This window comes from Sturnus vulgaris, chromosome 5 (genome assembly GCF_052056855.1).
Source record: "Sturnus vulgaris isolate bStuVul1 chromosome 5, bStuVul1.hap1, whole genome shotgun sequence".
In the NCBI taxonomy this organism is placed as follows: domain Eukaryota; kingdom Metazoa; phylum Chordata; class Aves; order Passeriformes; family Sturnidae; genus Sturnus; species Sturnus vulgaris.
In genome coordinates this window covers 24,116,458-24,252,205 of record NC_142247.1, presented here as the reverse complement: position 1 = coordinate 24,252,205, position 135,748 = coordinate 24,116,458, and the positions used below count along the sequence as shown (strand labels likewise).

Sequence of the window (135,748 nt, the reverse complement as noted above, 5' to 3'; positions counted from 1 at the left end):
GTTTTGCATACTTTACAGCATGGTGCTTGCCATCTGTGACACTTGGATGCACATTCTTTGGAAGACTTGTTGGCATTTTAAAAATAAAGGTTTTGGTGTGGTTTTTCCCATCTGAAGATTCACTACAGGAACTCCAATTTTATTTTGTTGGATACTAAATTAAATGCACATGATTTGTTTGTTTTTGGTGCCTAATATGTCAGCTTTAAACTTTACAGTTAACAGCTGCAAGGAGGCACGAAATTGGAGCTTTTATTTCCCATCCACTGTCCAGACAGCTGCAAACTCAAGATCTGGATTCTCTATTTTCAATAGTTTCTTCCAAATCTCGAGTTCTAGCCTGTTTCTTTCATCTTAACTGAATGCTGAGCCATGGTGGAGGATGCAAGGGGCACAGGGAGCTTCCACATGGAGTGATTAAGTTCCCAGGAGTCACTCCCTCAAGACATGTATCTACTAAGGTGAGTGTGGAGTAGAAATCATATTTAAGTCAAAGTTTTATCTTCAAGGCTCTTGGAAGCTCCAGATTAAAACCCAAAGGCAACAAATCTTCTATGCAAGGTGCTACCATTTGCCACAAAATTTTGCTTTCAAAACCCCCTGAAGAACTCCACACACAGAAACAAGTTAGTGACATCATTTTAGAACAGATTTTTAAAATAGCTTACAGAGTCACAGGCAATTTGAAAATTACTAGTGGTTTATTAGAAAACTAGAATAATGTCTTAAAACTGCATTCAGATTTTATCCTTCTACACCTTATCACACTTCGCAGTGGAAGCATCATGTTTCTCATTGTTTCACTAGGCATTTCCCTGAGCAGAAGATCCCAATGAGCTCTGATTACTTGAGCCTTAGTGACCACTGACATTCTGCACCTCATACAGTGCAAGTTCTGATGGAAGCATTTTTTATGGCTGGAACATTTAAATTTCCCTTCTTCTGGGTATCTTCCTTTAATATCTTGTAGTAGTTTTCAGAGCTCATAGCAAAAGTACTATCATAGGTTTCTCCTTTCCACCCAGACCCAAAAGATCACAAAACCTGTAAGAATGCAATTAATTTAAGGATTACTCAACTCTCTTTTGATATGGCTGAAACTGGCCAAAAATCACTGAGTAGGACAAGGAGAAAGACAAATGGATCTCTAGGCTCTGTAATCATGTCAGCAGCCAGATATCTGGAGGAAATTCAACTAAAAATAGTTTCTCTGTAAGTTCTTTCTATGGTACTGGCCTACACAAGCCACAGGATATCCTTATTAAAGGACTACTCTAGGAAATGGGAAAACTGACTTAAAAGTTCTGTCAAAGGTCCAAAACACACTATATAACACTTGATTATTTTCTCCAGTGTAGTCATCCTGAGTATTGCTTGTCAGGGCTCAAAGTCTGGAAGATTAACTTTGAAATTGCCATGTTATCTTCCACTCTGTTGTTCTGATAAAGTTTCCTTTCTCCTCCCTTTCTTCATGGCTAATGCATCTATAAATTCTACTGACTGTGTGAATGTCACATAGGTACAGATACACTTATTAAAATATAAAATTCATACTAGAAATTTTTTGGTGTTAGGCTTCTATATCCAGCACAGCTAATAATAATTCACACTATATATATATGAGTAGATGTGTAAACATTATTATTATTATTATTATTATTATTATTACAACCACCCATATATATGAACATATTTGTTAACTGCTCCTTTAAGGTGCCAGAAATGAGGCAGCCGGGGACTGGTTTGGGCAATGCTGTAGGCTGTGTGTAGGCAGTGAGAACCTAGAATATGAACTCGAGCTCAGCTTTGATGTAATCTCCACTGAAGTTAGGGGAGTTGCTCTGGATTTACACATTTATGAGAATGGAGCCTGGCACAGAGCCCTGTGGCTCAAGTTTTATCATACATACAAAATATCACCTAATTGTACTTGCTTCTACAAGATTAATCCTGATGGTGAGATTTCTGCATGTAAACAGCAGTGAAACACATTGTGTAATCCCCATGACTGATGTTTTTGAGCACGTTTTAGGCAGTGCTGTGATGTCTGATTCCCTGCTTACCAGAGGGCTGACCGTATCAGCATAAAGGCTGCTTTGCAATGTCTCCTGTGCAGTCAAGTCAAGCCAAAATGAACCACTTCAAAGCAAGGGTGTATGGAAAGCAAAATTTTCTGATTCACTCTCCCCTGAAGGAGAAGGTGTAATGCTGACATGTGTGTAGCTTTTGTCCTACCTTCCTTTCCCCACCTTTCCTTACTGATATATTAACAAGCTTCTTGACACAGAGATAGGAATTTAGGTAAATACACCAGTTCAACAGCTCTCACTACTTGTTCCTCAAGTGACTGAGAAGACTCTTTGTAACAACACAGCTTCTTGCTGTGAACATGATCAAAGATTAGGTTGACACGCGTGAAGATTCATGGCCAAGGCAAAGACGGGCAGTTTTAATGGGAGGGTTAACTGTGATCTTATCCTGTGCTTGTTTGTTCCCAGTTAATTTTGCATGGGGATCCAGCTCCAACTCTCTCAGAGTTCCCAGCTTTGTGAACTCAGAAATCACAGCTGAAGAAAAGAGAAGTCACATAAGGCTTTGCCCTTAGGTTACCCATGTCTTGAAAGGCACAAATTTGGCCTCTTTTACCTAGAAAACCCTAGAAAGCATGTGGCAGATGCAAGCAGGAGCATGTGAGCCTGTGATGAAAGCTGAGTTTGGGACAAAAGCTCAGCATCAGGTGAGCTCCATAACAAGCTTAGTTAGAATTTGAAAGTCTAATTAAGCAGCAAACAAACAAAGGACAAATAGCTTTGTGCTCAGAGTGTTCTACTGAAAAAGAGTAAAGAATCCACCCAGCTCCTACCAAAATTAAAGACATATTTATAAACAGAATTGTTTCTAACAAGAAGACAAATATCATCCTTGTGTAACTGTCCTGAGGTCAATGGAGAACCCTGAGGGATTAATTAAAATCAGAAAATTCATGAAAGTCTTCTATGATGTGCCAGCTGGTCTTAAACAGGGAAGTATATTACTGGTTTCTCAACAAACATGTTGCAAGATTAGCTTCTTTTATTCAGCAATTCTTGTGTTCAGAAACTGTCTCTTTTTTTCTTTGCAGAAACAATATTCCCCAGTACTGTTGGAAAAATTAAAAAACCCAAACTAATACTCTTTGGATGGATTTGAAATCTTTAATTTGGGAAGGCATTGTTCTGTAAGTTGTGGGATCTATTTTGTTTTTCTTTTTATTGTAATTTGCAGAAAAATTCTTGCTCTATGTAGAAAATGATAAGGACTTTTGAAGTTGTTAATTTAAAAATTCATTGTTTTGGTGAACTGTGTCTTGTCAAAATAGTCAGAATAAAAATGTCATAGTCACAATCCACTCAGCCCTTTGAGCCAGATTTTCAATACAAGAGTTAATGTTTATACATCTAAAATTATTTTGAAAAATATTTTGAGGTTTCAATAGGAATTGCAGTGTTTCTTTTAAAAATTCTCTCCAAAAAATTATTTTTACAGTTTCTCTTACTTTAAATGTGTAACATCTACAGAAATCCACTAAAATAAATTAAGTAAAGAAATTTATTCATTAGGAATATTCTTACAGCTTCTCATATTGGTTTAACAGCTTGAAGAAATAGCTTATTATATATTTATCGTATATCAGTAATCCTGTTTCATATGTTCAATTTTCTTTCCGTTTTTATTTTTAAAGAAATCAGTTTTACTCATTAGGCGCCCCTAGTTCCTGGAGTTTCAACAAAAAATGGTTTATTTAAAAAAAATAAGAACCTATTTCTATTTCAATACATTTTAGTAACTTGCTATTTATTTTAAAACTGAGTGACCAGTACTATATTAATATTTTCTGATAACCTCTCCTTCCTAAATCTCAGATTATTTCTAGCACAAGTTGAATTTGAACATAAAATAAAGCTGTGTGTGCAGGAGCAAAAGGACAGAACACAAGTAACAGTATAGAGGAACAAAAGCAGCAACAGTAGAGCCAAGATTTTACTTCTCTGAAAACTGAAAATTTCCACTTATTTTTCTGTCTCTGCTCTCCCTCTTTTTGGGAGGCATGAAGCCATCTTCATGAAAGACAATTATGGGAAGACATGCTCTTGTTGTGTGAAACACCATTGTAATATATGGTTGAGCGATTATATGGATTGCAAAAGAGGGAACATCCCACTGTACGTTTGTAGACCTATTTTGTGGCACAACAAAAAAATCTCTATAGAAACATTACATCCCACAGCACAGTTCCTGGAAGTTTAAGAATTGGCTGCAACAATCAGAACTATACTAAGAACTATAATTAGTTTATTACATAAAATCATAGTGACTTATTACTAGCAATTAATTTTAAACTGTAAGAAGCTCTGTTTTATGAATGTCTTGATCGGACATTCAGTGGCTTATTTGTACAGACAGAAAGCAAGCTTCTGAGCTTCAACCAAATCCAGAACCATCTAAACTACTTTAGTACTTCTTACTTCTCAAAGCTGCACATTTTACACAAGAAATGTTTTCAATCATTTCTACTGGCTCTGTGCAAACAGCAGTCCTCTTTTCTCCAGGCTGGTCCCATCACATTCTTGCAGTAGCAGAATATGATAGACAGCAGTCAAAAAAAAGCCTTGATCCAATTGCCATGGATGTTCAATTGGAATCTTTTATGCCACCAGTTTTTCTTGGATTTTATCAGAAGCAAAAGGATTTTCATGATCATTTAATCTTAGCATAACTCTATCTTTTCCAATACCTGTCCACAACTGCAACAAAAAATCGGTAAATGTGGGGTCACTTGAACGAATGCCCAGGGGAGAAATGGAAGGCAACATTAGGCAATCCTCCTCAGCTTCTGGAGCATGTCTTGGGGTTTCTCAGGCCTTAACCTCTCTTCCCTTCTCTTTCATCTCCTTGTTCCTTACCTTTCCTATACTATTTATCCAGGTCAGATCCTCTGATTCCATTGCTTCCACAGGCCCACACCACATAAAAAAAAATTGCAAGCAGGAAAAGAAGAATATAAAATGAGGCCAGACCTCGCTCTTCACCTATCAACACTTTGGAGCCAGACATGGTGCAGGACAGACCAGGTCAAGATATCAACAGCCCTCTCCTCCTTATAAACCCTCAAGTTGCAAATCTGAACATGAAAGGGTTTATGTGAGTCTATAAACCCAAAACAACTGTTGAAAGTTATGTATCTAGTACAACAACTTCTTTATCAACAGGACAGCACCAGTGAGCCCTAATGATGAGTCTGAACATCTGTTGCCCTCAGCATCTTTCAAACTTCAATTTCCATTGATCTAACTCTTAATTTCTCCTTTCTAATAGACACTGTCTCTGTATCTCTGTCTTGTATTTCGGGGTTAGTTGCAGGCTTTTTTACCTATTTCACCAATGTTTACCTTGTGCTCATTTAAGTGATACACAATAAGCACGAAACCAGGGCTTTCTTGAATCCTCTTTCCCCCCACCCCCAATCACTCAGTAAATTACATGGTAATTTTTTATTGGAAATTACCTCACAGTTTCCTAATTTTGTAGGATGATCTGAAGAACAATTCAATTACAACATATAAATGCCTTGGAAGTATTCAGCTGGAACCTATAACTACAGATGATTCCTGAGCTGTTGGCAGATAAAGTGTAGCCCACATTTGTACATGGCAAATTTTATGAAAATAATAATCTTTTTGGAGATAGATATCTAGAACACATGATGTGAAGAGACAATAAAAATGACTGTGTAAGGATGATTTGGAGATTCATTATTTATATGAAGTGTCTGTACATTCAAAAAAACTCGCGAAATAAAACAGAATACTCCGGTGCTGACGTTTTACAATCAGTTAATACATGACAAGTGCATTTTTTAAATTTTAGAAGTATGCATAAATTTTACCAGCACAAGCACTTCTTTCTGCCCTCTTTCTCTTAACTCCCTAACTTTCTTATTGTATAGGTAGGTATACACAATTTTTCTGTACCTGAAATTGGTGCATATAATATTTAAAAGACAAATATTTTTAACAAAAGCAGCGCAAGTAGGAAATAGAAGTTTTAACAAAACCTCTCGAGAGTAATGACAAGCAGTGGATGTTGAAATCACTGCAAATAACAACATAGGATATTTTGGTGATCAGCTAAAGATGAACTAAATGCTTCTACAGTTTCTATCGAATATAATTGCAGTAACCTAGAAAGCATGAGTGCTGCAACTTTCATTAAAGGCAACCGTTACCTTTCCCACCATCAACCTCTTAAATCTTTGTAATGAGCAGCAGGCATTTCGGTAAAGTCAGAAATAACTATGATTTTGTAAAGTATTGCTGTTTCGTGCATATATCCATTTTCAGCAGTTAAAGACACTATCAACAGTCCTTTTTTCTACTTACTGCCTCTGATTTACTGGCTGACTTTGTTATTTCCTTTGTGCAGTTTATAGGACATAATTATCTAAAACGGAAAGGAGAGAACTTCTAATAGACATTTTTCTGCAGACAGTTTCTGCTTTATATTTATTTAGCACACCAGCCTCTCACATCGAGGAAGATGTACTAGCTTGCAGAGGGAATACAAATGGCAGAACTGGTGATGAAAATAAGCAATAAATAGTGAAAGATATATTACCGAATCATTCATTATTTCAGCCGTGTAGTTTCTGTACTATAAAATCAAAACAGAAATTAAGCCATCACTTGCAAAATGCATCAAAGGTCCTTGTGACTGTAGGGACCCAGCACAAGATTTATACTCCTTTTAAAGCAAACAGTCTCTTTGAGAAACAGTAAATCAACCACTCAGCTGCAAAAAAGACTGCTTTGTTTCATTTTCAGGTTATTTAACCCCATATTCAAGATGCCTCCATCAATTTCAAAATGAAAACAATTTTGAAATTAGGAGTCCAGACACGCTTTGTTGAAAATATTTAAACTAGGCTACCACCACTTCCAAAATTAGAATTTTCTTTGCTGTTTATGTCACATGCATAGAAGACACCATGCTGTACAAAGCCCAATCTGCAAATTGACTGAATCTCATTTACATATTGCATAGGCCCATCTAACCATTCAAGTGCACATTTTTTCCAACACTTAATTAGAAAGGATGTGTGTCTGAACATGAGTTCCTACATCTTCATTCTTCTCTTGATGAGGCAGTTCAGTAGCAACATCAAAAACAGAGTAAAGTGAATGAAAGGGAATTTGTCCCAGATTTTTGTTTGGAAGATGAGCACCAGAGAGCAGCAGTTCCCAGGAGTTGAAGAGCTGTCAGCTAGCAGACCAGCTTCCACTGTACTCAGTATTTGTGTACCATACAAAGCTGCAACTTGTGCTAAACAAAGCTGCTATTTGTGCTTTTCTGACAAGCTCCTTTACTTTAAAAATTAGATTTTGTGTTATTAAAAATGACTGTGATTATTTTAGAGATAACATTTTTTGTGTGCGGTAGACCCAGCTCATGAAGCCTTTCCCCTATTCCTATTCCAGGGATTTCTATGTCTGTGAATTTTCGAAGTTTGAAAGGGAAAGTGCTAATCTATACACTAGATGTGGTGCAGGAGAATCCCACAGTGCCTGATGAGTGTGCCTGGCTTTCAGTGCCCTTAGAACTTCACAGCTCAGGCTTATGTTATTAATTTTCCTCCCATCAATTACAGCATACTCTTGTCTTCTACCCAAACCTGCTACCTGCACAACATTCTGGGTTGAGGGATTACTGCCTTTTAACGTGGCAGATTTCAAGCTTGGAGAATTATCTGCTATTTTGAGCTGTTAGGAAGCGTGAGACAATCTTGCTCTTTTCCTTCAAGCTTTCCTGTGCAACTGAGCTTCACCACAACCATCAGGCCATCTTCTCTTGCCTCAGCACTGCCAGATAATGGACTGCTAAAGTGAACAAAAGCACACAGAATTTAAAGATGATATGCTGGGTCAGAGCAAGGGTCCTTTTATCCCATCTGGCCACAGCAGCTGCAAGGAGAGTCCATGAGAAAGAGGCCGATGATAATCCTTACATTGTTATATTTTCCCAGTTTCTAGAAATCAGGGATTAAGGGCTTACTGAGCAGAGTTGCTGTTTAACACTCAAAGATCTCACTCCAGAGCCACCTGATTTTATTTTAAAACTCTTCATATGCTCAACTTCCATGGCATCCTTTGGCACTTCCACAATTTTATGTGTCCTATGTGGAAAATTAGTTTTGTTTTCTTTAGGTGTGCTGTAAAAACTTTCTGCTGAATGATCCCAGTTCTTGTATTGGGAAAAGCAGAATTGTTTGGTCCTCCTGTTCTCCATATCATTCCAAATTTTTGTATGTCTTCATATATAAATCTTCACTTTGCACAGAAGCCTCTGCTCCTTTTTGCTACCTTTCTTTCTGAAGTTTTCTACTTCCACCTCCTTTATGAGACAGAAGCTGACAATAAGTCAGCCCTGTCTCTAAGCTGTGACAGCATTATTAAAATGATGCTGCTTTCTCTTAGTCCATCCCTAATGCTGTTCAAATTTTTGACAATGAAAGGTTGTCAAGCAGATGTGTTTGGAGAACTGTCCTGAGTTGTCCCTCATCTCCAAAACAAAACCAGCTAAATTTGGATTTGATGATTGCCAAAGCGTGCTTAAGACTGCATTCCCATGTGTGTATTTCTTCACGTTTATTGAGGATTAATTTTATCTTCCATTTTATATCACCCATTAGCATGATGCAAACTTTTGAAATTCTTCAGTATGCTTTGGTTTCAACTCTTCTGACTACTTCTAAAAGACCAGCAAACTTTCCCCGCTCAATGTTCTTCAACTTTTCTAGGTGATTTGTGGCCATTTGAAGCCAGATCCCCCTGGGATTCCCCAAGTTACTGCTCCAGGAAGAATAGCAACCATTTATTCCTGCCTGCTGCTCCATCTCCTTTGAGCAGTTATTAATGCACAGCAATCTCCCCCTGACGTTAGGTTTCTGTAAGAATGTTTAGGAAGGGATATTTTAGAAAGGTTTAGGAATCCAAAGGTAATTTTTTTCCTCAAGTTGCCCTTGTCTACAAGGGCAATGATCCTTTCAAAGAACTGTACAGGATTTGTGAGGCATAATTTCTTTATTTATGAACCCTGTCCACTATCTCCAGTAAGCTGTATATATTCATGTCTACTAATTCTGCTCATTATTATAACTTCCATCAGTCTGCCTCAGCAGGAAGTCAAATTTACCATTCTCTGGTTTCCTGGCTCCCCTCCGGAGATTATTTTAAAAATTGAGGCCACATTTGCCACCTTCCATTACTCTGGAACCTGGGCCAATGTAAGCTATAGGTTACACACTACCGTGAAAAGTTCAGCAATTTTATATTTGAATTCCCTCAGATCCCTCGAGTGATTGTTACCTGTTCCTGGCAATGTGTTGCTACTCACTTTATTGATTTGCTCTAAAACCTCTCTACTGACAGTTCAATTTGACATAACCCCTCAGCCTCACCCCTGTAAATAAAGACTTGTTGTGCAAACTTCCTTAAGCCTCTTTGTGCTGAATTCTGACACAAAGAATCCTTTTCCTTTTTCTTCTTTTTCTTCTTTTTCTTCTTTTTATTTCTTCTTTTTTCTTCTTTCTTCTTTTTTTCCTTCTTCTTAATAAGCTTCTCTGATTTTGTTAACCACCCTGCTGTGATAATGTAATTGACTTTTAAACATTTTTTTTTTTCCTTTTAGGACATTAAACTTTGATAGTGTGAACGCTACAGAGTATCTTTTCTATGATGCTATCTTGAACTGTATCTGGTATAATGCTTTTTTCCCTATATAAATACATAGTATTCATCTAGACCAGTTTGGGGACTTCTTGTTTTCACTTTTCTTGAGAAAACATGGTCATTTATGATCTCTTCAACTTCTGTCTCTGTGTGGTGCCCGCCATGACATTTCCCCATTGTCAGGGGATAAGCAATGACTGAAATTTTCCATTACTGTTCTGTTTCTGATCCTAGAGGCCACTGTGCTCCACTGAAGTTGCCCCAGTATTAACCTACAACCCACAATTTCAATCCAGAGTGATACCCTAGGACTTGTTGATGTGAATGACTTAATCATATTATTGGACTGCCAAGGATTCCTTCAACAGAGATACAGTTTCTCCACCAACAGACAGCTAGGCTTTCTGTTATGATCTTTACCTCCATGCTACACTAATTTTCTTTCCTTTCTCCTAGTTCGTGTTACAATATCCTGTAACAATATCTTCATTTAGACTCAAGTATTTCCGTTCATCTGACTGTTTTTTGACCACTACCTTTTGCCTATAGGCATTGTACATTTTTTATCTTATTCTTATTGAATGTTCCATTTGATTGCATCTTTATTTATTTTTCAATGTTGGTCAATGGTTTTACAGACTTCTTTTGTGAATACTTTTTCCAGAAAAGAGAGATTTTATCTCTTCCTCTATAGAAGATGAATCATCTTGGATTGGGTGTGATTGTTGATTTTTCATATTTCTTTCACTTTTACACATGTACAACCTTTTCAAGTGAAGTTTATGAAACTTTTTCACTTGCAAAACAAAGTAAGAATTACGTTAGGCTGATACTAAGGACATTCTGTTAATAAACTGGTCTCTTTAACTAAAGGTAGAAATGGTCCTTTGTGATGAAGTACCTTTGTTCCTTTCTGATATATTTGATTGCTGACACTTATCTAGTAAAAATTCAAATGTTCTCCATGACCAGTGTTTGACCTATATTAATAAAATCGGAACTGTGTATATAAGGCAACCCAATCAACAGCAACAGCAGAGCTGAACACCATTGGAAATGCATGATACATCTTTTAGAAATTTTAGGGAAAACCAGTGGGAGTGGCCACATCACAGTGGTTCAAGCTAATGTAAATTTTACCTGACACTGCTTTCATTTGGACCCCACAGTCCCTTTCCTATTTTGTTTTTTTGCACCCCAGAGAAGCATGCTACCTAGTGGAACTTTTCTTTTAAAAGATTGCTTTGAGAGCTTCATTGACTTCAGCAGAGCAGTTTTTTCATCTGGCCTTAATCCTGTGAACTGATCTGGTTCAGAGGAGGCAGAATCTGCACCAGCATGGAGTCCTGCTTACCCCTGGGTCCTGGGACAAGGTGGGCTCCCTGCTGGAGCTGTGGTCATGGAGGGCTGCCAGTAAGAGCTCTTCTCAGTGCTGTTATTTTTCCCAATGGGAATAATTTTTCATGTTCTTATCAGAGTTCCTCAGTTCAGAAACAGAAAAAAAATTATATAATTACTATTTTACTGTTTCACTGTTAACTTTCAATTGCAAAATATTTTTAATGACAAAAAATATTTAGGGTATCTGTGTGTACATACATTTATATACCCACACATATTCATTTGTGGATGTAAAGCATACAGAAACACACATGTAATACATGTGCTGGCCCTCACGCACAGAAAACCACTAATTATACCTTTGAGAAGGAGAATAGAAAAAGAAATAAACTTTTTCCAGGCACTCCATACTAAATCTGAAGAAAAGTCTCCAGATGTGCATTTTCTTATAGCAATTTACTTAATCTATTCTTGGATTTACCTCGTTTTTGGCTAATCTTGCACAATCTTTGTACGTCTATATGTTCATATATATGTATTTTTGATAAATATCTAACTCTATGTATGCTCATTTATCTATGTGTCTTTAGACTCCACACTTTCCACAGGCATTACGGCTTTGTAATGCAAAGGCAAATCAAATCTTGCATATATTTAGGGAGCTGAAAGACTGTTGTTTTCTTTTAAAGACAGAAGGTGTTTTTCAGGGCAATACCTAACACTCAAGTGTTGAAGCTTGTGGAGTGTAAGACTAATTGTTGCATATATGAGGAAGGAAAAAATGCTCCAAAATTCTCCATGGAAGAAGATCTAGCGCAGTAGGGAGGGGGAAAAAAACAGTTCAAAAAAAGCAGCATAAAACTGGAAAGGGGAAGTATAACTCCCTGAATCTGTGAAATTAAACTCTTAGGTGCTTTGAAGTCCAAGAGAGATTCCTGTCTTGCTAAACTTACATTTGTTTCGTTGTCCTTACATTATCCAAGTGCTGAAGTGAGTCACAATGTTGCAACAAGGCTGAGTAGTTTGCATAGGATTATTGTCAGCAACAGATTGGCAAAAATCTTCTCAAGATCCTAAGGATTTTTTAATATAACAACAGGCAATTAGCTAAAAAAAGTCTAAATTTAATAAAAAATTTGGTTTTTCCTTATTAAAAATGGTTTTCATGCATTTAAGCAATCATCATGACCTGTGATAACCTTGTGATATTACACTATTAAAAAATTTAGGTTATATAAAGGACACTATTTAGCCAGTATATATCTGCTTAAATGAAATCTATGTAAAAGTCAATTTACTTATGAAATCACTATCTGAACTCTGGAAATAGAATTTGCAAAAGCGTGAAATTTCTTTTTGGCCTGTTGTCTCTTCTGCTGGAAGGATATTTTCTTCCTATCAGATGTGTTCAATCCAATAGCTACTTCAATAATGTAATAGAACTTGTGAAACCAGTTGAGATTTGAAAAAAGCCAAGTTTCCTCTTCCAATTTATAAAAATGATGTGTGAGAGGGTGACATCTATTATTTCTACAATGCTGAAAAACATACTGATCAGAAACCATTAGTCTGATTAAATGTCTATGAATAATGCTTTTTTGTCTAAGGTATCATTTGTTATAAATGTGTAGCCTGTTCCAATTTTCTTGTTCATTCAGCACAAGAATTGCATTTTAATGCTATGTATCTAGTGTGTGTATAGTATATCATCTTGGCTACCAAAAAGGAAATACCAGTTATAGTTATGGGCTACTTTTAGTAACAAACCAACATACATTAATATCTACCAACCAGTGAGAATAAGTCTATGTGTAGGAAAATAAATCTAAGATCCAAATATGAGTAGAAAGTCGAAATCAAAGAGGGTTTTTTAGCCAAATATGGCTAAAACGAAGTTATTTTAAATCATCTTGTGTTGTCCTGGCACCAGAGGTCTCTTGTCGGCCAAGAAGTCACAGCCAGGTCAGGTTCAGAGAGAAACTGGTGCACCCTGTAATGGGCTGAGCACTGGACAGACTGCCTAGGAGTGGGGCTGCCCTGCTTGACACAGTGGCCAGCACAGCTTCTGACTTTTTCTGTGTAATGTCTGCTGGTCCTGAAATAACCAGAAGATACAGGTCAGGACAAGAACTGAATTAAAGATTCTGTAGCCTTCAAAGACCATTAACTATTAGAAAAGTCAGTTTGGGACTTAATTTCAGTACAAATACAAATAAACTAACTGTATTTTATGGGATTATTGGATGATATATTGTTTTCAAAACTGTGAGTTGATGAGTTTTATTATAGACAGCTAGCGTAGCAGGATCACAGAGAGACTTGAAAGCAGCTGGCTAACTCTGTCCCCCAATCCATCTCAAACCCTTTCATTCTGGTCTGCCTATCATTTTTTGGGAGTTTCTTCAGTTAGCACTTGATTAAAACATGCCTTCTGCAAAGCTTTGCACTTCTGATATGAAGACATCAAAAGATGAGAACTTCACCATGCCTGTGGTCTGCTGTTAAACAACCTCATTGATCAAAATCTAGATTTTATATATCATATGAGTTTGTATGGTTTTGGCTTGTGAATTTGTGCCATTTCCCAGTTGAACATAGAGCACTTTTTTATTTCCATCTAGTATTTCCATCTCCTGAAAGCATTTATAGGCTACAATAAATTATTTACACATGCTTTCCTGCCTAATAGTTTCTTGATAATATGACCTCTGTTACAGCAGTGTCACCAGTATATTCTTGCCTTGGATGGCAATGCAAACCCTATGCTCACTTATGTAGATGAGATGCCAGACTGTTGTTCTTGATAAAAGAACAAATCTTCAGTGTATAAAAAAGCACAACTTTTTATTGTTGCTTTCTGCACTCAAATGGAAGTATAAATCAATGAGAGGAGCTCAGGCACTACCAGGGCAGGTACAGCTCCCTGGACACATGTTGCTACTGCCTCAGCCCCAGACTTGCTGCTTTCCTTCTCTTTTCTGAAATCATAGATAAGAAACTTGTTCAAAGTGGATCGCCAGAGTTTATTTATTGTGCTTTACTAAACTTCCTCCTTTTAAGGTCTTTAAACAAAGAGGCACTTCATAGCAAACCTCTGCTGGTTTGTCAGTCAAATACTTTGACCTTTAGCAGCTCTGCTGTGATTGAAGGGTATTTTTTGAGTTCGAAAGGCTCCTATGGGATCTCAGTAATTGCCCTGCATATCACAGGGAATAACCCAGGCAGCCCTTGTCTCTCCAGTCTGCACGCCAGTTTAGTTTGGGGTGGTTTGGTTGCTCTGTTCCCCAGAGTATGAATCTCTCAGCAGAGACACCTGAACTAGCTCCTTGAGACGTAGCTTTAGTATGAGATGAGTACAGACCAGAAGTTAATGTAAAACCTTCACACCCATGGCTTGGACAGCTGCACTCTTTGCTGGATTAAAAACTGCTTGGCTGACCTGCCCCAGAGAGTGGCAGTAAATGGAGGTGCATCCAGTTGGTGGCTGGTCACCAGAGTGTTCCCCAGGGCTCAGTACATGGCTCAGCTCTGTTTAAGGTCTTTATCCATTATTTGGATGAGGGGACTGAGGGCACCCTCCTGTCACTTTGCAAACAACACCAAGTTGGGCAGGCTTGTTGATCTGCTGGAGGGCAGGAAGACTCTGCAGAAGGGTTTGGACAGGCTGGATCCAAGGGCTGAGGTTCAACAAGGCCAAGGGCCAGGTCCTACACTTGGGTTACAACAACCCCTGCAGTGCTAGGGACAGAGTTGCTAGAAAGGTGCTCAGAAGAAAAGGACTTGGAGGTGCTGGTCAACAATAGCTGAAATTGAGCCAGCTATACTCAGGTGGCCAAGAAGGCCAATGGCATCCTGGTCTGGATCAGCAATAGGGTGGCCAGCAGGACTTAGGAAGAGATCAGCCCTGTGTACTCAGCACTGCTGAGGCCACACCTCAAGTGCTGTGTCCAGTTCTGGGCTCCTCACTGCAAGAAAGACTCTGAGGTGCTGAGCATGTCCAGAGAAGGGCAGCAGAGCTGGGGAAGGGTCTGGAGCAGAAGTCTGATGAGGAACAGCTGAAAGATCTGGGGTTGTTTAGTCTGGAGAAAAGGAGGCTTAGGGGTGACCTTATCACTCTCTACAGTGACCTGACAGTTTTCTAGGGCTCCCTGTAAATGAGACCTCAGTCTGTTGCACACCATTCTACTCCGTTATGCTTCTTTTATTACAGCCTCATTACACGGAAATTGAGCGTTAAACTAGCACAAAACCGCTAGAGTGGAGTGAGGAATTGGGATCCTCCCACTTTTACGCATGTAGTTATGCCACAAGCCAAAGTGTGGGTTTCAGATTCTGAAGTTCTTGGCCTTAGGCTTTGTGTATGAGTTGCTGTGACACAGCTGTAGGGTTGATGCTGTCTTACTAGGTGGTATACTGGCAAAACACAGCAAAATAATTTGATTCTGGGAAGCAATTACGGCACAAGTACACAAAAAAAACCCAAAAAAAACCCAACCAAACCAACCCAAAAGAACAACCAAGCCTTGCTCCTGATAGCTCTTCTTGCTGCTGAAGGGGCTCTACCTTGTCTCACAGACAACTGCCACTCCCTATCCAAAGTAAGAGGGAGAGGAGATAAAGAAAATATGAAAGCAAGGATGAGCACAAGAGTCCCAGGTATGACCACAGCATTCGTACTTGGCACTGCACAGCCAGCCCCTGGGAGGACCAGGGATATGGGTTATGAGGCCATTCCCGTGGGACTCACATTGTCTCCTGCTTTCTCAGAGTCTCCTGGAGCCCAAGCACTGGGAGCTTCTGCTCCCTTCACATACTGAGAGCAATTGCTCCTCCCTGAGCAGAGACAATTTGCAACTATGCAATACGAGAAAGGCAGATGATGGCATGGGTGTCGGTGCAGGAATGCGCCCCTGAGGTGGCCTTGCAGCAATGAAGAGGGTGGTGGGAAGGGAAGGGCCAAGGGAAGATGCTTGGTCTGCTGGTGCTCAAGGCCAGCCCTTGATGCATAGACACCAAAGCAAGGCTCATTGACAAGCATTGGCAGAAACGTTTGGTGGTTTTGTTTCCTGAGGCAAGGAATGTCCTTCTCAGGATGTCCTGCCAGCTTCCAAGAATGGTCTTACATGTCACCATTATTGCTCTGGGACAGAAGTATATTGTGCTCTAGGTTAATTATAATCGACATTTGAATTAAAAAATCCTCCATTCATCACCCAACTGATCCCTTTGCTATTTGATTCCAGTGTGCACATCTAAAACTAAGCTTCTGAAAGTACTTCATGGCAGGGGTTGTAAATGGTATATTTTCATAAGCCTGCTGGTCTTGAGGCTTATGTTTTGCCATCTTATGACTTGGATAATGGCCAGAAATGCATCTGCATAAATTTGGGACTTGAAGGCTTGGTAATATGCTGTGACTTCAATAACAAAAGGACTGAAAAAATTCCAGTAAAGTGTATCAAGCTCACTTAAACAAAGAGCATTGTTATTTAGCCCTTACATTTGTACTTGTAAGAACATGGGAAATAAATGCGCAGCAGTCAATAACAGACCAGGGTTTCAGCGTGGCATTATCCCCTCCCGAGGTTTCCTTGAAACATCTATGTAGACATTTTCACACATGGCACATAATCTCAGTTCAGCACTGCACAGATGTGGTGGGGCCTGCTGCCACTGCGTGCACTGGGCAGGAGGGAAATTGCCTTCTCCTTCATTACTAACATCCCACTTTGACAACCTCTTCAGAACATAACAGTTTATTTTTATACATTTTTTAATGGTCATCTATTACATAAAAATAAAAGATAAGTCGCCAAATCATCTGCACAAATAAGACAAGTTTTATGTAGTTAAAGATTTGGCTTTGGATCATATTTCAGTGGGGCATTCCCTAAAGTGTATCTCAAAATAAAACTAGGCGATTAAAAGAAACATTGTTCTATTTTTGCAAAGAGTTTCTAATTTTAGTCCCCACTGAGGGCCCCAGGATTCACCTAAGCTTTGGGCCAGAGATATGCTGATAAATAGGGATTGAAATTCCCCATGCAATCTGCTTCCTCTGATTCAGTGCTTGTTTGTGGAAGAAGGCAGCAATGTGCATACTATGGGTGAATGCAAAGGGCAGCTCCCGGCCCTTTGGCATTCATCGTGTGTGCGTCTCTAGCACCTTCCATTGTGCAGTTTGTGTTGCTATCTCTGCTAGCAGATTGCCACAAACTGTGAAAAAGCACTTACAGCGAGGAATAAAGGTGAGGTACACTTGCTCTTGTTTTCTCACTCCCTCACATTCCTGCCTGTGCTCCATCCCGCTTTTCTCCTGACATCAGGGTAAACACCGCATTCGTTTAATCTCTCTGGTGTGGGGCATGCAACAAAGTCCTCTGTGATGCTATATTAGCTGTCTCCAAGCCTGCCTTTTTAGGGTTTCACTCTGCTCCCTGCATTTTAGCAGCTCTTTACTGTGGCACCATTCTCGTCATTCCTTCTGATATTTTTGTCTTTGAGTTTCTCCACATCCTGTCATTAAGTGATTTCTTGAAGCCACACTACTCACCCCTGTTATTTTCTTTCCTTCTGAGTGCTTGTCTTTGTCCACCATCTCAGCTAAGATAACCAGGATAATGATTTGGTGTTTACAATTGCTTAAAAAAGTGAAAACCATAGAGTATTTAGGCATACCAGTGCTGTGATTTCACTACCAAATCATTGATGGAAGCAGCATGGCCCAAAGGACAAAGGCTGGACAGAAGGATGGGATATTTACCCTCCAGTTCTGGTGAGACCTAGAGCAATTGCTTAACTCGCTCTCCTCTGGTTTTCCCAGCTGTCACATGAAGCTGATGGGGTGCTGCTAGGCTGTGCAGGAAAGAGGCACTATAAGTGGCAGATAATTATTAGAATTGCTTGCTTGATTTCAGGCCATGACACTTTGTCTCTCTGGAGACAGAGGTCAGGGAGGGGGTTCATGAGAAGGAAATTCCACATTGCTTGAAAGCATAGATGGCATTTCCATTACTGATGGAGAAGTGTGTAAAATAAATAAATCACACATGAATGATGTTATATATAATAATTTTCTCGCTTTCTATCCCACTGGTTTGAATTGTTCTCATATGTTTACTTTGTTAGGTAGAAATCCCCTCAGATTTGCAAACGCAGCTTTTGGTTGTGAATAACTTGTACTGCTCCACTTCAAAGGAAGGCTGAGCTTTTGACTGTATCTCTTCACAAGCTTTAGCCCTGCTGATACTCTTCCCTACAGGTCTGTAAGACATCAGCAGACCAGATGGGCTCTGTGCATGTCCTAGGGTCTGGAGAAGACCTTATGACCCCCTAGGCACCCCGACTCTGGGGTCCTACCATGCCTCTTGGTCTAACAAGGGTGAGCTTTCCCTGCTTTTGGGCTCTCCAGGTTTGCAGTGTGGAGATTACAGGTCCCTGCTCCTCTGAGGGTGAGTGCCAACATTTTCCTGCCTGTCCCACCTGCTGCACCAGCCCTCCATATCTTCATGCACTTGTAGGCAGACTAACTCACACATGTGGAAAACCTCACACCAATGTTTCTGGCATGAAGACAAGATCATATGAAAGCACTAAAAGGCTCCAAAAGGAGAGGGCCTGCTGTGATGGGGTAATCAGGGATCCTTTTAGCTGTCAGAGTGCTGGTGTTCACAAATGCTGTTGTTGTCTTGTCATCACCATGAAGCATGTCACAGCTTATGGACTAGTCCATCATGCTCCTGCTACAGCACATCATGTGCATTCCCATCCCAATGTCTCTGAGCTGACCCTGTCTGGGCTGATAGCAAGTTGCTTCCCTTCTCCCTTGCAGAGAGGCTGTGCCTCACTTCTGCAGGACAGAGTGGCCATAGTCCCTCTTCCAGCCCAGGGTCCACTGGTCAGATTGATCTGGACCAAGTTTACCACCTACAGTGCTTGTGGTGCTGGAGACCCCAAGGCTTCTCCATACTTCATGTTGAGGGATAGGAAAGGCTTTTGGGATTTTTTTACCTTTCTTGGATATATCCAGCTTACTGCACGTGCATGGAATGATGTTTCTGCTCTGATTGAGCTGCTCTATATTTGGTCAGATTTATCTTTCCCCATCTGGACAAGATTTTCATGCAGAAGAAAAGGATGTTTCTTAGAAACACTTGATACAAAATCAGTATTGGGTGAGGGAATGGGTCATGTGCTTCATGGGCCTCTGAGAAATAGTGCCAGAAAGTGAATGGATAAACACCATTGGTGAGCAGGAAAAGAGGAAAAGAGACTTTGCAGAAACCCTGCAGAGCCAAGATTTGGAAACACTGGATTTGGAAAGGAGAGCTGGAAGCTTTCACAACTGGGGAGGCTGCATCATTTCAGGAATCCTATGTAAGGGTCATCCTTATCCTGTGGTTCTGAAGGTACAGACCCAGTGCATTTCCTTGGGACTGGGGGAGATGACTTCCCTTCAGGAAAGTGTCATTTCCTAGCTAGCTCTCATCTGAGCATCTGCATGGAGAGGAACAGGAGATCAGTCATTGCTGGAGACATTCTGCTGCAGGATACAGAAGTCTCTGCCTGCCAACCTGATGCATTCTTGCATCTGAGACTTGGCAGAAATGGCCGAGGGTTGTCTGGCATCAGATTGTTACTTTAGCTGCACTTCCACATGGGCACAAATAATACTGACAAGGACTTCAAGCATATCTGGAGAAATTACACGGATTTTGGGGTGGTGGCTACGGGCATGCAGGCTCAAGTTGTGTCTCCTCAGTCTGGTTGGTGAAAAGGAACTGCACCACTATTGAGTAACTGGGACTTGTTGGGACAACTTACAACTGAGTGCTGGCAGTGGATACCAGGTGCTCAATGAAGACAAGCAATGAGACAAAGGGGTGTGGATATGTGACAGAGCAGCTCTGATATGAGGAGTTCTTCTTTGGGCTGGACAGCAGACCGAGGGAGAACTTGTGGTTTGGGACAAGTAATCTGTATTTGCTTCAGTCTGGTGGGAGTTTATTAATGGCCACTTAACTGGCATGAGGAAGAAGGCAAAGCCTTCCTTGAAGAACTTGAAGATATTCCTGGATCACATCTCTGCTTCTTTTGGGAGATTTTAACTTCCGTGATGTATACTGGAAGAGCACTAGAGAGGGATATAGGCAAGCCAGGAAGTTTCCAGAAGATGTCAATGCCAACTGCTTCACACAGGTACTAGATAAGCCAAGATGGGATTGTACACACCCTAGACCTGTATTTAAAAAGCATTCACACTGGCTGAGGGAATGATAATCAATGTCAGGTTTGGTCATGGAGACACTGAAAGAGTGGACCTAAAGATACTGAGGGAAATGAAGAAGACAAGTAGCAGATTAAAGACCATGGATTTCAGGAGAGCACAGACTTCAGTTTCTTCAAAACGTGAAGTCTGTATCACGTAGAAACCAGCTCTGAAGACAAAAAAAGCTTAGGCAAACTGGCAGGTCTTTACTGACAAACTCTTCTAAGCACAAAATAGCCCCTAGTGTGCAGAAAAACAAACAGATATAACAATAAACTGACTCGACTCATCAGAAAACTCAGAGCTAAAATGCAACGACTGGATGTAGGAAGAAATTTCTTCATCAGAACAGTCAAGAAGTGGCTGCTCAGAGAGGCTGTGCGGTCTCCATCCATGAAAATTTAAAGGTCCCAAGTGGCTAAATTCCTGAGCAAGCTCATTCAGTTTTAGACCAAACCAGAGGGTTAGACTGGAGGCCTTCTGAGGTCCTTTGCAGCCTGCATGGTTCTGTCATTATGTGAAAGAGTTAACTTGGTAAGACTACCTGGTTCTTTATCATCTAAGCCATTATGATCATTGAAGCCAAGTGAATTTTCATCATAACACGCTGAGTAAGTGTGAGTCTAAGGCTCTCTTTTTAGCCTTTTTATGTGCACATTCAGGAAGGCAGCAGCTTTGGAAAGTCTGGATGTTACAGATACCAATAACAGTGCCAAAGAATGCTAGAGTGATGTACAAATGCCAATATACATCTACAAATTCTCTGTCTTTGTACAGAAGTAGTTAGAAGAACTACCAATAGGTTAAAGTGATATTTTAGTTTAAAATTACAGAGTCACAGCTCATTGATGTTACAAAGAGAAATGAAAAGTTTCTATTACTGCCCTCAGATTCTGTATCAAAAATCAAGTCTTATTTTTCCAAGAACAGACCTTCATGGAGTGGTGAGTATTGTTGGTTTTTCAAGGATTATGGAATAAAGCTTCATATCAGTCCAATCTCTTTAATATTTGGAGATCAGCTTATCTTATTGGGGAGGTTTCCATAAATGATTACTACTGCAGAAATTCTACATTTGAACAAAGATTTTATCAAATCACTCACATCTGGAAAAAGGCCAAGAAAAACAGTGGCTGGAGAGAATGGAAATCATGCCTCAAAAATGGGACAAGAAGATGTGGAATTATTCAAAAGCTATGTGACTTTATGTGCACATCTGCCAGGTGACCAAAATTACCATCTGAATAAGACATAATCCCCAGTGAGACCAGGTTTAGCTAAACAAACCATTCCACTCGGCATAATTTGACATTTTCCATCCTTATAGCTTTTCTATCACGTGTGGATATCCCAAGAGCACTGTAAATTCATACCCTAACTTAATGCACACTGGCCTCTCCTTTGCAGACAAGCTCTTAGAAGCAGAGGTACCTCCTCCAGTATGAATGCAGAACTACTTGTTTAAATGTTGCAAGATCAGGAAGCAATTAATGGTCACTGCAAACAAAAGGGGGTAAATGCACCACTATTGGAGTAGATTACTTAATTTAGTAATTAAGGCATCAATTACATTTGGATTGTTTGGCCAAAAAACACAGAAATAAATCCATAGGCATCCACTTCATGTATCAGCGTGCACTCTCCACAGCCTGTGAGAGCACTGTGTGCAGAAGTACTTTCTCAAGCACTACTGAAGGCTCTTTTTCCACTAATGTGAGAAAAAGGGGAAAAGGAGGCAAGACGTTTTGTATCCCAGTTGTGCTCCACAAAGCAGCTGTGCCCAGTCATAAGCACCAGGCCTGCAGAACACCTGGGGCATTGATGGCAGCTGGTCAGGGTGCAGAGGTGTGCCAGCACCAGTGGCAGCAGGACTGGCTCCGAGCACAGCACCAGGGGAGCACTCTCTGAGGATGGTGTGAGACCACTGCTCCAGCCTGCTTTTTGCTAATACTCCAACAGGAAGTCTGCACCAGCCAGAAGTTCCCCGAGGATTCAGGGGCAGTAAGGGCTGTAAAAAAACAAGCTACTTGGTTTCAGGCCACGGTCTGCATCTGCATAGCAAGCTGCTGTTTGCACATGGATAAATTCAGGATCTGTATTCCCTTTGCTCATTTCAATACAGTCTGTGAGTTCACAGAGCGAACATTAAATTCAGATGTAGCTGGGAAAAATTGCCTTTTGAACTAAAACTGCTCTTTTGTTGATTCCTTCTGGAGTGTATTGCCTGGAGTAAAGCATTTACAAGGGCCAGCTTTTCAATTAATTTCACTTACATCACAATTCATGGTTTAGAGATGGCACGTGTGGCCAGGTCATCTATTTTATCTGCCAGTATTCCAGAAAGAGAGGATATAGGCTGCTTATCATTTGCTTACCCAATTAGAAGGGAGCATTTTTTATACCCTAAAAATAATTAATGTGATATTTTTGTGCTACTTGAGTTCCCATAGATTGTAATAGGTATACAAAATGGGACTGTGCACACACATTTGTGTGCATCAGGAGTAACAACCAATGGGAGGGAGAGAACCAGAACTGAGTGCTTTATATGCATAAGACATGTCTACACAGATCAGTGCAGACAGATGTGGGCTCCTCTGCAGGGCATGTTAGCTTGGGCACAGAGCTGCAGGAAAGTGGCTCAATGACTTCCAGATCAGAACTGGCTCCCATTTGATCAACAGATCATAGCAGATGTGTGTACTTGTCTGGGCTCATCCATGTAGGCATGCCCAAACTCACCTCCAGACTTTCAAAATATCCCTGGAATGGAAAGGAACTTTTCCAGTTAGGACCTAAAATAAATATTTGCTGGGCTAACAAGCATACTTGATAAAGTGTTTGAAGTGGAGAGAGACAAAAAGGACAGTAGAAACCAAAATTAGATTATGATGAAACAGGTTGTTTAAGCTTGTTCCCATTTATCAGGAGACCATGGCAGATCTCCAGCCCAGGGCCAGGTATTTATTTCCAAAAATGAAGAGGAACATTAAATTTAAGGGGTAAAATTTGGCAGAGTTCAAGGAAGAAGAGTGCAGAAGGAGGAGAAAAATCAGAAACTAATTCCCTTTATGAGGCTTACAGGCTGAACTATGCTTTAGGTACCTTGGATGACATTAGCAGCTTTTATCTTCTTTTCTGCTCTCTGACTTCTTGGGAAAAGAAAGTGTAGGGTGATCATGGACATTAGCATGATCATTGATCAAATTTACCTAAAGCCACATAATGCACACAGAATCACTGTCTGAAGTCAGTGAAGAGGGCAAGTCACTCCCAGAAGCTGCTTTTAGGGTGGTGAGAAAGGAAATTTAGCATAAGTGACATGGATTATACCCTATCGTTGGTGTCTCTTTCCTTCTTTTGACCTAAATCACGTGAAGTCAGGGGAGATGAATCTCATCTTAAAGGGAGTAACAGAAGGAAGAACAGTAAACAGTTCACAGAGGATTCTGCACATACCAGATCCATCTTCATCTCCAGTGTAAGCCTAGGAGTAACTCAGTCATCAGTAAGGGTCAAATTCTGTAGATAATGAAAGGCCTCAAATGCATGTCCTCGATTAAAGCAGAATTCAGAGGTAGCACTGTTGGAAGAGGCAGACTCACTTTTGACCATCTCCCCGTCCTGCAGACCACATTCCTTGTCTAAATAAGTATCTCAGTCTATTGAGATACTACAAAGTCACCATTTCTTTTTATGGTGGTGCTGCAACTCAGGTTTAATAAAAAATTGCAACTTGAATCATGTGTTTCCTCTGTGTATACAGATATTGCCAGATCAAATTATGAAAAACCCCACTTCACTTGCTCCATTTAAGAGCAATTTTTCCACTATCCAGTTTAGCAATGGCTAAAGGTCAGATTCACTTTCAGGTTTCCTTTAACAAACACAATCTATCTGTAATGTAATCACAGATACACTGGTATATGCAGTACTGCTTATTTTAAAATTTCATGGTAAAAAAAAGCTAATGCTTGCTGGTTCTCTGTTTCTCACCGCTTATCTGACCAAATCTGCCTGAAAGAGTGGCAGATGTAGCAGCATCCTTGACCATCCCTAGGCAGGTTCTGAGCAAGGGCTGGACCCAAGTGTCTTAACACCTGCAACACAGGAGGATCGAGGCACACTATAGGTCTGTTTGCCTCTCTTCTGCTCTTGCTGCTCTGACAAATGAACTCCTTACGTCAGAGAAAATGAACAATAATAAGTGTGCTTAAAACAAAGGCTCTAATCATGTGGTAGAGGGGCCATATTTTCCCCTTCATCCCCCAGCTGAGATTAAAAAATGTCAGTGCTGTAATGCCCTTTCAGGTAAGAAAAAGCCAGTGAGGCTGCCTTGGTAAACTGACTAGCCTGGAAAAGAAGGATATTTGCTGTGTACCATAAAGATGGAAAGTATTCAAATTCCTGGCTGAAAATGCCAATAAAGCTCAGCAAACACAAGAAAGTGTAATCACATGTGTGGCAGCAGCAGCAGCAGCTAATTAAGGCTGCTTGGCTGTAAAGACCTGAAGGCATCATGGTGCTGTGGGATTGAGCAGCCCAGCCTGTGTTATGGCTCACTATGTGCTCTGTTAGTTAAAACTGGCCATGGCTAATGCCACTCCTTATCCCCTGCTCTAACTGAGGTCACTCATGGTGCTCTTTGGGAATGAAGTAAACACTCAACAGTGAAACACTTCTTCATGGTGTCTCTCTGCCCTTCTTCCCTGGGGCAACCCCTGTGAAAAGTCACAAAGGGGTAACATTGTGGCATCAGGAGGATTTTAAACCGGGACATCTTGTGATTAGGAGATGGTTATCATCTGAAAATCTGTGATTATTGAAATAACTAATGTTAATGTGTTCCACTTGGGCTAGACCAGCCATGTCAGAAATTATTACAGTTCAGAAAAAAAAAAAAAAAAAAGAAAAAGAAAAAAGAAATTTGAGGCAGTTGTATTTCTCCAGGAATTTTATTTTTTTAAATGAGTGTTTCATTTATAAAGTCCAGATTTTAGTATCCTGCACAGCCACAAGATGACTAGGCCTACCTCAAACTGATCAAAATGGAATTTTTCCATTGGGTTCAGTTGACTATCCAAACATCTGTTTTGTGGTTCGTTCAACCTTATACGTCAATATGATGTTAATCTCCTTTATACAGAAAAGCTGAAGCAGAGCCAATGATTTAACTTCCTAGGAAGATGGAAGATCCTTTCTCAAGCTGTAAATCCTTCTGGCCTGTGCCCAAAGTGAAAAATGTAAATCACCAGAGTGGAAACATGGAAAACATGATTTTCTGTCTAAACAAGGGCAGTCTTAACTTTGGAAATTAATCAGGCTCTTAATTAAAAACACCTTCAATGACAATGAAGACAAATCTCCCAGAAAATTACTTTGGAAATTAATCAGTGTCTTCTTTACATATTTTTTCAAGTAGTTTTCAGGGAGATCTGTCTTCATTGACATTGTAGGTATTTCTAGGCCATAAAAAATTCTCTTCTTCATTAACAGAGCCAGCAAAAGCAATTTTAATGCATTGTAAGCTTTCTTCCTCGATGATATTTTCTAAATAATCCCATTCCTTCCTTTCCCTGAAACCAAATTTTTACTCTTTGCAGAGGTGGACCTAGTGAGGGGGTAGGAGCAAGGAGCTTTATGGGCACCATCCCTGCCTCCATGGTCATCATTGTCCCACTTAGGAAGAAACCACTTGCATTTAGATCCAGTCCTACAAATATGAGTCATTACAGCAAAATTCCCAATAAATTATCAGATTTAAGTCTCCATCCCTGTAATTTCTCCATTCCCTTCAGTTTTGTCCAATGAATGATCCAGAAAAATTCCAGCTTCCTTTGACGGGGACTTCTTTACCTCTTGAAATCTGAGGACTCTCACGAGCAAGTTTTGTCATTGATGATACAGTGCAATGCCAAAGCAGAGTTGAACAGTTTGGGAGTATACATTGAGGGATATGGGACTGAGGCATAGGAAAATCTAGAGAGACTCTGAAAACGCAGCAGGACTTTCACAGAGTTTTGGCAGGGACATGGGGTACCTGAAGCAAACAGAGATTAAGAAAGCATGGCAGCATCTGCAGGGCGGAGGTGCAGGAGAGGAACAGATAAAAGGAGCAGATGGAGAGCTCTGGAGAAGGACGGACAGGAGTGAGGTAGGAGTGCAGGGAAAATGTGGATGCAGAGGAAGGGAATGTGGACAGCACATGATGCCATAAAACAGCAGTTTCAGCAGAACAGCCCTGAGTCCGGAAGGGCAAACAAAAGTAGATGCGTGACATGGGAAGTGGGATTGTAAGTAAAAAGATTTGGAAACTGCTGCCAAAACATTATTGAAGTTTAAGAACAGGAGAGCAGCTCCTGCTCTGTTTCAGTCTGACGATCTTGTCATGCCCTCCATAAATTCTGGCAGCAAATGCTTCAGGGGAAGGCGTAAGAGCTGTAAATGGGCGCAGTGGCAAATGCAGCTGTGCTCAGGTTGGGAGGAACAGCCCATTGCATTGCCCCACATGTGGCAGAGTTGATTTAGGGAGCTCCGAAAGGTTCCTTAGCTCCAGCATAAAAATGCTCACCTTGAGAGGCTAAGTCACTTCAGCACCACATGAGTCACCCCGGCACTGTATTCTTAGAGACTGAGAGGAATTTTGTAGAATAAGATATAGTTGCTCAATTCAACGCTGTTTTCAGTACACATACTCTCTGGAAATGTACTCTATCCACATCCATGCCCCATGTGGCTGTTTGAACCTTATATCTCAGCTAAAAAGAGTTCCCATGGCAATGAATGGTCTAATAATAAGTCTGTGGAAGAAAAGGTTTCCTTTTATTCATCTCAGATTTCTTGCTTTTTATGAGTCAGTGACCTATTATTAGAAGGGAGAAAGAGCTACTCACATCTTCTACCTAATGTAAATAATCCAGATCCTAGTTGTACTTTCAAAGACATCAAGTTGCAGAGTAAATAGAAAAGGGGAAAATTTACAGAGGCATGAACACAGCAGGATTTTGCAATAGCAGGAAGATCACATGAATGCAATTTCTTCTTAGCAACTAACAGAACCACCCAAAACACAAAAGGTAGTATTAATGATATTAACTCCCACACAGAAATTTGCTAGAAGAGAAAAATAGCAGGATAGATCCCGAGATTTTGGGCTGTTTCAAGAATAGCATTGCATTGGTAACGCAGAGAACGAAGATAGCAAACTAGAAGAAAGGATCTTCTTCATTTGCTTATACATAAGAACATGGAAGATGACCTGTACAAGTGTGACCATGATATGACATATCTTATAACTCTCAGAAAAAATGGAATGAGAAAAGACCAAAATAAAGAGGATGGGTTTAAGAAAGCAGTCTTCAAATTACTCATAGATCTAGCAGGCAAGATCAACACAGAATACAAATGTATGAGAGGAAGGATTGAGGGAAGGTGGAGAATCCCTGAATGTTACAGTAAATGCCTGATCTATCCTAGTGAGGAGGATGTCTAGAACTGAGTGTCAGAGGAAAATGTGGATAAATCACAAGGCTAAAAAAGGTCAGCATACTTCCCATCATTATAAGGGAACAGTGGAATTACAAGGCAATTAACTTTTCTTCAGTTCATAGAAAAATGCTGGGACAAGAAATCAGAGAATTTGGGAAATCTGGAAGATAAAAAACAGATGAATAACACCTAACAAGGATCTGTCATGTCAAACTAATATAATTTACTTTCTGTGTCAGGGCAACAGGTCTTGTGACTTAGAAGGAGGAAGTTAATGGCACATACCTTTATTTTATTAAGGTTTTCAACACGTCTTGCATGACATACCCACAAACAAGCCCAGAAAGAAAAAGGAGTAGATAAATGTTAGGAAGAACCATTACTGGTTAAAATCATGTAATCAGAGATTAGTGCTCAACACTTCATTCTCAAATTCACAAAAAGTATCTGCTGAGGTTCAGCAATGTCTGTACTGCATCCAGCACTATTCCAGATTTTCAACACTTCCATAGAGAGCAGGCATATGCTTTTTAATTATATGAATGACTAAACTGGGAGAAGCTGCAGTGATGACAGAAGTCAAGATGGGAAGGTAGAATGATTTTGACAAATTGAAGAAATTATTTGGAATTAATAGGGTGCAACTGGAAAAGGCTAAATTAAAGATTTTAATAATTAAATAGTTATAGCAAACTCCAGAAACATAGGAAGAGAATGCCCAATTAATGTAGGGAAATGGAGCTTGGGAGTATAATAGTCTGAAAATTCACTACTAGTGAAGAATTCAGACACAAAATAAGCAACAGCTGTGTTATGATGGATACAAATGACCAGTCCATGAAATATGATGTAATTATTTTGCTATATGTGGTGTTGGTTAGGTTGTGTTCCACTTAGGTCACAGTGACTCAAGAAGGATTTTTCTTTTAGGGGCTGGTAGGGAGAAGGTTTGGAGGACTTTGGGATAATTTGGAGGAGGCTCCTGTGAAAGATGATGAGTCCTTAAATATCTCAAAATGACACACTCAAGTTACTAGACATAAAAATAATTCTTTAAATATACAAAAAACTAAATTGTAGGAAAGGAATAAACTTCTCAATGTCTGCAAAGGGTTGGATGAAAAGTAATGTCAGGCATCACAGCAAGGGAAAGAGGTTACTGCTCACCAGGAAAAGTTCTGCAAAGCCAGGACTGTGCAGCACTGAAGCAGACTGGAAAAGGGGAACAGTGAAATCTCCACTTCTAGGGCTTTAAAAAATGGATCAGGTAAGCAATTGCCAAGAATCTGCTGTATTTAATTAATCTCTGTCTACTTCCTTCTTTGAGTCACCCATAATTTTGCTATCTTACAACTCACACTGATTCCCAAATTATTCATAAACATTGTGAGTAATACAGGCACCAGTTCAGGATCTTCAGTGCTTCACCATATATTTGTAATGAAAATAAGGCTGTAGTCCTACCCATCCTACCCAAAGCTTTCTGCCTCCTGCAGAATGTCTGACTCATGATGGTACTCTGACTCTTACTTTCTCACTATTTATCTGCAGGGGCGATACCTGACTAGGTCTGTGTAGAAATTCAAACAACATACTTTGCCTTCAGATGTTACATTGCTCTAGTTTCAAAGACAGTTTCAGTTCTGAGACATGAATGCAGAAGTTACTGATCATTGCATATCTTAACCTGTATGTGTGTAAATACTGGATAAGCTTTCCATTTGAAGTCCTCAGGCACACTGTAAATTTACTTTCTTTCAGCCCATCAGCCTGCTTGAGGAGTGCAGCACCTTCCCACTTGGACAGACTATCTCAAAGTAGCAACTCTCACCTTATTTAGTTTGCTCCAATACCTCAGTTGTGAAATTTCCCCAACAGCTTCATCTCGTCTTTGGGAACAGGTCCAAAATTAACACAGGTGAAGACTTACACTGAAATATAACTTGTTTTGTGCTCCTTCAGTTGCTTCCTTCGCACCCTGGCGCTCCTACAGTCCTGTGGATTCTTTCCTATGACAATTGCATTTGACAGACTTAAGAAAACTTCTTTTTATCTGTACTGGAGTTTCTTTTAGTTATATCCCTTTGAAGCCTTTGTTGATCCTTTTGATTTCCTGGTAATTTATCACCTACCATAATTTATAATCCTGTTTATTGCCCTCAGTAGGGTCAGATTTCTAAATGCTGAAGGACTGGCTCAAATTACCTCTTAAATCTTGGGACTTGGCATTCCTGTGCTGTGTCTGGTTCCGTCTTACTCAATCCCATGCATATCTTCTGACTGTTTTGAGTAAGTGACTTTTAGAGATTTTATTTTAATTTTAAAGCCTTTTAAACAAAACTGTTCATCATATGTTTTAATGTTTACCAGAACACTGTCATTTTCCGGTGTTTTATTTTCCCCTCTGTGAGTCTAATTGTGTGGTTGTCCCAAATTATTTAATACTCAGCTACAGTCATTTTCTTTGAATTAACTGTTGTATGTCAATTAAGACTGAATAGAGATTAGCTTTCCCTCTGATGCGCAAACTCTTGGCCTAGTTACTCTGAGATCCAACACTTGCATCCCAGAAACTGTCTCTCTGGGGCTGGTGTAAGCTGTCCAACCTGGGGGTAGGCTGCAGAATTTCCCTGCCACTGCCTCTCTCCTGATGCTGGGCTCTTTTCTCTCTGTACTTGCTTTCCTTCCTTTTCATCTGCAGATGTGTATTTTTGGCTGTGAGCTTGCCATCAATCTGGCAATGTCACTTTTCTTGGCATTCATAAGCGTTCTCTTTCTCTCCAAAGGCTGTGCATATCTGGGTTTTGCTCAGGTTGGCACTTTGTCAGCAACAGCATTGAGTTGTGCCCACATCACCCACAGTCACTAATTCCCCTCCTGGCTGAGGGGGCCCATAGACCTTGGGCAGCGAGGGCACTCTGGCCATGATATGCTGCTGGGCAGGATGAAACCCCTGCTTCCCCTATAAGCTCTGGAAAAGCTTTCACTTCCCACCTCAGCCTTGCAGAGGTGAGGAGACTCTGTGCTCCAGGAGGACCTTCATGGTAGTGTCCCGCTCTGGCACAGGAATGAGGAAGGACAACAGCTCAACTCACAGTGTTTAACTTGGAAAACAAAGAGTTCTTCAGACAAACAATTCACTGTGTCAGTGGTGCTGGGGCTGGCAGGGCTGGTATGTCTCTATTTCCATCCCAAGCAGATGATGTGTCTCATTAAGAGAAGAATACAGGCAATTGTTAATACATCTCTTTTGAAGAGTTCTCATTTTGAGAGTTAATCTCATTAAACCCATCTGCAGCAGCCTGGGCAGTCACAAATGCCTGCTCAAGAGGCTGCCATAATGAGGCAAAGCCTTCTCCCTGCTCAGCTTCCCCGGCACGGCCACAGCACCGCGCACTGTCCGTGACGCGCTGCCAGGGACACGCGTCCCTGTGTCTTTGGCAGGAACACGTCCCACACTGCTTGGCACTAATCAGGGGGATGTGCTGGGGACATGGACACATAAACCTCCCCTGTCAGGTTAGGGGTTACACAGCTGTTTGAATTGTTGGGAGGCTTTCTCTCGGTAGTTCCTTTGTATGGTTTATATGGTGTGAAGAGAGCATTACTCTTGAAGGGACTTAAAGACCTTGGCCAGGTTAGTCTGTGGTCTTTAAAGATCCCATGACGCTTCTGGAAAGAGCTGGAGATTTAATCTCTTTGTGCTGCTTAAATTTCAACAGAGAGAATGATGTTTTTCTTTTCTATCCTTTCTCTTTCTGTGTTCTGCTTTGTAGATTCAGGCATTATTAATATCTTTTATAGTATTTTAAATGTGCACTGTGTGTGGCAATGTGAATGGAAATCTGAGGGGTTAAAGTCAAAGGAAAATCCAATTGTGAACAGCTTCTGGGTGAAGATTGAGGTAACAGGCAAGAGGCAGTGCTGGCAGATAACATATGGGTATTGTGAATATTGAATTAAAAAGCCACAGTGCTGTTAAGTACATAAAACATTTTAAAATTCTGATATGATTTTCAAAATACTTTTTAATTGGAAAAAACCGATATTTTCTTCAAAAGCATATTTCTTTGACATTATGGTGGAATTCAGAGGATAACAGACCTCACATCTGATGTAAATACAGAATGCCATGACTACATGTCATAAACCAACTCGATTTATGCCAGTGTAAATGAAAACAGAATCTGTCCCACATGACAGAGTGTGATAGCTGGTATGCTGTCTCATGCTCTGGTTCTCTCTCAACATAAGAAACAATCAAATGCCAAATTTGTGGAAATCATCTGGCTTTGTGTAACAGGTACATAATATCCATTAAGGAAGACGTGATGAAATGAGAGGAAATTAAATGGAAAGACTTTTCCAGAAATAGAGGAAGGAAAATGAGCAATGAGAAAGAAATAACTTGAAAGACAAGATTTTAAAGTTCTCAATTAATTTCTAAAAGCAGTCACAGGACATGCCTGAAGGTTTTCTACAGTAATTATTGACTGTAATTAAGTTACAGAGAACAGAAAGTACATCAACACCACAGGCTGTGTCTCCCCCTAAAATGGGCTTTCTACCAGAAGTGGTGGTGCCTTCCAGACCACACTGTAGTTGCAGTCTGCGCCAGTCCTAACACTACATTGTGCCCCAGACATCACATCCCAGAGGATGTTCCCTTGCAGGCAAGCCAGCCAAGCGAGCCACCAGCTGCCCACCACCCACCTCTCCCATTCCCATCACGGGCTGCACCCTGTCCAGACTCTGCTCAGCCCCATGGGTGCTCCCCAGTGCCTCCTGCATGGCTGAGTTTGGGGAGCATTGTGTAGCACCTCCCTTTGCTACAGCAGACAGAGGACGATTGGAGCCTGCCTTTAAGCAGAAGACTCTTTGCCAAGCCATGGTGTGTGGGGAGCCAACTGCACCAAGCATGGTCACCAGCATGAAGTGAGCTTCTAAAAGCACCAGCAAAGAGCCTTAAACTTGAGTGGCATGTTCCCCCTTCTTCAGGAGAAACTGTAGTGGAAGCAGGGAGGTAGAATGCCAAAAATATTATTGCTTTATGTCTAATAAGCAATAAATGAATTTTATTATTTCTGTTAAGTCAACCCCTCTGCTAGGTTTCAGAGCTGCTGCAACCTGAGATAGCTAGTATATTAGATAATACTGTGTCAAGGGGAAATATATGGCTTCCTGAGGTTCCCACTGCCAAATCACACCCCATCAGTATTGTTCAAAAATTGCCTGAGTGTTAGAACAGTAACAGATGACACTGGGAAGTTATGTTAAAGCACTGTGGTCAAATATCGTCAAGTAATCGCACAGTGGGACCATTTTGATTTAATTCCAGAAGCTGGAATTAAGTTTGGAGTTATGTATCCTGTTTTCTCTTTGATTTTACACGGGCCATGACATATGACAATTATTTCTTCTCTTCCAGGCTGCATGGAGGAAGTCTTCAATCTAGTGGGTTAAAAATCTAATGTGAAGCCATTACAAGAAAACCAGAAGCTTTTAAGGGAAGAAAAGCTTCTTCACTTACACTTGGGCATGGGTTTGAGACAAAAGGATGTTATTTATTAATAATTTAAACACACAGGACAAATAATTATTCAAATTATTCAAATACGTGTCCAACAAACCAGGGATAACACACACATGGTTTGCTCAGCCTGACATGGATCCAGGGAAGGGAGCTGTGCACGCAGCTTCAAGACCATATTTTCCTTCAGGAACCATGCAAAATCTAGAAAATCTAGAGCAACCAATACAGTTACACTTGTTCCCAATTTTTGCAACTGGAAAGCTCCAGTTTCCTGATGTGCATGTCTAACAGGCGATGAGAGGTACACAATTGCTGACACCTAAAGGAGGGGAAGAGGGCTTGTGGCAGTCTTATGTGTCTAATAGATGGCATTTCCACTCAGAGGAAAAGAGAGAAAATATCGGTTCCCAAGGACTCAAAAAGAAAGAAAGGATTATTTTAGTGTTTAGGAAATTTCCTTGGTTCACTGGAAAGATTTCACAGCTATAAACCTGACACCTTCTTTGCATCTGGCAAAGCACATAAGCCTTTCCTCTGGACACATGGGTATAAACTCACCTTGCCAGGGCAAGCAGCCTGTTCTAGCTCCCCTGCTAGCAGCCCTAGAGCCTCTGAGGGTGCTAATCATCAAAGCATCCTAAAATTTAATATTCCAGTACCAATGGACATACCCTGTGACAGTGGCCATGTAAGAGTGTCTGGGCTAAAATCAGTACTGAAATCATTTCCTGTGAGACATACCATTCACTCCCTTCTCCCCAAAACGGATAATTTAAAGCCATCAGATTGTTTCCTTTTACAGGGAACCCTCTGCTACATGGCTTGGGCTGCTGCCTCCTCTCTAACCCATAGGAAAAAGGTGACTTTTTGGAAAGAGTGTTAATAGCAGCTCCTGTACTTCTCCAAACAGACCCTGCGCAGGCAACACACTGCACTTCAGAGAAGACTGCTCCTTGCTGCTCTTCCTCACATAGCAACCCCAATTTAAAGCTGCAGCTGGACTGGGAGGTAGTTAAACAATTCTTATCATATGGGGAAAGATGGGGATAGACTGTAAAGGTGACCCACACATGGCTCTGAATGATTCCACATAACATGTTTATAGCATCAAACCCATCTTAGAGCTGCTGGCATGCAGACCTGCTGAGGAGGGTAGTGAGAGCTGCTCACTTGAAACCACACATGCAACCATGAGAAGTGCACAGCTTCACTGACTAATGGGAAGAGATTATAACTCATGATATTTATGGTACTGGAAAGAGCTTTAGCTACTGAGAAATGGGTGGTGGATGCCTGTGGATTCTGATGGGTTTGGAACTGTTGGAGCCCTAAGACAGGATGGGAGGCTTCGTGGGAGGGATGGGGATGCTCCTGCTGCCCACCACAGTCAGCTGCTCAGCTGGGGACTGTGCAGGACAAAGGCAGGATGACACTCAAGGCTTGAAAAAAAGCTCACTTTGGAAAACCATACCTTGTCTTTGATGGGAAAGAGGTAGCAGGACTGCTTTGGGGCCAGGGACAGACGCTACTTGATGCTGCTGCCTGCTTTGCCTCACTAGCACTAGCTTTAAATAGAGGAGCTTGTCTGATGAAGGCATCATTTTTTAAAGACTTATTAAAAGAAAAAATGTCTATTGAGATTTTGCATAACTGATGGTGTTATCTGAGAAGATAATTGTTGGGTGTGATAGCAAACATTCCTGTTCTCTGCACAGCCAGCAGGTTTTGGGAATGAATAGGGAATTCTTGTTTGAGCAGTTATCCCTGATGGGTTCCAGCTTCTCCCTTGAGAAAGGACTCACTGCACCATCTTGGGACTCCTGTATCTGTCAAATACAGCCCACATTTCAAGACTCTCACAAAGGTCAGCAAGCCCACAATGCAGCAGTTGTGATCCTCACTTTCTTGTGTTTTTTTTTTTTTTTTTTTTAAACTAATATGGATTATTTAATTAATTGTAGTGAGGACCACTGTATAGAAAATCTGGAGACTACCCTAGGTGTGAGCTACAAGACAGTCAACATGGGCTTTTTTCCAAACACTCAGGTGGCCCTTTGAACCCCCTCTCAGCCCTTGCTACCTCCATAGACACAAACAAGGAGTGGCACTTTGCTATCACCATGCCCATTCCAAAACCAGCGCTGCCTGGGTGAAAGCCATGTCAGGACAGAAGGGAAATAAAAGGCAGTGATGGAACAAGAGAACAGGCCTATGCTCTAGCAGTCCCAGTGTGTGTTAGGTTCCATACCTCCTTCAGACCAGGTGTGTCAGATAAGCAGGAGATTCCCACTCCACTGCCAGTGTGCCATGGGTGTGAGACAGCTGTGTAAGCACTGTGCTGACCACAACATATTAAGCTGGTGAGAGCACAGTGACAGACCATTATAGCAGTGGTAGATTGGGCTTGGGACTGCAGAATATGATATATGGTCTATACTGGTGTGGACTTTGGGACAAGGACTCTCTTGCATGTTTGTTTCTGACAAGCTTTTGAAGACCTGCTTGGTGGAGGCAGGGATGCACTCTGTGGGGCAAACTTTGCTTTTCTAAGGATTCATCTTCTCTTGTCATTATGTCCTGGTGGTTTTCACAGAATCACTGCAGATTTCCCTTTGTTGCCTGCCACTTGGGCAGGTGCAAACAGCTTGCCAGACCGGCTCACCTGATTGCTATTTTTTCCACAAGCTACCTTTCTTCCTTGTATCTTTGTAAAAGCTGAACGGGAATGTGAACCTTTGGCTTCTTGTTTGATAAGGCTATCAAAACTGCTGTGTCCCCTTCCTGGTGTAAAAGAGCATAAGGCTTCTTGCCTAGTGCATGGGGGAACAAGCAATGTGTGCTATAAAAAGCCTTTCTGCATGGCAGCTTCACATCTTCATCAGCATATATAAATGCTCTTCTAAATTTTTAATTCTACAGGTGCCTGAAAAGGTGATGCAGGACCCTTGGAATTGTAAAGACCTCTGGACAAGTGCTTTGACTCCATGAAGTTGCTGCAGCCTTCAGGTTACCTGGGAAAGCACCAGCAGTCCAGTGTGATCCCCTGCATTCCTGTGTGGTTCTGTGGGGTCCATCCATATGTAGGGCTGCAGGGAGAGAAGGTGCCCCCCATGCTCAACAGGAGGAAAGGCTGTGAGCAAGTGACATCCATCTGAAACCCATCTGAGAGAGTTTGGGTAAACTTCCCACATTTTTTTAGTGTGTGTTATATTTGCTAAGGGAGTAGTTATTGCCTTGTCCTTGTGTGTTGTCTCTGTCAATCTTGTTTTAATTTCTCTTTATCCATAACATAGCAAAGAAAGACTTCATTGTGCTGTGTAGTAAAGACAGGTACCTGTTTCAATGAGTAAAGGCACAGATTTTGTAATTCTGGGATAAGTAAGCAGCTACTCAATCAGTGTGAGCAGTGGAAGAGAGAGACACAAGAAATCTGTTGGTGGGGACTTGGGCTTAAGAAAAGGGGAGGAACAGGTGTTGTGACTGTCAGTAGCTTGAAATGGGAAGATGCCATTTTCTTTGGGCCACAAAACATGAAAATCTCAAGAATGGGAAACTCAAAAAAACCCCATGCGTTTTTCAGACAAGATGTCTGTGATTTTCTGTGGCCCTTTGTGGTAGTGTGTGTGCACGTGCACACTACCCTCAATAATAAAATTTCACAAGAAAACCGCTCTGGTAATGTGTTTTTCCAAATCCAGGCAGCAAGACCCTCAGAAGGCTCAGGACTGCCTCCAGCAGCTATTTCAGCACAGCACCTTCTGCATCAAGCAGGAGATGACAGAGATAGGCAGAAGTGCTCGAGCCCCAGCAACGCGCCTGGACGAGCCCCAGGCAGGATGTGCTTCCCATGCCACCCACCTCCAGACTTGTGTAAAGGGTGAGTGGGTGGCCAGGGTGTGACATCACAACATAGCATCTGCTCACGTCCTTATGCTGCTCCAAAACATCATGGGCTATAAAGCACACAGAAAGCTTGAAGCCCACTCCCAGGGTTTTATCACTAAGCCTCCTGGGAAATCAATCTCTCATTCCAGAGTCAGACCTAGTCACATATGAGATGACAAACATTGAAATGAGTCTCAGATTTGAAGCTCATCTTTTTCTTGTTGACAGCATTCAAATCTCTCTGGTTTTATGCCAAGCTTTTATAATTATTTTCTTGTGGGTTCTTTTAAATCCTTTTTGTTATAAATACATCCTTGCAATTCTTTTAGAGAGATTTCAAACAGAAATTTCTAATGTGAGTGTTGCAGAAGACAACTAATTTTCAAAATTACCCTTCAAGCCAACCACAGGAAAAGAGCAGAAAGAGAAGACAAAAACAAGCTCTTTTCACTTAAACAGGCATGAAGCTGCCATTTATGCTTCAGTTCATGGCTTTTATGTGAGCCCAGTATGTTCCATCAGCATTGTTGATCCAAGTGTTATTTGATTAGGAAGCTTGAATTAAATGGCTTCTTCTTAAAAAGTAGTCTATCAGACTAAACTAAGGGGTTTTAATTAAGGCATTTCCTTATGAGGAACAGTAAAGGGCACGGGGAACATGAGGTGTTTAGTGGATTAGCTCCTAAGAGGGGCCAGATCTCTGAACCATTGTCAGCTGGAGGTCCCCGGGTCTGCCAGGCAGGCAGGAGAGTTTTGGAGAAGGAGTCCTGGCCACATATGCTGTTGTTCTGCTGTCTCACTTGCAGCACAGGCAAGTCTGGTCCTGTACGAAGCCCTGCAGCAGCTTGCACCATCGATGCAGACATAATCATGATAGCCCAGAAAGAGCAGGAGTGCAGAGAGAGGAGTCCTCTCTAACAGGAGGAAGGAAAACTGCTGGCATACACAAATAGGGCTTTTTCAGGCATCTGGACCTAGAGGGCTCCATGAATGTCACAGTCTGCAAGAGAAGGGTGAAAAAATTTTGTCTGTGGTCTACAGAACAGTGTACAGGTGATTTGTTGTCAATGGTAGCTAGGCAGGGGTGTCTGGAAAATAACAAACTGTGCTAACAGGAGATGAACAGATAATCCTCTGAGTCATCATCAGGGTCTATGGGCAGTTGCTGCTTAGTGGGGAGAAGATGAAGAGGGAAGATTAGTGTAAAGGGTGTTAGAGGTACATGTTGTTCCAGTTGCAGCAAAACAGAGGGCATAACACTTCCTTGGGAATTTGCATTCTCTGTCCCTTCCTTCCTCCAAATTTGTTGCCTTGCATCACAGCAAATCCAGCACCCATCTTCAAGTGCCAGTGACGACACTGTCTTTCAATTCCACACAAGACTTTCAATTCCTCCAACAGCTCCTAGATGTCTCACTCCTCTCACACCCTTATCCTCACCTGTACCTACTGCTTTCAGTGTCCCTCCACTGTAACCTGGACAGAAGGCAGAAGATGCTATGCTGTTTAGTGCTATTTAAAATAATCTAACCAAAATTATTGCTCCACTGGGACAATAGAAGCCTTCCTCTCATAAAGGCAACAATTTGGGCCTCCCTCTCCACAGCTGCCTGTTAACCCAAGACTTGTAGGATCTTTGAGATCAAATTTGGTGGAATTCCATCAACCTGAACAAATTTATGAAGAAGGAGACACACACACACACACACACACACACACACACACAGAGGAATTCCACAGTTCCATAAATGAAATTACCCTACAAAATCCATCTACAAAAGAGCTTACTGCTAGTCATAAAATGAAGAAACTGGTTTCATTTGCAAAGAATTTGCAATCTGGCTCTTGTGGTTTTCTGCAGGGGAAACTGATAAAGGTCTGAATTCCAAGCAGGGGTGTAGGCAGAATAAAAGAATTAGTCTCCTCCTTTAAATGATGGGAAACATCAAACTGATTAGCCCAGCAGACTTGTACAAGGAACAACTTTTATATCTGTACTCAAACAACAATGATACAGTCCATTCTCATAGTATGCATCAGCTGAGGATCTCAAAGTGCCTTGGAGCTTGTTGAGCACTCCTACCTCTGCTTAAAATGTACCATCTTTGGAGAGATATGCAACAGCTGCTTTGCACAAGAGCTGGCAGGAAATGTGGAAGACATCCATATTACATCTTACTTAAATGGGGATTGATCAATATGCCAAAGGTGAAGTCAAAAGAAAGGCTTTGGACATGAGTGTTACCCTTTGTGGATTGTCTCTCTTGACCTAGCTAGATATGCCACACATAATTTAGACTGTGTACAGAGCAATCCTGTGGTGCCCATGCGGATTTGGCAATGTCATGTCACCAATGGCAGAATTGAGGACTGAAAAGTAGGATTTGTTAGTGGTGACCAAAAGTTGGTCTCCCAGGATGGCTGTTTCATCATCCATGGGACACAAGTTGCTGATGTCACTCCACTTCTCACAGAATAAGTGATCAAATTACCGACACTGACACCAAGGTCAGTACAATTAGTTTTCTTGCTGGTTGCTTCCGAAATTAGCCCAAGGGTTGCGTTGAGCCTTTTCCCAGTTAAAATCCCATGGTTTAAGAGTAAGCTAGACCAAAACTTGGAGAGTCATGGAGGGTTTGTTCCTGTACCCTTAAGAAATGGCTGCTGAAAGAATTTGGAAGTGCAATGACAGGCAGCCACCTATGCTGTTTTTCAACATCCAACCTCAGCCTTGCTCCAGCCATATCTGAGCACACACATCTCATGGTCCTCATGGTCTCTGCATGTGACACTCAGAGATACCTTCTGCCTCATGCTGGCCCACCCCGAGGTCCCTTGTACATGCCTAGTGCAGGGCTGCCATTCTGCCTGGCTGGGACCCATGCTGGGGTCAGGCATGGCCTCCCCTGTCACACCTCAGAACTGCAGGCAGACACGGAGCGGGGCTGCTCCAAGGCAAGGCTCAAGCTCCAGCATAATTCCCACTCTTTTAGCTACCAGGGCTCCAGCCCTACATGACCCCATACCCCACATGCACCCAACAGCTGCTTCCAGTGGCAGTGAAAGGTGTTGTGGGCAGCTGGAATCAGCACGGTCTTCCCAGAAATAAACACACTTTCATATACTCATGGCTTTAGCCATTGATCTAACTTTGTTCATGCTTTTGCAAGAGGATATTTCTGTTACTGCCCAGGAAAGCTTCCTATCAGCTTAATTTCATACTCCTGACCATGGCACACGAATGGCAGCCTCCACAATAGACCACGATAACTTTGCAACCCTGCTTTTGTCCATCAAAGGGCTTATTTCCTTTGTCACAACGTGTGGATGATTGTCTAAATAGAGCTGACATCTATCTATACACCTTATGGAATTCATACTTTAATAGGTGCTTGGGTTCCAGTTGTTTACTTTATTTACTTCCTTTGTTTTTCAAAATCCTAAGCTCCTGGGTATGCTTTTCCAAAATTTACCCCAATTGACAGTGCCATACATAAGCCTCTCTATTACCCAAATAACATCTGTGGTTGCTACTCCAATGGCTCATCAAGCACTCAGCGCTTGAAGTGTTTCACTCAGTGCTTGAAGTGATCTTATTGATTCTGAATCCAGTTTAAACTGCTTGCACATAGCAACTAAAAGAGTTTCCTATTGTCTCTGTCTTGGAAGACTGGCCTTCAAAACCACAGTCTTGTGCTGCCAGGCTGTTCATTAACACCTTTGTATTGTTAAGGCACTGAGAATGGAGCCCTATGAGGAACAAGTGGTCTCAAAATCTCCCTGTATTCAAAAGAAGGTCCCTCCCCATGGCTCAAATCCTGCTCCTCCATCATAGTTCAGCTCTGATTCTCATTTGCAGGTGCTAAAGCTCAAGGCTGGGTTCAGAATGGATCGTCAGCAACTGCAGAATGCAGGAGAAAGAGGTCAGGGCAAGCCTTGGAGAACACTCAGATATAGAGGCACAAACTTATACCCAAAATGGCACCTCCATATCAGGAAAACTTGAAGAACAAGGGATAAATACAGCCCTTACTGGCAGATATCATGGTTAGTTATTGTCACCCAGGACATTGGCAAGTAAACCAACAGATGCCCAGGGTCCTGTTCATACATTTCATAAACAAAGGACCTCAGTTCCTTTTTTAAAGGAACAATAAATTTGATAATGATATTTTTTCAAAAATGAGATTTGGAGTGGCACAGTTAGTGATGCAATGAAATGAAAACCATCAGCTGCGACAAATTACTCTGCTGCAGACAGCCCATTGATGAACAGCTCTCCTTGTAGATAAATTCCTTTCGACTCCTGACACCCATGTAGAGGCTTCCCCCCTCCCCTTCTCATTTTATACGTTTCCATAGCATTCTTCTTTTCCCTCCCAGTGCCCTCTGTCTTGTGTTGAAAACATCTACATGTAAAGTGGACTGATCATCAAGCTCTGGGGCTCTCTGGAGTCACTACAACAAATTAGAATGATGTGAACTGCTGGTATGAAATGAATAATCTCTGCAAATGGCTTGATGTACTAGCCTGTTTGCTGCATTAGTCAGACACTTTGCTTCAGTTCAGCAAAGTGCTGCCAAAAATTCTAACCCCACCCAGAAAGAAACATGAAAATATTCCTCCCAGGAAAACAGAAAGCTTACTTTAGTTAACTTTTGAAATGACATGGTAGCCAGCTAACTGGATTTGACACAGAAAGTGAAAAAGAAAGCAGTGTAGCCCTCCTTCCTCAGAAACAAATTATAAATCATTCAAAGAATTTTTTGAATTATTGGGCTATTACAAAAATGCAGACAAATTCTGGATGTGTGCAAGATATACAATTCCATGTATGAATTTAGGGGTTAAAGTGTGAAAATATTCTAGACAAGCATATTGCGTATCATTAATGTCTCCTTTGAGGGTTTCAGAATATCAGAAGGGGAAAAAAATGAAAGAAAAAAACAAAAGAAAGAACAAACACAGGCCTGGCAGAGACTTGGGCAGCCCTGTGTCCTTACTCAGAGAGTCGCCTAACAGATGCTTTGTAAAGAATATAAGGAAATAAAGCAAATGCAGAGCAATCCTACACTTCCACGGTCAAGCAGGCACTGTGGGGATGGAGGCTACATCTGGAGCCTGATTTTTAATAGCCACAGAGATGCTTACTGCTCAGGTGGTCTTTCTCTGCATGCTGAGGAGTTTTGCCTTGTAAACGAAATAGAGGAACAGCCCCAGGGACTGCTCTGGGCTGATGCAGAAACAGCTACCACCTGTCCCTGCTCCTCCAGGGAGCCCCATCTTCAGGGCATAATCAGTCCTGGGTTGCTTTGCTGAGAAAGCCAACAAAAGTTATTATCATTAATATAAATTGTGGTGATGGACTCCCTAATTCTGTTCAGAGAGGTTATTATACAGTTATTACACTGCAACAAATGTGACCACTACTGATCTGGGCTGGTTTGAATTAATGATCCAGAAATGAAAGGTTCTATATCCTATTAACATTCTGCCAAGCACTGCCAAAGCCCATTACTTTGGTTTATTGGTAACCCGTCAGGAAGGACTCAATGTAAATCTAGATCTGGAGTCAATCCAGAGAAACTTGAAAAGGCATCCTTACAGTCTCTCTCACAGGGCAAAGCAGCGACTGCAGTGGGAAAACACTCATTTCCACGGTGTTTTGTACACCCAGATGCACGTTGGAGGGTGATGGTGGGAAGCGACTGGGGAGACAAGAAGCGGAACTTGGACTCCACTTTGCAAAAGCCATCTGCTGCACCAGGGCTGCAAGGTGTAAATGCAAGACAATTACCTTCAATTTCAGCTCTGGTCAGTGCACAGCCTTGTCTTGTACTTTGCTGGCTGCAGCTGGCAAAAGAGGGTGGGTTTGGCAGTGGCGGGTGCACATGCCTGGTGTGCACTGTGGGGACAGGTCCAAGCAGGCACACCCCATCGCCTGTGACGTGCAATCCCTCTCTCTGCTGGTCGACTTGAGCCAGCAGGACCCTTCAGCTGGCACAAGGCCACCACAACACGACTGTCCCATGGCAAGTTTCAACCCAGCTCCCCACCCTACTATCCGCACAACTGTTGGTGCAGGGAGTGAAACTTTGGTACCACAGTGATAACTTTATGTCCTTGTGTTAATTCAAGCAATAAAGTGATAAGGGAATACCAAGAATACTGTGCTGGGAGCAAGTTTTATATATATATATATATATATATATATAGGGCCATGTGCTGCTCTTGGCAGCTTGATGCTAGTGATCACCTATGAAATAGCCCAGGTAGGTTGTGTGCTGGGCTGGCAGCCCAGTCACATGCAGCACTGCAGGTTTTCCTACCTGCTTACTGCTGGAGACTGTAAGTAAAGATAAGCATATAAGTGAGCTGAAGTGATCTGCAAAAAAGAAATCACAGCTTCCCTCCCCATCGTTACCATCTGATGTGAAAGGAGGAGGAGAAGGGGGAGAAAAGGCAGCCTTTCCTCCAGGCCCCCTGCATCTTCTGCTCCCGAAAGAGCTGATGCAACAGCATCACCACCTCAGCAACTGACTGCAGCCTTGATCCAGTCCAGACTTTCTGCAGATCCCTACTGGAAGGAAGCCATTTTTCTTGAGTGTATTTCCAAGAAACAGTTGACAGGCTTGGCACAGCTATTCCTGGAAATGTTCAATAGGTCATCTTCTGGAAGAGAGTGCTGACTGATGGAATTGAACAGATCTTGTTCTGCGTGCCGTACACCGCTTGCTCCCTCTCTCATGACATCTTGGCACTTGCCTTTGCTCTGTGCCCAGGTCCCCCCCACTGCCTTGGCCTCCCCACCCACTGCCTTCAGCGGCACACCAGCCTGTGTCCAACCTGCTCTGAACCGAAGTGGCCACAGGATTCAGTGTGCTGGGAACTGTATTTCCCTCCTGGCAGCACTGCTGTGGTTGTCTTGTGCTGCCAGAACAATTGCTGTGTGAAGGCAAACGTCCCCAGACTGTAAATTACAGAGCTGCCCCCTTTGCACACAAGCACCAGTGCCATGGAAATCTTGTGCACATACAGAGACAGGCGTGTGCATGGCAGTCGGGAGCATGGGGACATGGGCTGTCCCACTATGCTGTCCCTGCTTGTCCCTGATAAAAGCATATGCTAGAGATGAGCTTTTAGCTTTTGCATCATGTTGTTGTTTGCCAGCAACGAGGAAGCTCAGGGTGAAGTCATACCAGGAGAAAGTCGCTCAAGGTGAGGCATGCTGGTGAGGGAAAAACCTAAGATCCATGTTGGGTGATTTCTTCTGAGCTTCTCCGGTGTTTAACCTGTTTCTGGTGGTAATTGCCAAGATTTATTCCCTTCACTGGTTTTGGGGCGGATCCTGGCATCTCTTGCTAATTGAGAAAAAGGTCTTAGACAATGATCATGGCCCAATCCGAGCCAGGGCAGGTCAGGATGTCTTGCTGGCACTCCCACCCAGGGTGAATAATTGCTGCCATGTGCCAGGACACCCCTGCCGGCAGCAATGGGGAGGGTCTGGGAGCAGGGACAATCATTCAACCTCCCTATCCTCTGTTTACCAGTTTTGGCATGTAGAGACTGCCAAGGATTGTGCTCTCAGGGCACCAATCAGGGAGAAAAGTTGCTTCATTTTAGAAAAGCACTTAAGTTTGCTCCATGCAGATTGCCATAGCCTGGCTCTGCAATGTCCCAGCCAGCCTGGCTGAGCTCTCTCTAAGGGAGAGCTCAGGACCCCACTCCATCTGAGCTTCAGGACCAGGCTTGCCCTTCTGCCCACAATAGGTATTTTATATCTATGTTCAGAGAGATTTAGCATGGCTGGATGCTTTTAATTCTGGCCTAGATAGCTCCTTATCTTCCTGAAAGATCTTTGTTTCTGTAACAGCACAACCCAGAAGGTATGTGCTGTTCCCACCAACAGCAGCCATGTAATGCTCCCTGCCGCTGCCCAATGAGAAGAGCAAGGGCTTGTCTTCATGTCCATCCTTAATACTTGGAGATGGATAACACCCTGGAAGTACAGCCTAGGTGTTTAACTAGGATGTGGCACAAAGAGCTGCCCTTGCCTCTGCGTTTTGGTTGTGGAGATTCTGCAGATTAAATACTACTTTTCTTTTTCTTCTGCAGTCTGTGAATGCAACTATTCACTAAAATTATTTTTAAACAATGCTTTGCAGGTTGTATGTTGTTCCACTTAATGTTATCCACAAATAATGTACTTGCACTCTGACAGGAGTTAAATTTAATCTATATCTGTAAAAAATATCAAGACCCTGTTTACAGGTGAGCAGTGCAAGGGGAGGTGCCCCTGAGTTCACTGCGGGGTGCACCTGCTCTGCCACATTGGCAAAGCTTTGTTTTTCCAAATCTATGCCTTCCAGTGCTTTTTTAGAGGCATTTATAAACATTTCAAATCATAATTTGTTACTGACTTAATTACTGGTTGTCACCACTCAGCAAGTATTTCAAACAGTTGACAGTAAGAAACACCCTGCCATGAGCAGTATGCAAGAGGAACTCTTAATAAAAGAAAAATATCTCTAAAATACAGGAGGAGTCATTCAAAGTAACACTTTTTTGGGGTCCTTGCCTCCTGGGGGTGGACATACAGAAAAATGTGCCAAAAAAACTTTTATCAAGCATTAATTAATTCATTCATTCTTAAAAAGCTTCTCAAAGACTGTGCAATTTTCAGGAGCTCATGGATGCCAGCAGGACCAGATGCCATGTCTTCTTTGGGGCCTGGTGGTACCTGCCCAGGCAGTGGAAGCTCCAATTCCATGGTCCTCCATTCTAGTGCAGTGTTGAGCAGTGGGAGAGCCTCCTAGAAGAGAAGGTTTTGCAGGCTGTGTCTAGCTAAAGAACACACCTTTCACCAGATCCTCAAGAGACCACTTTTCTTTAGGCAAGACTTGCTGAGTCAGCAGGAAAAGCCATTTATGGCTAAATTCAAGTAGGTCAGGGTAAGAGTGGGGAAGGGGTATAGCAGAAGGGGACAAGTTGTGGGGTTTTGAGTAACTGCAGGAGAACCGATTGTCCTCTAGCTGAAAAAGAAATCCTAACCTACAGTCTGGGACAGGATTCGCATGGAAGATGTATTTTTTAAACCATGCAGTGTTTATTAATAGAATATGCTTTTCTAAGCCTAGATTCCCTATAGCTTGGTGTCTGCTGATGAGCAGCTAACAGTCAGTGCTGCTTTGTCATTTTGTTCAGAGCTGTGGGTTTTTAGAAGCTATTTAGAAACATCTCTTCCATTTTACTTGCCTGTGCATCTCCTCAGTATCTGGCCAGCTTGTTGCACATAGTTCTCAATGACTCACAGATAAAACCTATTTTAAAAAACCCTGAGCAGTGACGCACCAGATGTGCAGTGAAATTTTAAAAACATGCTATGACTTTTTAGGAATACATGCAATTAATATTAAACAGATGCCTGAAGTTTCCTGCACAGCTGTTTCTCTGTTATGTGTCATGACTTTTAATGGCACTGAGGTAAGACATACAGACATGAGGAAAAGCAAGCCGATTCCAAATTCAAGCTTTTAAAATTCTAGCAACAAAGGGTATAGGGGGTGCTGGGGTGAATCCAAGCCACTGAACCTCTCACAAGGCACAAAACAGAACATATTCGCTCAGGAGTGCTGCAAAGCAGATAATCAAGTATCTTGGTCAAAGTAACATATACGATCTACTGCTGGGTATTTTATCATCTTTGTTGGGCACCCTCTTCTTTGCTGGTTTCCTCCAAAAGATCTATTTTTGTAGCAGGGATCCACTCTGTGTTTTTACACAGCTGGGACTAGAACTCGATTACAAGGCTGCATTTTGTTCCAGAATCCCTCTTGCTGTGCATGAACTGTTTAGACAAACAGCAGGTATTTCTTCAAGGAAGTTTATCTACCAAGTTTCAATTTCCTTTTATTGGATACATGAACCCTTTATTACCCCCAGGAAGGCCTCCCTGAAATTCACCTTGTCAGGACATCCACAGCTGAGATGGCAGAATTACTGCAGCAGAAGCATCAGGATAGGAAAACACCTTGTCTCAAAAATAGGTACATTGTCTGGTAGGGGGGGACAACAACTGATTTAATTTGACAAAAGGGATGGGATCTCAATTAATGTACACACCTATGGTTGATCTGGGCATCAATAGTAGTCTCTGGGGTGTGAATTCATCTCATCCTAGAAAACAAGCATAAGAAAAAGTAGATGAATTGCACCCAAAAGGCACTGCCTTCTCTCCCTTGACTGTAAAAAGATGTGATAGGAATCAGCTCTGATGCAGGTGTCAGGGTGTCACTATGGGAGATGTCTAAAGTTAGATGAATCCTTTGGCTTTCTAACATTAAATGTTCGGCCAAAGCTAGTGATCTATACTCTGTCAACAGTCAGTGGAAAAGATAATCCTCCTCCACTTCTACCTGACAGGTGGACTGAACTGCCTGCCAATAGGGCCCATCTTCATTCTGCTGTCCATAGGAGAAGTGTAGGAGACATGCCTGATCATTAGCTGGTGAAAGTCAGAGAAGTTGGTGAAGGGATAATGTCAGGTCTCCATCTTGTGGGGTTTCTTTTCTTCAGGCTCACATCCTCCTCATTCACCACCTCAGTAAGGCCACAGCTCATCTTTTGCCTGGCACGGTGCAAATGTGTCGGTACCTCATTCCCTGTGTCATTTTGGAGGCTTGTTATAGTTCTGATATTTGCTTTCTCACTATTCATCATGCCTTCTGCAGAGAGTCACAGCCAGTTTATCAGTTACCAGGAGCATGCTCTCTGGGCTGAAAAGCAATTTCCTTTTCTCCTCTTATTGCAGGAGCCTAAAGAGAGTTTGATTTATACCATCAGTTTTAGATTTAAAAATCTTCAGTTTCACCTAGGTACATTTCCTGGAGATCAGCAATGCTTAGTATAGTAAGCATTTAGTAATGCTTAACAGATGAGCAATTCTGTTATGCCATATGATCATCTCTTATACATTAGGTCTGGATTTTTCCTGCCATGTTAGTTAAAACCACTGTCAAAAGGTGTCACTCTTCTTTTCCTCTTTCTCCTACCAAGCTTATGATCCCAGGAGAGGTCACAGCAGTGAATGTTGCAACCCTGCATTTGCCTTTTCTGATCAGCTGCACTTCTGGCTTGCTATTGTGCAGCACTCCTACTTTGTTGCTGTAATTGCCCTTAAAAACATAAGTGTTTGCCAACTTGCTCACACAGGAGAACACAGTGGCATTATCTGAGAAATGTCTGATGGGGAAGTGGCATCCACCACTGCATGGATGCCAACACTCAACTGTTGTTGGATTTCAGAAGAATGAGCCACTGTGGTTCACCCTAAAAGTCTACACAAACCCACACTGTCCATGGTGGGGGAGGCATAGTGGTACTGGCCATGCATCAGGCCCAGCTTGGGCATACAGCAAAGCAGTGCCATGAGGAATGAGCAGGAACACAGGCCTCTGTATTACGTCTAGGGCTCACCCCTTACTCTCTTCCAGGTTTGGAACAGGTTGCCCAGGGAGGTGGTGGATGCCCCAATCCATTCTAGGCCAGGTTAGACAGATCTCTGAGCAAACTGGTCTGGTTGTTCCCCAGCTGATTGCAATGGGATGGACTAGATGGCCTTTAAAGGTCTCATCCAACCTAAATTATTCCACTATTCTCTGATTTTATAAAACTTCAGAGAACAACCTGCATTTCTAAGACGAGACAGTTGAGAGAGATTTTGAAGCAGTGGATACTTCTGTTGAGTTTATTTGGTTCCCAAGGAATCAGGTACTTTGGTTGGCAATGTCTTGAAGCAAGGCTGTGCTTTGACTCACAGGCCCATACCAGAGCTGGGCAAGCCCTCACAGCCTCAGACCAAGCAGATTTCTCCAGCCAATGGAGCCCGACCTTCCCATGACACCCTCTAGCTCCACCAGAACTGCACCCAATAGCTTGGGCAATTAGACCTGTCCCCAGCCCATGCCCTGAAAACCACCAGGAGGACTTGGATGGGATGGCCAGGCCTCATCGTCCAGCCCTGCATGGTGCATGTCCTGATACTGGCAGAGCATCCCTGTCCCCTGTGTGGTAGGACAGTGGTGGCTCTGCACCCCTTGGCCACTGCTGGGTGAGTGGCAGCTGCGGTCAGAAGTGTTTGCTGCTGTTGGTTGTGCTTGATCATGTCCTACTGGTGCTTCTCTCAGGGGACAGCTTTGCTTCAGTCACTCATGGCTTGTCACCTTGCCAGGATGCATGCCTTGTGGGATTAGCTTTTGGAAAATGCAGTTGGGTGCTCTGTGAGCAATGTCCCTTCTAGGAAAGCACGTTAAACCTGGACCCATGCTGTCAGCTGGACTTCAGAATTAAATCTGATGTGTTGGTAGTGTCTGCCTTGGAAGAGAAAAAAAGAGAAAGAAAAATCCTGCTTTCTGTGGCATTGCTGGCATCTAAGGATGGGGGATGAGCAGACAGGGACCTGGGGCAGCTCTGGGAGCTCTGAAGCATATTCCCTCCTCTCTTGACCCCCTTTATTCCTGTCCTTGACATGCTTATGCACACACGTCCCTCTCTGACCTGCTTGCTATTCCCTGGTTTTACCAGATGCACAACAGCTGACTCACCAGAGGCCCAAGCTGACATGGAAGCAGGGAAACCAGCAACCCGTCACAGGGAGCCCAGTCTGCAGCTGAAACAGAGAAATCACAGACCTCAAACTCACAGCCAACAGGACTTCGTTTCCACTGTGATTTTTTCCAGATCTTTGTTATTACTCTTGCCTGCTGCTATTATGTGGCTCTTGCTTTAGACAACTAGTTTCAGGGGTTTAGTGGATTTCCTTTGTTCAGAGTTCTGTGGGAGCCACATATTCGGTGGTGGGTGAGAAAACCTAAGTGTATCACAAGGACATAAATCTCTGGTTGCCCCTTCAAGGCCCATGTTGTTGTGCTTTGTACCATGACTGAGAAGCACACCCATGCTCCTCAGGGCTCTCTCTGCTCTGCAGAGGTTTTTGGGCCTCCCCCTGCTCACTGTGCAATGGCTGCTTGCTTTGACAGCAACCCTAAGTGTGCAAAATCCCAGGTTCACTATGCCTTCATTGAACTTTGCTCCCCAAACGTCTGCATCACTCTGCAAAGCTGCAGTCTGAAGTATTTCTCAAATGTTGCAAAGTTAGGACCAGAAATGGAGAGCAAGAATATGCAATTATTGAGGCTCATTTCACATGCAGACATCAGACCCAATGCCACAGAGAGCCCAGTGAGAGGCAAATAAAATTCCTTCAGAAGGTTTGGTTTCCCAGGTCTCTTTGTGGCTTGTTTATTAATCCTGAGATTTTTCTCAGAAGTCTTTATTATCCAGAACAGGGGTGTGTGCTGTTTGCATGCTGCTTCCTGGAAATTACTGGGAGGCAACTTACTGGGAGGTAATTCTAGATGGGAATCTGAACAAAAGGTGTTGCTTAAACATTTCGAAGAATAATTGAGCACTTGCTATGCAGTTTGTTTAATAACCTGAAAGACAGATCCTTATCAGAAGTCTCCACATGCTCTAGTTACTCAATTGCTTTCTTATTTAAATAAAGCCTATCAAATATGTCCATAAAAACAAAAGTACCTTGTAACAGGCAGTTTCTCCAAGGTGTGCCTGCTCTAGATAATTAAATCAAATTCTATATTTTCCTGCTAGTATGTCTTTATATCTTTTTTTTTTTACAGGGGTGCTGTGTGCCTGCCGTGCTTTCAAGGGCAATGACTGTGCCATGAGTCTCCAGCACTACTCTTGTTAAGGTGCCGTGGTGGCAGATGTGGTTTTTTGGCTCATCCTGACTGGTCTCAACCAAGTGAAAACACTCCCAGCCCCTTCCTGGAGTTCACAATGTGAAGCTGGGAAGCTTCACCCTCCTGATGGAGAAAGTATCACTAAAAAATCAAAATAAACATTGAAACAGTGTAAGAATCTCTGTGTGCATTCTTCCTAGAGAATGGTGCTCAGTGTACATGTAAGAAAACCCCAAATCATCCCACTCTAGTTTGCAGTGAGAACTGAATGATTCACTTCAGGATAACCCAAAATTAGTGGTGCAAAGCTAGACAAGTACAATAAATAACAACAAAATAGCTAATGATTGAAAACACAGTGAACAGTGACAGGCAGAAGTAGCAGGTAGTAGAATGATCAAACATTTTCAAAGTCAGAAGGGCTAATATTTGAGGCCCACAGTGGAGTTGCACACCACTGGGCAGGCTTAATTAACAGCTGCCAAATGACCCAGAGCAAGAATCCCAATGGCAGGGAAAAATTCCCTCTACCAGCACAGAACCCAAACCAGAGAGGAAGTGCTGGACCAGTTCTGAATTTAAGAAAAAAAGAGATATTGTTAACCAAAAATGAAGCCTGATTCTAGAAATACATGTTCAGCCAGGAACACTGCTGATGGGTGCTAAGCTTGAGCAGTGCTCCCAGCTAAGGTGTTGTCCTAACCTGCCCTGAGCCTGCTCATGGAGGGGACTCTGTCGTGCAGAAACAGGACCTTGAGCAGTTAAATATTATGCCTAGGCACACATTCCTCAGGACAGCCCTCAACGAGAGAGAGGAGTAACTCACCAGCCCAGTGAGATGGCCTTTGAGCACATGCTGCAAGGAGCTCTTAAGGAGGTCTCTATGCATCCTCTCCACGTGAATGAACCTGTTGCTGTCACCCTGAGAACCCAGTGGCCTCTGCACAAATCTCAGCAGCCACAGCAAAGCACAGTATCTACTATGCCTCTGCCCCAGGGTTTGTCCCTCTCATTGCCTGAGGTCAGTTCAGGTACTTGGCTCATTTGATCCTGCCTGCCCTTTCCCAAGTTTGAAAGCAAGGGCTGGTTCTGGGTGGGTCAGATGTGAAAATTGTAAAAAAAAAGAAGAAAGAAAACCCACAGATTTATATTACATTGTGCTTCTTTTGAGTCAACAGTGGTTTTGCAACCTTGATCTCAAGGTGGAAACTCCATTAATGTATTAGTGGTCTCCTGAGCCATCAAATCCCAGGTTTTATGGGATTATTCTCATTCCAAAACTCAAAATTATCTTGGTTTTGGAGGCTTACCAATATCCTTTGCTGAATGGCTCCACTTTTCTGTTTTGTGGCGTTTTTTTTGTTTGGTTGGTTTTTTGTTTGTTTTTTTTTACTTTCTCATGGCACTTACTTTGAAGTGAATAGTGCAAAGTAGTCCTTGTGGCAGAGAAAAGATGACCCCATAGCCTAGAACGCTTACTACATACACAAAACTCCCTTTCCTATTGATTGCTTCAAATCCAAGAAGATTGCTTTTTCAAAAGGAGATAGTAAAAGTACCATGCTTCAGCAGGTTCCAATTAAAGAAGGCCTAATCCAAGGCTCACTGAAGTTAATAAGAGACTTGTTGTCTTTGCTCTTGGGGCTTGGACCAGACATCAGCTTCAGAAATGGCACCTGTATCACATACACGTTTTAATGCAGTCTCTTCCTGCAGAAGAGACAGGAATCTTCCTATGCCATCATCAGCCCTGCCACCAGTTTCAAAGGGAAATTACAATTAATCTTTTTTCACAACTAAAATGCTAGGTTCAGAAATGAATTCTGCTAAAATACATACTAATTTTTTAATCTGGTTATTTTTTCTTTCTGTCAAGTGCTCGTTTTTTTCAGGTCATTAATTAAAAAAAGACACTACATTCAGTAGGGGAAAAGTCAAATCACTTTTAGATCTTTAGATCTTAGGTGCCAGTAAGACACCTTGAAAATTAAAATTCTTCTCATTTAGTGAAATTTGGACAAAGATTTTGAATATTCGCTGTAAACAGACAAAGGTCTTATCAACTGTCCTTTTAGCTCTACTTCTACTATGTTTTGACATTGCTCTATGTCTATGGAGAGTATAGAAGCTTATAAACAGATTAGCTCTCAGAGACTGTTTTCATTTCCAATGAGAAACAAAACTGGCAGGATGACCACATTGAACATGAGATGAGCATGCCTTTTATTTTCTTTGAATATAATATGACATTGTTTATTTTTCCAGACTTTTGGAAAATGTTTTATTCCATAGATCAATGACTGTCATAAAATAGGACTCCAGATGGAAATTTCCCCCACTATATCTGGGAGAAGTGGCTCACAGATGACTGCATTTTCATTTTACACTCCAGCCACTCTTAAATGCTGGCAGTCTGACATGCTTTTCCCCTGAGAAAATCCTTCCTTTGTGATCATTCATACAGCTTATGCAGGTGAGAATTAGTGCTCTTAGGTCTTGTCTATTGCCATGCTAAGAGTCCACCCGTACCTGCAGAGTACAAAACAGTTTTGTAGAACTTATTTATCACTTAGAAGAGTTAAATGGGATATCAGAGTCTCCTCTGGAGACCAAGGAAGAAAATCAATGACCGCTTCTTCCAAGGACTGGAAGTTATGCCACCTGTTTCAATGGAAGCTCCAGCAGTGGTCACATTTATGCTTTCCTGTCTTGGAGCTCCTAAACTCTGCCACAAATAAGTAGATACCAATAATACCAGTTTCACAAGTGAATACTTTTTGACATTAGTTAAGAAACCTAAACACATCAGAGAGAAGCTTCTGCTGGCTCACCTTTGCCAAACTCACGCTCCACCCCAAAGCCCAGAGTGGCTGCACACCTCACTACAAGCAGTGGAACTGGGGCTCCCCTGGAAGCCAGCCTGCCCCCTGCACCAGTCCTGGAAGCACAGTGGGCAGGGAGGACAGGAGCCCCTGTGCAAGTCTCCTGTCTTCACTCAAATTTTGGCACAAAGGAGTTTGAGGCAAAGGGAGAGATGAGGAAAGTCACTGAATTGCCTCAGTCCTGACCAACACTCAAGTCACAGGCTTGTCCATGAGATTTAAATAAATAACATTTGCTCTTAAATTAGCAGAAAAGAATAAACATTTTAAGATCTTCTGAGTGTTCTATGAGAGAATAAGAGGCCTTACTATACATCTGAAGAACTAAATTGTCTTAATTGCATCCTTGTGCAAAATAAAGCATTACATACAGAAGAAAAACATTTTTAAGTGGATGGAAAAATCCACTGGGTTAAAGGAATACTACTGTCAGTTAAATGTATCCCTCCATTTGTGTAGTGCAAAAACAAGCTTTAATAAAAATCAAGAGTCTAACAGGAACATTTCCATGAATTTAAAAATAACAGCAATGGAAACAATCTCATAAAAACAAGTAAACCTCTCCCTTCAATATTTGCAACTCAAGTATTAGAGGATTCATTTAGGCCCTGAGAATGTGAAAGCAGGAAATACAAATTATGAATTATATGATTTGCTCTACAATACGAGAGGCAAAGTTTTAAAATCCTTGCCTACCTGTGGCTCCTGTAATTTTAGTACCAGGTGCAAAGGTTGTAACATTTAGCCCACCTAAAGAAGTTGGAGACATTACCTGATATGATACTCACCCATCAAGTTTCCAGAGGCTCATAGTAGATACTCAGACAGACACCTGGCTTGAAAGGAAGCCTTATTTGGCATAAAATTTCACATCTACTGAAGATTGTTTTCCTAACCATTAAAAAGACTCTAAGTATATTAGTTATGGATAACCTGACATTGCCAACTATATCCTGGGCTACATCAAAAGAAGCATGGCCAGCAGGTTAAAGGAGGTGATTCTCTACCTCTTCTCCACTCTTGTAAGACCCCACCCGGAGTGCTGCTAACAGCTCTGGAGTCCACACCCAAGAAGGGCATAGAAGTGCTGGAGTGAGTCCAGAGAAGTGCCATCAAGAGGACCAGAGAACTGGAGCACCTCTCTTGTGAGGAAAGGCTGTGATAGTTGGGACTGCTCAGCCTGGAGAAGAGAAGGCTATGGGGAGACCTTATAGCACTGTCCAGTACCTAAAAAGGGCCTACAAGAAAGCTGGAGAGGGACTTTTTACAAGGTCATGTAGTGATAGGACAAGGAGGAGTGGCTTCAAACTGAAAGAGGGTAGGTTTAGATTAAATATTAGGGAGAAATTTTCAACTGTGAGGGTGATGAGGCACTGGAACAGATTGCCTAGAAATGTTTGGATGCCTCATTCCTGGAAGTGTTCAAGGCCAGGCTGGATGGGGCTTTGAGCAAACTGGTGTACTGAAAGGTGCCCGTGGCAGATGTGATGGAGCTAGATGGTCTTGGAGGTCCTTTTAAACTCAAACCATCCTACGATTTCACAAAATGAAGAATATGAAATGCAAAGTTCACCCAGAGAAGAAGGTACCAGGGTCCTGTGAGTGTGCCAATTATATTGTTTTACTGTCCAGACTGGTTGCCTCCTTGGAGCACTGTGCTCATTCTGGATTAACTGGAGATGAACTGCCTTGAAGACAAGTCTGTGTTCAGACTTGGTTCATGTTGGTTCAGAACAAGATAAGGTACTTACATTTATGACACTGGGAGTCAACTTCTTCCTCTAAATCATATTTTCAGTAGTTTCTCCTGTCAATCATCTGTAGCTTTTTTCCCTCTAAGCTGCTGCCAGGAAGACTGCTTTGCCTCTCTTCCCTAATATGCAAACCATGCTCCTGTCAATCTCACTGTCAGAATTGCATCAGAGTCCTCATCCCACTCGCTGTGCTGGGCTGTGCTTATATGAATTTGCCAAATGTCTGTACACCTGCTCTGGGATGGTTTTCCACCTAAAAAAGAACATGTTGGCATTAAAGCATCATGAAACAGAAAAAATAAATAAATCCCAAACCCTAAATTGATTTACCTTGTTTATCTGGAATTTATCGATATAGTGAATCTCTGGAAGTAAGATATGAATAGTTATGATCTGAAGATGATTAGTTAAGATCTGAGTGAAGTATAACAGTATCACAATTTGCTGAAGGTCAGAACTGTATACAGAAGATTAAAACCAAAATTCTACCAGATTGCTTCCGAACCTGCAGGAGCCAGATGCTGCCAGCATACATTTTCTGTTTCCATGCTTCCAAAAACCAAGGCATATAGCATTTCTTTGGGTATAAAAACAACAACAACAACAAAAAAAAGCAGTAAAGTTCATTCTTGCCCCAATAAAGACTTCAGACAAGGCTATTAAGCTGTGAAATTAGAGCAAATTTTGCAGCATGGTAAGTTCTGCGGCAATGACTCTGTAGATGAAACAGTCTAAAGTACCTTGTTCATAAATAGACCTAGAAACTCAGCATCAAAATTCTGTTCTTCATTTACTATACAGCAAACTTCTCAGAGAGAATTAAAATGTATTCTGCCTCTTTATCATTAGGCCTCAGAGAGGAGATGGTCACTCCCATTGCCTTTGGGTATCCTGCAGAGTGATCCCCATTTGCCTGGTCAGCAAAAATCTCAGTATTTTTTTCCAGCAAGAATAAAATCTCCATGACACAAGTGAAGGAGGAGAGAGATTTACTGCTTCTCTGCATAAAATCTTATCTTCATTGGTGGTACAACTGCACTGGCAAAGAACTGAGGACAGCGGTGTCAAAGCTGCCCCCACTAGGTACAGAAAAGATGGTAGAAAGCAAATTAGCCTGGTGGATGGCTAGAGGGACGCTGGAGGGAGAGCAGTGGGAAGTTCATCTTGACCAAAAAGGACCTGCAAAATTCACTACCCTGTCGGATGTGCAGTGGTCAGAGCAATGTGCCTATGGATGCTTGACCTCACCATGAAACAAGATTGCCTGGATACAGAGCACAGTTCAAAGACTCAGCAGGCACCAGACAGTCTCCCAATTTATTAGAAGAGACAAACACAGACAACTTAGAAGTTGTCTCCTTTTTTAGGCTGCTTCTTGCTCAGTTTACCTGGTTCTTGCCTACTTCTGGTCACTTTTCTACTGTGTGTCTTTCCTGAGAACTCCCCACCTGTGACATGGCATATGCACATAGGGGGTGCCTGCAGAAACCTACACCCATTAAATAATAACTGCAGAAACCCTCACAGGCACACTACATTCCTGCTACTTCCACTTAGGGCCTTTTTCAAAGGCAGACCAAAGTGGCAGCCATCTATTCTAGCAAGAAAATGTATGTGCTGAAACTTTTATAAATGTGAAATTAACCACCTGCAATAACTGTTGCAAAATTGTTAAATTAATAATGGTGATTAGTCTCATTTCTTGCTTTAGTATCAGGGAACTAGCATGAAACAGCAGTAAAGAGGCTCCTACATAGTCCAGAAAATAAGTTAAACCAAGTCTTGCTCCCTAAGTGAAATCGAAAACCTTGCTGAACTCACTGCAGGCTCACCTGCTTGCAAGAACTTTGTCACCCTATATCCCCACTGAAATAGCACAAAAGGGAACATGAAAGAGTGATACACTTTTTAATGCCTGCTAAAAATTAATCTGCATGAAAAGAATTACAAGTCACAAGATGCCACAGAAAATTGGAATGTTTAAGCTTAATAAAATCACAGTTCCCAGCCCCACTTGTTTTTACAGTTTGAGGTATCTGATCTTCAACATACACTTCCATCCTCTTTAGTTGATTGAATGTGGAAGCTCTGAATAAATAGCACGGCTTTATTCAAGCATGTACTGTATCACCGAAGGATCCACTTCCTCTGCCTTCAGGCTGGCGTGCAGGCTTTGGATTGTTGCTTTTTTTCCCAAACGCTGTTTCCACAGGACAAATGCAGCTACGATCTGTGACTGCAGGTTGTGAGGGTGATTGACTTTACATCGATAGATGTCAGTATGGGACAAACCCAAGCACAGAACTACATGCTCCCATTCAGGTCCCAGCCTCCTCGCCAGCTTGTTTAACTGCTGGTCTGTTGGTGACATCTTCAAAATGCATGGTGCAACTTCACTTAAGTCTGTAAAAGAGAAAAAAAAAAAAAGGAGAGAAAGAAAAGCATTTGTGTCACTAGGTAATGTTGCAAGAGTTAACGGGAGACTTTGACAAAGGAGGGAAGCATGAGCAAAGATGAGGTGAAAGACTTAATTAATTAAAGAAACAGAATACATATTTATCTAAAAAAATTAATTATGTAATCAACCAGAAGATTAATCAGAGGAAAACTAATGCTCAGAGGACGATACCAGGGAGCCTTGTGGTTTTGGATGTCAGTAATCCAGACATGAGAACTGTACACTAAAGCAAAGATTTCCATAAGTAATTCTAGATTTCGAGGTAGTGAATAAGAAAGGTTTTCAGGGAACCAGTTTCCAGCAGCCATCATCCTCAATGTGCTTGCACCAGTATAATATAGTAACAAGTGACAAACATGAGACCAATAATACCTTAATACTCCTATTCTGTGACTACATCTACACACTTCAGAAATAACTTTGATTCCTTAATTAATAGGTATTATTCTACTTTTTTTCCTGAGAGTTGTTCATAGGAAATTCTGTCCTAAGATGCTACTTACCCTTTGTGCCCTGTCATAAATGGCAAACACATCTTGAGGAGACCAGCCTTGAGGGCTTTTTCTCTATTTGAATGAATCCATAAGCATGGTTCAGGTGAACCCAAATGAACAGGGCATCAACACTGTTCACAAATACAAATTATGCTTCCTTATCCCTCAGCCCAGTTCTTGTAACACTCCTGAAAGCAGGCATGTATGTGCCACAGCTCCATTCATCCGAGCTCCTTAAAGATGTTTTCAGGAGAATGAAAGAAGGTCTCACTTTTTCTCAGAGATTTTTGCCTGATATTAAGTCCCTTAGGATTGTTCATGTACCCAAGAGAATGTATTCTTCATCCAAAAAGATGTTTTACATTGAACTGGTACCTGAGGAGGACAGGATCAATACAATTACCAAAACAGATTTCATAGGAAGCATTAAGATAGCTGTAATTATCAGCAGTAATAATCTTGTAGCAAGCTTGCTTGAACCAAGCATTTCTTACATACACAACTGATCTCTTTATGTGTTCCCTAGGATAATCTGATAATTAAAATAAAACCCCAAAAGTATTCATACAAACAGTATTAGTAGCCAAGTGAGAACACAGTGCTATTCAGAAATATGCTGTATGGGATCCAGCTCACCTAACTACAGATAACACATCCTGAACTAAATATGCTAGTATTAATTATTGCTGAGAAGAGAAATAGAGTCTTCTAAAATACAAGCCCTCTCACTGGAAAGATGTCTAAAATAATCAGATTCATTAAATAAACTCCTTTAAATGTTCACATTTCTCTCCACTGATTGTAAAAGGAGCACTGGGTATAAGCTCAAGCGTTGATGCTGCAAACAGCCAGTGCCAGTGAAATGATTCTCTGTCTGTAAGTTCAAACCACATGACAGCCTTTAAAAGGTGCATTTAGAAAAACAGAATAAAATACCTACAAAGCATATTTGCTCTTTGACAGCCTTTGTGATCAAAAGCTGAAATGAACTGAAATGCAGTCTGCAATTGCTGCTCTACTTCTCTTGCTGAAGATACTGTGACAAAACACAGGCATAATCTCAAAAAATGCTGATTATAGCCTGTTGGTCTGAAGCAGCAGACTCCCTACAGAAATGCTGCTTTGCAAAATCTAATTTATAGCTCCAATATCATGCTCAGAGTCTCCACTACAGCAGAGCAACACCACCAGAAAGCACCATTCCTTCATTTCATCAAAAGTAATTGTTTTTGCATACAACACCCAGAGCCTGCAAATGTTTGTACAATTTCAGTCAAATAATACACAAGAACTATACAAAGCTGCTTTGAATAAAGACAAAATTGCTTTCTGAAGACTATTTAGGTCTCTTTGATCTTTCTGACTCCAGACTGCCAAAGGAATCTGGGGCAAGTGCTGGTTTGTGAATAGGGCAGAGGATGCACAACTTCTGAAGACTGAGCAATACCAGTGGGGCTGCCCTATGCTGTCATATCACATGTGATACCAGTTTCAGGTAAATCAGGACAAGGCAGACTTCCATGAACGCAAATACTTGAGAATAAAATAAATATAGCTACACTGTGCTGTCACCAACAATACTTTTTGTTATTAAACCCTTTCCTTGGCTTATGGTCAAAATGTGTACCCACAGCAGTAATACCTGCCAGTCTGGGCTTTTTACTCTCACATTGAAGTTTTTATATGTCACTTCCACTAGCAGAATGATTTTATCATACTGAAAAGTGATCAAGTAGGAAGGCCTAACAATAACACGTCAGTTTGTCCGTCCAGCCTTTGATATTAGGCAGGCTTTTTTACTACAACAAGTATCTTGCCTCCAGTCTGCTATCAGCCCTTTAATAAGGAACAAAATAAAACCCATCCAGGAGATCTTTTCATCTTATGCTACCATCTGATTCTAATATGGATGTGGAAATTTCTGGGACAGAAGCCAAATGTTAAATTTAATACAAAGGACTGGTATTTCAGTCCCATTTTATTCTCTGTGATAGCTCATTTTCAGCTCTGATACAAAAACACTGAGGAAAATCGGAGATAAATATTACACGACAGGCAATGTTATTTAGAGATATAGAGAAATATTTAGTGAGATCTTTCAGTTATGATAAATACAAAATAACAAAAAGATCTGGATATGTTCTAGCATTAATGCCACTTCTAATTTAATAAACATAGTGGCATTTGAGATGAAATAGAAATGAGTTCTCTGCTCATGCCCAAACTGCTTTGAATATATTGCAAAAGTACTAAAGATACCTTTCTTTTAGCTATGATTATTACAAATTCTCATTTATAATCTCCACTTGTCAGGAACTGCCTGAGGGAAGTAATGAGATTAGAGAAAAAGTTTCAATTATGCAGATCCTGCAGTTGCATTTGAAGGTAGTATAAGGATACTGAGACTTCATTTTTGAAAACAAAGGTCAAGGTTTTTTTGCTCTAGGTGGGTCTTATGAGTAGGTGTATGTGCTTCTGCCAGGCACACACTTCCACTTAGCAAAATGAGGACTGCAATGTTAAAGACAGAAAGAAGTGGAAGAAGTGAGGCCTGGGGGATCACCAGAGGGTGTTGAGGGTTGCTCTGGAGAAGGCAATTTGTGCTGCCGTCACCTCCAGCGAGAGCACCAAGCGAAACACTGTGTCCAGCTGTGGGTATGGTCTAGGCTGCAAGGTGCCACAGCCACACGCTGCAGAAATGGAGAGGATGAAGTCTTACTGCTCATGCTGAAGCCACTAAGGTGCTGAGGAATGAGGAGCCAACAGCTCTGTGCTGGGGAGAGAGCCAGCTTCTCTCCTGGGACCACCAGCCAGCTGGCTGGCATGGTTCATGGAAGATCCCCTTCCAGAGGGCTGGAGATGGGAAGGACACTCTCCATTCTGTTTGTGAAGCTGAGACTGATCCACAGACCTGTGGCTCCTTCTATTCAAAGCTGTAGCACGAGGGAATGTGCTTCTCCCCATCACTGGTGAAGGAAGCTCATCCACACTAAGCTTTATCCTAGTTGTTCCATCTAAAAAAACAGGAGATGTTGATAACTTCCAGCTTGTGTGTGCATCTTTACTTCCAGACCACTGCACAAATCAGGAGTTACAATGGTGCTGGTGATTGTGGACAGGAAACAGAGCTGGATAGAAATAGTATCACAGATACAGACCAGACAAAACAGAGCCACCCAAATAACAAAGATACAAAAAACACATGGGGCAAAGGCAGACAGTCATTGCTTTTGTATTTCTTTCTTTGGAACCTCTGTACCTTTAAGTAGGAGACTCCAAGAAGATACTGGAAAAATCAGGGGGATGGAAAACAAACTCACCTCAGCTGTATCCCACTTGGCACAAATGGGAGGATGTAAGATAAAGCCCATACAGGAGACAGCAGCAAAAAGGGCTGAGACATTTCTGGGTGACCTGCAAAGTACCCAGCTGATTCCTCAGAACTGCTGGGGTCCAAAGTGCCTTATGGTTTTATCTAAAGGACCCTTCTCCATGTACGTGTGGCTTCTTTGTCCATGACCAAAAAGCATTTGTTCGAGTTTCAGAGAGACTTCTCCCCTGTGAAGTCAATACATGTTATAACACAAACCCAACTTTTTGGCTTTTGCTCCCTGCTATGTAAAAGGGACTTGGATGGAAATTGCACCTGTACCCAAAGTGCTGAAAAAGTCTCAATCAGTTGCTCCCTAATCCTACAAGAACAATGCCACAGGCAGTTCAGGATACATCATGGCCCATCTTTTACCTAATAACTAATAAACCTGTCTGTTGGGAAAGGTGTTTCTGTAGACTGTTCTCTGCTTCCAGCACTGTCTCTGTATTTTATCCGCTTAAAGGACCATGTTCATACTTGTTGGATAAGACAGAAGGAGCCCTGGAAGAGGAAATGGGAATCCAGCTATCTCTGAGCTGCTCATTCTAATGCTGAGGTGCACAGACGTACTCCATTTCTCCTGGTAAACCATTACAGAAAAAATATAAATACTTCCCTGGGAAGGGAACTCTCCTGAGAATCAAGCAGTATGTAGAAATCAAGCATGCAAGAGCCCTTGGCAGGAACAATGCTAGGAAAATGCTCTGATTTTTGTATAATCACATCAGAAACATGTTGGTGAGTCTGGTCTTAGACCCTGAATAACTGGATGGGACTGTAAAGAGGAGTAACTGCTTGGGCATTTATCCGGCCTCAACATCTCCTCCTGCTAGGTGTATGGAGTCCTTCAGCGATCTGGACTCGAGACACTCACTGTTGTTCACTTAACACTCTTATCAGATCCTAGTCATGATTTCTGAAGAGTTCAAAGCAAACATTTCAAAGTCCTCTTTAATATATTTTCTGTCATCTGGAGAACAGTTCTTCCCTGAGAAGTGGTAAAGTCAGATTAAGAGGTTTTACAAGCAGCAAAGAAAGAAGCCTCACTTTCCCCCCAGGATGTGAATCCTACAGTAGACTTCAGGTGTTCTCCAGCTGCTTACCTGTTCTCAAGACACTCATGAAACTGCTCCTTTTTTCAACCACAAATACACAAGCTTCTTGATGTTGGGCAAGAGGTTCAGAAGCTACTAGGGCTACATGCATACACACAACACCCCACAGCAGAGGAGGGCATGGCCCTGGTTACTAGAGGAAATTAAGCTAAAATGAACTCTGAAGCTCCTCAGAACCATCATGGCTAACATGCCATCAGTGGCATGTGGGGTATTTCAGCTAAAGGAAAACACATAATAATGAATCTAGTGCTAGGTTCTGCTTCCCTCCAGCCCACTCATTCAACTAGCCTGAGCCACAGACCCAGCACTGGGAACAGAATGGGAATGGTTGCCAAGGATGTGTGCTGTGTGTTTTGGCAGCTGTGCTATGTTACAGAAATTATTTACTGATTGAATGTCACAACAGTAAACAACTTGCACATAAACAGGTATATTTGCTTTAGAGTAAAATCTCCTAGGTGTGAGCACAATAGTGAGAGTGTGCCATGAAGAAAGACAACACTTGGCAGATCAGGTTAAGACAGGCTTTCATGAGCAGCGAGGTGGAGTTGCAGAACCTGAACTGAAGGACACTATGTAATGCTCCCACTAATGGAGAGACTGGAGATTTCCAGGAGATTAAACCCCCCTGAGCTGCCAGAGATGCTGGATTAAAGGGACAGCAGAGAAGAAGCATTTTGAGGGATCCCAGTAAGTGCTACAGATCATTGAAGTAAAACACAAGATTATGACGGAGATCCTGGTGAGAAGGATGGAATAAAGAGAAGTTATTGTGTAACTGCAGGAGATGGCTTGGCTTGATTTGTTAGAAAAGAAGATGGGAGATTACAGTAAGTCTCCATTCGTTCTGCTGCTCTCTTGTTCAGCTGTTCTCTCCCAACACTATATAAACAGATGAAACTGCAGGCAAATGCCTCTCCACTTCCTACATCACATTCAAATTCACAAGCCAACCTGCAACCATGAATGACTGGTTAGGTCTTCATGGAGTGTCCAGCACTTAGTCCTTCCTGTGCATGTCAAAAATTATCATGAAGCATTATAAAATTATTTTATTTCAGTGAACTTTAGGATCCAATTTGGGATCTGTTTAAACACAAGAAACAAGTTCAAATTGCTAATCAGTGAAAAAGAGTGAAACATACTATCCAGAAACCAGCCCCTACTACATAATTTGGGTGTTTTAATTTTTTAATCTTGTTGTCATTGTTGCTAATTAAACACCAGACTGATTAAAAGGCCGAGAAGGGAACATTTGCATTTTTTAACAGCTTCAAATAATCATGCTCCAGAGAACATGGAAAATATATTTCTGTTCTAGGTACCAGCATATTCATATCTTCTATGCATCTGCAAACAGCATGGATCACTCAGCCCATCCAAAGTCTACCCAAACCCACCAGGCCTGCCTCCTGGTTTCAGTAGGTTTTAAAGAGTGTTTGACCAAGGAGTGAGAAAAATTGAACTGTATTTTTTTGCAGACAGATACTGCACCCCATTAGAGATATCTTTCCATATATAAAGTTAATACACTCAGCTTGAATTCACTTACAGAAGAAGAGTAAAATAACTTGAAGTTGTATAACCTTCTCCTGCTTTTAGCAAGTGCATAACTGTTTATGTCTCTCCTGCCAAATGTGAGCAGTGAGTTACATGGGTAGCTGTAAGGTGGGAGGCTGTGATAGCTGTTCCCCTTGCTTGTGCTGGTTGCCCCCTCTGAAGGTGTCTGCTGACTGCCAAAGAAATGCTGACCTCCTTCATCCCATTTCAGGCTACTGGAGGATACCATCTGATGACAGCTATCAAGCAAGAGCTGATCTCTGTTCTCTGCTTGGGAAATCCAGACCCTTCCTCCCACAGAGTTGAATCAGCATAGGGAAATCCCGGTGATGGAAAACCTGCACTTTTGTAGAAACAATAGGTCCAATATCTTTTTAAGAATAGATACCATCTTCCCTAATGCAATCCATTCAAATCTTGGGCAGTTAAATACCCAGAGTAACGTACAGAATGGAATCAGTACAGTAAATACGTTGAAAGAAAAACACCCAAGATAAAGCTTTAGAAAGCAGTATATTTTTTTCAGCTGACCATGTTACAGTAAAGCAAATCTAACAGACAATTTTATGTTTGTTTGAGTCGTCATGCTTCACAGTTTCTGTAACTTGGTAACTTCTGATCTGATGAATGCAAACATTATATACAGAATTTGCATGAATAAAACCAATTTCTGTCAATTAGTGATCATAAAACACTTACTTGTAAGCATACTTCTGTCATGATAATTTACATTTCCAAGTATCTTAATTAAATTATGAAAGGCTCTAATCAAAATGAAAGCAAATATGAAATACATTTTTAAGACTGGCTGCATTCTTTCTCATTGTGCTGGTTTTTATGACTTGCATTAAAAGACACTGAGTTCTCTGTCTTATTTTTAAGAAATTGGAATCTACCATACCTATGACAGCCAATATGCAGAATAAACTGTGACCATGATCCTTTGGTACTCAAATCTATGGCACTTCCCTGAAGTGAAGCACAATCCACCTGAGAAATCAAATTCAGCTCCTTCCTGCTGAAAGCTTGCTGGGACTCTGCATTAGTGGTGTAATTAAAAAGTACATATATCTTCATTTGTTGGCAGCTCTTCTCCTCTATGAGCTATAAAACACCACATATTGTGACATTAAGTACATTTTGGGTATTAGGGTAAGAAAAACAGCTTAAAATTTTGTGAATCTACAGGTAATTCAAGAACACAAATGTTTCTATTTTGGCTCAATACCAGCAGCTAATTCATTATTCTTTATCACTTGCTATGGACTGCCTAGTAGCTGCAGATGTGGAAGCAGACTGCTAAAATCTGAAACATAAACATTCAGATTTCATGACAAAAAAATTCAGTTGTATTCCCACTACTCAGCTTGAGTAGCTATGCAGTTGTCTTGAACATTTTTAATCTCTCCTACAGGTTTTGTACCTCTACAGATCTCTGCTATACTGATAGTCTTCAGTACTAATCTATATTAAAGAGATTGTCAGAGAAGTCTGTAAATGAATGAATTCTCTCTTCAATTTCCATCCTTTTCAAGCCACAGGGAGCAATCCCTGTGTTTAAGGAACTGAAAGATTGGGTTTTTCACATCTTTGTTCACATTTAACTGGAAAGAGCAGGGAGGAAGTTTCAGCAGTTAATAGTGTGGATGTCTCCCATGCAAAAAAATTAATTACAATCCCATACAGCATTTCTCTGCTGCTTCATACCATGAGAGTAATTAATTTCATAAATAAATGGCAGCTACAGATGCATGCAAGGAAAAGAGCACCTGTGCAAAGTAAACAGAAACACAACATACTATAATATCTACTCTCTTTTCAGGCAGGAGGACCCTACGTTACAGGCACAATTTGATTTAATCATATTATGGCTTTATACCTTGCATTTTATGTTGCTCTTGACACTGAAGAGGAGTAAAATTTGCTTGATATTTCCTATTAATTTCAATATTGTTATACATAAGTAAGCAATATGCATGAGCACTGAATCATTAGCACGCAGCTAATGATGACACCTTTGCAGTGTACCTTTAATATAAATGCATGAACAGGTTCTGCATGCAGCAATACAGTAAGGGAAAAATAAATATCTACTCAATTGTTAGGTTCTGTGGAACACTCAAGCTTTCAGGAACTACTAGACAGCACAAAGACACCTGCTAGTCTGAAAGAATAGAGAGTTTTTGTTTTACAGGTCAGAAGTTACACCAACAGTCAACCCTACAAATAATGCTGAAAAAGTCAGATTCTGAAGTATGTCACTGCATTTCTAGACACTTTTCAATGCTCTGCAGTTCCTAGTGAATTGAATGATGTTTGATAATACAGAACTTTCAACCATTAATTATAGATCTGAGGCCACAGAGCCATAATTTCTCTTAGTCAAGTTTCTTCTCCATGCTATCACAAATAAAAATAAATGATCAGCAGGTGATTGCATGAAGTTGTGGTGATCATTCGTATTTGTTGTAGACTTCTCATGGTATCACAGGAGGCAAATGTTTACCCACGTGGGTTGGGCAGCTCTGACAGATTAATTCACCCACTCTAAGTGAAAAACAAAGCTAACTGGAGCAATTAATGATTGTTTTGTCAGCAAGATGACAAAATCATCATGCAGCTTTTGTCAGGGGATTAGAAGCTAACTTCTCTTGACAGACATTACTTGAATGCTTATTTCAAAAAGCTTGAACTGTCTTTCAAAGAGCTGAGGCAAGTGTTAATCCTGCTGCTCCTCTGCATGCAAGAATCAAAGACTCCTTCCGCTTTTCATCTGCTGAGTACAAAAAGTGAATAAACTTTTTTTACTAGCTCCTTTCCTATCAAGAAATATTTCTAAAGGTTACAGCATTCAGCAATAAAATCATGTGCTTGAATTTTAGCTATCAATATTCCTTTCATGCAACAACAACAACGACACTGTCAGTATGGACTGTTTTCTTCTAAAACAAAACTAATCACACATGTTTCCCTTGCAGGACTTAAACCAAATGTGACAATAAGCCATTATATTTAGCCTTGATAGAACTATTCATTCCTCCTCAAGATTTTTTTTGCTTCAAGCTGGCTCTTCTTTTCGCTTTGGCTAGAGTCATTAGAAATATCAGAATCAAGATCTGCACAACAGATGGAGCTCGGTTGTGAAGAATGCCTTTGGCTGGTGAGGATCTTTGCCTGGCAGGTGTCAAACCAAAATTAATACTGCATATATTATAGCGAAGTGAGACTGCATTCCTTCCTGACCACAAACATGTATTAATAGAACAAGCCACGCAGAGCAAGCTAAAGCAGTACTATCATTCTGCTGAATCCTCCACTGCTTGGCATTTTATTTCATCATTTACATCCATGCAAAACAAGTAAAGAAAGTGCAACAGGTTAGTTTAGTGTCTCTTCAAAAATATTTTGCATAGGTGTAAAATACTTCACAAAACGCTATAAGCAACATGGATGTAGATCCCTCCTGGATTCTTTTCTTCTTCCATCTTTTGTATCAGTGCTCTAAATGCTTATGAACTTTAGTAGACTTTTTGACATTTCAAAATACACAGGAAAAAAAGGTAGTGGTACCAAAATACACTGCTCAGCTACCATCAGTTGCTATGCCTGGCTTGCCAAATGCAATTCAACAGCCTGAGTCAGAAGACAGAGCTTTCCATTGGTGTCAGGAAGGAGGGCTTCAGGTGGCATCACCTGCTTCTCTCCATTTTCAGATGAATGGGAGGCTTCACATCACAACCATCCAAGTCAGTCAAAGACACGCAAGAAACCAATTTGGAATCTCACGGCTGGTTTCACAGATCCATACTGTCCAACAGTAATTTCAGCTACCCAATAGGGCTGTAATTTTAGAAGGTCACAGCCACAAGACTTAGTTATCTGTAAAGCAAAGGTGAGAATGTATTTGTGTGCACACACACATATATATGTATGTATGTATGGGTGTATGTATGTAAGTATACACAAACACCCCTAATTTTTCAAAATCTTAATTAAAATATATGGAAGTTTTAGATATATGCAAGTCAAATTCATTCCCTTTTTAGAATTTCATTTCCACAAATTCAGGTTATGGATCTGTCACCTGACCCTAGTAGGAAAAGGGTGAAAATGGGAGCATAAGTGAAAGTGAGCGTAATTTTCAAAACCGAGGTCCTAACTCAGCAGGGATTGGATGAGCACTTCTTTCCCTGCCTTGAGTCAGCACTGACCTAACACCCTGCAGCATGTGCTCGGCAGCAGGGCTCGTGGCTGCCCTGTGACATGGCTGGTGCCGGGTGACACAACACACTGATCCTCTGCCGTCATTAGAGATCAGACAGCGAGGAAAGTAAGGAGATGACTCATAGCTGCAACCATGCACTCGAGAGCTGAGGACCCAATTACTCTTCTACTCACTCAGGAATAGCATTTTGCCAAAGGAACTGAATTAAGTTCAAAATTAAACAAGGTATTAGCAAACATTTGCATTACTTAGGCTATTTGTAGAAGATTTATGCTAGTATTAGTGGGATGATTCATATGCAAAACCTAAACATCTGAAAAAATATTATGCTTATACAATTAATTTTCATGTCTCATGCATAGAGAACATTTTCCCTCATAGTTTTGTAGTCTACTAGCTGCCAGACTTTGATCCAGAATTGAAATTTCAATAACTTTGGCTTTTGTACCTAACAAATCAGAAATAAAAATGTTTTAACACTAGAATGAAAAGGCTGGAAGATCAACAGACCATAAAAGATTTATTTTACTTGGTTTGGGATTTTTGCACAGCTATGTCTAATCTAACTATAACTGAAACAAAACCAAAAGGCAAAACTAAAAACTACACAAATCTCTTCTGTCCCAAAGATGCAGAAATACAAATGATGTTTGTGTACCTGAACGAACAAAACCTGAAATTCTGCTACAAACAAGAGAGGGCTGTTATTTCCTTGACAACTGTTCCTGACATCACAGAAACCTCTTAGAGGTTTGGAAAACCAATCTTAAAAAAGGATTTTTTTCTTTGCTTAAGCAAACATATTTTAGGTTCTACAAACTCAGAAACAAAGAAATCAAGAGGCTCTTTTCATAATGCTGAAAATTTTAGCACCAGGACTGTAACCATCAACATATTTTCCTTCCTTCCATCCCTCCCTTCCTCTTCAAATGTAGCCATTATGTATTGTTTGACTTTATTAAAGAAATAAAATACACCTTGAAATAGCCTCCTAACTGATTTGAGAGTTAGAGAGCGTGAAGTATTTTGACCTTCACATTGAACACGTAACCTGATTTTGTGTGTGTGCTCCTCAGAGAAGAGGGGAATGACCTGGCCATGCGAGGTTAGCACATTCCGCAGAAGTGGCCCCAGGTTCCCCTTTGTGGAAATGCACCACACCACATCAGCAGTGTGGTGTACAAACCACAGTGCCCACCCACCTAACTGGGCCTTCCACTTGCATTTTAGTGTGTGGAAATATCTTAATAACAGAGGGTTCATATGCTAAAGCCACAAGACTGACCTATTTAAGTATCTTTATTCAGTTTTGTTGATTGAAAATGGGGGCTTCTTATTTACTCAAAAGAGGTTGACAAGAACATGAAGGTACTGCTACAGTCCAGGCTTTTCAAGACATGCTGTTTACTAGGCATTACATAGTGATATTTATACTGTGTTTGAGACATTTGAGAATTTCAGGCACCCCATGAAAAATCCTTGCTTGAGGCATCTTGGCACTTATACATGTACAAAGGTTTTCACGTCCAAAATTGCCAAGTAAATGAGAATAGCCAAGCTGAAAACTGTAAAGAGCTTTACTGTTTTCAGGAAGCTCTGTGCATGCAGATTGTGAGACTTGGGACAAGAACCCTTGGATCACCTCAAGAAGCCACATCTCCTTTTAAACAATCCAGGTCTAAAGCACTTGACAAAGAAACTCAACAGATCCCCTGCTGTAAACAAAGCAAGGAAAGTAGAAGCCATTTTTAACATGGTTCTTTGTGTCATGCAAATATTTCCACATGAAAGTAGAGAAACTCAGTCAACCGAAGATGCCTGTGTCTGTAAGTAAGGCAGGAGCACAGCTTTTACAATGAGTAAATCTGTTTGGAACAGCTGAACAAAAGCTTGAAGAAGGAATTCAAACATAAAAAATTGTCTCAGATACACAACTGAAAAAAAATTGTAGCTCTGTAAACCTACAGAGTGCTCTTTTAAAGACCCTAAGGAACACAGAATATCTTGAGAATATCTATCAGATAAGATCAGAGCTACATGCAGGGACAGCAGGAGGCAGCTGAAGCAATCTGCAGCACAGCACTAGTGCTCATCAGTCTCTGACCCTGAGAGAAAAAGATAATTACTGCATGAATGTGCACATTAGACCAAACCTGAAAGCCCAGGAAAATACATATGTCTGCTAGAAAAAGAAGGTGAGAACTCCTCAGGTTTTATGCAGTGGTCTACAGCTCTGTATGTCCCAATCCAATACACTTTATTGGACTGACAACACAGCTGCGGCTTCAATTTTGAAGTCCACATTTTTCTATGGGAATCATTAAATATGACATCTTTGTCCTGTTCAACAGAAAAACAAATCCATTTATATTTTTTTATTCCTCTGCACCCTTAATTTAATTGTGCAACATTTGCTTTAGAAACAGCTTTGAAGATGTTTTAGAGATGACCTCATTTATACACCATCCCAGGCTTTCCAGGAACTCTGAACCATCAGCCTCCTGGCCCTTCTTGTATCTGAACTACACTACACTGTCTGAACAGTCCCCGTGCGACTGGGAAGGGAGATGTTCTGCTAAATACAAACACTTAGGGAGGGGACTTTGCAGTCTCAGGTGTGGGTTATGAATTTGTATGTATTAGGTTATGTACACAGAGTTTTCCATGATTATGTTCAAATAACTCCAAAGAGCTGGCCTACCCAGGTGAAAAAGGAAGAGTACCAGAGGAGTCAGCTGTCCAGCAGCTCTTCTATCCTGGATTTCCTACTCATGACCACAGCTTTGAAAGATGACCATCTTCAGATGCTGATGGAGCCCTGCTTCGTCTCTACAGTTTTAATCAAAGAAGCTAATTGACCACTCTCAGAAAGATAAATAATAGATTGTCCCAAATAATCTTGAGTAAGGAAACAAGCATACTGGAATATGGAAATCCACTAATACTTATAACAAAAAGGAGCAGACAACCAAAGGGGTCAGTTGCTATTTGAGTAAGAAGGGCTGAAATGTTATGGAAACAAATAAGTACATATCTGCACCTCACCTCTACTCTGCCTGCTGCTTCACATGGAATTTTAAGGCATTGGGTTTAATATGGAAAAACATACCCTTGATCCAAATTCTGATGTCTGCAGTTACACAAAGTGATAGTTTTTCCAGGACAGTTCACAATGTAGATTCCTTTTGGTCTCTTAGCACTGACTTAGTCTATTCCCACCTCTACCACCTTCTCAATCTCTGTTCTCTCCCCTGCCTCATGTTGCAATTGCTGGAGGATTCTGGAGCAGGGACAATGTGCTACTACCATATCCACCCACCACAGAAAGGCAGCTGGTCTTTTCCCCAACCCAGCCCTCTCACTGGATAGGTGGACTTGTCTGTCAAAGGTATGTTGCAAGTTTTTCCATGACAAAAATCACCTCCTACTTTTAAAAAACACATTTGTTTGGTTTTTTTCCTCTTCCTTCTCCAACAATTTCTTTCATTCCCCTACTTTTTGAGCAGGAAGGAGAATGACAGGAAGAATAATGATTTCCTCAGCTTCTGTTGGAAAAAACCCACAAAAATTTTCCACCCAGAGTGATTTGTTTTTTCTGGTTTGTTTTGGTTTGGTTTGGGTTTTTTTTGTTTTGTTTTGGTTTTGTTTTTTGATTTCTGGGGGGGAGGGGGTTGTTTGTTTGTTTTTTGATTTTTCCCCCAGTGAGGTTCAGAAGCCATATTTTAGGTTTCATATTTCCTAAAAAAGGAAATTTAATACTGTCATTAAACACTGTCATTTTGTGTGGAAGGTAGCAGAGACTTGGTACCTCTGTTTCACTTAGCACAGATCCCAGCTGTAAGTGTGGCAAGAGGTCAGCTTGAATTTTTCTCTTGAGCTGTATCTTTTCAAACCTCTTTTCAGGGTTTCAGTTGTATAAATCAAACCCCATATCCCAGTGTGGATGCACAGCTTGTCAGGTTTTCCTTCTGCCAATTGACTCTGCACTTCCCAGTGTTAATTCCCACGGCCTCCACATGTTTGAAAAGGAGGGAGGAAAGCACTGGTGAGCAAGGAGAGGACCAGAGTAGCCAAAAGCTGCAGTGGCCTTCCCATGCATGGAGAGAGCATCACAGATGGGTGCAGCTGGTAAAGGAGAAGTAAAAGGCGCTGAGGCCACTGATTTTCCAATGGCATTGATGGGCAGGGCTGTGAGCAGGTTTGGAACCCTTCAGTCACTGACAAGAACAGAGTGTGTGTATGCACCACACACTGTCTTGGTGGCAACTCAGGACTCAACGTTGTTTCACGTGTGCTTTGCCTGAGCAGATGGCAAAGCATGATGGCTGCTGGGTTAAGATATTGCTGCCAAACCAGCCCTGAGCTGTTTTCAGACTGCTGCTCTCTTTACCAATGCAAAAATAGCCATCTCTCTAATTCCCTCCTTCAAAGGATTATTTTTGGTATTACAGGAGCATGTACCCAGCCAGACTACATAATTAACATTACACAATTTTTAATTATCTGCCTACAACCATCTTCTTGCTGTAAGTGGTGGTGGTGTTGAAGGGTTGTTGTTTTGCTGGGGGTTTTTTGAGACTACCATGAAAATTTGAATTTCCAGGTAGAAACTCACTTGGTACAGAGCCTGCACTACAAGGTAAAAGGTGACCCATTACTCCAGCTGTACCACACCTCCTGTGTGTACACAGAAACAAGCCCAAACCTCATTTGAAATAGCAAGTACATAAGGCAGAATTGTTCCAGAAAACACGGTGGCAGAAACACATACTTATTTAGTTTATTCCTTTGTCAGCTGGGGTTTCTTCATTTACTTTTTGCAGGAATGTCCTATAAGGCTAGGTTGTTAACTGACTGGGACTCTTTGAGCACAGTCTCCAAGTTTGTGCTGTGACCATGGAGCAGCACAGCTTCTTTTGTGTATCCCTCCTGACAGCACAGCAGGGCTCACTAGCACAGCAAGGTGTAACTCCACCCTGACCTAGGAGCAGGGTGTTGGCCTCCTGAAACTCAACGACTTCCTACAAAACATGAAACAAGTGAAAATCCAACCTTGTGACTTCGTTGGCACAAGTAAGTTCCAGACAAACCAACACAAATACACCTCTTGGAAACATCATGAGTTCTGGATTAAACAACCATCATCCTCTTTGCTCCATACCTCTGAGTTTGCTTGCTCCTGGAAATAGCAAAAGGAACACCCCAACTGCGTGTATAACGCATGCACTTCTCAGCAGACCAACAGCAAATGTTGATCCAGCAACTGTAGCTGGAACACGGCAACCCTACACCAGCAATAAAGCACCACTGGGTCAGATGTTATGGTGTCAGCCCAAATTAAGCATCATGAAGCATGCATCAGCCAAGCCAGCAGTCCTCCTTTGCTTCAATGAGCCTTGAGCTGTGCTATGTGGAATTGCTGCTTTCCATATGGAATATGTCATTCAAAATAGGGGCTGTCACAGCAACTGCAATAGCACCACAGATTTTTTTGTGTGATAAGCTGTATTTAGAGCAGGAAAGTATTGCTCTGTGAGCTGAAAAGCAAACCAAACAATGAGTGATAAAGTAATGAGCTTCAGGTATTAATATCTGGTGTCAGTCCCATTTCCCAAAGCAAAGGGTAGTTTATGTACACTGTAGACATTTTCTGTCTGAAGCAATACTAACACATAATCTCTTTATTTATACAACACATGAAGTGTCTTGCACCCCCACCCACAAAATAGTCTGACTCTAGATCCACCCTACTGTTGTTCATGGGAGGAAATCTAGGTGTGTTGCAGAACCCATGGGTCCTGATATTATGCAACATCAGACAACGTGATTCCTTCCTCACAAGTCTCCAAGGTCCTCCTAGACCAGTTTTTTAAAAGGAGAGGGCAGGAGAGGAGGGAATGGTAGACAGATCTGTGGTGGAAAGAAAAATTCAGGATTTCTGGAGCCTTTGTCACATGCTATAATTGCACAATTATGCCTCCCGTCTTCCACATAAACAGCAAATACATTTTCTCAGGGTATAAGATGATTAGGAAATTCCCTAAGCTCACCTTACTTTGGTTTCTTCCCTCACTTGGGAAGGTGAATTCAAAAAAAAGATCAGGCCACTAAATGTAGTCTAGACTACATTTAATTTTACTACATATTGTTTTCAAATACTTCTTTCAGCATGGAAAGGACCAACCATGGAATAACCAAGCAAGTCACCCTATTATGCAATAGGCAAGAAAACTATTTGTGCTGCAACACTATGTTTTTAATTCCTCTGAAGGCTGCTTTCCCCCAGGGAATTCCAGTAATCTGACTGATTGAAGTGTGTTTTGACAAGTTATAACAGTCCAGAAAAACTACCTACGAAATTACATCCTGGTAGCATCTTCCAAAGTAAACTGAAATCTTGGTATTACAGCTCATTTTGGAAAGTACTGTGCCATAGCTTTCATTTGTTATGAGAACATAACTTGAGCATTAGGTGTAAATAACAGGTGGCGTTACACCTATTGATGTACAGTAAGATGTAATCTTCCCCTGTACCAGGTTTTTGTATCAGCAAGGGTCCCATGGATCATCTCCTGAAACTGACCAGAATAAAACCATACAGTCTTAATATATTCTTATTTCATCTACTTTCTTTCACCGTAGGTGAACACATTGCACAGTCGTCAGCTCACCCTGAGGTTCTTTGTCCATCCCCAACAAAGTAAATCAGAACAAGCTGCCAGCTAGATGTCAGCCTGTTGGAAAGACAGGAATACTAGCAGAGTCTAAGGACCAAGCAATGTTATGCTGAGAAAGTCTTTTTACTACTCCCACTAGCAGTGCCTGCAGGCCCCAGTCATGTGCCACATGCCAGGCACAGCACATGGTTCCCATCACGTAGGTTTTCTCTGGTTACACCACTACTCCACAAGCCTACCAGTCTCATACTGTCTTTTGCTTGCCTCTGCCATGGAGAGAAAATATTTGACTGGGTATGAAGTTCTTATATATAAAGAATTTAGGATTCAGAGGGCAGAAGTGAAAACATTTTGGAAAGTGAGTCCCGGTAAGTATGGATGGACAAACCCCATTCTGTCTCTGGGCTTAGCTCCAGCCCAGATGAGTTAGAACATCCTGGAAGTATCTACTAGGAAGACAAAGGAGACAGAGGCACTGGAAAGCTAGGAAGTCCCAGACTAACATATTTCATTTTTCCATATTTTTCTTCCTGAATATCCCAAAACAGAAAGCAGACAGATTTTTTGCAGAAGTTACTAGGATTTATTAAAGACAGGATATTGATATGAAACATTCATGACCCTAAACTTAGCAGTATTTCTCTTGGATGGAGTAACGAAGTAAATTTATTACACATCAGTGCCAAGAAGCTCATAATAAAAATACAGATTATAGTTCTCAGATTCATCAACTCAAACCAGATATTGTTGAAAAAACAGTCCAGCAGGAAGAATGTCTCATAAGATACTTGCACTACCAAAGCAACATATGAAATACATATTTTATCCAACAATAGGATACAAAGCAAACGATTTGATTTAAAGACCCTGACACGAAGGCAGCCTGTGAAGACATGAGAAGGAGACCCCCTGTCATGTTATCTCAGGTGTGGAGTGTGTGGAGGAAGATGATAGATATGTTAGACATGAGCAAAGCAAGCAGAGATTTTATAGCATCCTGAGTTGATGATTTTACAAGACATGAAATAAATTAATAAAGCATGGATAAAGCAAGATCGAGAAATACCGCAACTTCTTGGGAAGCCAGGCTTCAGCAAAGGTTCAGGCAGATCACAGCCACAGCAAATCTTCACATCAATTCTACCCATATCATTTAGTCCCCTCTCCTCTTCTGTTCCTGACCTTCATTGCTTTCTTTACTGGAACATATCTAGTGAAGAATCAGTAATCGAGGACCAATTTATTAAATTCCTGATAGTGAGATCTAAATATTTCATTCTGTTTCTGCTACACTCACTACAAAAGTAAAGATACCTCTTCAAAATCATCCCAGACCTTGCATGTGTGGCATCTGCATGGTCTGCATAGCTCCAGGAACACGTTACACATCAGCCTGCTGTGAAAGGAGGAACTCACATATCCATAGGTACGATTGAAGGCATTGTCACTGCTGAAAGTTTCCATAAATCAGAGTATAACAGACCAACCCTTTAACAACTCGTCTCTTCTCATTTCCAGACATACTACCAAGGGGAAAAATTTATTCTGCCAAGGATTTCCAGTGTTTCCAATTCCTCACTTCTTCCATCTCATCCTCAGGAAAAACAAAACAAAGCCAAAAAAACACAACCCTCCCCCAAATTCCCAAAACAAAGAAAAATTAAACAAACAAAACAAGTAAGCACCACAGTGTTTCTAACTGCCTTCCAAAATACAACAAACAAAAAACCATTTTAAATTGCTTTAGTTTGGGAAAGTTACTAACCATGAGATCTCTAGTGTGTGTCTGTGTTTAATAGAGAATGTAATGGAAAAAAAAAATAGAACTTTAGTGACTATCCAAGAAAGATTTCATGAAAAACAGGGTGGAAAGGAGTTTGTTTGGATTTAATGTTTCCCCAGAAGCATCTCTAGTCCAAACATTACACCACAGGTCAAATGGAGGGGAGCCAGAAAGTGAAACACTTTAAAAATAACCCCTAAAAAGGAAAGTGAAAGTGGCCAGCCTAGTTAGAGTCATAGACTGGTTTGGGTTGGAAGGGACCTTAAGGACTATATAGTTCCAACCCCCCCTGCCATGCATAGGGACACCTTTCAGTATACCAGATTGCTCAAAGCCCCATCCAATCTGGCCCTGAACACTCCCAGGAATGAGAAATCCACAACACCTCTGGGCAACTTGTTCCATTGTCTCAATACTCTCACTAAGAATTTCTCCCTAATATTTAATCTAAACCTACCCTCTTTCAGTTTGAAACAAATGCTCCTTGCTCTGTCACAACATGTCCTTGTAAAAAGTCCCCCTCCAAGTTCTACCTTTTGTTACCATGAAATTTAAATTCTGTGATAAAAACCAAATTTGGGCTCTGGTACCATCACTGAACATCTGTAAATACTGCAATCTACACATGGGAAACCAGAACAATAAATGAACAGAAAAATATATGTTCAGTTTGTAAAATTCTTCTTGACTGATACTGCTGCTTTTAAGTAAGCTTACATTAAAATACTTCAGTTTGGAACTGACAGCTTAAAATACTACAAACTGTCCTCAACTCTCTATTGTAGCCCTTTCAAGAAGCCTCCTTGCAGAGAGAGAAGCTCAACAGAGCTCTCACACAAGACCACCTGCTAGCAACATCAGAAAAACTGTATGGGGCAGATGCCTTGGTAATATTTTATAGCAATAAAGTTCATCTTGCCTGTCTGTTTCTTGCATATTAATACTCACTTTACTTAAGATGTTCCTTCCAAATGAAGGAAAGTAACCTGTTCAATGCCTGATAATGTTCAAATATTGCATCGTGATATTCATGTAAGTTCATTTCTCCTTTATAGCATTTCCCTGGATCTCAAGGTTGAAGATGCTGAGGGAAGAGAGAAGGATGCTGTTGAGCACTGTGGCAATGGAAAGCAGTCATATGCTGTCCAAGGAGATTCTCACAGGAAACACTTGAAATTCTCTTGATGCTTGTCAAATTGTCAAGATCACAAAATGCCTGTAAGGAAAATTTTCTCTACTCTCCAGCTGCTCTTTGAGACAGAGATGTGTGTCACCGAAGGGGGAACCAGAGGATTAAGCATTAAATTGCCTGACAGAGCACTTGAGGCCCATGCAAGTTTAATATCTTAATCAAAGAGAAGACGATTCCAAACTTCTTGTCAAGCATGACTGAGAAAGAAGTGATCTTACTAGAGGAAAAAATGACCAGCAGCTTGAAGCACTCAAGCAAGAAGTACAAGCTGTAGAAGAAAATTCTGACACAGCCTCAGAGGATGCTGAGAAGAGCTCTGAAAAGCTAATTTCTCCTGAGGCTCAGGAAACTGAAGAGAAACCCCCTGAGAAGTCAGGGGAGCTGTCACCTATCTACTCTGGTGCGTCATCTTGTAGGAGATGGTATAGCCTGACAAGGCAGGGAAAAAAAAAAAAAAAAAAAAGGATAAAAGACTAGTTCTGTCTTGGAATTGACCCAGAGTGGGAGACTTGCTCCAATACTGCAAGCTGAGTGCTTCAGGCTCCAGAAGTTAACAAGCTCTGGAGAAAAACAGGCAAATGCAAACAACACTCCAGGGAAAAAATGCTGATGAAAGGTATTGTGCAGCATGCGAAAAAAAGAAAAAGGAAGAGTGCTTCAAACAGCCAAAGGTTCCACAGAGGTCTGAACAAATGAAAAATGGTAAGTACAACATGGGAGACTTCAAAGACTGGATTTTCATAAGACTTCAGATGCTTTCCTGAAGGCTGAGGCTCCCTCTTTGCTGTGCACAGGGTGAATGAGACTTCTGAAAGCACAATCCACAGCAGCTGGCAGACTGAGCATGAAACAAAGCAATGAGAAATACTGAGCCCCTCAGTAACATGAAAGCCTAACATAGGGCCACTAAGAGGTATGTGTCCACTCATGGTTTGCAGCTTAGAATTCTCTTTCAGAACTGGATAAATACTTCATTTCAAAAGCAAGCAATGTCATAGCCCTTGCAATGAGGTATGAGAACTTGTGCTGCCACTGACACCCTTCACACAATATCCCTACACTGACAATTCATTTACAAGGAGGTTTGAAACCACAGCCCTCAGTTCCCAGAAGACTGCACTGATCTCTCTGTCCCTCCGAGTGAAGTAGCTCCTCCGGCTGCTCTCAGACACCAAAGGCATGTAGGGCTTTCTAGCCTCCTGCCTCTGTTCACTACCAGTGGTTGCAGGTCTGCAAATGACTAGTGAAACTCCCAATGTGAGCTGCTAAAGGAGATGAGTCTTGAGCAGGCTGCAGCAGAACTTTCTGTCCCAGTGGGATCAGTGGAAGAAAGGGAGGAAATGGGAAAATTTAGTCAACTGAGGAAACCATCCTGGCCAGGAGTGTCTTTGCCCAATTTAAAAAGAAAATGAAAACAAACAAACAAACGAAAAAGCAAAAAGAAGATGAAGAAGAAAAAAAAGGCTATGGTAGAAAAGGCACAGCCAATCAATTAGTCAGTCAATTCCAGTTCAAATATTTCCATAAGTGTTGGCAGTATCTTCTATGTAAGGGACGTCTATTGCTGGTGAAAGATTTCTTAGATGTCAGAGAATTCCCCTTGATGACAAAGTCTCCTCAGACAAGCTCCAGTCTGGGCAATTTCCCTTTCGAAGCTTTTACAACTTGTTTGTTCAAACATTCTGAGTCTTCTTAAAAGAAAAGCCAGTTGGCTATCAGTTGCATTTCCAAACCTGACTCACTGAAAGGGGCAGTGCTGAAGCGTAGGAAAATTCCTAAATTTAAGACACCAGGAGCATACCACGTACTTGACCTGAATACTTTACAGAAAACATTTACACAAGTCCTTGGTGTGTCTCAAAAGGGTGTACACACAGGCTGTAGAATCATTTTATCTGTTACTAAAACTCATTCTAATCTGGATTATAACTTGGCAACTGAAAACTGGCAATTATTACACAGGAAAGTATGTAGGTGGTAAGTAAAGAGAAATACTGCAATCTTTTATGTTCTGATAATCTAAATTCCCCCTGAAGTTCTGAAATCTAAATAATTTTATATATTCCATTGCTTTGAAATTAGACATCTTTTCTTACAGAAAATATTGAGGACTTTTAGTCAGCCTCCAGAGCTGAAGGGGCTGACTTTAACTCTACTAAGCTTCCCAGTCTCTAAGTAGAGATTTACAAGATAGGGAATTCATGGCCTGGCTCTGCAAGCAGGCAACAGATTGCTCTACTTTTAAAAACCATTAAAGCATGTATGAACATCACAGCAGTTCTGCCCTCTTCTGCTCTGCTTTTGAATGGTTATGTCCTTGAGATCACCTTCTGCAGTTTGCCTGTTAGCCAAATCAGCCTTGCAGATTTGTTGGAAATCTAGATGGCTTTGCCAAGAAGCTAGAAGCTGTTCTCCCCAGTTCACATCTCCCCTCTAAGGCAGCTGCCTTGCAAGTCAAGCAATGCACGTATGAACACAACACACCTTAGTCTAAACTAAAGAGCAGGATACAGCCAAACTCGAATTATTAATCCAAGAGCAGATCATACTCCCACAAAAGGACATAACAGGCCAGCCAGCACACAAGTAAGATTATGAACAGTAATGACAAAAAGGAAAACGTTAATTATGGTACGTGTCTCCATTATTAAAAATATGTCTAAAAATATCTACTCATTTATTCCCAAACTTCAGAATCTGATTACTATGCCAGTAATACAGGATTTTCAATCACAGCATTTGGTGGCTTTGTCTTATTTTTCTTTGTTGCTTATGCCAGCAAATCACATACAAGGACAGCTAATAAATATTCTTCATACTGTAGAATGCTCTAGTGCTTTCTGAAAAAAAGATCCAAATGATGCAGTTTCTCTTTCTTTGTGTGTATGTGTGTGTGTGTGTGTGTGTGTTGAGGGGTTTTTAGCTTTGAAATGGGAAGTGAAGTGCTCATCAGCTGCAAAGTGTTCCTTTAATATCCGCCATGCAACAATTACCTCTTCAATAACCATCATTATATTAAATTACATGCTACCCTTCCTCAGCTCAGAATGAAGAATAGCTGTAGAATAAAACAAGGAAAAAAACCCAACCCACTGAAAGGCCACTGTAGAGTAATGTGCCCCACTACAAAGGTAGGTATACTACCTGCAGGGAAATTAAGTATCAGTTAAGAACTGCCTGTCTTTGTTAGAAGTTTTAAGTGAAACCTAAGTGAAAGCCCCCTCACCTATGCCAATATTCATTTCACTGTAATGATGCCATGCTATTGCTGAAAATGCATACCTATTGTTGTGTAATTCAAGAGTACACAGTTATGACGAGTCAAAATAGTGAAGACAATTTTGCTTTCAGCATTTTCTTAATTTTTAAAAACTTTCTTAGCAACCCAAACACTTTCGTGAGGTCTCATTCAGTACGGAGAAGGGATTTATATATACTGCTACTTTCTCTGAATAACCAGAAATAGTTTGGTTTCACCTAATTAATTTTAAAGATAAATTTGTACTTGCTGGCTTTTAACAAACATGTGTACCATTCTGAAGCTTTAAAATTAAATTTGTTTTGAAAAGTGGCTTATTGAAACCACATTCAAATTTTGCATCTTTTATGTCTTAGTGACTTTAGATAGAATTAATTCTATTTACAAGGTATAGGGTGTTTTTGGTTTTGGGGGGTTTTTTGGTGGTGTCTTTTCTTAACTCTTAGATTGACTGACTGCCCAGGAGCTAAAAAATCAGCTGCACTCTGATTCAGTTATTAACACTGGTAGTTACAACTATGCAGAACAAGACATGCATTCAAAGAGAACAGGGCAGTGCAAGTAAAGTCAGGCTCAGTGTAGGTAACAACTCAGCAAAGAGTGACACTGAATAGAAAACAGTTCACTGATATGTATACATTTCAGCATTCTGAAAAAAATAAAACAAAACATGAACAAACTGAAGAGTTTCAGGATTTTGTAGGCAAGGCATGTTCCTTGCTGATGGATAACTGTAGCAAGGCCATGAGCAACCACAGCATCATGAGCAGAGGTAGAGAGAGGCTGTGCAATGGAGGTGGACACTGGTGGAACTGAAGGGAAAGATGAAGAGTCCTGCTCCAGGATCTGCAGTCCTAGACCACAGCTTGAATATCAAATGACAAATCTCCTCCATGTCCTCAGACAGAGAAGGTTGGATGGAGGGCAGATACTTCCCTGTCTGTAGCAGCATCCTCTCCAACACTGGGCTATGTGTTGCAGGAAATTGGGATCATCCATTTCGTTATAACTTTGTGCAGTTCTGGCTAAGCTGGACCAGTAATAATGATCATGTGGATAACAGTGTTTCCTGTAAAGAATGTGGAACTACTTTTTCTGGTTGACATATAATTAGGCTGTGAAGCAAGCACCAGCTGCTGAAATTTCAATGCATAGAGGGTAGCGCCAACTCTATCACAGCCAATTTGCATCTCTGAAAGCAGCAATGACTTTCTCTTCAGCTTTAAGAAATTTTGTTGGAGATTGGGGGAACTGGTTGAGAACAGAGATGACCACAAGCAACAAGACAGTGATAAATGTCCCTGATTTTAATTCTCCTGGAATTAAAATGCTGCTATTGTTGGCACCTTTGGCAGCAATGAGATGCATCACAGGGAAACCCATCCGTGTTTATCATCTCTCTATCAGCTACTCATGAATTTCCCTTCTACTCTGCAAGGTTACAAGTTTTTTAATTTCTGAGAGTGAAGACCTAACAGACATAGCCCATACTGAGAGAATAAGTTTGGGAGTTTGAAGTTTCTTATGTTTCCAAGAAACAACGAATAGGCATCTTCTTGATTTTCATGTCAAGCATGACAATGTCCAAGGTCTCTACCGTGCATTTTTTATAAAAGTAAGAATACATTACCATATTTATGGTTCAGAGTTCCAAAGTAGTCATATAATGTGATGTATTCAAAAGGCCATGTCAGAAACTACATGCTCCACTAAGCTTCCCAAATTATTCTGGAAACATCAATGATCAAATCCTCGACTGGGGAGCCAGTGAGCTAAGTGGAAAGCTTTCTGTGGGAGTTTAACTCATCTGTCAACCGAGATAACATGAACCAACATGAAACCTTTCTGTAAATCTGCTGTTAAAATAAGGAGCAGGTGCACTGAAGTCAGAGCTCTAAGGAACAAAGATAACATCTAGAAAACAGCAGCATATTAATGAATATCAAGGTATCTTACAGCACATCAAAGCATATCTAGATAATCCTTAACTGGATTTTATTCCAGGCCATTCAGCACAAATAGCCACAATTCTTAACAAAACCACATTTTAATCATCATGTTTATCATAGCTCCTAGACAATTTGTCGTCATTGGTTGCATCAGAGAGGACATTATTGCATTTTTTTAGGACAGAACACAAACCCCAAGAAGACAACATGTTCTAGGCTATTTCCAGTTTCTTTTCTTTCTCTTGGGCAGAACTTCCAACTCCTACACTGCAAGATAGAAGGAATTTAATCATATTACATTTCAAACCATGTGGAGGAATCATATACAAAATATGATTAGTAGTAGAAGATGATTAGTACTTTCATTTATTTATTTTGCAACACCCAAAAATGAGAGAAAGGAGAAAAGAAGATAGGCTTTATTCACAAATAAATCTAGATAGGACGAATTTGAAGTCTAATAAAAATAAATGGTTGGATACATAATTCAGTTCATCTCACTATCACAGAAAGAAAAGGTGAGTTGTAGTAGTTGCTTTATTCTTTCATATCCTCATTGGAAGGACTCGCAGGAAGCAGATACACAGAACAGGAATGACATGGACAAACAATACTATTAAACTAACTTTTTTTCAAGTTAATGCACACCTACTGCAGGATGGAACAGTAACACATAAGTAAAGGAAAAACAGTCTGGCTTCTGCCTTCCAAAGGAGCACACATGATGAATTGAACCTGCCCGTAGTACACATCAAGCTTGTGATTGCCTGGCATATACAAATGCACCCTGAGTGAAATCTTGGCATAACTGAAGGATCCTGTGATCTCGGAATAATTTAGGCTAGAAGGAACCTCAGAAAATCTCCAGTCCAACCTTCTGCTCAGAGTAGAATTGGATCAGATCAGGTGAATCTTGAAAACCACCAAGAACAAAATCTGTATTGCCTGTCTGGGCAACAAGCACTTAACCATCCTGATGGAGAAAAACGTTTCTCCTGAAGCCCCCATTTCAACATATGCCTGTTAACTCTTACCCTGTAACTCTGCATCAGTGTGAACAGCCTCAACTACTCCAACATAAGCAGTGAGGGGCAGATGTCAGGTCCCTCCAAAGCAATCTTTTCTGAGATGAGCCATGCCTGGTCCCTCAGCCTCTCTTCATGGCAGGTGCACCATCATGATAGCTCTTTGCTGAACACATTCCAGTTTATTGTATTTCCCATGCTCAAGAGACCAAAACAAGCCACAGGATGTAAACGTGCCCTCATGAATGTTGAGGGAGATAACCCCTTCCCTTGATTTACTAACTCCACTCATCTTAAAAGAGTCCAGGGTGCTGCCAGCCATCTTTGCTACCAGAAACACTGTTGGCTCATATTTGCCTGCTATTTATAATATATTCACATTCCCTTTTGACACAGTTGATCCCCACAGTCAGTCACCTGTTTTGCTTCTTTTCCAGATGCAGGACTTCACATTTGGTCCTGTCCTAGTTTTAGCTAGGACAGAGTTAATTTTTTACAGTAATCAGGAAGGGCATGTGACCCGATCCTACTGTTACTCAATATCATCTCATGTCATTTGCAATGGGCAGGACTGAGGAACTCTTTCTCATTTCAGGACAGGGAAAAGTGTGGTGTGGTGGAACAAGCTGGTATTTTGTCATGTTTTTTTCCCTGCAAATCGTTTCTTTGTCTTATACCTTTTGTTCTTAATATGGTTGCTGTAACTGTTATCTTATCTCATTGCTGTTTCCAGTAAATTGTTCTTATCTCAACCTGTAATTTTCACCTTTTTGTGCCTCCACTTCACAACTCTGTCCTGGCATCAGAAAGGGAGAGGGGAAGTGAGAGGTGGGGCAGAGAGCAAGCAGCATCTATTCGGGAGAGTCTCGGTTGGCCAGGGGCACTGATTTGGGAAGTGCCATTCCTGAACCACGACAGGCCCTAATGGCATTCCTTGGCTCACCCTACCCAGGTCTCTCTGAATGGCAACCTTGTGCATCAGCTACTGACAGGTTTCCCCAGTTTGATGTCACCTATAAACCAGATAAGGTGCACCTGGTCTCCTCGCCCAGGTCTCTGATGTTAAACAGGGCATGTATCAACACAGACCCTGTGCTTGTCACAGGCCTCCAGGCTGAACATGACCCATTAACCACTAAAAGAGTCAAATCCAACTTCACAGCACCATGGAACAGGATATTGCATTGCTTATACTAAACCAAGGGGGTTTACAACAGCAATATCTCAAACTGCTTTGTGGGGCTACAGTAAGTTTCAAAAGGTCATTAAAAAAAAGTATGTTCTTATCTTATTTGAAATGGAGTCTGTGAACATTAAGAGTCACCATCTGTGCAGATAATATATAATCTTCTTTAAATGATTATTTGTACTCATACTTCCCTCTAAGTAATATTTTCTTTTTATATTTAGTACATACCACCATGTCAGCAATACTCACTACAAAGGAACAGAAAGTCAGGTGCAAACCACCCTTGAGCAGAGATGCGTACCATACATACCTTAACAGGCTGCTTATAAAGAAGACACAGTAAAGAAAAAATTAGGTTTGTTCCTCACTCTACAATTTGCCAAATTCATAGACACAGGAAGTTCTGGAGGTTAAGTAAAACTGGGCTCAAAACACATTAGATATAGTCACAGGATAAACAGTCTCCAGTGACTACGAAACAGTGATCCAAATGCAGCCTTTGGACATACTGAAGACCTATATGTCTCCATCAGTACCTCTTACCAGCCTCTTTCAGAGAAGCAACACTGCTCTAGGGTATTTTTCCAAGCCACTCCCCAAGTCTCTCTAACAAAGAGGAAATGTTCAAAATAGGGCCTCTCATTAAAAACCCCCCAAAATAAACAAAACAACAAACCAAAAAACAACTTCCCATCAACTCCCTCATAGTCTGATCTTAAGCTCTCACCAAAAGATCTTTTTGTCTCAGCTCCCACAGCACTTCAGGCTCATGTTAAGTATCCCTGTCAGGCTATGTTGCAATATTATGCACTGTGACATAAGAAACAAATCAATTCAGGGATCCAAGTCTGGATTTGAATATTTGGACTAATTAAAAGAATGTTTGTACTTCTAGAAATCAGTATCTCTATTAATAGGCTAAGTCAGCATCTTCTATGAGATAGTATCCATTCCTCAAGGAGCTGGCTAACGTGGAGGAAAAAATCTGTTATTTGATTCAGATAATAATTTTCCAACTCTTTCTACAACATTCTCCTTTGCTATGCTGCCTACAAGACTTCAGCAATATTCAGAGGACAGAGGTGCTGAATTCACGGCCTACCATCATGCAGACAAATACCACTTATAATGCACTGTGGAGCATGGTGGTTGGTTTGTTTGCTTGCTAACTAATTGGAGTAAATAAGGGTTGGGATTTCTGAGAGGCACAGTAGATTTTCTGTTAGATAGATAGCCTAAAACAGAAATATTTTATTTTTTTCATAACCTAGGTGCCAGAATTGTTTCCTGCTAGTTACGTATGAGGCAATGAAATGTCAGCTATGCAGCTGGGCAGCTTAAAATGTAATGAGAAGGAGGGGAATGGATCTGATATAGGATGATGAAAGTATTGGATATGATATTATAAGATGAAAAGTTTGGATAAGATATTTGTAGGGTTATTGTTACACTAATTATATTCAAAATCCAAAAGCAGGGTACATGTAATAAAAGTAGGATTCATATAATAAAGATCAAATCCAGTAGTTTGATTTACACAGCTTATAAAAGCTAATGTATGTGGAGCTTCCTCCAAAATGGTGACTTTATCTTTTTATCTCAACAGAACAAGATGATGAAAAAAGTAACCATAAAAGGGATCTCAAAATACTAGACTTACGCATTTAAAGAATCTCCTCTTTGATTTTAGTAACAATGGAACTTTCTGCTTGCATAAATGAATAACTTGCTTTTAGGTATCAAATTATTTCTTCTTTGATATGATAGTTTATCCCAAGTGTGACCTGGAAGAGGAATCATCCTCAAAAGGAAGATGAGGCTTTGCATTTGCATAATGATCTCTGGTTAATCTCTAAGCCCATAATAAAATGCACATAATAAAAATAACAACAAAACCACACAACTTACAGCTGTCACAGTCAAAAACAATCTCACAACAAATACCACTTTCCCAGCAATGTATTAGTTCCTATCATCTTCCCAGCTCTATGCAGAAAAATGAGAGCTGTTCCTGTGCCCTAAAAAAATACTTCTAGGAATTATAATTGACTGATTTCCGAAATGCATTATTAATGCCATTTTTATTTTTATGACAGGTATTTGAATAAACAACTTCTCATAGTTGTAGTTTCTCCAGGTGAGTCATATAACAGCAGGTAATCTGCCTAAGATTTCTAGAGAAGACTACTGTTGTTCAGTGGGAGATGAATCTGGATGCACAGACATGCTTTATGAAGCCTCTGACTTGGTTCACAAGTCTGTTATTTCTGATTCATGGGACTAGGGACACATTTCGGTATGATGGCAAACACTGTCACTGCTCCAGTGATTTCAGTGGGAGGCTCATAAGCAGTGACAGAACTATGACCTGGCTACAGGACCCTAAGTGCATTTTCTGCTGTCATGAGAAGATAATTTCACTGTGGGTGAAATTATATGGGTTTCTTAATTGCTCTACACATTTTTAACTCAGCTGACTCACCTTCAAACCCTACTCACACCCAGAATCACAAGAAATAAACAATGTCATTGCTGTGCCTTCTATCTGGGGATCAGAGAGTAGCATATCCACACTGCCATGCCTTTATTAATTAGCCAAATGTTTTCTGCATTTTATAAATTGACATGTAGAGCTACAATACTTTTGTTCCTTGCCCATCCTTTTCTTGCATCTGTTTTTCCAGAAAAGTATGAGTTTAACAGAGGTGATGAGGTTCACAGAAGAATTACTCTGCAGAATACAGAACCATAATGTGGGAGGACAAGTTAAACAGCACCTTCTAACTCCCAATTTCTTTGGTCAAACCCAGCTTTAAAATTGCATTGATGAAATGCTTAACTTGTACATTTTCTGCCTCGGTCTTATCGCTGGGCCATTTTCTGTCTCTTAAGGGTAAGTATGGGGTTCCTTAGCTCCAGACTAGATAAGGGGCCACATGTGATCTAGAGTTAGATGCTGAACACCCCTGGTCTCTCTAACATTTTGCATTATCACATGCCCTTTAATTACAGATTGTTGCCCTTGCACTAGCTTCAGCTGTGTTGGAATGCAGGACAGACATATATCTGGCTACACTGCATCAGCCAGGAAATCTTTCAGTATTTTCTAAATAGAAATATTTAACCAAGCAGTTTCCTCCAAAGGTTAGTGACATCTCTTATTAAAAATATAAACCCTACATCTAATTTGAAATTTTCTGGCCATAGATTCTAGTCACTGACTCCTGTTATGCCTTCTGTTCCTTTAAAAGTGACCTTTTAGTGATCCCTTATTTTAGCATCATGTTTTTTCTCCCCATGAAAGCACTTAAATGCTACAAATGATCAACACTCCAGTTTCATTTTAAGAAGAGAACTCAAATGTTAAGTTTAGCATTCTCCTTAAGTAATTGGAGGTCATGTAAAAAATATCGCGCTGTCCCTCATTTCTACATTCTCTTAATTAGAGCCAAATGTTAGAAATATCTTTAGAAAGACAGAAATAGGCAAGACATCCCTGCTTGGCCTGGTTATACAGCATGACTCAACAGTGGCCACAGATTTGCAACACATTTAAATTTTTTTAAAAAGGGGGAAAAAGAGCACTACTTATGCAGCAGTGAGACAAAGTTATTCCCTGTAAATCTAGCATAGCATTGAACACTTACAAATTATTAGCTAGCATAGAAGAATTTAATTATAGCAAAAGGAAACAAAAAATACCCCAGCAGGAATAGCAAAACTCTACAAAATCATAAACTGCAGATTTTACTCTGATTTAACTTACATTATGAAAAAATTTAATCACATTTGAAGAGCCATAATACTCCAATGTTACCTGGAAGGAAGGCCTTCTTCCCTTCAATGCCTAAAGATTCCATAAGTTATTATTTCTAACCTGCTTCATTGAAAGTTCCAGAATAACTTTTGCACTGATCTAATATACCTTTTTTTTTTTTGCAACTAGAACTTAAAAAAAAAACACCTTGAGATGTTTTACTATTTGTTAAATCAACTTAAAATACATTTTTTTATCTTTAAAGTAGCCAGATTCAGGATTAAAATTGCAACTGAGCAATTTCACAGCTTTGAGAGATTTGAGCAGCTAGTTAGCAAATTCACTGTCTGAGACAGTAATGCAACAGTGTATTAGCTGTTCTTTTATCCTCAGCAATTTCCCGACAACCCGGTAACTCAACCTGAGAGCCTTCTCAAACGAGATGACTCCTGGTGGCGAGGGGAGAGCAGTGATGTTGTTTATCTCAGCTTTCAATAATGCCTTTGACACTGTCTCTCACAACAACCTAGCAGACCAGTGATGTGGTTTGGTCCAGGTAAGTGGACAGGGAGGTAAACTGACTACAAAACAACCTGCTGAACTTTAAGGGCTGTGGTTAGTGGCACCAAGTCTAGCAAGACACAGCTGGAGTACCCCAGAAGAAGATGCCGGGACCAAGACAATTTAGCTTCTCCATCAATGATATGGATTCTGGGACAGTGGGGACCCTCAGCAAGCTCACAGATGATACAAAACTGGGAGCAGTGTCTGATGCACTAGAGCACCTTGCTGCCATCCAGAAGGACCTGGACAGGCTGCAGAAATTTTCCAACAGGGACCTTGTGCAGCTCAACAAAATTAAATGACACATCCTGGGCAGGAATAATTCCAAACACCACTACAGGCTGGGATCCAGCTCCCTGAAGAAGGACGTGGGCATCCTGATGAACAAGCTATGAACCAACAATGCACCCCTGCAGCAAAGCAGACCAACAGCGTCCAGCATTGCATGAAGCAGAGCATCACCAGGAGGTCAAGGGAGGTGATCTCTCCCCTGTCCTCAGTCCTGGTGAGACACAGCTGGAAGGCTGGGTCCAGTGATGAGATCTCCAAAATAGAGAGATATAGGCATGGTGGACTGAATCAGCCAAACGACCAGCAAGATGGAGAGGACTTGGAGCATTTGCCAAATGAAGAGAGGCTGAGAGAGCTGGCAGTGTTCAGCCTGGAGAAGCTTAAGGGCATCTTATTCATCCTACCCATTCCTGATGGGGAGAAGCAAAAAAGATGGAGCCAGCCTCTTTTCAGTGGTGTCCAGTGACAGGATGACAAGCAACAGGCAGAAATGCAAAAACAGGAAACTCAATTTAAACACAAGACAACTTCTCACTGAGAGAGTGATTGGACACCAGACAGGTTGTGGAGTCTCCACCCTTGGAAATGCTCAGATCTGATGGTTTACATGACGGAACAACATATTCTGTCTGACTGTGATCTCAGTAGGAGGTGTTGGATTAGATTATGTCCAAGGGTCACTGTCACCCTCAACCATTCTGTGATGTTCTCACTACGTATATGAAAATAGAAATTCTTTTCATTAGAGATACAGTTTTGCCACTCTGAGCAATCACTTGCCTCTCACTACAAACTGTTTTTTGAAACTTTTATGATCTGTAGAATTGTTCTCTTGGCCATTTTGATAAACATTTCTTTTTCCATAACTCATCCACTCTGTTAAGAGGAATTAAATCCTTCCAGTCTGAAAGAGCATAATATGCTTTCAAGGTGAAAAAGCAGGAAGAGGAAAATAATACAGGATGAACTTCTTATGCTAGGAGAAAATACAACTAGCTATATTTAGAGAAGACAGCAAATTGACTCTTGGAAATTACTTTGTCAACACCTGTGATAAGTGGAGCTATCCATATGCTTGAAGTTAGGCGTGTGATTAAGAACATTGAACAAGGGTCAGATTACCATACAAGGGAGCCCCTTGAATCCTGTTCAGCAGATGGACTAAGTTTAGAGCAACAAAATCAGCCAAACAAGCCAGACTAACATAAATGCAGCCATATCCCTGGCTGCTTTTTCACTGGTCATCCCTGCTAATAAAAATATACCCACTAGCCCTTAAAGTTACTTACAGAGTTTCTATGCCACAGATACCAATTCACAATCAGTTTGGTCTACACTCATAAAGCTCTTAGAAAAGTATTTTCATTTCAAACTCCTAAACATGGACATTAGAAAAAGACACTAAGATATGTCCCTAGTCATGTCCAGATAGAGCCCAAAAACTTGGCTATCAGGAAACAGATCATTCTCAAACACCAATGAGTGTACTTTACAGTGCACATCATTCTGAGATATCCACTGATGTGCACAACAGTCACATGACAGATAGAACAGACTGGACATGTATGACATGCAGAACACACCACAATGGGAGTACAAATTGTTTTCTTCATTATAGGAACATCTTAGCAGAAACAGGGCACCAGAGTACCACAAATGTAAGATACTCTAACCTCCATTGCGCTTTAAGGTCAAGCAGACTGCAGGAAGAAGGACAGGAGACATCTAACCAGTTTCACTGCTGCTCACTAATAAATTAGCTTGGCAACCTGTCCTCATTTTAATTTAGGTATTTTGGAGGGAAAATAAAATTGTAATTTGGGGATAGAAGATTTTAGAATAAGTAGTGTTGCAAGGGATTCCTACTCTGGCTGCAGTGTAGTTTGAAGAGTTGTATGTTTTGGGTTCGTTGAGTTGTTTTGGGTGTGCAAGTTGCTTTTATCATAACTCTGAGAGAAGTACCTGAGAGCTGTGGTTTTTTATGTGGCTCAGAAAAATATCACTTCCTACAAGGCTGGTGAACAAATACACCTTAATGACACTCATAGTTATTTTTTATTATTACCTTGAACACTTAGAGAACTCTTTTCTATTATTATATTGAATAAAAGAAATATGGGAGGAAACAGTTTCTCCCTTGCTTGTTTTCTCTCCTTCACACAAAAAAAATAAGGCAGCCCCAAGATTATCTTAACATTGAACATAAAAATTTAAAAATGCAGCTCAGGTTCCTTGTCAAATACCAGTAGACTTTCTAAAGAAAAGACTCAACCTTCTTCATTTTCCATAGACAACAAAGGGCCCCAAGAGGCCTCCAGTTCCCCTTACGTTTTGGTAAAAGCAAACTGCAGTTCAGATAAAAAGACAGATTCAATATTTTGGCCTTGATAAACAGATTCTATAGAAATGAGTAAATGAATCTCAGGAATGGGGAGATGCTCTGAATATTTAAGCTGCCTGCTATAGTCTCTCGACTCTCATAAACAGCACCTAAGTTTCAAGGAGTTTTTTTACTAATACTTTATTTAGGAAGCTCTTATTCACTACAGAAAAAATATACTTCAAGCTGCTTTAAAATCGTAGCATGTTGTATAATAAAAAGAAAAAGAAAAGCAGCAAATACAGCTGGCAGTGCTCGGTTTCTGTGAGCTCCTCTGCTATTTATATCAGTCCACCATGCAGAGCTCACTCCAAATGGATGTTCTGGCAGAGGTCCCAGACGCACATGCCACCAAGTCACAAGCAGCTCACCGTCACACCACTCTCAATAATGAGAGCTACAGCAGCAGTTCAGCATCTTTTCCTCTATGCAATCCTGGGATACATTCCTTATGTTCTCTCCTGCCTTCCCCTGCCAGATGGAGAACTGCTGACTCCAAGAGAAACAAGGAAGGGAGAGATGGGGAACTGCAGGCTGCCCCATGAGGAAGAGGTTGCTCTTGCAAGGAAAACCACGGGTAGGGCAGCTAGCAGGGACTGGGCAGGGGGAGCAGGAGTAGGCACCCAGATCTGACTACAGCTAGAGGAGGACAGGCTGGCAGCCCCCACAGCTGAAGACTGGTACTGACTGGCCACTATTCCCACAATGCCACTTGATGTGTTTGCCTTCCTCCTTCATCTTCCCCAAACAGCTGAAGACTCCCCAGCTCCCCTAGCCACGTCTTCCCAGGTGCTCCCTTTGCTCTGCTCTCTGAAGCACACAAGGCACAACCTTCCCCAGCCCCATCCCAGTATATTCCACATGCCCTAACAGACAGAGGTGTGTCCTGGCTTGGCAAGCCACTGAGCTGCATCACTGGGAAAGGAGAACAGCAAAACATTATATGGTGTGAAAAATTGCTTGGATGAGAGGGCAGGCAGCTGGTATGTGAGAGGAGGAAGATTCAGAGGGAAAAGCTGCAAAACAAGTTGAGTCCAGGTGACACTCTGAGTGGTAGGCACAGCAACAGCAGGAGAGAAAAAAAAGTAGACAAAGATCTTCCTTCAAAAGAGCTGGAAAGGATTATGTAGGATTGTGACCACATTTTTCCTCAACCATCCAGGCCTGCCTTCCAGCTAAGCAAAAAATAGGAAAGTCCATTTTTTATTGTGCACAAGGAAGCTCTGGGAAGCTTCTTTTGAGAAGAGTGGCTCATTCATTCAATTTCTCATTCAGGGGACAAGAAACAAAATTCTCTTTTGCACATTGCTTCAAGCACTGAGATAATCCAGGTGCTAGTTTCCTCCTGAAGCCTGGGAACAGCCCTAAGCGTATACAAAATACTGATGAGCAGAACAGTTAGCTCATTCCAGAAAGCAATGGAAAGAACTGCAAAAAGATCCTCCAGACTGTGACAGCATACATGTACACTGGAAAGTGAAATGGATGCTTTTGGGAGTGGCCAGAAAGGATGATAGGTGAGGACAGAGGCCTTAGCCACACTCATGTCTAATAGAAGGGACTGAGGGTTTGGAAACCAGAGAGTGGAAGCATGAGAAGCTTGAGGTTTTTATGAGGAAAATCACAAAGAATGTGATGACTGGGAGGAAATGGGGAGAGTTCTCTAAGGAAGGCACTGAGACACATGCATATACATTACATCATTGTCTTGCTGTCTGGGCCAACAATGTAACACATAGGTATGCTCTCTGTGCTCCATGCTGGGTACCTGGGTGGGTTTGGGGTACTGTTTGATGCCGTGTATCTGCATCGCCAAGACGGAGGAGACCCTGCTGGTCAGGATCTAGCACAGGTCCCACCATGCAGTAGAAACCACCACAGTCTTAAAGTCAAGTTTACCATTCTGCTAAATCAATGAATTTGCATACTACATACAAGGCAAAGACTAAGAAGGAGGAAGGCAGTTTCTCATTGCTTTTTTTTGTTTGGATGCAACATAAACTTCATTATACAGCTTTAAATCAGCCTCTCATGTGCAGGAAAGAGGTCCCTCCCCTACAGGCCCACTAGCTAGGCAGATGAACTTGTTGGCATATTCTGGGGTGCTGGTGGCCATTCAGAGGATAAGTAGCATGAAAAATCACTGGGCATCTCTGGGTTATGAGATTTTGGATAGTTTATCTTACCCACCTCTGCAGTCAGCATAGCTGAATAGGAGAAAAAACTGTGGCGTGTTCCAAGAAAAAGGAGGCTTCAGAGGGAGGATGACAAGCATGAGACAGTCTAGTATGCGCCAGCAAAAGCAAGGACATCATAAGGGTGGCAATTTGCTGCCTTTTCCTGATGCGTGTGTGAGTCCAGCAGGGCTGTGGCAACCACAGCCAGCACCGAGTCCTGCATGAGGCACTTTTGGAGTGGTACAGCTTCAAGGATTCAGCATGCCCCTCCTTTCAAGAAAGATGTCGTAGAGATTGCATGACAGACATTCAAAACACGTTTCATCATCAGGGCATATACTTTTCTTTCATAATTTCAATAAGCTACCAATAAATCATTCAAATGAAAAACTCTTTCCAAGATAGCACGGGTATTTACCACACCTGCCTGACTTCAGCAGCACAAGCAGATAATTTTTCTAAAGGGATCTTGGGTTTTGGTATGGTTTTTTCTTGCTATTTTTATACTTTTCAGCCAGCCAGAGACTTCTACCCAACAGAATCATGGTATGTGAGAAAGCTCTTAAGGTTTAAATAATTAATGTCAAATATTAGAAGTTTAGTTCTCAAAGGGAACCTGAAGAGAAAAGCAAAATCACAACTGATATCTCTAAGTAAGCCTGCAGTAAAAGTCTAACTCAGTTATTCCTCAACAGGGAGAAAATTGCAGGTTTGGAAGAAAAAACATAGTGCAAATACAGGGCTTCATCCAAGTTACATGTTACAATGAAGTGAGGAAATGGATGTTACTCCTGTCATCTGTAACTACTACAGGGTGGACCCAAGTCAGTCTCTACACACACCTACAAGTGCCACCCTGACAAGCAAAGGCATGCATATTGTCAGCAACACAGTTTTCTCAGCATCAAGACTATAATTCGATTTACTATGGTTGACATGAAGTAAACACCAGTTATTGAAAAGGATATTTTCTGTATCATTAGAATCCATTGAAGAAATACCACTGGAGAAAAGGAACAACTTCGACCCTTGCAAGTGAAGAAACAGAAAAGCAAGGCAGCAGAAAGATCGATTTTCTGGTCCATCAGTCTAAAAGAACAAGCATTAAATCTCAAAATGTGTTGTAGATCCTGTGCCTGGTTCTGAAGGTAATCTGCAGAAATGCAGGCATTATGTATTGCTTGCTTACAATTTGCTTGGCTAAAAGCACATAGCTGGTATATCCTATGACATTGGGCCTCGAATGGAAGAAGTGTGAAATGTGTCCCAGGATATTTGCCAGGAAAAGGAGTAGGAAGGTATTGCTTTGGGAAGCAGCAAGTCTTAGCTTTTTGAAGGCTATTTCAGGGAGGCAAGATTCAGGCTCAAAGCAACGCATGATACAGGCCTGTGCATGCTGGATAAGCTGCCAAGAGCCAGGACTGATGCAGAGAGAAACAGTCTTCTGCAGAGCTATGGAAGAGCAGATTTCACTACCAGCTGTTGTCTGGTTTGGACCTGCTTTCCCCTTAGATACTGTTGGAAAAGACTCTCTTTGTACACATCAATAATTCTTACTCATAAAATAAACCTGGACTATAATAAATGAAGTACTTGTTGCTGTGCACTGGCTGACTACTGGAAGTGCACTTGTACTCTTGATTGACCACTCAATTAAGATGAGCTCGGTTTTCCACCAAAGACATTACTGACTTCTCTCAGATAGCAGAAAGTATTATAATCTCAAGCAGGACTAGCAGAGCTGTATCATTTTACATAATGTGGGAACCAGACTATTTACCTTAAACTGCATCTAATTTTATAGGCTACTTATTTCAGCTTTTCCTAGGAGTTATTATTGTGATCCTGAAAAGAGAAGGAGAGCTACACTGCGTATTAAGACTCAACAAGATAGGTTTGGCAGCTGAGGGACACATTCTGAGATAATAATAAAAAATATCTACTGGGCAGCATCTGGTGACTGATGGAGGGACTGACTTCCTCACTAAGAACAGGATAGGGAAGTGTAAGGAAAATACTGCCATGGCTTCCTCTGAATACTGAGCACCACTGGACTTAGGCCCTGAGAAAAAAAGAATGAGGGTGAATATGAAAAATGCAGAAAAGGACCAAAGATAGATAGAGAATACTTCTAAGGAAATATATGTGAAAATGAAAGTATAAAATGAGAAAAAGATTCGCTTGTTTAATGCAGAAAGTAAATAGAAAATGATAGGAAAGAACGAACCTCCTACTTTCATAGAAGCCGGTGCGAATAAAAAGCCAGTATGTTTAACAGAAGCTTGTTGCAAATGGCAACAAGCTATTACATAATTTCTGTGTCTTTAAAAAAGCAATTTTAATTATTTACTTATCCCTTCCTTTTTTTGTTTTGTTAGTAAAATCACTCTCTTTCAGAGGAAAGTGTTTGTTTAACGTAGTAAGAACATATCTGCAATTACTGCTTGAGGGGTTTTTGCTCAATGAAGTCCAATTAAACCATATTAAACACTTTAAAAGATAATACATTGAGTAAAAAAATTAGAAATCTGTTTCACTGCTTTCCATGCTTAAAAATAAACTCAATGAATTGATGGCTTTATGTTTTCAAATTCTAAGTAGAACATTTCTTAGTTCCAGAATTCCTGGAAAACAGTAAGAGTAACTAAGAAAAAAAATAGGAACAGCAAAAGCTCAACAAATAGCAACTGTAACTTAATAAAAATTTAGTTAATTTCATACTCAGCTGCAGGAAACATCTGCAATTGTAACAGAAATTTTGGTCTTTTATTCAACTATCAGACTGAAATAGTTCATCAATATTCTATACTTTCATATGTTTTTAATGTGGGTTTTGCTGGAGAGGGAAGATCATCCACTAATTATTCAAAATCTTTAAACTTTCCTGTTCTATAATAAAAAAAAATTCCTCAGTCTTGAGGAGGAATAAAAATTTAAAGCTCTGACTGTGACTCCATCAACAAACAGCCTTTAATAATTCCCCCTTACTGTAAAATATTTGCGTGAATGTTAAGAAATAATTCTGAACATTTCCTTCAACTTCAGGCTCAAATGCCCAATGATAATTTATCGTATTAGAATTAGTCATATTAAAGAAATATGCTGCCCTCATCTATTACTTAGACTTTTCGAAATCTTCAGCCAGTAAAAGTAAATTTACAGAAGTATTTTCATTTTTCAGGAAAATATTCTTAGAAATTGCAGCTTGTTAATACATGCAGTCAAATATTAACATTCTTTCCTGCAGTGCTGCTATGCTGGGGGTTTTTGGTATGCATTGCAGTCAGACATTCCTTTAATACAACAGCAAGCAATAATAAATTTATCAACTTTTACTATGCTGTGTGCAACTCCACAGTGTTAAATCTTTCTATTAAGCAATTCAACAACTGGCTGGCAGGGAAGAAGACTGGCCTGACTGAATAGAGTTTGGTTGGAACTCATGAAAAAAAGGAGAGTTTATGACCTTCGGAAGAAGGGGTAAGCAACTAATGACGATTACAAGGATACTGTTATGCAGGGAGAAAATTAGAAGTGCTAAAGCCCACCTCGAACTTAATCTGGACAGTGCACCCTCGGTAAGTTAGCATACAACACCAAGCTGGACAGGAGTATTGATCTGCTGGAGAGTAGGAAGGTTCTGCAGAGGGATCTGGACAGGCTGGATCAAAAGGCCAAGGCTGCACTTGGGTCACAACAACCCCATCCAGTGCTACAGGCTGGGGGAAGAGTCTCTGGGAAGCTGCTCAGAAGGAAAGAACCTGGGGGTGCTGGTCAACAGCAGCTGAACATGAGCCAGCTGTGCCCAGGTGGCCAAGAAAGACAATGGCATCCTGGCCTACGTCAGCAACAGTGTGGCCAGCAGGACCAGAGCAGTGATTGTACTCAGCACTTGTGAGGCCACACATCAAATACAGTGTCTGGTTCTGAGCCCATCACTATAGAACAGACTTCGAGGTCCTAGAGCATCCAGAGAAGGGCAATGAAGGTTAAAGGTCACAAGTTTTATGAGGAGCAGCTAAGGGAACTGGGGTTGTTTAGCCCAGAGCAAAAGAGGTTTAGAGGGGAACTTATCACTCTCTACAACTGCCTGAGAGGAGGTTATAGACAGGTGTGGGTTGGTCTCTTCTCCTAAGTAACAAAAATGAGACAAAACAGCCTCATGTTGCACCAGCGGAGGTTTGGATTGGACATTAGGAAAAATTTCTTTACTGAAAGAGTAGGCAAGCATCAGGACAGGCTACCCAGGGAAATGGTGGAATCAGCATCCCAGGAAGTTCTCAAAAAACATGTAGATGTGGTGGTTAGGGACATGGTTTAGTGATGAACATGATGGTACTGCGTTAATGGTTGGACTTGGTAATCTTAAGGGTCTTTTCTAACCTAAATGATTCCATGATTGTATGAAAAATCTCCTAAATAAAGGTGATCATGTAGGCAAAGAATAAGCAGTGGAGGGAAAGGGAATATGAGGAAAATGGTAAAGGGAAAAAAAGACAACATGAGCAACCAGGATGCTCCACTGACAGTAGGAAAGATAGAAGACAAAGGAGTGGCATTTGTGCCTAAGGAAGGAGGTACACATGATGGGAGGCTGTCCTTAATGACTGAAAACTTTTCATCTAACTGGATCTACAAATAAGAATGGTATATCAAATGGATATGGAATTTGGAGTTAGGTTTTTGAACAATACTGCACTTAAAAGATATGGCAGCATATGGCAAAGGAATGTCAGTGAGTAAAAAAAAAAAAAAAGAGAAAGAAAACAGATTCAATAGTATAGAGTGCAGTAATTGAGAGGAAACACAGGATTATGCCTAATCCGGTACAGGAAATGGATGTGGTTAGTGAGAAACAAGTGAAATGATTGTGTACTAGTAGTTAGGTCATTGACTAGAGAAGAAATAATGGGATTTCAATTGCTGATGCTTAATGTGAAGCAATATATTGCAGGAATAACAAAAAATGCAATCAGAATTGGAGCACAGCTATGTTTGGGAAAGGTGAAAAAAGAAGTTAAAATGGTGGACAAGAACTGAACATGAATAAAGGCAGTGAGATGAGAAGGAACAACATGAACAATACAAAATCCTTTTAGGAGAAAGACACTGTGCAGTAGATTCTCAGTTCTTTTAAAGGAGATCTCTTTCTCTTTTCCCCAAAAGAAATTTTTACCTGATACTCAAAATACACAATTCATAGCAGAAAACAAGATTTTTAAATTATGAGTGAGAAATAACAAAACAAATAGATCTAGTAGCAGCAGGGGCCCAGTTATTTCTGGATCTGAGCTCCTATGTTCTTTACTAAACACAGTTAAACAAGGAGGATGTTGGGCATTCTTAGGATTGATTTTAGGAGCAGCAAAGTTTTCTGTAAAACAATTAAATTAAGAATATAATGAGTTGTGGGACTATTATTTGGTTTTGTTTACACTAAACAGAGAGATAATCAAAATGCTTGTAATAAAAGTTCAGAACTTCAAAGGGGCAAGTTTGATAAACTAAAAGAAGATAGTTTATTAAATATTCACCTGGCCTGAGGAGGTATCAGGAAGAACTATCTGAGGTCTTGAGGCATTGCTACAGAACTAAATTGAAAAAGCAAGACCACGAGCAGAAGGACTGAAAGCCAAATTAATGCTATAAACTGGAAACTCATAAGCTGGAAATAACAAACAGAAACTCATAAAATCGCACAGATAAAATCATATATGTTTTATATATCATTATATCACCCTGATATAATCATAAAAGACAAAGACACTGCTGAAGTGTATCAGATGTGCTTCTGCTAGATAAAGGTCACTGCAGTGCTCTTGCTGTACAAATCAAGAGCTCACCTCGAGCACTAAGCAAAGGTTTTCATTACCCATATTAAAGGAAACTCTCAAACTGGTGCAGAGCAAGTTTACCACGGTGGTCAAAAAAACAGATAATCTTTGCCTAGACAAGAAGAGGATCCTTGGTTAACCTTGGAAGAGGTAGACTTGTAAGAGAGCTACAAGGTATGTTTCCATAAATATTTTGCAGAGGCAGTAAAAGAGCTATTTAAGCAAAACAGTGTTAACTTTAGAACAAGTGGATATAAACAGGCCACAATGAAATTCAGTCTGAAGCTAGAAGAAAGCTTCTAGTCTGACTGCACAGAGGTTTTGGAACATAATTTTAATGACAGCAGTGAAGACAAAAACTTAACAGGATTTTGATCACTTTGCAAATGGCATAGCAGGAGGAGGTTGCCTGGAATAGTAAGAGAACAAATGCGAGGATCAAGAAATCTTTTCCATTCCTAATTTAAATTTAAAAAAAGTTCACTGAAACTTGGCAGAAGCTATGCAATGCTGTGTTTTAATGGCTGTCTTTGTTATTTCATGAAATGTACTTAAAAGGATTGTTAAAAGAAAAACCTTTCTGTTGAAAGACAGCATGGTGTTTTTATGAATACAAACAATAAGTATCCTGGAATCCTAGCCAGCACACTGAAAGCCCATTAAAATAAGTTGCAGCAAATTCATTAGGAACAGTGATAACTATAAAAATGAGGCATTATTGCAGCAGCCTAAAATTCATGTATTCTGGAGTTATGTATTTTGGTAAAATTGATGATAGGAAAAACCATTCTGTGGTTAGGACAGTGGACTGGGAGTTAACAGTTCAGTTCCTGAACCTGACATAAACTTTAGGGAAGCCATTCATCCTGCTGCTTAATTTGCTAGCTGTAAAAGTAAAATAATCATCTTCTTTTCCCTTGCTTGATATAGATCAAGGTCTCCACACCTGGAGATGGTGACTGCTGAGAACACCAGAGCTGGTTCTCATATTACATTTCTCATGTAACTGCGACCAGCAAATCGATCATGCAGGATGACTTTGGCTCTGCTGGTTTATTCCCACTGTGCTGGCTTCTAGCAACAGACTGAGCAGTGCTTTTACAAGTAAAATCACACAAGAACTTGGAATCCAACCACTACAGAAGTCAACCTTTCTATATCAACCTGAAATATCAAAGCTCTGGCTTGTAAATGAATTATACATAAATGGAAGACAATGCAACTATAACCACTCCTCACATGGTCAGTCACAAAACTCTCATATTAATAACTGCCAGCCTTCAAGTTCAAAGGTCCAACTCAGTCACTATCTTAAAATTTAAGTAAAAAAAAGAAGTACATTAACTTCATCTTTAATATCTTTTCATAGAATATTCTCTATATTTTAAGACATCTCTTTGAATGCTTGTTTTATACCACTTCAGTACCTCCCACCAATGTAACAAAGGAAAATGGGATAAACCCCAAGGATTTCAGTGTAAGCAGAAACCTTGCTTCATGTCTGAAGAAGTTTATGTGAAAAATAAGGATTTCCACATTTGCATAAACGTTGACTTTAGTCCACATTTTGCAATGGAAGGCCTTTCATAATTCTCTTGCTTATTATTATTTGTACAACCTATAAGGCAACACAGAATTCTACCTCTATGAATTGAACACCTACAAACTTTCATCTTAATTTTAAAAACCCCAGCAGCTATGAATTAATAAACCCTACTTAACATGATGCAAGACAGATTGTACCTATCTGGTATGCAGAGAGCAGAGTTTTATTATTTTCCTTCTGCCAAAAAATCCAGTGAAGAGATGAAGCAGTTCTTTTGATAGATCTGGAAGACTGCCCATGTTACGCAACATTCACATCATGGCACACGTTATTTCAGGTTACTGCTGAATGGCTACGTGAATGGTGCAGATTAATCCCATGCAGAAAAGAAACAAACAATGCTTAGAGTTGTGCCAGCCACTCACAGTAACACTGCTGGGAGTTTTATTCAAGGGAGACAGACAGATAGACATTGCCTATGCATATGCATTTGCATATGAAGCTGGTTTGTCATGCACTGCACACAGGCCAAAGAAAATGCTTCAGGTCTTTGTGCAAAGCTTTATGTAAATAACACCAAACTGACATCTTCAGGTAATCACATGCCATTATTCTTTATCAGAACCATTCCTGACTTTACAGATACAATCCTAAAAGCAAAAAAAGCTCACTTAGGTCCCCTGAGCCTAGGAAGAACCCTGGTGAATGGAGATGTAGACTAAAGAGAAAGGGTCTTCTTGCATACAGCTCTTTGTACAACTGGAATTTGCCTTTGCAGGCTGATGTTTTTATTACATGGCCAACACAGGCCACACCCTTGGTGAGAGCATACTGATCCCTCTCCTTTAAGTCAACTATATTTGGGGAATGGAAGTGCATCAAATGCAATTCAATGGGAAAGCAGGTCAAAAGTTAAATCTATTACACCCTCCAAGCACCAGATTCCAACAAGCATGTTCTCAAATTGAGGGAGACAAAAAATCATGAAAGGCCATACAACATCAAGAATACGAACTGCAGCTTATGAAGCTTCCAAGTTCCAGCCTCCAGGAAAAGCATGGCAGGTACCTACTGCTATGGACAGGTCATTTTGCAGTTTTCCCTCAGCCACTGGGCTGCAATCCTAACTGGAAACAAGTAGCTGAGACAGATGCACCTTGGTCTGCCTTCATATGACTATCCTTAGATCTCCTGGAATGAGTCCACAGAAGGGCCATGAAGATTGTCACAGGACTGGAATTGTATGAAGACAGGCTGAGAGAGTTGGGATTGTTCAGTCTGCAGAAGAGAAGACTTGCTGAAGACCTTTTAGCACCTTCCAGTACCTAGAGGGGGCTACAAGAGAGCTGGAGAGGGACTTTTTACTAGGACACACTAGTGACAGAACAAGGGGAAATGGCTTTACATTGAAAGAGGGCAGATTTAGATTTAAGATGTTTACATGTAAACACTCTTCCTAACATTTCTTTGTTAGGAAGAAATTCTTTACTCAGAGGATAGTGAGGCACTGGGACCAGTTACCCAGAGAAGTTGTGGAAGCCTCATCCCTGGAAGTGTTCAAGGCCAGATTGTATGGGGCCCTGAACAACTTGGTCTAGTGAAAAGTATCCCATGAGCTCCCATGGCAGAAGGGCTGGAATGAGATGATCTTTAAGGTTCCTCCCAACCCAATGGTTATTCTATGATTCTGTGATTTTCATGTTCCTATTTTCTCAAAGTCTGTTCACACACACAAAAAAATAGACACACAATATGCTTTTTCAAAGAGTCAATGCATGGTGTAGAAGAAATCAGTTATACTTCATAAAACACTGTCAACCCTGAGGGGTTTATACAGCAAAATGACAAAACAAAATAAAAATCGGGAAATAGCAGAGGCAGAAGAGGAAGTTTATTTTACAAATTTTTGACTAGCTAATTTGTTTTTCAAAGTTTGTTTCCATAATTGGTAGGGGTGATATTTTTACATTATCAAGAATTCTTTGCAGGATTCAAGTTCTTTTGCCATGAAAATTTAAGCTCTAAAATTGCTACAAATTGCATCAGTACAGTATTCAACATGTTATGCTCTCTAAGACTGGAATTTCCTTGGGGTATTTTTCTCTTCTGGTGTTCCTCAATATTAGCTCACATAATGAACATTGTAAGCATAAACGGAACCTTCTGATGAAATGGATGCAGAGCTCTCCCTCCTACATCAAACCTCAGGAAAGGTTTAGGAAGAAAATCAGGGCAGTGCTTTATCTACCGCAGCATTGAGACTTCTCTCCCTCTGCTTATATGAGAGTAACCTGAAGAAGATTCTCAAAATATTTCCTTTATCTTGGGAAATCTCTGGAGTGCCACAGCATCCCACTCTGGTGCTAATCCCATGAACTACCAGTTAATGTCACAGCCATAAGCCTAAACCATGAACAAGACTTCAGGGGAGCTGCACCCGCCCTGGCTTTCAACAGGATTCTTGATGGCACACCTACAACTGCATGCTAAACTTTCTTTCCTAAGATGTATGGCATCAGCAGGGGAACTGGGACCAAGAACCTATGATAAAAGGCAATGTTCTTCCCTTTGGCCAAATGTCTGCTCCCACTATGTGAATCTGAGATCCTTTTGGCCCACCCTGGGCCTGGGAGAGGATACAGCTCAGCCTTGAATATTCTCCCTGCCTTTAAATAGTAATGAAAAAATCAATGACCACAGGAAAAGTATTAGTCTATTAGGGTGTTCTGTACCATGAGAACAAAATTCCTAAGAATCTCATGCCATGCCAGGCAAACTACAGGCAAAAAGACAGAAGAGCCTGCTGCTTATTAAGCATGCTGTTAATTTTTGCTTTTCTCTTGCTCCTACAAGCAAAACAGTCCCAACTCAAGGAATTTTACATAATTCATTTTACCGCCCATTAACACAAAATTCTATTTACTGATTCAGATATTGGTGGGGGGTGGGGGGAGGAGGAGATTAACTTCTCCCTCTTCCTAGCCTAAATTTCCCTTGTTTTTTATCACACTCAGCCTGCTGGAGGACAGGCAGCACAGGCAGCTGGGGTCAGGCAGCTACTCCTTCCTGCTGCACCTCCCTTATTCCTTCTCCCCACAACTTGTTCTTCCTTCCCTTCTGAGGACCAGGCATGTCCCACAGATGTGTCCCTAGTGATGATCCCCTTCCAGATGTCTCCTCCTGCTTGCTCATGGCAACTGCTCTTCCCCAAGCACACGTGGGCTTGGCAGCGGGGGCTGCTTACCAACACCCTCCATGGGGCACCCCACAGCCTCACTCAAAACCCCTAACTTACACAACAAACCCTCACTGACAACAAAACCCCAGAAGCCAGGGCTGTTGTAATTTCAGAAATCACACTGCGAGCCCTTCTTTTGAACCAGCAAAATATGGAAAAGAAACGGCGAGAGGCCAAAACACGCATTGCCCAGGCATCTCCAAAAGCTGCAGCAGCTGGGCTGCTAACGCACACGGCTGACATCAGCCAGGCTGGGTTTTTGCAAGCAACTCATTCTGTTTTTTCCAGACAAAATTAGTTTTAGCTGCAAAATCCAGTTATCCAGGTGGGTATCTCTGGTTTATAGAAAGAGAGGGGGTGTTTTAAGCATGGGGAAAATGCACTTGGCGGGGTGTGGGAAGGGAATGTTGTATCTGCTGGGGTTGTAGTTGGCAGAGTCACATCAGCAGGACTGTGAATTTTGTGCCAGTAAAACTTTCAGGGTAATGCTCCAAAAGTAATAGCTGTAAATATTTATCTTTTATGCTTAAAAAGCCTGACTGCACAGAACCGCTAGATGCTGGTGCCTGCGCTGGAGGAATAGGAGAAGGGGGAAAAATGTCAAGGCCCAGGAACTTGTCTGCTAAGGTCCTTCTAAGGTAAATTTTCTGTAGCCTGTTAGCAAGAAATCGTCCGTTTTAGAGAGAAGCACACATTGGAGTGTTTTGTTTTCTCAGAGAAGTGTGGAATTTGAAGCCAGGTCCTTTGGCTTATCTGTTGTAAACCATGACTGTTTCTCAGCACCACACCACTCAGTATTTCCTAGAGAAGGGATTCTGAGAAAAAAGAAAGAGCCCCAGTTCCCTAGAAGCATTAAATTAACACAAGGGATCTGTAAACGAAACAGCAGAGGTTTGAAAGCCTTACCCTTTACTGTTTCCTGCTTTCTTGGAAAAATCTCAGTATTAAAACAGATTGGATTACATTACAGGACTAGTTGCTGCTGAAGAATTTTATTTTGGGTTATAAAACACAATGTTTGCTGTTTTTCTAATTCAATTTGCTTTTACCTTCCTTATGTCACACTGTTAGTAAGGCTCCTGTGAGAAAATGCAGGTTGTTATTGCCTGCAAACTACCCCAATTATCATCTGCTCTCACTTTGTAAAGTAATGTGGGTAGAAACCCGTGTAGTAAGTATAATGCTGATTTACAGCTTTTGCTTTGGGCATATAAAAAAAAAATGACATTAAGAACTTGTTTCTCAAATAAATCCTCAACCTTAAAAGGTTAACGCATCTCTAAATTAAAATAAACAGCAATCCTAACACTACCAACCAATTTACATCTCTGAATTATAGAATGTGAACAAGTGATCTTGTAAATTTTATTTTCAAGAGTTTGTGCTTTTGTAGTGAAGTTTTCAGCTAGAATAACAACATCAGCAGCCTCGTGTGGACTCGGAATAATTTCACCACAAACGGCTGACTATAACTGCAGCCCTATGCCTGCAGTCCTGACAAGGAAGACTCGTAGTCAATACAGCGGGAATTTTTGCCAGGTGATAGCTGTAGGATCAGGCATACTGGATAGGATAAAAATCTAAAGCGAATTTTTATTTAATGTTTAAAAGTTTTAAGTAGGTGAAGTGAAAATTCCTGGCTCTCCCCAATGACATCAAAGATTGAGGGAGGAAAAAACCAGGAGATTCTTGGTAGCAATATATTTAGCACCTTTCTTGGAACGTAATTGTTACTGGAAACTTTGGGGGTGTATCCATATGCATTAACCACTCTTATACAGTAAAGTCTGGTTTCTGAACTCATGAAAGTATTACACAATATTCTAACTACCTCAAGAGGCCTGATAAAATCATAGCATTTCACAATAATTCTACAGATAAAGAGAATAATCAATTTGAGCTGGAAAAAATATTCTACTGTGTATGTTACTGCAATTACAATTTCTATGCATACTGCAGTGATGCTTCTCACATGGCAAGCATGATCAGAGTTAAAAATATAAAAGTGGCAGGCCTAGACAAGGAATTGATTCTGCCAAATTTATATATGTGTGTAAAATTTTGATTTAATTATGTCTTTTTCTAAGTATTCATGGGCTGTGTGAAAAATGGGGAACAAAGAGAAGTTGCAGTGAAAAGAAGTGATACAGGTCAAGATCAGATTGTTTTTCCTGTCGTCTCTTAATAATATGCATCTGTTTGGTTTTGTGTTCCTGATGCCACCTGTGTGCAAAAACAGTGAAATTTAATGAAGAACATTAAATGATACCATAATGCCTGTAAAAAATAATCCTTCTTGAGATGGCACAGGACAGCACAGAACTATCAGATTTGAAAAAGAGGGAGTTGTGTGACTGAAAATCTATAGCCACTGCCCAGTCTGTTCTGGAGTGTTTATAGGCAGTTTTGTTTAAAGGTAAGAGAACAATAGGAGAGTCCACCAAAATCCTATACATTCCTCTTGACAAATACTTTACCACCACCACCTTTTTTAAAAAAATACATACATCAATCTAAAATCAAACTGTCAAGCCATTTTTAAGCTAGACAGGAAGAAAATATAAATGATATGGACTAACTAATGAAAGTTACACAAGAATTCTACAGATTTTTAAATTATTTATTCTGATTCTTCTTACATACTAATGTCGTTTCTAATAACATGCACAGAAAATCTAGACAACCAAATATACAGCTATTAAAATATTAAACAAATATTTCAAGTGTAAAAGTTTCTGCATTTCCAACTGAAATACTGAGGTATTTTTCAAAAAATTAAATACAAAAATTATGGCTCAGACTTGCCTTCAATTTGCAGGTGACTTAAAATGACCTAAAAAATAAATTAACATACTATTCACCAAAATGAATTCCTAGTTGAGTATTCAGATCAAACAGCAACAAGGACAATAGCTCATATATCTTTTGAATGTAATTTTAAAACTCAGGCACCAAATTATAGTCATTTTGAAAGCAGAAGGCATAATTATGGTTCATACAGAAGTCTTTCTGTCTCCCAACTGCAAATGTATGTATTAAGTTATATTAAAGTAACTAAGTACTTGCTAAAGGAGAAAAAAAAATTAATTTTTGTTGTTCAATACACAGTATGCCTGTTCAGCTCTTAACACTTTTGTACTTATTTGCTTTTACCTCAGCTCCTTCAGAATACATTTACTACTGACCATCAGATATTTCTAAGTGCTGCCACTGTCTGCCTTGGGACATGAGGGGTGCTCTTTCTTATAACAACTAAGTCCCAGCTGCATTAGAAAAAGCCATTAATGGACTAAAAATATTCCAGGTTGTCACAAGCAATAAATATCCATATCTGAATGTTTTTAAAGGAAGTTAATGTTAAATCTAGGTACTGTATTTGAGTCACAATTCAAATAGAAAGGAAACTGTCTGAATTCTTCCCTCTCTTCTAGAATGCAATCCCTATAAATTTCTGGGAACTTCGTATTTCAGGCAAACCAGACCAATATTACATATTGAACTTTTTGGAAATAAAGTATTTTAAACTCTTTGTAAGGTTCTACACACACTTCTTCTTTATATAGATATATATGTGGGTAAGTGTGCATACACATCTATTTTAGACACCTGCATACATCTGACTTCTTAAAAAATCTGAAATATTGATCAGATATTGTGTTATTAATCTAAGTGCCAAGCTACCCACAACCAACCACAATAAAACTATTTTCAGAAAGGATTTTTCTTAGGCTTCTGTAAGATTTGCAGGAACAGTTCCATATTTTTAATATTTATAGCTAAAAAATTATTCCACTGACAGATTTATTTAAAAAAACCAGACAGACTAAATATTTGGTAAAAGTCTTCAAAAGAAACATGATTAGTGAATATGGTACAGTATCAGCTATTTTATATAAACATCCACATTTTTAGACCATTATGCTTTTCTTTTTATAAAGAGGCTGCACTAACAAACAGGTTTTAACAACTTACCAAATATACAAAATATTTTTATTTTGAAAATTATATGCTTGGGGGAAATATATTCCTGATATAAAGGTGGATGATATGACAAAATATTTGCTTTGAGGACAGGGAGTGACAGAATTAGAAAAGCAATTTCATTCTGTCTGAAATATTTAAACAATTTAGTGGCTTCCTACTCTAAATCTTACTTATGGAATAGAATTTGAAAAAAGTCAATAAAGCTTGACAATAAAGCCAGAGATAGTGCTGTAACTGATAGCCTTGGGTGCAAAGGAATAAATGGCTTAAATGCAGAACAAGAACAGATTCCCAGTTGATGGCCCACTTGTTTAGCTGCTTTCAGTGGGACTATGACAATTTAAACCAGCTGAAGGCCTACTGCACCATTTTCTTGTTCAAACAATTCAATATTATCCCTGCTTCAGGGAGAAAAGAGGACAAGATTTCTAATAAAAGGAATACCACCACCTGATTTTGTGTTTTCTTTATTTTTAAAATAGGCAGAGCTCTAAAAGTCAATAATAATATCCCGTTGTAGATGTGGGGCTGAAATCAATAAAACACAGTAAATTCAGTTATGGGAAACAGCTTTGAATGGTTTTAATTATATTTTCCTAGAAAGACTTATAGAATGTTATTGATATTTGACCTGGAAAGTTCTGTTTTCTATTACAAAGTACATAATATCAATACAGCACCATATATGTCTGCATTCAAAGTCCTTAACCCTTTGCAGGCCCCAAATAAAAGGAGAAGCAGGTGGATTTTCTTTCTTTTTTTTTTTTAATCCGAGGAAAACAGACGTCATCAAACCTGTCAGCTGTCATAAAGCATTAATCCTCGGTTGAAGTAAAGAAGTAATGAGGTCTGAAACACCATCACATTCTAGCATGATGAAGAAAGAGAGCAGACTCTTCATTTTGGCTATGATGGTAGTTGTATGTTAACTGCTAAGATGTCTTTTATTTTACAGCTGCCTCATTCTTTCTCCTAAAGCTGGCTCCTCTGCCTGGCACCCCTGGAAGCCTCTGCCTTCTGTCACTTTCCTAAGTGCACATACCAGCTGATTGAATCCTTTATTGAAATAGATACTGAATAAAAAATAACGAAAAATTAAAAAAAAAATAAAAGGGAGGGAAAAAAAGCCACACAGTATGAGCAAAGGAATCCAGTTTCTCAGAACTATAAATTTCAAATACATCTGGTCTGAGAGGGGGACAATAAAAATATATGGAAAGTGATTAAGAAGTGCTCCACGATACCCACTCTAGCTAGCTACCACAGATCCTGTGGGTGTATCCACCCTGTGCATTCACACCACAGCTAAGCAGCTCCAGGAGATGCATAAATGAATATTATTGCCTCCAGTGAATGTAAGAGAAATCAGACCAGCAGTCACTTGCCCAAGGCAATGCTTTAAATCAGCGTTAGAACTGGGAGTAAAATTCCCAAATCATTCTGCTTTTCTGGTTCAGGCACCATTCAGTGGATTGCAGCACTAAAAAAAAAAAAAGCACACAAATGACACCAAATTAACAGTTTGGTGTAAAGGAAAAATTATTTCAAAACAGGAGCATTGTGACCAGGCTAAAAACAGCCAAATAAATGCATTCAGACTCATTCACGGCACTCACCTAAAATGGGACTGCTGATAACCCCCAAAGAAAAGTGGGTAATTTAAAAGCCCTGGGCATTATAAGCACATCAGTTCAAGAAAAATGCAGGCACACCATGACCAGCAATAACCACTTCATTACTTACACTACATATATTCTCTATATACATGGGTTTGTATACATACAAACACACACACACACACACACACACACACATATATATATACACTCACATAGACACAGAATACAGCTCTCCATGATAATTCAGTAAGGTTAGAAGTGAAAAGGAGCTGCACAGTACTTCAATGGATGATAGAAATGAACGGAGACAGCAAGGCTCAGATGCATGCCCCAGTCAGACATCGGCAGGATACAGAAAATCAGAGCTATAAATATAGGTTAGAAATACACAGGAGTCATTGGTGCAATAGGTCGAGGGAGTTATTTCAACACCTTGGCATGCTGCACAGAATGAACTTTAAAATCCATTAAAAAGGGAATATATAGTGAGAGTGAAAAGGCTGCAAACGTAAATGATTAAAGAAAACAACCTCCCACGCAGTTAATGTTCTGCTGGGTTATATCCTGCACCAACACAGCTTTAAGCTGATACCAAGGGGGCACCAACACACAAAGTGATTTTTCTTACTCTTTTCTTTTTTGTTTTAAATACCAAAACAAGATTTCTTAAGAGTCACAATTAAAATGCAACTGTTTACCCTAAGAAGGCAGGGAAGGAATTTTTCATCAGTGAAGTTTTACTCCTAACTCAGTAATCCAGGGATCCTTCCGTGTTTCTCAAGAAGCTTTAAACTAACCAGCTTGCTATTTGGATAGATGGCACATCTGGGAGTGGCTTGAAAATGCCAATTACTGAAAATGTAAGCAAAAGGCTCTTAGGGCAGTTTTTTGATGCTTGAGGAAGAAGTCTTTGGAGAGACCATATACAGTGATTATAAGGGCAGGGAGTAAATTTATCAGTCTTAAAGGAGAAGGGAGTTTACTGCCCTCAGACTGTGACAGAATCAGTCTTTGGAAGTGTGAGATGTATGGCATTTGGGTAAATGCACTGGGTCAAGCCAAAACATAAACCTACAGACCACACAGGGGGTTCAGAGACAACTCAACAACAGCATGTCAGGGGATGGCTTGTGACCTGCAAGCCAGAATGTAAAAGGCACGGTTAAGCCTGGATGAGAGAGCCAAGAAGTAGGAAAGCACAGAGCTACCAGAGCGTCCTTTAAAGAACACAAACTCTGCTCATTTACCACAAACAAATGGAGATCTGCATGTCAAAGAAGGGATGACTGGAACAAGCCAATTGGGGCAGCAAGACTGCAGTCTGAAGAGGGAGCTAACCGGCTCCAGCATCTCACCCTCACCTTTGCTACTGACCGAGCACCAACAGCTCCTTCTCCACAGGAACAACACTTTTGGTTGCTCTGCCTAAATGCCCAGCTCTTGACATCATTTTGCCAAACACACTGCCCTCGGTTTTCATGAAGAAAAAGCCCTACATTTTCCACAAAGAGGACAGGCAGAGAAGACTTGAGAACGTTAACCCTCTTGAGTTAGAAACTAAAACCATGCATTGCTCCCTGTGCCCTGCCTGCAGCTGTGGTTGGCACTCTCCAAATACCCGTCCAGGACATGCCAGGCAGGAAGGCAACTGGTCCTATGCACGGCCTGAAGAGAGAGCAGATTTTTGGGATCCTGGTTTGGCACCCAGACAAAATTTAGTCATGGTCCCGATCGAGACCAGAGTTCCCCATTTAAATCTCTCTTCTGCAGGCACAACTGTCATGTAAACAATCATTTAAACTCATTTTTCTTGGGTAATATTTTTAGGAGGAGAACAATAAGATGGCATGTGTGACTGCAACCCATCTCAGCCACCCGTGGGAACAGAGCAAACAATGAACTTTTTTACATCATTTTTTGCTGTTGACTTAAAAGCAGAAATTCCTTTTTCAAACCATTTTTATGGGTAGTCATTGTGTCCTGGACAAAGATTAAGATCCACGTAAACTACAGATAAGTTTGGAAAGCTCAAGTGTCATAAATCAGTTGGATCAAAAATTCTGAAAAAATAGCATAAAGCAGCAATGATGCTTGTTGACACAGCAAACTGAAACCCTTAAAAAAAGGAACTATTCCTGAAAAGTCAATTATACACTGTCATTTTTTGTAGCCAATTCAAGACAGAACATGACAACACACCAGATGTTACCAGCTGCAAATCTTATCTCAGTCCCAGAGGAAGGGGGAAAGATAAAAACTTTAGATTATGTGCAATATCGTAGAGACAAAACAGGTTGAGTAAAGAAAGTAGAGGTTTAAGCAGCTACTGAAACCATGAGCTCAGCTGAATGACACTGTATGTTACACTAGTTTCCTCTTTTCCAAATGCAATACAAGGTGTTGAACACAATCTCCTGAAAGTTTTAGAAACCTGTGCTGTAGTTAACAAAGCTTCGGTGGTAAGTTATGAATACCTGGGTTCACCCTGGTGTTAAAACTACTCTCCAGCAGCAAGAGGTGCTTTGCAAGAAAAATTCAAATCTTTGGAAAGCACATCCTCTGAAATCATGCTTCAGGGCCCCTGGGTCCTAAGGATCTTCAGTATTATAGCAGTCAGCTGTAATTTCATTTTTGAGTTTTCAACACTAACTACTGTAAAAGCTTCAAAGCCTAACAGTAAAGGGCTTACATGAGATCAAAGCTTTCAAGTTTTTTATTTATGTAGTTGATAAAAAAATATATCATTGCTAGTCTTTAAGATGCCTGACAGCCATGTTCCTCTTAACAAGTGCTCTTCCTCTAGGCCCAGTGCCTGATGAGAATGTGAGATATTTCTACTCTGAGATCTTACCTAACACTACCTGATCTAAAGTTCAGATTTCCCCTGCATATTCCTTAGGGCAGGCCACAGAGTAGACCTGAAAACTAGCCCCTTCATCTTAAGATATACATAATAAAAGCAAGCGGATGCTGCAGTGACTTCTACTCCATAGGCAAGATGCTTTACAACAAATAAATTATCAAATTAAAAGATTTTTCATGTCACCATCCAAAGGTCCTTCACTATTTTCCTTTACAGATTTCCCTTTTTCACCACAGTAAGAAAAAAAGCAGAAAAACATACCGTGGAAAAACAAAGGAGCAACAAAAAGACAGCCTTGCCTAATTCACAGTAATGTATTTATTTACCAAACACTTTGATAAAAAGGTATCTTCTACCTGTGGTTCATATTTCTCATGGTCCAAAAGAAAATAAGAACTACTAAGAAACACGATGAGAAAACACAGAATGGAGAGGACTTTGTCTATCAAGAGCACCCTTTTCTTAATCTTCCTTTGAAACGATTCATCTGTGCTCAGAAAAAAACCAACAATAAAAACAACCCAAAACTTATATCTTCAACTTGCAGAAGAGTTATGACTGGCTTTATCTTCGAACAAGAAAGATCCTTTAAAGCTCCATTTCAAGACTTTGTAATGAAACTACACCAATTATTGAGCTTTGAAGATTAATTGAAACTGTACAAAACAGCTGCAGAACAACAGGCAAACTTCAGCTTTTCCTCTGGATTTAGTAATGAAGAAAACTACCCTGAAGTTAAATTCTGGTGCATTTTACAGTATAAATGTAACAGATACACACTTTCTGTACCAGGAAAAAGCTCCAGCTGCTATGCAGTGCTTGTTCAAGTGCAAGACACTTTTCTCAGAAAACTATGCTCACCAAAGTGGTGCCTAAAGCAAAACACCCAACTTGTACAGAATGAAAAAAGTAAGTGATGTAAAACAATTCTAAAGACAAGCCATTTACCTTTCCTCAGTACTGAATATCATTCACTTAATGCAGATTTCCCCATTAGAAAACACGAGGAACAGCAACAGATTCAGCTGTTTTTCATCCCATGGTCAAAGTTTCACCAGCCAGCCTCAGTACACCATAAGGTAAGAGGATCATGGTCTGCCAGAAGCATCAATTCTCTTGAACAGCCTAATTTCAGTTACTAAACTATATTCCTTTTCCATAGGAAATAAACTACTTAGGTATGTATATACATTCTGAATTCAAGCTACCAAAGTGGAGAACACCTTTCATCACTTCCTCATAACCTGTAGGCAGAAACAAGTGTAGAATTAGTTGTAGTTCTCTAAAATTGCTACATGCTCTCTGGCATTTGTCTGCAGTTGCCAATATTTATTTTATAAATCTGAAATGGTTGGGGAAAGCTTCGTAATAACACATTTCCCATATCTTAATCCTAAATCATACCTTGTTTTGAGTGATTGTCCTCTGCCTCTACATCTGAGGTTATTAATTTTGGTGTTCCAGATGTGGCATATGCATTTTCTTCACATATGTGTTGTATTATCACTTTGCATGAAAATAGTTATGATTGTAATGTTAAAAGACAGAATTTTTATTAGCTACCTCCAGTCAAACGAAAAAATTGAACAGAGTAGTAAAACCTATGCCTAAAAAGGCAGTCACTGAAAACACTGAGATTAAATGCTCACTCTCAATTTACTCTTCCTAGACCATTGTTCTGACCAGATTTCCTACCTAGGACAGAGAGCAGAGGGTTAGATGTGGGGAAACCAAGAAAATTACTGGATATGACTATCAAGGTAAAAGAGAGGCTTGAGGGTCAAGTGTTCAAAAAATGTAAGATCAGAGGGCCAAAGGGGAGTTTCAAACAAGGCATCTCTGATGCCATTTTCCTCTGTCTGGAGACAGGACAGTAAAATGGAGTGGAAAGAGGTCCTGTCACACTATTAGGATTCCTTCTCATGGCACTGTGCACATTCAGCTTGACGGAGCCTGGCAAAGGTTAACAATAGGTTCCTTGACACCATGGGTGTATTAAGCAAGACAGACCCAGCCTCAGGCATCTCTCTTTTTACAGCTAAGACCTGATGGGTGAAGGAAGTTTTCTGAGCAGCTGCAAGTTTGCTATAGGGGAAGGAATATTACAAATAACATAATAGATCCTACAGGTGGGATAAAAATCATCAAAGCGTTATACATCCCTACAACTCCAAGGCAAGGCAAAAAACACTCGTAAGTTCGTAATGTAGCTTAGGACAGGACAGGACAGGACAGGACAGGACAGGACAGGACAGGACAGGATAGGATAGGATAGGATAGGATAGGATAGGATAGGATAGGATAGGATAGGATAGGATAGGATAGGATAGGATTGGATTAGGATTCCATCTTGAGAAAGCCCTTTCTTTAAAACCAAGATGAGGAAATCTATAAAGCATAGTATGAGGAGTAAGCCCATCAGCTGTGGTCAGGAATCAGTGGGTATTCATACACAGCTGCAATGATGTAAGGAAAAAGCAGTAACTCTAACTGTACATTTGAATTTGTATCTGTTATATAACATCCTGGAAAAGATAAAGTATCATCTCAGCAAGCTTCAATGTCACCTCTGCAAAAGAAAAGATGAACACTTTTGTAGAAGGTTACTTCAGGACTTTTTTGGTATTGACAATTTTTCACACAAGAAGTTATATCCAAAATCTGAAACACAATATCCCATTTCAATGTAATTTCCTAATAAGCATGTAAATAACTCATAGCAGTACCCCACGGTGAGGCAAAGCAGACTTTTCTTCTTCTATGTGCCAATGACTTTTTATTAACCTTGTGATACAATTGGACTCAGAAGGTGAGTAATAATGTATTCAGTCCAAATATCCTTATGAAGGCAGAACATGCAATCCTAGAGACAGATCCAATTAATAACTTTGCTTTTAGATCTTTAAAGATGCAATGCAATGACATTCAGAGAAATTACATTAAGTTTTTCTCTGGTATGTATGACCAATGTGATTTGCATGCCAGAATTAAATCAACTATGTGTTACAACATCGACCGATATATAAAACGGTTATGAACATGAAAATAGTAAACTGAGAATGAAAAATCTATCTAGAATGGGGAAAATACTCAGAAGTTGTGGCACAGGCATGACTGGAATCAGATAAGGAGAAAAGAGGCTCTTTTAAGAATTGATGTAAGGGGGCATTCATGTAAGGGGTATAGGATTTTATACCCTGCTCCCGTATTAGTTTACTCAATAAAGGACAGAACCTAATCTATTCAAAGAGTAGCTCTTCATTTTTAACATGATAATATAAATGCTTTTCTTGATGCACAGGTTAAATTAGAAGTCTGAGTAACTAAATAGTGATAGCTCTGTGGGAAGAAAAAGGCTTGTGGCAACAGCTTGCAGAGTCAACAGGAACTGAGCAATAATAAAAGCAAAAAGCTACACTTACAACACAGAACAAGAGAAAAGGATTTTGTTTATTGCTGTATATCCGTGCCAAGTCAGAAGGGTAATTAATGTCTAGAAGTACAGAATCTCTTACTACCTCCCTCTCCCCAGGAGAGGGCATGTTTTGGGACTCTGTGCCCACTTTGATGCCCCGGGATTAATTGATTAATTAATTAATTAAAGTTATTAGATCTCAATTCCAGGACTTCTAGTATTTTCCAGCCATGTGTGGAAAGAGTTCATAATTAACCCACAGGCAGTAATGCAAGACAGTTATGAAGTCTGAAGAGCTCTAGGCTTGTCTGGATGTGTGTATGCCAGATGATGTTGCTGACGTGACAACTGTCCCAGAATGAATCTACGAGTTCAGGACAACACATAAAAAATAGTGTTTGTCTGTATGTACATAAATGGGAGGGTTTGCAGTTTTAAGTAGACAGTATATTATTTAGTACAAGAAGCACTAGGAATGATGATTGTACAAACAATTCATAATCCTACCAGGAGGAATCAGTTGGCATAAAAGCAGTATCAAGACAGGCACATTATATATATATTTCTTCAACTTAGAGCTCTGAAGCTTTACAGAAAAAAATTACCCAATCTGATCATATTTAGCAAAAGAATGCTGAAGTTGCAAAACCAAGATGTAGTGTACTTTGTCTTGAGGGGCACTATTACGGGGGGCTAGACACTAGCAAATACACACGAACTAAGACCAATGTAAAAAGCTTGTACACAAAAGCAAAAATTTACAGGTAATTTAAACACAGAAGACTTACAGAGAAAGTAACAGGATTGATTATTGTTGCTATAGTTATCAAGATTATTTTTCTTAAAGTCCCTAAGTAATTTCAGCACTTGTCAAAGAACTTTTGAATTTGAAGAAACAATGTATTTGTGCATACAGACCAAGAGAAGGAAACCACAATGACTTTTTAGTCAGACAACAAAAATACTTTGATACAGGAGGAATTTTACCAAGAGCATGAGCTACTGAGGAGTGAAAGCAAAAGCTGTTAAATCATAAATTCAAGACAGTAAATCACAGTTCCCTTAATATCTGGCTTTGTGGGGAAAAAAAACAAAACAAAACAAAACAACCCCCCAAAAAACAAAATCAAAAAACAAAACAAAACCCCCCAAACAAACAAACAAAACCAAAAAGCAAACAAAAAAACAAACGCCCCCCCCCCCCCCAAAAAAAAAAAAAAAAAAAAATCCAGGGAAAAATTCTCTAAACCAGAGCCTGGTACGCCAAGAATTTTGTAAAAGGGTGCACATACTGATGGCAAAATGAACACTGCAGTAGACGTTTAATCACACTAGGAATGTCTCTGATCAGCATTAGCCAGGAAAACACCTCATCATGCAGCAGGCTAGAACACGACACTCAAGTGAAGTTTACACTCCAATTCTTCGTGGTATTAGTTTGAATACAAAGGCACCACGCCTTTTCTCTAAATGACTTGATATTTATTATTTACACTACTGTAGGTGGCAAATTGCAAAACAAAAGAAAAATTATAATAGAACCCAAACAAAAACACATACAATCCTATAACATTCACCTGGATTCCCTGTGCATCCTTCAGTGGAAACACAGTTGGTTTCACTCCTACAGACTCTGTTTATATATACATTATAGCCCAATCCTGTGGATAATTAAAGTAAACTTGGAGCAAGTAATCCGACTGAGGCCAATGAGCATGCTAACAAGCATACAGTCACACAAACAAATGTTTGCAGGTTGAGTTTGACAATAAAAGTATATTAAGTCAGGTCTCTTAAATTAGCTATTCCAATTAAATTTCAGCAATGTACATGCTTCCACTAATTGGAATACGGACAGAATGCAAAATTACTATTGCTTTCTGGAGACTGAGGAGCTTCTTTCAGGATTTTGTCTTGTGCAAGATATCAGATCAATGTAGTGCCATGGCAGGAGCTGGACAACTTTATCTTATCTCAACAGAAGCATGGTAACAGCCTTTTAATAAATAGACACTGGTGCTAAAAAGGTATTACTCATTTCTTCTTCTATATTTCACTCCTTTGTCATACTGGAAGCTGAACAATCCCTAACTTAAGTAACAACTTTAAAGAGACAAGTGAAGTGTATGTATCTACCCTCTGCATAGGAAAAGGAGTGTTGCACTTAGTTGAACAACTTAAAGATCCATTTAACATTGCTATCTATGAGAACTAGGATGAAAGAAATATAAACAGTGATAAATGCAAACAAGACTCTCAGCTACAGGGTCAATTCTACTCCATTCAGGTGCAAGGCAGAGACACAGGTTTATCTTCAATCCCCTTATCCCAGAACAGGTCCAAATTATTTTGCTGAAATCCATGCACAATTTCTGAGGAAACTTAGGGGAATTAAGGAGGGGATTCACAAAGACCAGCACACCAACTAAGAAGGTGTCTCAGTTAGCCCAGGTGAAACAAAGAGAGGAACTCAAGCCCTATCTCTTTCTAGGACCTGGGAAAAGTTCTTTCAACTACCAGAAAGGACTTTCTCCTACTCAAACCAATATATGAGCTCTCTCTTGGAGCTATGCCTCCACAAAATATTTACAAACACAGCTGAGGGGACACTGCTTATATAAACCATAGATGAGCTATTAGGGAAGTGTCTAAGACATTAAGTCACAAGGAGGTATCCTACCTGTTACACTGTGGGGTGATACCAACGTTACACTATTCCATGTGAAGAGCTGCACCTCGCTGCCAGCAGCTGCCAGGGGCACAGCCCTGTCTGACAGGAGCGTGCTGCAAACACCCACAGGATTCAGTGCCGTGGGTGAAATCGCTGGAGAAAGGCCTGGCCCTGCATGCCAACAGCAGTGATGAGTGAGGCGCTGCACTGCTTGGCATGGCTGACAGGCAGCCTGGGACCTGCCCAGAGCAGCCTTTGAAGTGTTCAGGGCGCTCCGACAGCAAGAGCTGCAGTGCCTGGGCAGCCGGCTGAAAGCACAACCAGCACTTTGCTGGGGAACGATTTAAGGCTCCCCATTCAGAAGCCAGGTGCCTGCAAGTGGAATGCCCTGAGAATCTGGAGTTCATTTCTACTGCAAACAGCTGGATAGCATTTCTACCTATAACCTGAAGTTGCTTTTAAAACAAGCATTTTGCAGATGTACTCATAGATCCACCACGAGTACATTAACCAAGGAGATGATAAAGCGTTTTGCCACTCTAACTGCAGCAATCGCTGGTCAAGAATATAAGTATTAAACTAATCTTATGTGGGATGTAGCAGAACTGGATTACAGGGAAGTAAATGACTTTTTAATTAAATGGAAGAGAAGTATGAATAAAGAACATGTCACTTTCAAAAGCCAAGCAAACAAAGCCATTGCCTGCAGTGAATAAAATCATAGTTAAATTCGTATTTTCTTCACAAAGAAATACTAAAAAGTACTGTTTTCCCCTTTCATTCCAGCTTTTCTTCCTCAGCGGTTACTTTGTTGAGGATTCCTATGCCCCTGCTTAAAGGCAGCACCACCTGCCTGTGGAGGGAGCCTACCTGCCACCAGAGCCAGCCAGAGATCCCTGGGGCTGGCAAGGGGCTTAGTCAGCTCTTTGCCTGCCGAAGTCCTTTTAATCATTCCTAGCACATATTTTTATTAGAAAAATCAAAAACTGAAACAGGTTGTCTGTTTAAAAACTCAAGATACTGTTAACTACAAATGAAAGCTAAGACTTTTCAAAGCATAGGCACAGGACTAAAATCACCTTCTTTAAAGCTAAGGGGAGCTTACCCTTGACCTTGACAGGAGAAGGGTTGATTGAGCTTGGGTTAACTGAGTACTTTTGAAAATCTCTGGCAAAGTGATGAAACTGTAAGATTAAGAAGACTGACAGAAGAAGTGGTGCACTAATATTGATTTATTTACCTTGATCCAGTGCATTAATGCTTATTTCCTGCACATACAAACCCTATAGCATAAATCCAATTAGCTCCTTCTCTAAATGTAAATTGGAAGGAACACCGAAGCTTCACTTTAGTTTGCAGCAGCGGAGATCATCAAAACACATGTACAACTCCTTGCCAATACATCAATAGATGAGGTTGTCTCATTTGCAAGAATGAATTACTCAGTTACAAGTTTCCTCAGTTACTCTGGAGCATGTGTTAGTGTGTCTCTGAGGGGCACAAGGGGCATTAATTAGGATTAACAAATTTATTCACAGAAAAAGCAGGAGCAGGTAGAAAAAAAGAAACTCTGACATTACACTGGAACAATGGCCTCATGGGAAAAAGAAGCAACAAGATTGTTTTTCTGTTTACACAATTGCCAAGTAGATAAAAATTAGCTTTAAAATTCTTATAAACAAAACAATAAATCTTCTAAAAAGATAAACTGTATCACTTGGAGGTAATAAGTGATACTTGGGTGCTCTAGTTCTCCTTCATATAAACAAATATATGCCTGTAAACAGATCTGGAATGAAAACTTAGTTGCATATGACAATGCAGGGAGGGCTTCAAGATACACTAACCATATGTAACTAACTGTATCCTAGAGGAATCTTCTGACCTTTGCCATACAAGTGACATTTCCTGGTGAGAATTAAGTCACACCACTGCTGATATTCTCAGTTGACACGCAAAAGGAGTGTGGAGTCTAAACTAGTAATAGCTTTCCAGATGTGGAAGTCATTTTTCTTTGAAGGCCAAGTCACGCTGCCATGGCAGTGCAGGGAAGACAGCATAGCACCCATTCTTTCACCAGAGAGAACATTTTAGTCATCAGTGGCAAGGCCTTTGTCCTGCTCTGGTCAACAGGAGTCTGGCCTCTGACTTCACCAGAGGCAAGACTTTTACTGAGAGACACGACTTAGCATTTTTACTGACTTTGGGAGGTTATGCAGCCTCCATAACCCAGTGAATGTGTTGTCTGCTTGGTTGGTTTTTAAATAGCATGCATAGACTTAATTTATGAAAGACAATAGATTTTCCCGTGCAATAAAAATACAGAAATCAAACAAACATTTTCAGATAATGCTACAAGGCAATGGTGAAGGTGCTACAAGAAGAGCTGGTCAACTCCAAAGGACAATATTAATGAAGAAAACAAATCATAAAAATAAGCCTAGAGAATCTTAATTAGAAAGTGCTCTCAGTTACTCTGGAACATATATTAGCATGTATCTATGGGCCACAAGAGCCATTAATTAATATTGACAGAATGCCTATATTGATGACATAATGCAAAAATAACAATTGCATTTTCTTTTTTTATGCTTACAAGTGCCTTTATCAAGCTGCAGGATCAAGTCCTCACAAGAAAGTTTCCAGTCTGCTCCAGAAAACAATTATCACTGTCTGTACAAAGCTTCTTCAATGGTTGCAAACAAAACCAACTGTGGAAAGTTGGCAACAACAAACAAAAGATCTCAAGGATCATAGAGGATTGAACCTATGCATGTTTTGGGAAATATAAAACATGGGCACTATTTTATCATATTATGATGCAAGTTGAGGAGAAATATTGACAGGGAATTAAGACATTTTGTCTAATTTTGTATAAACTCTGGGAATAGAGATACTTAAATAATCAGAGAAAAAAACCACAACATTTATTTGCATGCAGCAGCATCTCTGATATGATGCTTATCTACATCTGTATGGATATATGAATACAGAATTCTGGGAAGAAAGGATTCCAAGATGGCAGATTCCATTAATTGACAAAACCACCTCATTTCCTGGCCAGAGAAGGTAACATCTGTATCAGCAAGCAGTAGGATAGTAGTTATACACTGATGCAGATTACGAGGATCTGGTGTTCAGACTACACATAGCTGTAAGGTTTCACTTCTAACTAGCTCTAGTCTGGTCCTAAGGACTCAGAGACCATTTTCCAGTTTAGATTCACGTGAAAGAAATCTAATTCAAATACTCCCATTCACTTAAAAAACACATTACTCATCTGAATTTGAAGTAACACATAAACATCCAAAGTATCCTGTGTCAGCAGCAGGTGCATTTGGAATAAAATCCCACATTCTGAGCTCAGAGAGTTTGACACCAAAGTCACAGAATCACAGAAAAATTAGGTTGGGAGGGACTTCTGGAGGTCATCTAGTCCAATCTCAAAGTAAGACCAGTTTCAAAATCTGATCAGGTTGCTCAAAGTCTTGTACTGTTGAGTGTTAGGTGTCTCTGAGGATCCTCTTTGGGCAACCCTACTTGGTCTGCAAACTCTCTTGGCCAGTGCTTAACTGTCATGTGAATTTTTAAAATTTGGTTCAATCACACTTTCCCTCACTACAATTTGTGGCTGCCACTTCTTTTCCTTTTGCAACACACCCACAGGAAGTATCTGACCCCATGTTTTCTGAGTCTACTTGGCCTTCTATCCTCCAAGAACAACCTCAGTTGTCCTTTCCCTGTAGCTAACATTGAACTAACTACTTTAATGGTGCTCCACAGGACTCTAGTTTATCTTTCCCTTGTACTGGTGGCATAAAGCTAAATAGAGTATTTAAATACAACCTTCTAATACCAAGTATAGGGGAATAATCACTTCCCTCAGCCTGCTTGCTGGCTTTCCTCTGCTGATGCAGTCTTGTGTGTAGTTAGTCTTCATCACCATACTTTGTCTATCAAGATAACATTTTTTTAATCCAAATTTTCAATTGGCCATTCAGTGCCCATCTTGTGTTATTTTATGGGGATTTTGTATCCCAGGTGTAGGACTTTACATCATGAGGTTCTTGCTGGCCCATTCATCCAGCTTACTGGGGTCCCTCTGAGAGGCAGTGCCACTCTCCTGTGTCAAATTATCCAAGGTCTGGAGTCATCCTGGTTTCCAGCTTCAGGCACCATTCAGAAGGTCATGGAACACTAAGTGACAAGTGAGCAAACAAAGTTAATTCACCTACAGACTTCCTGAAGATACAGTCACTCCCATCACCCAGATCTCTGACAAAGAATTGGCCCCACTGTCAGCCCTGAGAAACATAATTCTTGATTAGCCACCAGTTAGATGGACATCGAAGCTGCAACCACAATCCTCTTGGACTGATGGTCCAACCTTTCTTTCAACCAATCTGCAGGAGACCCATTCAGTTCACACCTTCCCAGATAGCCACAAGAATGCTGTGAGACTGTGCTGAAAGTCTTGCTGAAGACAATTAAATGAAATCTGCTGCTGTCATTCACAGAGGCAGCTGTTTTATTATAGAAGGCAAGAATCAAGTTGGTTAAGCTTGATTTACCTGTGGTATACCCAAGGTGGCTGTTCCCTGTTACTTTACTACATTTTGTGCATTTGGCTTACCACAGCCTACCAAACATGACAGAAAACAGTCTCTCAAAGACATAGTCTGGCTCCCTCAGCTCTCTCAGATACATCCCACCCAGTTCCATAGATCTGTGAAGTCCACTGCTTGGACTCAATCCCTTCATATGGGATCACCAAGCCTTGCAGTCATCCTTTATCTGCTGAAGTATTATTAATCACCGTATGAGAGAGTAGCAAAGTCTAATGATTGGCCAGGTCTTGGCAATCTCTGTGATCCAGTCCCTGGGGAACCAGCAAACTTTGGAAGGCATCAAGTCTGGTCAACATATAGATGTCTCCACTTCCTGTACCAGGGGAGTAGTTGATCAGGTACAGTTGGTCTAAACATCTCTCTTGCCAGAACTCACTCCTCCTTTCTTGTTTCCAGATCTATATGATTCATTAAATCTACATTATTATTATTAGCCTCACATATTTGCGCTACTGAGTACAAGACCAAGTATGGGTATATCTTTCCATTAACTTACATGAAAGAAACTGCTTGAGGCTGGAAACACTACTTCCTAACACTGATGCCTAAGATTCAGGCTTCTCAAAGTGAAAATGTAAGACGTAAGCAGCATAAAGCCAGTTACTTATGAACACGGCAAAAAAAGAAAGCGAGCAGATACTCCTTAAATTGAAAGAAAAAGAAGGAAAAAAAATCTTACACATTAAACTAAAAATACACACACAGAATGCTCCACAGTACCAGAGAAGTCAATTACTTGTCCATGTTGTGATGCATACGGTTAACATTGAGTGTGTGCACAAACCTTTAATGCCAGACTTCACAGATCTCACTGCGGTCAGGAACACAGCCAAAGCCATAAATGTAACACTCGATTTTCAGGGGAGATGGGAATGTGGAAAAAAGTTTGGGAAATTCTCCTATGAGGATGCCTTTGAATTGCTCCAGATAACCAGGGAACATTTCCTGTAGCCTCCAGGCATTAGGATGTGGCACAAGGGCATTTCTTCATCTCCAGGTCAACCAAGCAAGGCCAAGGCTGCTAAGCCCATCCCTTTCCTTCACACATACATGAGAGGAAACTCCCCCTCCTGCGACTGGACTATAGAAGGGAGGGGAGGGAATGAGACGAAAGAAAAAACTACCGTCTTCTGTCCACCATTTTAGAGAGAGAAAAGGGATTCCTCAGCTGCTTTTCCTGTCTGGCATCTAAAGGGAAAAGGCAAGAGATCAGGCTGTTTCCTCATTACATTAGATGGGAGAGGAAGCAGGATAGGAAGAGGGCAGGAAGCAGCCAACAAAAGGTAAGAAGAGATTAAAATTCCCCATGTACTAATGCTTTTGCACTTGAATCCAAATTCTTAGAAATCCACAACCCAGCTGTGGAAAAAGGACTTTGGGAAAGCTGGGAGGGGGAATAGAAGGATGTCTGGCTTTCTCAGCATAAGTACATGTTTTGCTTTGTTTTGTATTTGCATACTTCATCCAAAGTGTTACACAACATGAAGCTTTATATAGCTATATGGCAACACACACTCCCCACACATCCAGGGAAAAACCTTAACCACACTCAAATTTGTTCAAACGAACATCCAGGTCTAGCAGGACACTAATGTTGACTAGGTACCACAACAAAATTATGCATTAGAAAATATTCCCTGCCTAGTTCTGAGAGTACAGCTTTCCCATGGCAATTCCGATGCCCTAAATTCACTAACATTTGCCAGATAGCAGCAGCTGCTCCAGGATTCCTTTGGCAAACGCCGTATCTCACTTTTTTGTTCTCAGTATGCTGCAATTTCCTGTGGAATGAAGAAATCTATACTACAAAGAGATGCAGTACTAACACTTTCAGAAGTAAATTATTTTACAGCACATTAATTATAGAGAGAAATATAATACTTGGGCTGAGAAATTCCCAAGCAGAGAGAGATTAGAAAAACAATCGGATAAACAAACACCATCAAAACCTGTATTGTTTTAAATTCAGTGCAAAAAAATATTGGGTAACTTGCTGTTTGCTGTTCCTAGAAAGAAGGGAATTCTGTTGCCAACAGCTGTAGTTTTTCATAGGAATTATACGACTATATTGAAGATTTATGTTCCTGACAAAGGCATAAAGTTATCCAAACTAGGGCAGAAAAACCAGAACAGTCTTTTCCCAATGAAACAGACACACATTACTTTTGTTAACTCTTACTGTGGCAGTAGTTTTGATCTTCAAAACCAGAAACTCATGCTGTGGTTGATGTTTATAAAGATAAAGTCTTGCAATGTCACTCTACACAGGGTGAACTGGCTTATCACAGGTTGTTATACAAGCCAGAAAGATACCCTATCACCTTTAAATCAGTTAAAGTCATAAATACTTACCTCCAAAAGCACATGACTTTAAACTTCCTTCTTGATATTTTGGGGTTTTATAACTATGCTTTCCCTAGCACAGTTGAAAAGGCTTCCTCAAAGCTGTGGCCATCTGACAGATGCATGGGAGAGACAAGAAAAGGGACCCTAGGCAAAAGGCTGTCCTTGCATAAAGTAAACAAGCAAGGGGAAGAAATCTTGGGTCTCTTTGCTTCAGTTACACAGATGCAAGTGGCCCTACCTGCCTGCACATCATCCTCCTGATTCTAATGGAAAAACTATTCCTCATGCTCTGCAGGATTAAGGTCTTCTTTGTCTGGAACTATATCAGATAACAGTATACAAAACTATTATTTTTAAGTCAACTGACATTCAGCAATAAAACTCAGGATATCAGAGGTTTTTAAAGTTCATTTATTTGCAATCAGTCAAACAGCATAGTCTAGGTTGAATCCTGGGCCAATTTACAGTTCCACTCTATGCTGTTCCATGAACATTACACCGAGTTACACAACTTGGGAATCAATAAATCCATTGCCTTGAAACAATTTGCTCAAAGACTCACAATGAGTCAGTTGGCAGCGTCTTGTCCATATCTCAGACTTTGGCTTCCATTTTACAGTTGCTTGGTCCACCAGATCATATTTATACAACATCAACAAAAATATTTTTATTTCTGATTTTCTGAAATTGCTGTTTGCTTGATTTGTTGGTTTGGGCTTGTTTTTTACTAGGAAAAGAAAATAAGCTAAAAGTTTATAAATAATTACAGTTGTGATTTTTTTTAACCAACTACACTTCTCAGCTGAAGGAAGGATTCTCTTTGAACAAAATGCAAAATACTTCAAAGGCCTATACACAAAAAAATCACTGGGTACATGCCAGTTTTCAGGTTCAGATAGACATAATCTAAGTCTATTTAATTACTGACTTTAAAAATCCTACATGTAATCACTGAAAAGCAAAAGACTAAAATAAAATCTTCCATCGAGGATGAATTTGCTACCACTCCTTAGTCCTGCAAAAGGGTGTGTAAAAACTGAGGATACTTTCTTTAACAGAATTTAACTGAGCATAAGCAAGTGAAAAGAAAGCATTCAATTTCCATAGTATTTATGATCCAAAGAAAAAAAAATTAAAAATCGGGGGACATAAAACCAACTTCCATTTTAAAAGTTTCAGGGTCTAAAAGCAGGATAGTGAACATGTGGCAAGCTTTCTTCACCACAAATGGCTTCTTTAAAACAAATTACCATTGACAAATAATCAGCTATAAGAATAGTTTCCAATAAGGCAGAAGTTAAGTTATCTAGCATGGCACTAGAGAACACACTTAATTTTAAATGTGCTTATAGTTTTATTAGAGTCAATGGCTTTTTCCATGCTTAAGGCTAAGCATATGTTCATGTACTCTGCCAAGACAAAAGCTTCCAAGTCTGTTGTTAGAATGCAAAGTGAAGCTTTTTATCCCAAACCACATTTTCTTGCATGTAATCAGTGCTGATGCTGCCACCATAGTTTCCAATTCATTCTAGGGTGCACTCAACATTTATGAGGGCACAGATGGTGCTCTCTTTCTTTGGTTTCTAAAGAACATGCCTAGATATTAAAACAAACTTGGCTTTCTGCCTCTTACCCTATTCTTACTCTCTGTATTGCCACCATAAAAATAACAGTAACCTTTGATCTAACCTGGAAGCCTTCACTAATTTACACACAAAATCTGGCGATAGGACTATCAAGTACAGTCAGCCCACTCGAAACCAGAGAACCTGATACACAGAAATGCAGCACATTAGTCACAAGTGATCAAAAGCAGGAACAAGCAATCCACAAAACAGTCAAAAGGTCAAAAACTGGTAACAATTTTTTCAGTAACAAACTACATGATCCTGACTATATTTAATGGCCGTGTGTGTCTGGAACTGTAAGCTGTATTCACCAGCTTAAGCAGCAATTATCAAACAAAGAGGCTGATTTGTAAGGCAAATAAAGAGCACTAGCATGACAGTATTTAAGTGAGCAAGGCCTTTTCCAGCACACTCAGTGCCATGGTTTGCATTATGCTGAGAACTTGTAGGCAGCATAGGACACTTATTCTCAAATTTTGAAAATTATTTACTCGTTTCCAAGCATGCACACAACAATGTACACAGAGACCAACAGAAAGAACAGCTGTTACGATATTCCATTAAAAATGTCCTAAGGAGAGATAATCTCAGATTTGTCCAGCAGATCTTGACAAAATGTTCTTGAACATGCAGCTAACTGAGACGCAGGTGCACATGATGGTCAGTGAGTCTTAGCCACCCTTCTTCACAGGCTTTCAGTCTCACGCAAAGCACACTGACACTGGAAAAATCACATGTCATGTGCATCAAAATATGTATGACCAAACTCAAATGGGGTACAGCAGGAGAGAAGGGCTTGGAGAAAGATTAATCAGACTGCTTGGAAAAGATGTTCTCAACTGAGGACTATTTCACTGCCTCGCTGGTAACATGAGGTTAGCAGCCAATGCATGCTGCCAGAATCTAGGACAAGAAACGTGCATTTAAAGCAGTTGTCTTGACTTCAAAACAGCTCAGCAATTACATGCATAGATTGGTAAAGAAATCACATCCGAACAAACATCAAGTCTAGAAAACTAGTTTTAGAAGTATATTTAAATGCCAAAAAGCCAGAGATTATACTAAGTAATCAGTTAGCTTCTATATTTGTTTTAAAAATAAGGAACAGCTAGTAATTTTGCAAGTAATGATCCTAGATATTTGCACTCCACTAAATATAATAACCTAAATAAATCTAGATTAGTATGTAGTACTAAATCAAAATTACATTAAAATCATAATAAAAGTAAACAAATAAAAACTCTGTAAACATAAATGATTCAGGAGCAAACCACTGTAAAACATACATAAATCAAACAGTACTAGATATGGATGGTGAAGACACTGTTCTGCAGCTAGTCGAAATGACTTTTTATTGTCCATTCCCTTTGAGGCAATGAATCCTCCTATATGCGTCCTCCTATAACCCAGCCTCTCCCAAGGTAGCCCCTCCTGCTGTCTCCTTGTCTCCTGAAACTCAACCCTGCTCTTGTCACAAACTTTGCAATATTTCCTGGGGTTTGAGTGGCTTCCAGGAAATTCAGGCTGTTCCCTTTTCTTGGTATCATGAGTTTACACAACGCGTAACTTGAAAATACCAGTACATTCAATAATTTTAAAATTATGGCTTGAGAACAAACTTCAAAATAGCAGCAACAGCAACCCTGGCCTTACCTGAAGGATCTTGTATTGTCATTTCCTTACGCTTCAGCATCAGCTTGTCCTTAACCCATGGGAACTCCTGTAAGGAATCCAAGAACGCATCGAAAGCTTTGGGTCCTCTGGTGGGGAGAATATCAAGGAGCATCATGGTTTTCCTCTGACTAGTGGTTTGGGCTTTTATTTCTTGAACATGACTGTCTGTGAGAATCCCTTCTTGGTAGAGATACTGAATAACGAGTCCATCCACCAGCACCTCCGTGCAGAGCTCCAGGCGCAGGGAGCGTAAAAGCTGTTTGTCTCTGGCATCCATCTGGCAACCTAGAGCGTGTGAAAAGGAGTAAGGAAACATGTGAAAATTAAAATACTTCAGCCTTTAACATCCAGAAGTGATATCTGAACATCCAAAAGTGATGTCTGACACCTGTCAACCTTTAGAGAAAACTCCAAACTCAGAATCACCAACCTGGCAAAATTACTAATCATCCCCATCATCTTCTTTCCACTCAGATTTCACTGTCTCACGAGGTAAAATGATGCAATTTCTGGGAAATACTAGACAGGAATAGAACATTTGGCATTGCAAAGACCAATCCTTTGCTGGAGTGAAACCCATGCCAAATAATCCTGCCATTAACTGGTTATGGTCCATACTAAAGGAAGCTAGAGCACTTGTCAGTCCTTAAGAGACACTAACCTCCCAAAATTAAAGAGATGTCACACCTGACCACTGATGCAATTAAAAAAGCAGCAGCAGGACTGCTAGATGCATGTCAGGCAGGCAGAAGCAGCAGCAGGGACAGAATCAGCAGGTAGCCTTGGCCTACACAATGCATTTCAAGTTTAGCAGGGGTAGAAGAGTCCCTCATGTACCAGGTTCGTTCCCATCCCTGAATCATCCTGGAAGACTGCTCTGGAACTCAACTGTTCTGTTGAGAAGAAACTTTTTTGAATTTCCACCTCAAATTTATACCCTCCTATTTATAGGCATTTGTTCTGCCAAAACTGTTCCTTAGCTTAAGTAGCTCTTCTCCCTCTCTTCTAATGTGTTCACAGGAAGTGATCAAATGCCCTCTGCCAGCTTCCACTTCCTTTGACTAACACTCTGACTAGACAAAAACTGAAAAAGATGCATTTTATAGCCACTCTACAAAAGAATAATCAGGGTCCAGGGAGACCAAGCAGCTCATCCAAGATCAAGTCAGCAGTCCACGCCAGACTTTCTAACTGAATCAAAACGTCTAGTCTAGTCCTTAATAACAAACATATCCCTAGGCCCATTAATGACACTTGAAAAAGAAAATGACAGAACAACACTATTAAATACTTTTTCATTGCTAAATAATGAAGTCAAAAATGGCAGCAGGTGTTGAGTGTGATTACCAAGAGGGTTTCTCATAATTAAACTAGACACTACTGTTTGAACCACTAGACCATGCAGAAACTCTACTTAGTTGGAGGATACAAGGACAGACAGAATTTTCAAAGCTTTTGCATGAAATGTGATGAAGTCTTTTTACCATCAGAGGTGCCTACTGACTCCCACGGCCCCACCAAAGATTGTTTGGTTGGTCTGGTTGTTAAAATCCAGGACAATGACCAATAGAACGTACTGTCATGTAAATGGTACCTTGGACAGCATGCGAGAGCACAGTGCCATGAAAGAGAGACTGGAAAATCCTGTCTGTGACATCCTCTTACAAAGCTACTTTCCCAAAATGCTTCCATCAAGTGCTAAAAGCACTGCTGAAAAGCATCTTCCTTTAGTACTCCATCTTTCCCAGGCTACTCAGTGCATTTCTCATCTACCAAAGTGAATTTCAAGGTGCTTACCTTCTGGCTAGGGATCATGTGGGAATCAAATACTGCTATGCCAGCCCATGTCCCTAAGAAATGCTAGTTTGCCAAGCAGAGTTCAAACATCAAACTCCATCATGGACTGAGACAGTAGTGCAAGCAAGGAGACAGAAAAAGACCAGGCAAGAAGGAAAACTGCATTTTCCCACTTGATGTTAGGATGCTAATTTTGGACAGGTGAAGCTGAAGATTCTGGTCTCCAACACAGTACCTTTACACTACAGGAAGCAATTTCTGGACTACAACAAAATTCAGGCAGTAAATCCTACCACTTCTTCCTTCTAGGACAACACCCGTGTGCTCATGAAGTACTTGCAGAGCTCAAGAAAGGCATACAGCAGCACCTCTGAGGGTGTCATCTCAACCCAGGCAGAAAACTGGTACAGATACTACAAAATTTTTGTGTTTCAGAGAGTCCCCATTCAGGAGCCTCCTCAAGTGCTGGATGAGGACTGTACAGAACTTGACAAGTTCCTCTTCTTCACGACCAAAGTAGCCAACACTTTTCAAAAATAAAGCTCTTTCAAAGGTTTGCACCTTTGAGCACTGAGAAATGCCTATCAAGCCAGTAATCCAAAGGGGGAATTTCTGCTAAACAAGGCCTTTGCCTTGCTGACCGCAGAGTACACACAACTGAGGGTTTAAAGTCCTAGCACCAGCCTGGTAAACCTCCAGGATGGGGCACACTGATTTCTAAGGTCTTTTTAAAGAGAAAGTATTTCTTTGTGTGTGTTTACTGTGAGAAGCAAATGTCTGACTTAGGAACTAGGCAGCTATGGATATGGAAACATATTAGGATTTTGATGTGTAACAGAGTTGGGACAGAGTTTAGTGTAACAGAATTAACAAATTCATTTTAATCACAGTCTATATCTAGGGATGCAAATTAAGCTCTGAATTAAATTTAGACTAGTAATTTTACAGAAAATTAAAAATATGAAATGTCTATTTACTCATAAGATGGCATGCTTCAAACATTCCCCAGATATTTCTGAAAATGGATCTGTTCCATTATAAAGCCAAATTTTAAGAAACATAGCCCACGACCTGGTGAATGAGCACAGTCCTTAACTCATCACCACACCAACACAAACAGGTTTGCATTTTTCTGTTTCTGAAAGAGTAACTGTCCATGAATGGGTATAAAACTTTTCATAAGAACTCCTTCTGATGCTAAAAAGGCACATTCGCTTAGGTCTTCTGCTAGAAACATATCACCATTTTCAGAACACCAACTGCACTCACCTGCATAACCCATGAACGATTCTGGCTACTCATAGCAAGCCTACGGGTTAAAAATCTTACGCGCGCACACACACACACACACACACAAACACACAAACATACACACACACAAACACACTCACACCCCAAAAAAGCAGCTGCTGCTCCTGTAACAGCCAGGGGCCAGCTGCGCGCACCCCGGCCCGAGCCGCCGCAAGCAGCACCAGACCCCGGCCTCCCTCCGGGCAGGGCTGAGGCAGTGGAGGCGGCCCCGCCGGCCCGGCCCGGCCCCCCGCGTTAGCCCGGCCCCCGCCGGCCCCTGCCCGGCCCCGCAGCGCCGGGGATGCCGCCGAAAGGCTCCGCGGCACCGCTCGGCCGCTTCCCCCTCGGCGGCCTGGGGAGGGACAGGACGAGCCGAGCCGAGCCGAGCCGAGCCGAGCCGAGCCGTCGGCAGCGCCCGGGCGAGCGAGCAGTGTGAGAGGACCGCCCGCCGCCCCGTACTTACACGAGGGGAGCGGGAAGCTACCCAGGGCGCGCCGGTGCCCGCGGAGCTTGCGCGGAGAGCACCATCTTTGTTGAAGGCAAGAGGGCTCCGCCGGAAGCCGCCGCCGCCGCCGCCCTGCTGCGGGCCGGCCGAGGAGGGGCGGCCGCTGCCGGCCCGCCAGCGCGGGAGGGGCCCGCGGCAGCCATGTCAGCTGCGGGCGGCCGGGCCCGAGCGGCGGCAGCCGCGGCTCCCCGGGAAAGGGCCCGGCCGTGCCTGCCGGTCGCCGCCGCTGCTCGGTGCCGGGGCGGGGACGGGAGGTGACTCCGCCAAGGAGGCGCCTTTCCAGGAGTTCGGAGGACGTGCTGCGCTCTCAGTCAGGGTGGTGGGGGTGTTTGGTGAGAGGAGGGGTTGTATCTAAAATTAAATTGGAAATTATGAAATTGCCGTTTTAATGACATTAGAAATAGCTGATCTCATTACTCTCTAGGCACACTGGTTCCTATTTCTGAGTATGCGCTAAGCTGAACTTCATCCTGGTGCTGGTATTGTCATATCAAACACAGAGCAGTATTATATCGAATACTGTACACATTTGGCTTCCTGAACAGCCTGAAAATGAAGAAACTTTAATAGATGAAAACCGTTTGGTGAAGTAAGAACTGGCCTGTGTCTACCACAGTGCTGTGCACATTCTTGTTGTTTTATTCCTCTATTACTGAATACTTTCTTATTCACTTCATTTTATACGAATATCTGGAACCGAAATACGGTAGAAAAGGGAAGACTGATTCACAGAGCTGTAAAAGTGAGGCGGTATCACTTTCACACACACACCATGGAATAACTTTTTTCCATCTTTGCATAAGTGTCAGGTGTCACACGGGGTTGAGTGGTGTCAGCCCTTTTCTTTTCATGTCGGGACCGCAATAGTGATGAAAGGGTGAAAAAGAAAAAATCTTCCAGTGCTGGAACATACTACCTTTGAAGCTGCAGGCGGCCACAGCAAGCTGGCTGTGTTCTGCACAGCGTGCTAATACCGACCCTCTGGAAAAGCAGGAAAGGCGGTTGCTGCAGCTGCTGCTAGAAACGTCGTCACCTTGTGAATCCCATTTGTACACTCTGTTTAGACTAATCGTACAGATTTAAGGGTATTTGAAATATTTAAGGGTATTTGGAAGCTAGTTGTGGAAACCTTTACGTGCCTTTCCTAGATACTGTACCCAGGAAATACTTGCCGTGGAAAAATGTAACCAAAAGTATTATTGATAGAATTCACATACTGCCTATGCTTAACATGAAATTTATCTACAGGATTTTGCATAAAGATAGGCAGTCACACTCAGGAAGCTTAAATCCTCTTCCTTTGATTTTCATGTTGTTAACAGTTGATAAGTTATGTGGACACAGAATGTAAATCAGCCTTAGAGGCAAAGTTTGTATGCTGGTTTTAAGACATGTTTTTTAAAAAATAGATACATTTATCATGTGAATAGCTTTTGCAGAGATGCTATTTGTTTGCAGTTGTAAAGGGTGTTTTGGTTTGATGACATGATGCTTTTATCTATAATTATTTCCAGGTAATAAATTTGATACAGGGGGTTTAATTGCTCGTGAATAATTAATAAA

At 40.7% G+C, this 135,748-nt stretch overlaps 1 protein-coding gene and 1 long non-coding RNA gene across 3 annotated transcripts; one reads left to right on the top strand and one right to left on the bottom strand.

Annotated features, from left to right (window-relative positions):
* The first annotated feature begins 33,533 nt into the window (after positions 1-33,533).
* LOC148223588 (uncharacterized) lies at positions 33,534-37,061 on the top strand. Its single transcript, XR_015803818.1, has 2 exons — positions 33,534-34,402; positions 36,314-37,061. It is a non-coding gene; the product is annotated as an uncharacterized LOC148223588 (long non-coding RNA).
* Positions 37,062-57,570: 20,509 nt separating this feature from the next.
* CRADD (CARD and death domain containing adaptor protein) lies at positions 57,571-134,295 on the bottom strand. 2 transcript variants are annotated; one of them, XM_014889251.2, is made up of 3 exons: positions 134,144-134,295; positions 130,573-130,878; positions 57,571-58,079 (listed from the first exon to the last, which is right to left on the bottom strand). In XM_014889251.2, exons 2-3 carry the CDS (start codon positions 130,868-130,870, stop codon positions 57,784-57,786), a joined length of 594 nt encoding a protein of 197 aa, XP_014744737.1. In that variant the 5' UTR covers positions 130,871-130,878; positions 134,144-134,295; the 3' UTR covers positions 57,571-57,783. The 2 variants fall into 2 exon arrangements, with proteins under 2 accessions (XP_014744737.1, XP_014744729.1); XM_014889243.2 differs by lacking the exon at positions 134,144-134,295 and adding an exon at positions 133,660-133,919.
* Between the last annotated feature and the right edge of the window lie 1,453 nt (positions 134,296-135,748).

What these genes read in the sequence shown, in the direction of transcription:
- CRADD (XM_014889243.2), bottom strand. An exon ending in GACAATACAAGATCCTTCAG is followed by an intron (nt 58,080 to 130,572) that starts GTAAGGCCAGGG and finishes TCTCTTTTACAG; the next exon opens with ACTTAAGTGAAGTTGCACCA.